Source organism: Xenopus tropicalis, chromosome 8, assembly GCF_000004195.4.
Source record: "Xenopus tropicalis strain Nigerian chromosome 8, UCB_Xtro_10.0, whole genome shotgun sequence".
Classification (NCBI taxonomy): domain Eukaryota; kingdom Metazoa; phylum Chordata; class Amphibia; order Anura; family Pipidae; genus Xenopus; species Xenopus tropicalis.
In genome coordinates this window covers 78,593,106-78,737,284 of record NC_030684.2, presented here as the reverse complement: position 1 = coordinate 78,737,284, position 144,179 = coordinate 78,593,106, and the positions used below count along the sequence as shown (strand labels likewise).

General features: G+C 39.4%; 5 protein-coding genes across 10 annotated transcripts; 3 read left to right on the top strand and 2 right to left on the bottom strand.

The window, feature by feature from the left end:
• The first annotated feature begins 4,998 nt into the window (after positions 1-4,998).
• Positions 4,999-14,877, top strand: LOC116406635 (cytochrome P450 2C15-like). Its single transcript, XM_031891059.1, has 9 exons — positions 4,999-5,227; positions 7,506-7,671; positions 8,754-8,903; positions 9,694-9,854; positions 10,951-11,127; positions 11,450-11,591; positions 12,441-12,628; positions 12,729-12,870; positions 13,765-14,877. The coding sequence occupies exons 1-9, from the start codon at positions 5,045-5,047 to the stop codon at positions 13,944-13,946; spliced, it is 1,491 nt and encodes a 496-aa protein (XP_031746919.1). The 5' UTR covers positions 4,999-5,044; the 3' UTR covers positions 13,947-14,877.
• A 3,461-nt stretch (positions 14,878-18,338) lies between these two features.
• On the top strand, positions 18,339-34,366 carry LOC116406636 (cytochrome P450 2F2-like). The gene is made up of 9 exons (XM_031891061.1): positions 18,339-18,611; positions 21,487-21,649; positions 21,822-21,971; positions 25,730-25,890; positions 28,524-28,700; positions 29,534-29,675; positions 29,842-30,029; positions 32,135-32,276; positions 33,273-34,366. Exons 1-9 carry the CDS (start codon positions 18,441-18,443, stop codon positions 33,452-33,454), a joined length of 1,476 nt encoding a protein of 491 aa, XP_031746921.1. The 5' UTR covers positions 18,339-18,440; the 3' UTR covers positions 33,455-34,366.
• A 3,631-nt stretch (positions 34,367-37,997) lies between these two features.
• Positions 37,998-59,056, top strand: LOC116406634 (cytochrome P450 2F2-like). 2 transcript variants are annotated; one of them, XM_031891057.1, is made up of 10 exons: positions 37,998-38,078; positions 40,403-40,578; positions 44,440-44,602; positions 46,745-46,894; positions 49,581-49,741; positions 50,025-50,201; positions 50,298-50,439; positions 56,636-56,823; positions 58,215-58,356; positions 58,802-59,056. In XM_031891057.1, exons 1-10 carry the CDS (start codon positions 38,057-38,059, stop codon positions 58,981-58,983), a joined length of 1,503 nt encoding a protein of 500 aa, XP_031746917.1. In that variant the 5' UTR covers positions 37,998-38,056; the 3' UTR covers positions 58,984-59,056. The 2 variants fall into 2 exon arrangements, with proteins under 2 accessions (XP_031746917.1, XP_031746918.1); XM_031891058.1 differs by having other exon boundaries at positions 58,255-58,356; positions 58,802-58,929.
• A 12,662-nt stretch (positions 59,057-71,718) lies between these two features.
• egln2 (egl-9 family hypoxia-inducible factor 2) lies at positions 71,719-93,727 on the bottom strand. 4 transcript variants are annotated; one of them, XM_002938810.5, is made up of 6 exons: positions 93,215-93,726; positions 89,227-90,395; positions 75,374-75,493; positions 74,392-74,528; positions 73,779-73,846; positions 71,719-72,164 (listed from the first exon to the last, which is right to left on the bottom strand). In XM_002938810.5, exons 2-6 carry the CDS (start codon positions 90,211-90,213, stop codon positions 72,112-72,114), a joined length of 1,365 nt encoding a protein of 454 aa, XP_002938856.3. In that variant the 5' UTR covers positions 90,214-90,395; positions 93,215-93,726; the 3' UTR covers positions 71,719-72,111. The 4 variants fall into 4 exon arrangements, with proteins under 4 accessions (XP_002938856.3, XP_031746828.1, XP_017952293.2 ...); XM_031890968.1 differs by lacking the exon at positions 93,215-93,726 and adding an exon at positions 91,859-92,154; XM_018096804.2 differs by lacking the exon at positions 75,374-75,493 and having other exon boundaries at positions 93,215-93,727.
• Positions 93,728-108,835: 15,108 nt separating this feature from the next.
• On the bottom strand, positions 108,836-131,932 carry rab4b (RAB4B member RAS oncogene family). 2 transcript variants are annotated; one of them, XM_031890477.1, is made up of 8 exons: positions 131,725-131,818; positions 126,693-126,773; positions 124,758-124,872; positions 119,617-119,679; positions 117,698-117,852; positions 116,220-116,315; positions 112,372-112,503; positions 108,836-111,610 (listed from the first exon to the last, which is right to left on the bottom strand). In XM_031890477.1, exons 1-7 carry the CDS (start codon positions 131,801-131,803, stop codon positions 112,388-112,390), a joined length of 705 nt encoding a protein of 234 aa, XP_031746337.1. In that variant the 5' UTR covers positions 131,804-131,818; the 3' UTR covers positions 108,836-111,610; positions 112,372-112,387.
• Positions 131,933-144,179: the final 12,247 nt, after the last annotated feature.

The window sequence follows — 144,179 nt, the reverse complement described above, 5'->3', positions numbered from 1 at the left end:
GTCACTCTTTTGGTGTTTTGACCTCCAACAGCACCCAGAGCAGATATCTGAAAAGACAAAAATATATTATATTCTCTGCTCTAATCAAAACGAACAAATTTTATATAATGTAGAGAACAGCATATTCCAGGACCCTCTCTGACTACAAAAGTAGAGAGAGACATTAGTAAAGTCAAGATGCTTTTATTGTCATTACAACCACATATAGCTGATGCAGTACAGCAAAGGGACTAAGTTTTACCTGCAACCTGCAGGTAAAACTTAGTCCCTTTGCTCAGAAGGGCCAGAAGGGATGACTTTGACGTAGTTGGCCAGCTTGAAGTATATTGCAATATATGGACAAACAATCCCTCTTTTTGGGGTGGGGGGGGGAAGGCATTTCTTAGTAGCTGAATGCACAGAAATGTCCTAATGTCCTATTTCTACATATTGATAATGGGTGAGTGCAGAGGATTTTTTGCGGTTGTTTATATTTCTTTCACCAAAAACTAAAAAGTGGCGGTTGAGTCGGAATTTAGGCGGATTTCTGTCTGTGAATCTGGAGAAAGTGTTTTCCACCGGTTTTTCCACAACTTTTACTCCAAAAAAGGGCTCTCTCCACTTTTGTGAATTCCCCCCCCCCCCCGTAGGAACAACAGCGCTGCTCAGGAAAATGTTAAAGATGCTAGCTGTCCTGCACATTCCCTGAACACTCTGCCAGGAATGTTGTCTAGTCCAGCAGATTTCCATGGGTTAACTCTGTATAGAGTTTGCGTAATGTTTCTTAATGGACATACAGAGCATCTGATCACTGGAGGGAGGGATGGTCTTCATCATGTTGTTCTGTACCATGAACCGAACGAGTACCAAACTTTATATTAATTGGTGCCCTAAATCTAACACTCTCACCTTAAATAATATGTAACCAAAACTAAGAATATTAATATTCGAGGCCAGTATCACTACAACAGGCACAGAACCACTTGAGATAACGTAGGTACAACAACCATAAAGTAGCTTTAGATAATGGGAAAAAAACATACCATGTTTTGTTTAGCTTATGAATTTCCTGAGTCTTTAAGCCATTCCTCAAACTCCTCAACTTCAGGCACAGTGGTCAGGGGGATACTGATGTCTTTAGGCATTTCAGCCACAGGAGCCTCTGTCCCCAGTCTTGCAGCAAGATTGTTCACAGCAGCAGCAATCGCCATTTGCTGTTCCTTCACATGTTCCAATAAAGTTAGGATGTGCAGCTGAGCAGCTACAATAAAGGAAAGATTGAAAGTTTTCTTATTATATATCATTTTGAAAAACTGGATGTTTGAAATAAAAAAAAAAGATTTTACCAGAGCATGGAATTGGTCTAGTGCCTGTCTTCCCCAGTCTAAATGTGGGCCTAAAGAAATGCTCATCTGGCAGAGGCGTGGCAGAGATCTGGCCCATAGAGCTTGATGGTGTGTGAGAGACACGTGTTGCAACTTGAGGCACTGAGGATGGGGAGAGTCATTATTTTTAGCAAAGATGGCATGCAAACAATTATTAAAAAATATAATATATATATATATATATATATTAATTATTATAAAAAATACCTGACTGGAAGGCATGCAAGATGTACTTAAGGGGGCAGGTGGTGCTGCTGTGAAACATAGGTATGTCAATAACATATTTTTAAGTGAATAACAACAAATTATGATAAATGTACTATTATAATAATAAATCCTTTATGTTTATAGTTTCTATTGTCCTTATGTGCAAGTTGCTTTGTATAAAAGCATCTGCTAAATGACCAAACTAAATGTAAGCTTACAATGAACAATGTTCAGCCAAGATCTGTCAGATTCACTCAGCACATAAAAACATTAACTTTAGGGCTCTGGCACACGGGGGAGATTAGTCGCCCGCGACAAAACTCCCTGTTCGCGGGCGACTAATCTCCCCGAGTTGCCATGACCCGCCATCTTTTTCGGCGATTTGCGCCGGTGGGATGGCAGGGGTAGGCAACTCGGGGAGATTAGTCGCCCACGAACAGGGAGTTTTGTCGCGGGTGACTAATCTCCCCCGTGTGCCAGAGCCCTAACAGTTACATTAACTGCATCAGATCCAGGCAAGTACCTTGACTTAAGATAAAATTTGCCACGGCTTGACTGTATATACATGTTCAGTTGTAACATTAACATAACAGTATTAAAAAACTATTTAACGAAAATAAAAGAATATACCAGTAAAATAAGATTCTGTCTGCCTCTGGTCTAGGAGAGGTCTAGCAGTAGTCTGGCAAGCTTCATTGTCAGGAGTAGGGGAAGGAATAGGTGGTACTGGACAAGGGAGGACATTGTGGCATCTCCTCTTTATAGCTGTCTCTGGCTCACTGTCAGAGTCTGTATTGCCAAAGATTTGCCCAACAAACAACACAAACACCAACTAATCATGTTTGGCAGAGTTAAAAACTTTAACAAATTGCTTTAAGATTAAAACCTAAAAACACTCAAAATACATAAAAAGACACACAAAATATTAAATTAACTTACACTATGGAATCTATAGTATGACTTGTATCAGTTGATCCTTTATAGTACTGCAAAATATCCAAACAGTCCATTGCTTCCTTTGGCAATTATAGCAAATTACTTCAAAGCAAAAAAAGAGAAGTTTACACTACCTAGCCTTTCAGCTCTATAGTTAAATATTTCTAAATGTATTTTAAATGGTACATAGTAGTAGTGGTGTAATAGTCTCTAATAATATGCTGTGATAATGGCTGAGTTTCCCCTGAGACCCCTCTCCCTGGGCTTGTATGGAGCTGGGCACAACCACCTTGGGCAATCTTTGCCAGATAGCAGAACTCACCAGACTCTTGGAATCCACAAAAGGTTGTTTATTTGTTGTGGGTTAACAAACGTTGGGGTGGATGGACAAATGCTGGAGGTCAAAAGAAATATTGCTTTCCCAACCCCTGGAGTAGCTCCTCACACATAGGAAGCAGGAACATGAATGGCATGATGGGAGGAACTGACGTCACACATAAGGAAGGGGATGGGAGGGTATACAGACTTTGAAGTAAACAAGTTGTAATGCGACCTTGGTCACTAGGTGGCAGCGTAACAATGAAAATACATATAAACCATTAACTTTAATGGTTATGTACTGTACAGTATTACCTGCTGGGGCAGCACAGTGACTTACCTTTATGAAATTTGTAGCTCTGAGGATGTACTGTACCGCCGATAACTACCACACCGAAGAATTTCACGGATTCGTTTTCACAGATGCGGCACAGATCAGTTTAGCGAATGTTCCCGCCCACTGACACCCGGCCCTGAGCTGTGAAACGGAGGTGACTGTAACACGGATTTGCCGGTTTGAAAACGGATCCGGCTCGGAGTCAGCTGCCGTGTGGGAAACGGAGGTGACTGTAACACGGATTTGCCGGTTTGAAAACGGATCCGGCTCGGAGTCAGCTGCCATGTGGGAAACGGAGGCGACTGTAACGCGGATTTGCCGGTTTGAAAACGGATCCGGCTCGGAGTCAGCTGCCGTGTGGGAAAGATATAACACCCTCTTTTAATGACATTTTTCAGTACAAGTGGAAAAATATCAGAAATTTCATCTCTGCATTTGTTGGCACAATTACAACAATTTTTCACAACTTTTTAAAAATATTTTTCTTTACCAACATATATATGAATCTCATATTCTGACAATAGAATCCCTTTAGTAACCTAAAGGACCTATTATGCCCTGTAACTGAACTTCATTCATTAAAAACCTGTACATTACTAGGAGCAATCAAGTTTTTCAGCCTCCAGCTGACCTGAGTAGGAAGCAGAACAGGGTGATTTGGAGCTAAAATGCTCCCTGTGTGCTGTGAGCCTAAAGGCAGCCATACACAGACTAGGCATGCTCTCTGACATAGAAATGCAGATTTTGTGTGTCACCAAGCATTATTATAACAAATTAGTGGGTTTGGGTTAGTTTCGCTGTTGCACAGTTTAGTTGCCAGTATATAACCCCAATTTAATGTTACTGCTGTAACACAAGCTGACATTTTCAACTCCATTGCCCTTTCTATAACAGAAGTTGCCAAGAACAGTTGAGACTGTTAAACAATACTCAGAACACATAGTTCAAAGAATAAAGAGCATTAGAGTTTTCTGGCACTGATTGGCTCTGGTTATCCAGCTAATGAGGTTACATGATGGATTTATGTACAAACACATGAGAGCTTATTTACATTTATGTACACAGCACCAGCACTATATGGACAGGGCATGGACATCCCTTGATATGCCCCTATTTTGTGAGCCATTCATGATTTGCTAAGCAGGTATGATAGGGGACACCGGACACAAGGATGAGTGATACTCATCACCTTGTGCCATATTCAAAATCTTGTGCATGCAATGGGAACAGCTGACACCTTTGGATCAATTCTAAGAGGAAAAATTGTGTTACCTTTGCCCAAAGGCAAACTCCAGCACCTATACTTGTGCTAAAGTCCTCTTAACCTCAAAGCCCTACACATGTCTCCCTATTTGCAATATAAATATTAAAACTAAGGCAAGACAATTTTGTGCAGTTTGATATTGCCCCTGCTTCGTAAAATTGTGGGAGCAAAAGCATCACAAATTACCATTAGTACTAATGGCATAAAATTACAGGCTGTGCTGTAACTCATTCATAGAACCTGGGAAACTAACCAAAGGATAAACCCAACCACCCCCCCACCTTCGAATTATGTACAGTATATGGCACTTGTTTATTCAGATAAACAAGCTTTGCAAAAAAAAAATCTTATCTCCAAAGCAAAAATGTAATGAGAGACTTAGGGCAACATGGAAATGAAAGGACAAATATATTTACACACTGCCAGGTGATATTGTCACACCTAGGAAATTAAACTCCTTGAAGAATTACATAAGAAATATTCTAGAGAGACAAAGCCAAGGGAGGACAGATCTTAGGTAACCTGTAGGCAGCTTTCCAAATTCTGCCTTTTAGCAGGACTGTATAAATACCAGAAGCAGAGAAACAGATATAGTGGCTGCAGGAAAGGATAACCAGCATGGAGATCCTAGGAGCAACAGCAGTGCTGCTGGTAATCTGTGCATTTTTCCTGCTCCTAAATACAATACAAGTTATACGGCGCCAGGGCAAGGGCAAGCTGCCCCCAGGACCCACACCGCTGCCATTCCTGGGCAACTTTCTGCAGCTGAGAGGCGAAGAGGTCTTCAAATCCCTTCTTGAGGTAAAGTTGGCAATGTAGCATACATCTTACATATTCTAGGCTTACAATGAGGAAAAGACTGAAACAGTACAATAAATCTTACTATTTTTCTATGTTTCTGTGCTGGGAGGTGTAGATCAACAATATATGTAACTTTCCAGTAGTCCTTCAATGCTGTGTAATATTTGGCTGAGTGGACCATGTTTCCAGGTTACAAACAAAATAATAATAATTGATCCTGTTTTATCTTAAGGTACAATGACTGTGATCCTGGGAGTATATATAAAGCCATAAAACATAATGACCTTGTGTGATAGAAGGTTAATAGAAATTGTCACTAAAATATATACAGTATATCACCCCGTGCAATAACAAAAAAATATGCCAATAACATAAATCAATACATAAAGCAAAAATTAGTAAACAATTTGGTGGGATTCATAAAAGTGTTGGCAAATTGTCAGTGGCCATATTGTAAAATAGTCTTTATTACCAACAGGCATTGTTTTATGAATTTATCTCAATGCCATAAAATTTTCAAAGTTGTTGTAGAAACAGTAAAAATTTGTCACTACTGAGCCTCAAAAGTGTCCTGTGTGCGAGCCAAGAATTCTTCTCTATAGTAACATAAGCCAAATAAAATAGTAACATTTTTTCTGATTTTTATTGTGGAAACACAATTTTGTTAAAAAAAAATCAAAGCTATCACACCCTCTTTTAATGACATCTTTCAGTATAAGTTGAAAAAAATCAGAAATTTCATCTCTGAATTTGTTGACACAATTACAACAATTTTGCACAACTTTTTAAAAATATTTTTCTTTGCCAACACAGATGTGAATCTCATATTCTGACAATAGAATCCCTTTAGTAACCTAAATGACCTACTATGCCCTGTAACTGACCATTTTTCATTTTTAACCTGTACATTACTAGGAGCAATAAAGTTTTTCACCCTCCAGCTGACCTGAGTAGGAAACAGAACAGGATGGTTTGGAGCTAAAATGCTCCCTGTGTGCTGTGTGCCTAAAGGCAGCCATACACAGACTAGGCATGATCTCTGACCGATTAGTCCAAGGGATGAACAGGCAGAAAGCCTATGTGGAGCCATAAGCACTATAGCTGCCTTTTTTCGTTCTGGTCATTCATGAAAAAGGCCATCATACATACACAGATAATAATACAAAATGCAGTTTCATACATCTTCTGTGTGCATGTTACTTAAAAGAGAATGAAATGGTTCAATCACTGAAGGATGCCAAAACTTAGAACCCTCCACTGATTGTAGTCACTTACCTGACACCACCGGGTCAGTGCTCCTGTTAGCAGAAAACTGCACTGGCCCAGGGCACTTGCCATGAGCAATCCCCATCTTGCTTCTTCTATCTTTGTGTGGTGCCCATGCGCAGTAGGGTGAAAAGCTGAACTTTAATAAATAAGCTGGCTTTTTCACTCTACTGCTCATGCATCAACCACAGGACTTTGAAGAAAGTAGAAGGTAAAAAGATGATAACTTGAATGTACCCTGAGCTGGTGCAGTTTTCTGCTAACAGGAGCACCAGACTGGGGTGTAAATGATTACAATCACTGGGGGGATGTCTAACATTTGACATTAAATAAACCTTTCCTTCTCCTTTAAATATCTAACACTGTATCCTGAATGGCAGTATTATGGCACTGCTAACAGGCTACAACCTAGCTACCTGCCTATTATAGCTGCAACTGCTGCCCAAATGTCAATTAAGGCATCAGAGAGAATCAGTGGTAAGAAGTCCCTTATATGTCAAAGCTGAAATGCAGGAGCAGACTTCATTTATCAACAGTGGCATAATATGACATTAATTATATTGGTAGAGGAGAGGAGGTTCTCAGTCTCACTTGTGGGCAGATGGATTTGTTACGTATTTCAATGTTTTCCAAATTTAAAAAAAAAAAATGCATTTTAATATCAAAATAATAATACTATTTTTCTGAAACTCTGCACATATATAAATAAACACTTCGACCACTTGCAATTCTTCATAGCTTAGTTTTATATTATGCACAAGGTACATTGTTCAGCTCTGCATTTTTCTGGCTTTCAATATTTCAGTTTGTATGTGTATGTCTATCACTGTGCAAAAAATTTTGGACAAAAAAGCTCTTGAGGATATATGGTTATAGAAATAATGTACTGAGGGGAAGAAAATAATGAAGGGTTATGTTGATATGATGTGTTATATGCTATATGAAATGTTCCTACATTACAAAGAACTAAAGGACAAAATTGTTATATTGTATTTTTCTTCTTCTCCTATAGTTTGGTAAGAAATATGGCCCAGTGTACACCATTCATTTGGGCATGGAGCCAGTTGTGGTTTTGTGCAGCTTTGACATTGTAAAAGAGGCTCTCAATGACAATGGAGATGAATTTGGTGCGCGGGGGCATATGCCTTTGCTGGAAAAGATATCCCATGGAGGTCATGGTATGAAACTTAAATAAGAACTATTTAAAATTTTTAACTTACAAACAATAGAAAATGTAGGCTTTTTGCTAAGTCTCCACAGATCTGGGGAAGCTTATTTAGGTTATAGCTCAATCCAAATAATTATGTATATATCTATATACAGTGTTCTTGATAGCAAATCCCTCCGTAGGGAAAACTCACCCACCCTCTTTAAGAAAAAACTCAGCTGTTACCTTCTGGAGCACTAAGACATTATTTTGCCCAGTCCTGCGCTTAAGGGCAAATGCCCATACCTGATGCACTCTTACCTTACAGTTTGTGCCTGTATGTTACCCAACCACTCAGATTGTAAGCTCTACGGGGCAGGGACCTCCTTCCTACTGTGTCTCATACCACATGGCACTTATATATATATATATGTATACATATATGTATTTATTGTATTTATTTATTATATCACTTGTCCTCCCTGTGTGTAATTTTGTATTCTGTAAGACTGTACAGCGCTGCATACCCTTGTGGCGCTTTATAAATAAAGTTATACATACATACATAAAAATATGTGCTTCTGGTGCACACTTTAACGTAGAAGTTGCAAAGAATTTAAATAAGTGCATTAAGCAAATATATTTCTATCCATGTTCTATAACTGTTTCTATGTACCATTGCTGCTTCTCCCCGAATTACTGTATTGCTTATCAGTATAAGCAACTAAAGTTGGGCATAAGTGTAAAGATTACTTGGCTACCCCGCCAAAAGAGTGAATATTTGCCCAACTGTGTGTGAGGGAAGGATTTCTTTTTTCCATAGCTGTCTTCTGTTAGGGATAATATTGGAAACAATGTCTGTGCAAAATAGGCAAACATTTTAAAGACTTGTGCAAGTTTTGGTACTAAAAAATGTAGTTTCATATCATTGTAAAATGTTGCCTTCAGTTAATGCCTGAGATTTCCATTTGCAAATTGTTCCCTCTTATATATATCATTCTCCAGTTGGGACATTCTGCCTATCCTAGTACTCGCTTTCCCTCATACTCTCTCTTATTATATGTAGCTTTGGATTGCATACCCTTTAGCATTTCATGTACTCGTTTAATTTAGGAGTTGTTGCTAGTAATGGAGAACGCTGGAAACAGCTAAGACGATTTTCCCTGATGACTCTGAGGAATTTTGGAATGGGAAAGAGAAGCATAGAGGAAAGAATCCAAGAAGAGGCTCATTTCCTAACAAATGAATTTAAATATACCAAAGGTGGGAAATCTCCACAGTATATAACATTTTAAATACGTATCATAATCTATTTTTTATGTCAAATAAAAAATAGACACAAACTATTATAAGTGATATATATGATAAGTGTGGTTAAACCATTGGAGTGTCTCTTATTACTTAATAACAGATGTAATACTAACAAAAAAAATTAAAGCTTGTAGAAAAATGACATTTAATTTTAAATTATCATTTTAAATTATTTTTTAGTAACGCCAGGCCCCGAGCATTCTTGATAACAGGTCCCATACCTGTATGGCCTGGTGCCTTTAGATTTTGTACAGATGCATATGCCATTTTGTCTAGGTAGCACAGGTTAGTTATGCTATACATGAGCTCCTAATACTGCTGCCACCTGTATCATGCTGCACACTGCAAAAGTGCAAAATGAAGCTTTACAGAGTTTACATTTGATCAAAATATCACACTTCTACAAGTGGGTATGGTGCTGAGGAATAAGTCTCAAATAATGGACATGTAGGAACTAGAAGTTTTAATTTAGATATCAAGCTGTAAATATGTACTTTCTATTGTTCTGTAACAATATCAGCTAATTCTTTCTTTAATAATAAGCTGTAGAAACAATGACTAAATGTAATATGTAAATAAAATCAAACTGCCTGTATACCAACACTTATACCAGGTTCTGTTACATAGTTCTTATGACCTGTTGGGGTATTTTTATATTAATATAAAATGACCCAGAAGAATACTTCTATAAAACATATAATGTTGGTCACTGATCTAATGTCATAACCTGCTTTTTACCTAGGTCAGCCTGTGGATCCAACATTTTATTTTAGCAAAGCTGTTTCCAATGTAATCTGCTCTGTTGTATTTGGAGACCGTTTTGAATATGAAGATACAGAATTCCTTAGGCTTCTAGGACTCTTAAACCAAGTGTTCAGAGGCTTCAGTTCTGTTTGGGGACAGGTAAAAATTTCTCCTTGTTATTTCTTCCTAACATGAACACTAGGGGGCACATTTACTAACCCACGAACGGGCCGAATGCGTCCGATTGCGTTTTTTTCGTAATGATCGGTAATTTTTCGTATTTTTTGCGATTTTTTTCGGCGTTTTTACGCAAAAATCGTAAAGACGCCAAAAAACCGCAAAGAATACGAAAAAATCGCAAAATTATCGAAAAAGTCGCAAAATGTTCGTTTCCAATCGGAATTTTTCCAATTCGGATTCGAAATCGTGTCTTAGTTAATCAGCCCCCAAGGGTGATTTATTATTATTATTATTATTGACTGCAATTTTTCGCAAATATTATTTTCTGGAAATTGTAAAACAACTATGGAAAAGCTAGTCAGATTTTAGGTGGCAAGCTTTTCTTGTTTACTATTTTTAGAACAAAAAAAAACATAGAAAAAAAAAACCTGCTTGAGGTAAAAAAAACAATTGATACAAAAACTGCAATCTAGATAAAGAACACATTCATATTTTCTGCATCTACATTTCTACATTTTTCTAAACCCAACACATTATTTATTATAAACCAACACTTCATTTCAAGATAATATTGATCATGCATGTCATTGTCAGGGTTTAACTGACCCACTGGGATTCTGGGGAAATCTCATTGGGCCCTGGTCCTGGCTGTATGTTAGTATTAGAAAAGGGCACCTGGAGAGACAGTTAGACATTACTTTGGCAGTTTCGGACTTCAGGTGGCCTGCTCTGGAGTTATTGTACTAGGTAAGTGTACGAAGAGCATGGAACCCTTAAGTCACAGAATTATGGGGGACATGATCAAACACTGTTATTGGAAGAACTGTACAGTCCAGACCAGGACTAATGCATTATATTACATAGTGGGGGGAAGATTAAGACTAAGAATGAATTAATAAAATATTAGTTGATTCAATGGAATGAAATGCAATTGATAAATACATTCCTATATTCAGATACAGCATATATGTGCAGGTGAAGCAAAATTTACAGGAAGACAGCACCACACTGAACAGGAACTATCAAAGACCGAGTTTGTGTTTGTGCCTTAAAATGCATTTTTTTTTTCTTTCAGTTGTACAATATATTTCCAAAAGTCATGGGTAAGCTACCGGGGCCCCACAATATGATTTTCAAATCTGTTAATAGCCTTCAGGAGTTTATTATGCAGAGGATCAACATGCACCAAGAGACTCTTGATCCTAGTTCTCCTAGAGATTTTATTGACTGCTTCCTCATAAAAATGCAACAGGTAGGTTTACATTATGCATTTAAGAGAGGAGAATGTATGTGTAACACACAACTGACAATGAGATAGGTACCATTTTGTAATTTGTAAATTAAAAGAACTAGCTACACTCTGGCTGCCCAGATCTAGTTGGCAGATTATTGGCCAATCTTTGGGGCCAAAAAAATACCAGCTGCCACCAGCAGGTTGGAAATTTTAGGTTTCAAGATTTTCTCATCATAAAAAACAGGTTATTGTTTCCATTCCACTGTAATTGCTTTTTAATTATGCACTTTTCATTTTGAATAATGACAAAACCAGTTACTTTTTTTGTCTTTTGCTTTAGGAGAAGGATGTGCCCCAGACTGAGTTTCACATGCAGGGTGCTCTTAACACCACTTTTGATATGTTTGGTGCTGGAACAGAAACTGTCAGCACAACACTGCGATATGGCCTGTTGATTCTCCTCAAGCACCCAGATATTGAAGGTATAAAGAGACAGATTTATGGGCTTGTTTGAGATTATTTTATAAATATACATTATTTTAAAGATGGATGAATTTTTTCACCAGGCCTGGATTCGCAGCGAAATTGCGCATTTTGACATTGGTGAATTGTTCTGTGAAACTTCAGTGAAATTTTGCAGCAAAAATTGCGTCAAAATAGGCATGGCCGTGTCAAAAATGTTCAACTTCCATTGTACAGTAGCTGTGTGTGCAGTGAAGAATAAAATATATCTTCTCAGTACCACCCACTCCTACTCACCTAAAGCATTTTTACTTCCACCCTTTAATAGTGAACATGCAAATGTTTCTGCCATATAGAGGGACATGACACAATACTGAAGGAAACCCAAAAGGCAATCTGTGAAGTCTATGGATTTATCTTTCAAACAAACTGAAGGCACCACAGCTTGAAAAGCTAGAGAAGTCAGCTGAGGATGAGGCAGGCAGACAGAGCAAAAAATATCTCAAAGAACTGAGAAAAAATGAAACCAATTAAAGGACAGTATACCCACCTCTTTAAAATTCAATCAATGAATAAAGCTTGTTCTGAACACACTTTATGCCCATTATTTTGGTTATGAAATATGCATTTTTAAACAGGTTAAAATCTGAAACTGAAAATTAGGTGATATTCTACTTCCACTTGTGCTCGTGTGAGCACACTCAAAACAAGCCACCAGCCCACTGTAAAATGTGCTACTCCTTATTTAAAAAGCTAACAGGCTGGAGCTGGGGGAAGGAAGGGGTTTATTTAGGATAGGATTGTTGCTTTTCTTTGAAAATGTATCATTAATGAACACAGAAAACCTATTCTTTAAACTTTTTTCATAGAACGAATCCAGAAAGAGATTGATAGCGTCATTGGCAGGAATCGCGCTCCATGTATTGAGGACCGTTCCCGCATGCCGTACACAGATGCCGTTATCCATGAGATTCAGAGATTTGTTGACATTATACCCATGGGAATCCCCCACAAAGTGACACGTGACATTCAGTTTCAGGGTTATTTCATTCCAAAGGTGAGAATTCAGTGACCTCCAATTAAAACAAATGTAACAAAACAACATTAATATCAAATTTGCCACAATTCATGAAAAATGTCCTACAATTCATTCTTAGGGTACCACAGTATACCCAATGCTAAGCTCCGTTCTGCATGACCCAAAGCAGTTTAAATATCCTGATATATTCAATCCTGGACATTTCATAGATGAAAATGGAAAGTTTTGTAAGAATGATGGGTTCATGCCTTTTTCCTCAGGTATGTACATTAACGTAACATGATTGGAATTGTATTTTATTTTTTTACGTAATTGCTTAACCTTAAGTCTTAAATAGAACAAACTGGCTGCTTACTAATTTATTTGCCACATCAAACCAGCCGTATGTGTGGATTTATACTATTCACTTTTAATTTACATGTGTCATAGGAATGAGCAATAGTGAACCCTCACTACTCCTAATAGGACCCATCTTATTGCAGGAATATATTGCACTTAAGCATTCTCTCAACAGAATCTTTAAGGCTTACATTATAAACATTCTACAACTAATCTACATTTATATTAGAACTAATTACAAGCTACAACTTTCCTTTAAATTTTACTTAAAGACCCTTTTCTTAAGTTGTAAATTGCTGATGATATCCATATGAATGTTCATGCTCAAAAATTGGTAGACTTCAACGTCAGTGAATACAGATTTTTGAGATCACAGTATTCACTGGAAGAACTGCAGTAATTAAAACACCCATGTATAAATCATTACAGAATGATTTGTATATAATTAACTAACTATAAAATGGTGATTCATACATTCCTGAATGGTTCCCCTGCCAGCTGCAGTGTCTACCAGAAACAGCAGATTCTCTATTCAGATGAGAGGGAAACGTGTCAAGGACATGGGTGTTTTAGACAGGGTGAACCATTGGCAATCTAAATCTCCCATTAACTCCCTTAATATCACAGGTAACAAGATGCACTGGTATCCAATGGCATCCAATCAGCAGTTAGCTTTAGTTAGTCTAGTGCAGGTAACATTTTGTAATCAATTGAGGTTCATTGAATTGGTGCAAATTCACAATCCAGTGTTTTGCTACAATGCCTCTCGGTTTTACTTCTAATTCTGCCTCCCATAAACTTTTCTCACCCTACAGGGAAGAGAATATGCGTTGGGGAGGGTCTGGCTCGGATGGAACTCTTTCTGTTTATTACAACAATTCTACAGAATTATACACTAAGGTCTCCAGTGGACACAGAAGACTTGGACCTTACACCAGAGCTGAGTGGCTTTGGGAACATTCCTCGTCCCTACAAGCTTTGCTTCATTCCTCGTTAATGTATTGGATTCACTTTTTTTGTGTATTTAAGGCTGAACCAAGAAAATGGGCTATCACACTAGTATACCTTCTGTCTACCAAAACTAGTACTATTACTTTTACATGAACTGACATCATTGTATCGGGAAAAAACAGAAATGTTAATTTCAATTGTTTGAGAATTGGGGGGCACTTGCTTTACAATTCTTTTGTCTCCCAAGCATACAAATAGCAAGTCATGCGTAGATATAACAGTTCTACAAATATATCATCATTCTGATCTAATTAAAATATGTGGGTTCTACTACAAGGTGGTTTTATACTACAGTGTGACATCACCAAATTAGCACCAATAAAGTGAGCCAGATTGGGATGAACTGGTATTTTGCCCCTCAAGGTCAATGAACAGATCATAATGAGAAGAAGGGGAGTACCTTCAGATGGGAAGTATATCTTTGCTCCAATGTGGTCCTTGCCCAATTTTTGTACAGGTGTTGATCAGGCTGACCATCAGAAGGCCTTAGTATATGGCCCAATAGCTGCAGACTCAGTCTATAGGTATCAAGCTTACAGCCTATATCGGCCTGTGTATGCCCCCCTTTACAGTTTACCAGATTTTGTCCAATTTTCCATTCTGCTTGCGTACAGAATTGTAATGGTGACATGCAACTATCCTCTGAAATAAGGAGGTGAAATTACTACCAATGTAAAATAGTGTACAAATTGCTTCATTCTGAAATCAGAACACTTGTAACTCATGAGATTTTCATTGTGAATATTTTATATTTTATAAAGATTTCAGGACGTTTTCACTGAATTCTTTGTTATTCTTTTTAGCCTAAATTCAGTGTGTACAGCATACAAAATATACAACAACTCATCATGCACTCTGGTATTGTATTTATTTTGAGTTCTATAACACAAATCATATTCAATAAATAATACAACATATTTAAAGTTTCAAAAATCTGTTTCTGCTCACAACCAGCGAGAAATAGGTCTGAATGAATGGGGCCTGCAGTTCAGTAGAGCACAGTTCTACCTACACAGAATACATCAGCACAGATCAGTCTGACTTCACTGAGCTAACTGGGGAGCAAGTTAATAACGTAGGGACCATTTTTTTTTAAATTTACTGCTCAGTAAAACCTTTCCTTTGGATTTAACTTTTTTTTCCTCTCTGGAGAAATTTGTACAAATGTGGAAAATAGCTGTCCAAATACTTGCACCTCAAGTATCAATAAATCAAAATGACAATCAACAGCTCAAAGCAGTTGAACACATTTTGATGCATCGATGCAGGTATCAGGTTTTATCAGTGTGTAAATTCATTAACAAGTTTCCTGATAATTGTACTAGGTAATATTGTGGTTTTGAGCCAATTTTTTTGTAGCTTGAAATCGGGCAAATTCATTAAGATAGTGTGGTAAGAAGTATAGAGAGGAACACAGGGATAGAAGTATATTGTCTGTGAACAGTTTTATATTATGTTCCACCCCACGGACCTCCTCACATTATTCATAGCATTTTTCTTAATGGCTTAAGGGAAAATGGAGCAGGGACAGGAGTGGAAAGGGCAAAAGAGTATGCAGCTGCATTTTTTTTCCCAAAGGTCCTTACCGCACTATGACTTTATGTTCTGGGAAGCTCATCAATACCCCAATATACCTTTTAAAAGCACGTCCCTAGGAGTGAGACTATAAGGAGCAAACAGGTAAATTCACATATGCAGGTGTGGAAGGTGAACCTGGCAGAGTTTGTTCTGGGAGTTTGACAGCATTTGGACCTGAGGGGTGTAATTATGTGCTGGGAGTGGCTATGCAATCCACTTCTTTCACATATAAGTAATATCCCTGCTGTAAGCACCAACCATTTATTTATTTTGGTGTGCTACCACCATTAATGTGGGTATGGTCTTAGAAGCCTTCATGATAACATGGGTGTGGTTTAAAAAAATGAGTGGTTAAAACTGGTTTCAATGATTGGCACTGCAGCATGCAAGCCAGAAAAATGTTGGCCCTCGCTACCACAAACGTTGTCAGCACTACTCTTGAACTTTTATTAGAAGACAAAGCAAAAGGTGTGACTGCTATTCCTGCTATACACTCCCTCTGCATGCCATAGTCCACAACCCAGGTCTCGGAGGCCCCAATTACCAGAGTGTCCATTTTAAGTCAAAGACTTACAGCAGGTAAGCAGAAAAGCCTTCAGTGAGGCTATTTGGGCTGCTAGGCTCATTGTTGCCAATGTCCTTGGCTCAAGTTAACTTTCTGTTGTCCCCATAGGTAGCTTTAAAACAGCCAGTTGATTATTGGGCCACCAGGCTGTGTAGCTTGGCCCTTAAATTCAAATATATTCTTGGGAAATGTCATAGAGTCAGACTTCAAGAAACTAAATGTAACAGTTAATAGGGTGGTCCCCCAAATACTCAGCGCTTCTTGGTGGAGTTCTTTGAAACCAAATCTTCAGTATAGTAGAAACTGTGTGATCGTGTGCTGCCTCCTCATATGAACAACCCTCCCTTTTTAGATGGGTCTCAGATGTGTGTAATCGTGTTGATGGAAGCGCATGGAATTAGAGAAAAACAAAAGCAAAACTAGTGCAATACGTACAAAACTTTCTTTGTGACTAAAACGCTAAAAGATTTTTAGCGTTCTAATTTGGTGCAAAATGTGCAAATATATTAAGTGAATAGAACAATCAAAAGTGCTTATATATCAGCCCAATGCAGTGTATCACACCCACACGATGTGTCCAAAGTAAATGCTCACCAGATTTAATTAAAATAAGAGCATGTAGAGAAGTCAATTCGGCTATTGATTGCAGTGCATCCTTAGTCCTCAGAGTATATGGAATGAAGAGGAATCGAAAATAGTATAAAATCGTTTAATATGTAAAATAAAGCCCCTGCACAATGCAGGCTACTTACAGTGTGAAGCAGTATATCAGACACATATTAAACGATTTTATACTATTTTCGATTCCTCTTCATTCCATATACTCTGAGGACTAAGGATGCACTGCAATCAATAGCCGAATTGACTTCTCTACATGCTCTTATTTTAATTAAATCTGGTGAGCATTTACTTTGGGGTGTGATACACTGCATTGGGCTGATATATAAGCACTTTTGATTGTTCGATTCACTTAATATGTTTGCACATTTTGCACCAAATTAGAACGCTAAAAATCTTTTAGCGTTTTCTAGAAACTAAAGTTTAGCATGTTTAAGCTGATTGAGGTTACTGAGTGCTAGAGGGGCATGGCACCTAGACCATTAATGTAAAAGACATACATTAAAGTGCAAACAGATAGTCTATCCTTGATGTTATTACTTTCCTGAGTATTACATGCAATTTAAAAATTGAGATTTTGACATTATGGTATTACTATCAACCCAAACACCCAAGCTTTCTAAAACGTTGGTTGCTTTGTCTGCCCTAGCCAGTGGCGTGGCACACACCTCTGTGAACAGTACAGTTCAGATGTTCCATTTTTTATTTGACGATTTAGCTTCTGCATCATGGAACCTTTTTCTTTACATTCAACTTTAGTCTAGTTTCTTTGGAATGGAAAGATATGTGAACAGGTACAGGAGACTGGTAACAATCTAGTACAGCATCTTAACAATTTGATCTATATAGTGGAAAGGGTTAATTGAGAATGACAACTATGGCACTATGGGTAAATTTTGTAGAAGGCTGGATGGGTATTTCTGATGTAGGTGAAATAAGCATAGGGCTAACTGAAGGCTAACAGAAGTGCAGACAAATACAGGTAATATAAGCCACAGGTTGCTAATGCAGTTCGCAAGCATAAATACTGTATAAAGAAATATACAGTATACAAACAGTTTTTCTTTTATTTCAAGGGTTGAACATTAGTAGCTTTTAGGACAAAATTCCTTAATGTCATTCAATATATTCTGGTGAATATACCGGTATATAACTGGCGAAAATCGAGAATCTGTTTTTGTGTGTTTTTATTATGCATTCATATTTTTACTGCATTTACTTTAATAATTACAGTAATTGTACAGTAATATTGGCCAGCTGCCATTACTCCACATTTCAATTGGGTTGTGTCCAATAAAAATGGCAATTATTGGTAAAACAACCCAATATAAATGAGTGTCTGTAAAATATACATGTAGAAGTGTTCAGACCAAAGTAGATCATAGCACATCTACTTTATGTGTTATTGTTCTTTGGTATATTGATTTTGTTTTTGGTATGCTTATTTTAATGCCAATATAACACTCTATACAGAACATAATATTCAGTACTGTCTTATGCATGACAAGTTTGTATCTCACAGATTTGTTTTTTAAATGAGTCTGATTTGGTGGCACACTACCAAGAGCAATGAACACTGACATTTAGGACAGTGGGCAGTGGGTTTCACAACAGTAATGTATTATCTCAGCTTTATAACAAACATAGTTTACTGGATGTAGGACATAAAGCAAAAAGCTGTTACGTTGCTGGTCTCCCTTTGTTCCAAACCTGCACAAGATGGAGTTCAACAGCACCTTGGTCTTATTTCTTCTCTTCCTTATAACATTCATGCTGATGCTGTCTAAGAAGAAGCACCGTGGGAGACTTCCCCCTGGCCCAGTGCCACTTCCATATATTGGGAACATGCATCAGGTCAAGATAAATGATCTTATCAAGTCCCTAGTTGATGTAAGTTTGGTATGGGATGGTGATTGTTCTGTAGATGTACTACCTTCTCAGTAATGTTATTGTATAATGGGGTACATAAGGATCACATTGGTACATTTTGGCTGTGTACCTGCTTTGTAGTAGTGTAAATATAAATGACTGGGATACCATGATGTGCACGTTTCATTGAAAAATTATGCAAAGTGCAAAATGCCGATGTGTTCTGGTCTGTAATGTGGATCTGTGAAGATCATAGACATTTTTATAAAAGGGTATTACCATTCATGCTGGTTGAGCTGTATTATATTTGTAGATGTTGTGAATGAGTGAGTTTAGATTAGCATTTCCTGTAAAGAGTATCTGTTCTGCACCTATGTAGACTGCAGCAACCTGTATATTAGATTTGTTGTCTAACCAGGACATTAAGAACTGTGCATAGGAGTGTAATTACTTCTTGCCTGTACATGTTGCAGTTGTATATTTAAGGTGCAAGGCTATCCTACTACTACCTTGTCTATATAGAATATAGTAAATGTCATTGTCTGCACTGTTTTCATTTTGGTCATGTTCATTTTTGGACTGTTCAATTGGTAATGCAAAAGAATCAAGGCAATTTAAACTGAAGAATCCATTTCTGTGAACCTTACCTTTTAACATGAGCTCCATGAATAGGGCTTGTGCTGAACATACTTTTTGCCAATTGTTTAAATTATGAAATATGCATGACTTCTGTTATTTCTGTCACTAAGGGCTGAAGCACACGGGGAGATGTGTTGCGGGCGACTAATCTCCCCGAAATGCCATCCTACCAGTGAGACTGTAAATTGCCAGTGGGATGGCATACGCGGCGCCGCAATTTCCCTGAGGAGAGGAAACTTTCACGATTTCGGGGAAATCGCGGCACGGCGACTAATCTCCCCTTGTGCCACAGCCCTAAACAAGAATATGTAACTATATGAGCAATGGAGAACCTGATAAAAAATAATTAAGTGTCCACTAAGAAGCCTCTGATAATGAGCTGCTCAAAGGCTGCTGCTTAGAGAAGGGAGGTGTTTGTTTGTTCAATGGTAGATAAAAAAAACTCTGAACAAATTGTTCAGTTTATAAAGGAGGAGGGGTGAGGATGTTTGTGAAACTCCAGGTTTCAAAGTCAAACAGGCATAATGCATTTTTAAGTCTTGATTATTGAGTTAATTTTCAGCAAAGGTGTTTGGTATACTGCACCTTTAAGGGCCATTAATGACAGTCTTTCTTACTATTGATTCCAACCCTTAAAAAGATAAAAACCAGTACCAGTAGTAAAAACCAGTAGCTACTGAATGCTACTTTCTAATATCAATACCGCTAAAAAGTATTAAAGAAGCAACAAGCAAAGAGCAGTGATGTCTCTCCACTGCCATCTCTGGAAAGTTGTCAGATTCTGGAATCATGAAAATATATAGTGATTTTAAAAATATATTGGAATTGACTTCCTATGTGTGTAACTTTCCATTTTCAAATCTAAAAACAATAAGGCAGTAACTAAAACTGCAGCTTTGAAGGAATCCAACCACCTGACTGCTGCTGCATGCATGTGAAACACCATAAGAAACAGACATGCCAGAAAAGAAATTTAGTGGGTCTTCAAAAAGATAATGGGATAATGATCTAACCTCCTTCCTTGAAATATCTCTTCTTCCCATCAGCTTGGCTATGAGCAACATACTCTGATCGCCACATAGTTTTGTTAGAAAATCTCACCATCACCAAGTTTACCTTTGGCTGAAATAATGTGTAAAATTGTATTAAGTATGAAGTAGAGGGGTAAAAGTATACAAAGTAAACTGACAAAGTATATAAATATATGAAATAATATTATTTGACACCAGCATTCTATTAACTGGAAGCCATTGACCTATAATCAACTGTTCCCAGGAATGGCTATAGGATCCACAGAGAATTTTTTAACAACATTATTATTAAAATGCAATTCTGGCCCATCATGAAGAACAGAGCACTGCCTTACAGTAAGTATATATATATTGTGACATGCTGACGGCCTGTACACGCAATTTTGGGGGAATTAGCAATGGTAGGCAGGCAGGCATGCAGAGGATCTGGAGCATAGAGACAGGGACACCAAGTCTTCAGGCAAAACTCAGGTTTATTAAGGGCCCATTCTTCCCAACAGAAAGACATAAGTTCATAAACAGTTCAGTGTTATGATATGTCCCTCTTTCAGGGTTCTCACCTTCCAGGGTTGGTTCCACACTCTGGAACACTCAGGCTTCACAGTAAGCCTTGCTGAGCCCTCTCAGCACTCAGTCTTTTGGTCAGAACTCCCTCTGCTCCCTGGCAGTGGCAGGTGGCACCCCCAGCTCTGGGAGTTCCTGACACAGGCAGCCCTCCTGCTCTGTGCCCTGCTCTGAGAGTGACCTTCACTCAGTCAAGGTTCAATTCCAACTCCAACCCTCTGTGTAAATCACACAACCCTTTTATTGGCTGCTCACCTGCAGCCTAATTAGGCAGCTCCCTACAGCTGGCCAAATCAAACCTTAAAGGAGATTTACTCCAACACAGCATTACCTGCTGTAAAACCAGGCATTTTACCTTGGGCCATTTGTATCCCACCTTAAACACTGGTGGAAATACACCAAATAAGGACCTTTCCCATTGCATCTCTCACAATATATATATATATATATGTGTGTATCAGCACTGGCTCACATGTAGCGGGGAATTGCATTAAGGACCCAGAGTTAGATATATTGCAGCTATAGCCACAGACTTGATACAGTTCTCTGCAGCAGGCACATTTTTAACTCAATACAGTTGCAGTCAATAAAGGAACATTTACATACAAGGCTTTTGTTCAGTATTTAGTTCAGAAATTACATTATACCTCTGCTTTTTATAGCTAAGCAAGAAGTACGGGCCGATGTATACTTTTTATTTGGGTTCACGCCCTACTGTGGTGCTGTGTGGGTACCAGATACTGAAGGAGGCTCTTATTGACCATGCAGAAGAATTTAGTGGAAGAGGAGAATTCCCTGCAGTTCAAATGTATAGCAAAGGAAATGGTAAGCAATATGATAAAACTATGTTGACCATGTGACTGATAAGGGTGCTAAATGTTGTGTATATATAACTTTGGAAACAAGTAGTCTATCCTGAGCTTAACTTTTGCTTTTGCAACCATTCACTTCCTTCTATACAACTGTGTACTTGATCATTTTTTTGTTGTGTTTTCAGGTATTGTATATGGTACAGGAGAGAGATGGAGGCAGCTTAGGAGGTTTGCTATAACTACACTAAAGAATTTTGGAATGGGGAAGAGAAGCCTGGAAGAGAGAGTGAAGGAAGAGGCACAGTATTTGATAGCAGAATTCAGAAATAGTGAAGGTATGTGTAAGATTAGAGACCATGTTAAAAGTACCTCTTCTACATATTTTTTTCGAGAATAAACTTATATTATGAGTTTTTTATAATGTAAGATTGTGTTATGCAGAGCTTTAATGTAATATTATGCAATAGCACTTCACGCACACACCATCAATTACAGGGGGTTTGTAGTCATAGCTACAGTATGTATAGCAACTGGTCACCTGTTTTCAGAGTAAACATCTTATTGGTTGCTATGGGCCACTGCACCTAGGTAAATAATGTGCCTTTTATTACTTATGAGGGAGAGATCTAACAGATCAATCTGTTTTTTTTCAAAGACTTATATTAATATTTGCAGACAGGATCACCTCACCAAATATTGCTCATCTGCTGCTCCACTCTTTAAGTATATTTAAACATTAGTTATTAAAATCAGTTGTTCACCAACAAGGTCCTTTATTTCTTTGTCCCCCTAATATTCCTACTCTGATCTTACACAATTATGATGATACCCTTTTTAGTTACAACAATACTTTCATGATTTTAGCATTCCATCTCATTAATTCTCTTACCTATCCTGTTAATTAACAGAATGTTATTGTCTCTTTCTCTGGTTGCTTTAGCATTTCTGCACCATATCCCACTCCATGGGGGGAATTCACAAAAGTGGAGGGAGCCCTTTTTTGCAGTAAACGTGGTGGAAACACTGGTGGAAAACACTTTCTCCAGATTCACAAACAGAAATCTGCCTAAATTCCGACTCAACCGCCACTTTTCCGTTTTTGGTGAAAGAAAGACAGTTTACAGACACTTTTGTGAATTTGTCATTTAAACAACATTTATAAGACGTTTTAACAAAATTTTTTCCCAACATTTTTCCCCGACATTTTCAAAATGGAGTAAAGCTCAGTGTAACTCCAATTCTAAGCTCTTCTGTTTTGTTTTACCAGTCTCCATTTTTCACCTCTGGTAGGGGCACCATTATGGGATCATTAACATATTAATGGGGATTAGCAGACTATTGTTAGAGGACAAGTTTCTGTCTAACCCTAGAACAATATGTGCAAAAAGCCTCATTAACATTTTATAAACAAGTAAAACACTGATTAAAAAAAGTTTAATTTATATCTTATATATAAAAAGTGTTTACCTCACATTTGCATTGTTATGCTAGTTTTAGCTTTATCAATGAGGAAATAATAACATTTTGTGTGAATATATTGTAAACATTTTTATTAAAAGGAAAAGTAAAGCCTCCCAGGCAAATTTTTAGTTTTAGCAGCAGTGCCCCCTCTTTAACCACTTCACTGACATTTGCCCCAACTTATCTGTGCCCCCATAGCATGTCCAGAACTACAGAGTTGATTGACAACATTGGTCCCCCACCTGTTCCCAGCAGCCATCTTGGTGATCAGCAAACAGCACATGCACACTGGCCCCCACACTGGGATATTGGGGTACAGGGTTGGACTGGCCCAACAGGGCACTGGATAAAAACCCAGTGGGTCATAGTCCTGTTTTTACTGGGCATGTTGGTGTGTGGGCCAGATTGCTATTGACCAGTAATGAGTAGGGGCTAGAGGAGAAGGTATTTACACCCTTAAATCTTGTTACAGAAGTGGAATTACACAGAAATATAGAAAACATTAAAAAGCCCAGCTTGTCCTGAAAAAAATAATGTATAGTTTCCCTGGGCAAACTAAAATTACCTCTCAGGAAATGCCCCAAAGTGAAATGACAAATGGTAAATGAAATGCAATATCCTGCTGGTAAAATCCTTACCCCAAGGTTTGTGTAGCTGTGGGACTGGGTTTGATGGCACCGACAGATTTACTAAGAGCTAAAGGCAAATTCATAAAAAAATGTCAGGAAAACGACAAAATCTGAAAACTGTCTGTTTAAAAGACAAATTCACAAAAGTGGAGATAGATGTTTGTGAATTACAACACTTTTGTGAATTCCCCCTCTAGTGTTTGCTGAGCCCGTGCCTGCCTGTGCCCATAGTTATGTAGCAGAAGGCAGCGGCTCTGCTCTTCTACACCAGCAGAGAATACACCCCATATACCATTTGCCTAATGGTGGAGCCACACAATCAATTGCTTATTTTTTGCTTGTTTTTGTGCATTGTGTCTTTATTCCACAATGGCCTGGCTTTACTTTGTGAAAATTAAAGTTGTTTGACCACATTAGCAGGCACAGCTTTTCTGAGGAAAATCTATGGCAAAAAAAAATCCACAGATTACTAATGTAGCCATGATGTTTTCGTTTTCAATAGCAACTTAGCCATGTTTATCATTTCTACAGTTTGTTTTTATTTGTTGTTATGTATTGCTCATTGTTTGTGCACTTCTATAAAAAGCCATTGGCATTTTATAAGTAAACAATAAATTGCTATAAAACTCTGTATAGGCTTGGCATTTAATCGCTAACAAGGTATATCTGCTGTTGTAAGCAGATAAAGTCATTAAGTCAGCCAACTGAGTTTGTTTGCTTAGCAAATGAACAATTATTCAAAGGAATTGCTTTTAAAGGAGAAGGAAAGGTAAAAACTAACTTAGCTTTATCAGAAAGGTCTATGGAAATACAGCCATAAGCACTCACAGAAATGCTGCGCTGAGTCCTTATCAAAAGAAACACAGGATTTCTTCTCTCCTTTTTTGTAAACATGTTCTTAGGCTATCTAACTTCCTCTCTCAGAAAAATCCTTCATTCCAAGGGCCAGAGTCTACACAGTTCTCTCCCCTCTCCTGCTCCCCCCTCCCATATGAATTAATAAAACTCACTCCCCCCACCCTTAGTAATGTAATCTGAGCTATAATTTCTAAGCTGCAAGCAGAAAGCTATGAAGACCAAGCTAAAATGGCAGCTGCAATCTTAAACAAACAGAGGGCGCTTCTAGGCTGTTTACTCAGGTATGGTAAAGCTTTCTACAGAATAAATATAGTGTTCTAGGTGGCACTAACGTGGCAAATCTATTGGCAGTAAAATGCCAAAATGACTTTCCTTCTCCTTTGAGCTTATGCTAAAGATGATGCTGGACTTCACGTTCAGTATCAGAATCTGTCATACAGCAATGTTTGTATTAGTGGTGGCAATCCAAGGAAGATATTATTCACTCTTGCACCAGTCATGTCTTTGTACCAGGGCTCAGGGTCAGACTGGGCCAGTGAGACAGCATGAAACACCCGGTGGGCCCCAGCCCTTGTGTCCTGCCCAACTCTGAGTCAGGAAGTTTGGGTGTACCCAAAAAAATTTGCTAAAAAACGAACCCTCAGTCCTACCAACATGCATGAGAATGAGACTTAAAGGTAATGTCAACAATTGTACATAATCCCTTATTTAAACTCATTTAAATGTCATTTCTCACAACTGCACTTAATTTACATACTTGCCCACTGAGGTCATTTGAATGCTTTTAATCTCAATTACTTTCTGCAGATCATACATTGATAAGTGGGGGTAAAGAGTATTAATATTATTATCATCCTTTATATAGCACTTACCCATTTACAGAGCACTTTACAGAGATTGTTCATTATGCACATCAATCTAGGCTTGAACTGAGATTCAAAATAGGTCCTGGCATTTCAAGTACACAGAGGCCCAAACCCCCCTCCCCCACAGGCCCAATAAATAGTGACTGTCTGTGGCATCTTACAGCAGCCCCTCTGGCATTTGCCAGAATCCACAGATTGCCAGTCCAGGCCTGCATCAGTTCATGCCAGTAGGAAACCAATGAGCACCTGAGAGTAGACTAATGGTCAGTCTTTTGGCAGGGGAGCCCTTTGACCCAACATTTGGCTTTAGCTCAGCTGGTTCTAACATTATCTGCTCCTTGGTGTTTGGAGACCGATTTGACTACCGAAATCCAGAGTTTTTAAACTTGCTGTACCTGATTAACAACAGCTGGCATTTGATGAGTTCCACCTGGGGCCAGGTAAGTCAAACTCTCATCTTTTTTTTAAGTAAAGTAATATAATACAATATAATAACTGTACAAATTGGCACACCCTATCTCTGCAAAGTGCCCCCAACCAAGTTATGGGCTGTGAGCAAAGCACCATATTTTTTTGTTTGTTTGTTTGCTCACAGTGTACCTTGCCTCCCCTGAATTGCATTTGTCAGTCTCTCAGGTGTAATGTTTTGCTCTAACTGAATGCCACTTCATCCAAGTGAGGTAGGATATTTGCAAGACCCTTCTTTGAACATCTATCATAAAGCAAGGAACGAGCACCAGTTAATTCAAGGCACATCTCTGCTCAGAGCAGGCATTACATAAAAGGCTTTTTTTTCACCTGTGAACCCTGTGCTTTATACGCTGGTTACATGGATTAGATTTTCAGTTCAGGGCCCAGCACACATTCTGCCCTTACTGTAGGTAGAGGTGCAAATGCTTTAGGTATGGGTGCCATTTTGCACCTGTTGGCAATTACTTCCTACCATTTATAAATTAGACCTTGTTTATGTAACCCATGCTTTTCTTTCCTTTCATTTTTGTACTATAATACTGCATAATAGTATATCAGTAGTAATAATTCAAATCAATTGGCTGTGTTTTTCTTGAAGACATTTTATACATCATAGCATAATCTGTTTATCATAATCAGCATGGGATCAGAGATCTCAGGAAGGTGAGGTCTTTATTGTATTAGCATGATTAGAGCTTTGAGGCGTTATTAAACCTTCCAGGGAGAGGTGCCAAAACAGCATTGTACATTGTACATCATTATTTCAGGAAGATCTTTGTACAAGTCATTCAGAATTGAGAAAGCCAGTTGGATGACTGGCAAAACATCTTCAAGAAAAACACAGCAAGTCCAGTTGATTTGACTTATTACTACAGATAACATGACCTGGATGAATGAGATCTTCACACTGCATAATAGTAATTACACACTTCCTAATAACCATATTGTAGTCTTTCTTAGGTTAACATATATACACAATTTTTTACACAACTTTTATTGTCCTGTTTTGTTATTCAGCTCATGGCACACAGGTATTTGTCATCTCTGCAATTGCAAACAAAATGTGTATAGAGAGCCCCTTCCCAATTATTAGAATGACAAACAATAAGGCTAATCAGGGGGGAGCACGAGACAAAATACAAAATTTCTGCAAAAAAGTGCTTTTATTTTTATGCTATACACGACATGTTTCAGACCCCTTTCGTGCACTTTATCAAGTGTATCACTTGATAAAGGGCACGAAAGGGGCACAAAAGGGGCCCGAAACATGTCATGTATGGCATAAAAATAAAAGCACTTTTTTTGCAGACATTTTGTATTTTGTCTCGTGCTCCCTCCTATATATATTTTTCCATTGGACCTTGGGCATAACTATTATAGGGAAAGTAGGGACTATTATAGAATATCTGCTAATTGTAGTTTTATTGTACAAACTTCTAAAATCATTGACAACATTAAACTCTTGAAAAAAATATATTAGCTCTTCTGCATTTATGGTGCATTTAGGGCCCCAACTTGTTTTAGGTCAATTGGTGCTCCCTATCTTGAGTTTCTGAACGACACACAAGCAAGTGGGTATCCAACTTTGATGCCCACATACAACACCCCCCCCCCCCATCAAGTGCTTCTCAATGCAAACACATTTGCTCTGTACTTGTTTGAGAAATGCAGGCCTCTGTGATCCAGTATGGAGTGTAAAGATCTACATCTAATTTCTAATTGCATTTTGTGCACTTTTTTGCCCTGTTAAAATGAGGCCATAGGAATAATAGGTTAAAAAGTATGTGTTTAGGATAGGAAGGTGAAATAGAGCTGCAAGGGCACAGATACCTTTTCTCAGGTACAAAAGCAACTAGGACTGCCTCAGTAGGTGCATATTAATTGGGAAAAGTCTGTATTCTCAAGCAGCAACAGCCATTATTATCAAAGTAGTATTTTGTTCATCACAGCTTTGAGCTCAGTGACCACAAACACAAATTTACCATAACCTATCATACTTCAAATTTATTATTTTGTTTAAGTCCATTGGCGTTTCTTCTTCTTCAGCATTAGATCTAACAATAGCTAAAGCTGGCCATATACTGTAAAATTCACTCATTTGCCAAGGTCACCAAACAAGAGGATCTTTCTCTCGATATGCAGACCCAAGGTGGGCCATATCAGGCAAATTACGATGGGGCTATAATCTGTCGGAGCAAGGGCTGCATATATGAGCCGATGCTGTCCTTGATCTGATGGGAAAATCCAACCTGCATGATTGACAGCTGCCCAATTTTTGGCCCAGGTGTTGGTCAGGTAGGTCTGTTAGAGGGCCAATAGCAGTTTAAATCTGCCCCTGTATGGCCACCTTAAGTCTAGTCTTTGTCCCATACAGCAGAAAAGGATTTATTTTGCCAGAATGAAATGGAAATATTCATAAGACTGCCTGAAAATATAATACCCCATGAAAGTACAAAAAGCAGCACTTTAGATATGTTAACAGTTTTCAATGGAATATCTCATATCCTATTACCATTGGAGAAAATATGAAAACTGACACTTTACGGAAATCTAAATGACATTAGAAACTTGCTAATGTAGTACCTGTTGTCTCTTCTTGCAGCTGCTCTTTGTATTCCCAAAGATCATGCAGTTAATTCCAGGCCCACACAAAAAGATATACAAGAATTATTTGAAACTGGGAGCATTTGTAGCCAAGAGGCTTAAGATGAACAAAGAAACACTTGACCCCAACAACCCACGCGATTTTATAGATTGTTTCCTCATCAAAATCCAGCAGGTAAAATACTGTGCATTTATATAGCTTACTTTGATGATAAGTAACAAATACATTGCCACTGCATGGATGCAACTAGTAGGCATCTATTTAAAGGAGAAGGAAATGGAAAAACTAAGTAAGCTTTATCAGAAAGGTCTATGTAAATACAGACATAAGGACTCACAGAAAAGCTTCATTAAGTCCTCTATCAAAAGAAACATAGGGTTTCTTATCTTTTTTTGTGTACACATGCACTTCCTCTCTCAGAGTCTGTGCAGCTCCCCCTTCCCATAAAAATGCATAAGAATTTACTCCCCATCCCATCAGAATGTGTGATCTATGCTACCTGCCTCAGGAATCTACAGAGACCACTCTAAAATGGCAGCTGCTATCTTAAACAAATGGAGGGAGCTTTTAGGGCTCTTTGCACAGATATGGTAAAGTTTTCTGCAGAATAAATGTAGCATTCTAGCTTGCGCTAATGTGGCTAATATATTGGCAGTAAAATGCCAAAATGACTTTCCTTCTCCTTTAAATAGCACCAGCAAATTATGCAGCACTTTACAACTTAAACACACACAAATATATCATCAGGGTCGGACTGGAGTGTGGAGGGCCCACCGGGGCCCGCGCCCATAGCGTACCCCCCCCAGGGCCCCCCCTAACCCCCCTCGCAGGGCCCCACCTAACCCCCCTCGCAGGGCCCCCCACCCGACGACCTTCCCCGAGCGCATAAATATAACGCATCGGGGCAGGAGCGTTCGGGCAGGCCCAGTCCGACCCTGTATATCATAGATTAGTCTATGTATACCTCTTGATTGAAGTCATGCAAATATCTGTTTTCTATATTGTAGGAAAAGAAAAACCCTGACTCTCATTTTAACTATGAGACAATGCTGAAGACAACAGTAAATGTGTTTTTTGCTGGGACAGAAACAGTGGGATCTACATTGAGATATGGCTTCCTAATTTTACTGAAGCACCCAGAAGTAGAAGGTAACTCTTTTGAAGAGACTGTTAAACAGAAAGGAAGTAGCCACTGCCTTCAATATAACTTCATATTGTTAGTCTCTCTCACATTAACCAGTTGGGCCCCTAAAAACAAAAATATCATGCCCCACAACACCCTCTTACAGAAAACTGTTTTATCTTTTGCCTTTAGAAAAAGTTCAAGGAGAAATAGACAAAGTGATTGGCCGAAATAGAAGCCCGTGCATGGATGACAGAAGCAAGATGCCTTACACTGAGGCTGTTATCTATGAGATTCTGAGATTCGCTGACATTGTGCCCATGAGCGTCCCACATACTGTAACTCGGGATATTGAGTTTCGGGGCTATACTCTGCCAAAGGTACAATTTAAGGATACAGCCATCCTCACCTGGAAAATACATACATCCATCAACCTTTTTCCATTCAAGTATTTTAGTCACACTTTATGCATGTTAATCTAATTAATTTTGAGCATTTAACATAATCTTTAAATTTCTTGTAACATGAGAATGCTGCATCGCTTAAGAACAGGACAGTTTGTTTTAGAACTAACAAAGCCACTCCCTGGACAGATTTGCACTGCACCTTAATTAGAGAGCCCTCATTGCCAACAAGTCATTCAACTGTTATGAAATAATACACTTGTGCTGGCTCAGTTCTGTACTTTTAAAATCCATTTTATACCATTTGCCAAGAATCTATCTCAAGTATAAATCTGTATTTACCTAGATCAGTTGTGTTCCTAGGCTTTGAATGGAAAAATGTACATGATTCAATACTAACCACACAAATAATCCAACAAAACTAAACTAATTCTCAGACATTTGCTATGTACAGTATGTTCTTTTAAAGCTAATACAAATATAAATATGTGGTTGCAGATTTATCAAAATGTGAGTTTAGAGCTTAATACATAAAAACTCACCCACTCTCTATTCATTCCTATGGGATTTTTAGAAGTGTATTTATCAATGGGTGAAAGTTAAATTTCACCCTTTCAAAAATGCGATTGTAAAAATCCCATAGGAATAATTAGAAAGTGGCTGAATTTTTTTGTGGTCAACTCTAATCTCAAATGTTGATAAATCTACCCCTAAATGTATACAACATATAGCATTCTTCAAAAATAAAATCTGTATCTGTACAATTATATACCCATATTAAAGGATAGTTCAGCTTTGATTTAACTTTTAATATGATATACCGTATATACTCAAGTATAAGCCGATCCGAATATAAGCCGAGGTACCTAATTTTACCTAAGAAAACTGGAAAAGCTTATTGACTCGAGTATAAGCCTAGGGAGGAAAATTATTTTACTATGGGGCTAGGTTAAATACATAAACAGCATGGAGTTGGAGAGAGAAAAGTTTGCCTCATAGTTTTTATTGTTTAACCTTTTATTATTATTTTTTTTTTAACTGTCAGTTTAGGAAGGCTAAGGAAGCTGCCATACTGAGTATCAATCCGCACATCACTACCTCTCATATAATATCACATAGTACATATTCACTGCCAGTCTTACTGTCCACTACCATTTTCCTTTCACTTCATAAGGAAATGCTTGGCAGAATAACAGATTGAAATCACATTACAAGAAGACATTAACAAAGATTTGGGAAGCCCTGCCATTTGGGAAGTACTTGCCATAATGCTGTGCATCTCCTGTACGCACTCCCGTCCTGCTGTCTTCGCTCCTCTGCATGTGCTCCCAGCGTTTAATCGTGCGCTTCAATCCTACGCTGTGTGCGCTCCCTTGGTATCAGTGATTCATTCCAACGAGCGCGCTTCAATCTAACTCAGGTCCCTTTCGATGCAGACGCGTATGCACGTACGCAAGCAAACACGCACGCGTCTGCTGAAACCTAGAAACAGCCATCAGCACGCGCGCGCGTTTGCAAACGTGCGTGTTTGCTTGCGTACGTGCATACGCGTCTGCATCGAAAGGGACCTGAGTTAGATTGAAGCGCGCTCGTTGGAATGAATCACTGATACCAAGGGAGCGCACACAGCGTAGGATTGAAGCGCACGATTAAACGCTGGGAGCGCACGCAGAGGAGCGAAGACAGCAGAATGAGAGTGCGTACAGGAGATGCACAGCATTATGGCAAGTACTTCCCAAATGGCAGGGCTTCCCAAATATATATACTCGAGTATAAGCACATTTTTGGTGCTAAAAAACTCGGCTTATACTCGAGTATATACGGTATGTAGACCAAATTCAAAATCTATATGGAAAAATAAATTCCCAGTGTCAAGAACAGGCCATTTTATAACATACTAAAAGTTAAAAATAAAGGTGAGGTGAACTATTTCTTTTAAATAGAGATACAGCTGCAGATAAATATAGATACAACTGCACTAAACTATTAGAGATAGAAAATACAGGAACTATATTTTTAATTCTTTTCACAAGCACCATTAAAATTCCATAATGAACACTTTGTGTGTGTTTTTCTTTTAGGGTCTAAATATCATGCCCTTGATCTGCACTTCCCAGTATGATGTTACAAAATTTAATAACCCCGCCTCATTTGACCCTGCTCACTTCCTAGATGAGAATATGGATTTCAAGAAGAATGAGGGTTTCATGGCATTCTCAGCAGGTACAAGATACCTTTTTTTTTTTTTTAGAAAAAATGTTAACACTTTTCAGTAGTATTTGTAGAAACTCATGCTAAAGATTTGTCTAAAGAGAAACTAGTAACATTGGTTAGCAAGCAAGGTGTGATGTTAAGTGGTTACTGTACTTAGTAAAAGTCATCTCCAGGTGTAAGTGTGATTTAAAGTAAATAGGATATTGCTGGGTTAATTCTGAGAGTTAATTAGAGTGATGGCAGAAGAAAAATAATGTAAAATAATTGTAATCAATGAAAGGCTAAGAGGGTCAATTAGCTCTACAAAAAGGAGCTTCAGATAAATAGTAGTAGCAGATAAAGATGCATATATATATATACAGGTATAGGACCCATTATCCAGAATGCTCGGGAAAAAGGGGTATTTCCGTAATTTGGATCTCCATACCTTAAGTCAACTAAAAAATCAATAAAACATGAATTAAACCCAATAGGATTGTTTTGCATCCAATAAGGGGTAATTATATCTTAGTTGGGATCAATTACAAGGTACTGCTTTATTACTACAGAGAAAAGGAAATCAGTTTAAAAATTCTGAAGTATTTGATTATAATGGAATCTATGGGAGACAGGCTTTCCGTAATTCGGAGCTTTCTGGATAACGGGTTTCCGGATAAGGCATCCTATACCTGTATATATATATACATACAGCCCCCCCAGCAGCCACCAAATAGTGTCTGCCTATGGCATCTTACAGCAGCCCCCAATCTGTTTTTTTTCTGGCAAATGCCAGAGGGGATGTTGTAAGAGACTATAGGCAGTGGATATTTAGTAGGCTGGTGAGGGGCCCTTTAGGCCTCTGTGTACTTAAAATGCCAGGGCCTATTTTGAATTCCAGTCCAGGCCTATAGTCCAGTAGAATGATGTACACAGTTATTCAAAGACTACTACTACTGCATGATGACTGTTGTAAAATCGGGTTACTTTGATTAAACTTTATGCTAAAATTTCTTACTGTTTTTAAAGGAAAGCGAATCTGTGTGGGTGAGGGACTAGCTCAGATGGAGCTGTTTATATTTTTTACGACCATCCTACAAAACTTCAAGCTGAAACGACTAATGGACCCCAAAAATATTGATATTACTCCTGAAAGCAGTGGCCTAGGAAACATTCCAAGACCCTACAAACTGTGCCTAATCCCTCGCTAAAAAGAGTATCAGGAAATGTGGCGGTGATAAAATAGTTTGGATATGAACTAAATGTTAAAAAAAGTTTCTTTTATGCACATTAAATGTTTTTATGAACAAAGCCAATAACCACCATTATATAACTTCTTATGAAGTAACTGAAAAATATTGTTGAGTTAATCCATTATGTTTATTTTACTTTATGGGTTAGCTTTGTTACAGGGAAAGTCTAATTTATGCCCTATAGAGGCAAATGATACAAGCTGCAAATTATATATGAATCATTATGTCACCTATGGTAGAGTTGTTTAAGGTTTAAATGTTTTGTTTTGGTGGTATTTGCAGTTTTGTAACCACAACAACCATAAAGCCAGCAGCAAATTTCAAAATATTTGTAACCACAGCTCATCACATATAAATAGGCTGATGTCTTATCAATCAATCAATTCTTTATGGACAAAGTACACAGCAGTGATCAGCACATAGACTTGTTCTCACCCAACAGAGATGTTCAATTAAAAAAGTAAATATAGTTTAGCATATTTAATAACATAATTAACACATATTTATATTGTTATCAAATTGCCAGTCTATTAATATATTTGTGCCTATACCTACACCTACTTTAGGTGTATACACACTGTGTTATTGTCGGCTATATTTAACTACTCTTTTACTAATCAAATGTCCAGTCACCTGGGTCAAAGTGATCGTATCTCTAAATTGATTCTTATTTTTTCCCACAATTGTTTTTTTCTGTGCAAAAAAAAAAAAAAAATGAATGGGAGCCATCCAAGGCAATATTTTTGCAGTCCTTTTACGTTGAAGTATTCAAGTTTTTAAAGTGATGTAAAATTCATGATTCAAAGTTTTTGTGGGGTTTTGGTGTCTGCATTGTTTGCGCTTCATTAATAAAAAAGGAAAAATGTGTTATTGGTTCTGTTTATCACTTATCATTCTACTCAGGCCCTCTCCTTTTCATCTTTCAGCCTGTCAACAAAACAATTGCTTGGTAACTAAGGTGAATTGGACCATAGCAACTAGATAGCTGGTGAAATTTTAAACTGGATATCTGCTGAGGCTAAATGTAATTTTCTCAGGATACTTTTCATGTCATACTATGAGTTATTTTAAAACAAACAGGCCAATGTGTAAAACTGTCTTGGTAATATATAGTATGATGGACAACATAAATGGTTAATCTACCAATATTTTAACGCTTTTTTATGAAACAGAGGTTAGGAGCAACATACATATTCTTGAGATTATTACTATACCCTATAACATTTAAGCAGCTCTTATAAGTATGAGTAACCTCTCTTCACAGGGTTACTTTCTGAGGACCTACCACCGCACACATGTCATCCCCAAAATATTCCCAATATATCATTATCCTTTATCTGGAGAGGCAGCTCAATATTCTCAGAATTCTTCATTTTACACCATACCTTACAAAACCACACATTTAGCATTTCTGTTTGCTGTCTTAGAATGTATTCTGACCTTCTTCTTCTTCTGGGACAAAAAACCCGATGAGCACTATGTCAATCAGTTGCCGACTTTTTTCCCAGAAGTTGGGAATGATGAAAGTTGCAACACGGAGTTTAATTAAAAACCACCAAACTCCTGTAAATACAGTAATAATGAATGGTGCAATGAAGATTGACCATATAGTTCATACTGACAAAAACATCTTATTAATTTTCCCATATAAATAGATTAAAAGATATGAATATATTAGTTTAAACAAAAGTAATGGCCAACTCCTTGGTTCCCTGTAGTGTTCAATAAAAATGGGTGCCATCCCTGTGTTGTTGAAAGGCATTTTTGTAGCTGTTCCCATAAACATGCTAAGGGGCCCATTTACTTACTCATGAACGGGCCGAATGCGTCCGATTGCGTTTTTTTCGTAATGATCGGTATTTTGCGATTTTTTTGGAAAATTATCGCAACTTTTTCGTTACCAATACGATTTTTGCGGAAAAACGCACGTTTTTCGTAGCCATTCCGAAAGTTGCGATTTTTTCGTAGCGTTAAAACTTGCGCAAAAAGTTGCGATTTTTTCGTAGTGTTAAAACTTGCGCAAAACGTCGCGCCTTTTAAGTTTTAACGCTACGAAAAAAGCGCAACTTTTCGCGCAAGTTTTAACGCTACGAAAAAATCGCAACTTTTGGAATGGCTATGAAAAACTCGCGTTTTCCAAATCGTATTGGTAACGAAAAAGTCGCGATAATTTCAGAAAAGTCGTAAAGGCGCCGAAAAAATCGAAAAAAATACAAAAAAGTCGCAAAATGTTCGTTTTCCAATCGGAATTTTTCCAAATCGGATTCGAATTCGTGGGTTAGTAAATCAGCCCCTAAGTGTGTTTAAGATACAGTGAATAATGTGATACTGCAGAGAATTTATCCTTTGTCAGTCTTAGAGGAGAAGTTGAACTCAAAGAGAAGTCAAGCTGGAAGTGCTGTTTTCCAGCAAATCCCTGGCCACATACTCTTTCTGGGCATAGCCTGTGCTGTCCTATGGCATAGAGAAATGTGCATGCGAACACCTCCATTGCACTGTGGGAGCCATAAAAAAAGAAGAGGCGACGTCAGCCATGAATACATTTACATATCAGGTCAGAGATTCTGATGGGGAAAACAGGCAACGGTGCTTGCACTGTTCTTATTTTATAATAGCCTTTGGATTGTCACACCCTTAAAATGTGGCTTAATGTACTTAAGTATAAGTACTTTATGTGCTCACACCCACATTTCATTCATGCTTATTAATGTAGAAATGTTTAAATGGTAAGAGGAAATTTCCCTTTGGCCTATTACAGTACCTATAGGTTTCTGCTTTTTTGGTTGCAGTCTAATAACCCTGGTGGTGGGACCCTTTCTGAAGTCTATTTTCACTCTATCATCACATTGTGTTCAACCATGCTAAAGTAAGAAATGGTTTGTCCAGGAAATAAGCAATTACATCACAAATGCTGATCATGGCATCATCATGGTTGTCCCCGTCTTGATAAATGAAACCCTTGTCATTTTTACACCATCCACACCCACTGCGCTCTCTCGTCTTAAACCTTTCTATCTCGCTGCTCCTTACCTCTGGAACTCTATCCCTGAATCCCTCCGTAGGGAACACTCACCCACTCTCTTTAAGAAAAAGCTCAGCTGTTACCTTCTGGAGCACTAAAACATTATTTTGCCCAGTCCTGCGCTTAAGGGCAAATGCCCATACCTGGTGCACTCTTACCTTCCAGTTTGTGCCTGTATGTTACCCAACCACTTAGATTGTAAGCTCTATGGGGCAGGGATCTCCTTCCTACTGTGTCTCATACCACATGGCACTTATATATATATATACATATATGTATTTATTGTATTTATTATATCACTTGTCCTCCCTGTGTGTAATTTTGTATTCTGTAAGACTGTACAGCGCTGCGTACCCTTGTGGCGCTTTCTAAATAAAGTAATACATACATACATACATATGTCTGATTCATGTTATATTTATAGATCTGGATCAATAAAAAAGCCATTGTGATGTTCAAATCTGCAAAATCTGTACAGTACAGAGTACAGAGTGAACTTCAGACATAATAAACAAATTAATTAAAATGAACCTTCAGACCAGTTCACCTTTACTACAATCAGTTAATAACAGGGGTTTAATCTTTCAGCAGCTCTATGGGTTTCCTATTAACCTAATTGCTACAAAAGAGTTTTAACATGTACTTGTTTTGACCTTTTCCCAAAAATGGTAAGGTAGACAAAGTAAACTGGAGGCACCTACCCAGGAAGATTGATCTGGTCATTAAAGGGACAGTATACCCCACTTTCTAACATGAGCTCAATGAATAGGGCATGTGCTGAACATATCTTTGACGATTGTTTTAATCATATAAAATCTATGGATTCTGTTATTTCTGGCACCAAACAAAAATATGAAGCCATTTTCACTTTAGTACTTCCGGTCACTTCCTGCTCCCACAGAACATCACAGTTACTGATAAAACGAATGAAGTGTCCAGTGTGAAGCCTCTGATAATGAGCTGCTAAAGGGCTGCTGCTTAGAGAAGGAAGGGGTTTGTTTGTTCAAAGGTAAATAGGGAGCTCTAAACAAACTCTAAACAAATTCTGATACAGAGCAATACAGTACTGGCTAGCAAAGTATGCAAAAGAACACCAGTCTCTAGTTTTTTTTATTTCATGTTTGTCCTGTGACACAGCAAAATCTAGTTAGAAATATATTTTACATGCAGGGAGGAGTACAACAAAAGTATAATTATAGAGCAGACTGTAAATCCTCTATTTCATGGTATTTCACTAAATACAAAAACCTGTGGATGGTAAAATATTAGATTTCATCTACAAATAACCAACACATGTCATGCCACTATGTAAAGGTGTGTTTGAAATTAGGGATTTTTGTTAGTAGAAAGAAGAGTTTGGCTGAAACGAAGTGGTATAGAATTACTATTTGATATTTGTTCTGTGGGTGGTATCTACAGAGAGTGTTAGGATTGGAAGCAATGTGTTACACCCTCTTCAGTAATAATGGGCACCTCACTTGCGGGAGATACTCATCTTTGACTCTGAGAGCCCCAGTCCATCTGCTGAGAACCCCAAAATGTCTTCTATTATGGCTACAGGTCAGAAGAATTTAATTAATATTTTTTACCATAGATAAAATGTGGTAGTTGTTTCACACATAGAAGAGAACTTAGTTTAATTGTGAACATCTTAATAATGTGAGCTCAGTTATTATTATTTGTACATAAAATGCGCACTACCCCACAAACTAAAATACACTGGGAATAAAATTAGCTGATAAAAATGTTAATGATTTTATTCAAAGATGTCATAATTGCTCTACATTCATTTTATAACAGTCCTGTATTCTGCAACATAATTCTAATATATAAGAATTATTGGGTGTACTGGGTTAAGCAGTTTATTTTAAAAATGTGAATACAGACATTTTCATGCTGTTGCTTTTATTTTATTTAACATAGTTATACATTATCTGCCAGTACCTATGTAGTGTATTATTGATGAAGAGGAACATAACCTCAAAATGTAGTATCCATGTCAAATCAGTGCTGATATTGCTGCTGCTTTTTTTTTTGCTAGAGAATCACTCACATATATATTTTTTTTTTTGCTGGGGGGTGCCCCCAGTGATTTTACCTTTCCTTCTCCTTTAAAGGTGTTTGCTTCCAAAGCCCCTCCTTCCTCATAGGCACTATTGGCACTGCTGTGTCCTTCCCAGCTCCTCTGCAAATCATGTACAAGTACGCCTATTGGCACTGGGTAATAGCAGTATTGGGGAGCTCAACTCTCTGTTAACTTACCCAAATGGGTATCAGGTGCAAATACTGGAAAACCCTCACCTTGCATGGGGGTCAAAATCCAACAGCAAAAAAATCCAGTAGCACACTGAAGTTGCTACTGGCACAGGCATTTCAATAAATACACCACATAAGAGGATTCGCAAGTAAAATACTGTCTGATCTCATATTTTTGACCAGAGTGTGGATGATGAAAATGATTGCCCTTGATAACTGAATTACATTGAGTACAGTGTAGGCACGGATATGTTCCAAGACGGGGGATACTTAAAAACCGCTGTATAGATCTATCCCCACCCATTTCACAACCTTTATAACTTGAACACTAAATAGTGCACCATTAGCTTGAGAAAGGGTCTGGAGGGGCCCGAAACGTTGCTCTTGTTTTTTGTATGTACTTGGGCAAATAAAACACTTCTTTCACGGCTTGCAACTTCAGTGTGCTACTGGATTTTTTTGCTATTGGCACTGGGTAAACCAGGAGCTGCCACCACCTCAAAGGTGCGGATGGCTCCAGCCTTCCCACAGCTTCCCTTGACAACAAATGCAGCATACTGGAACCTAACAAAATCACTTGCTGATGTAATTTAGAAGCAGAGAGCAAGAATTTTTTTGTCATAGAACAGGATCACACTCACTTGCTGTAGGCAATCCCTGATTTGAATCCAGCAGCTCTGAACCTTTTTGCTTAAGAAAGACACTGGAAACTGGGATTTACAGCAAAATGTTTACCCCGGGTGGACACTCAGAAGTACACTTTGGGGGGGAATTCCACTAGGAAATTAAATCAAACATAAATTGCAGTAACAAAGATGAAAGATGAAAAAGAAAATAACCTATAACTCTTAATTGCAAGTATAACAATATAAGTCCTGCACTGAGGACACTTGGGGTCTGTCTAAATCCTAGCACAGTCTCTCAAGTGCCACAATCCCACACTCAACTTCAAATGGGCATTGCAACTGCTCAGTTACCTGGCAATGTGTCCTTTTCCCAAGAGCTCTTTTAATACCCCAGCTATCTCTAACTGCCCAAAAGTACCTCTCCCTTTGGACAAGGCAATTGCTCTCATGTAGCAGGCTAATGCATAAAACCTGTCCTCACACAGGGTACATACAAGGCTGGCAAAAGGCACCCACAGGTAGCTGAGCAGGAAGCAGAACACTCTGTGTTTATGACTGGAGCTTTAGGCTTCTCCCAAGCTGAGCACCCCACAGCCTTTCACAGAAATCCAGTCAGGGTTACTGGCATCTCTTTCATTTTCTCTGCATCTCTATATCTAGCTGTATGCTGCAGCAGGGAAACCTTTATAACCTGTCCTGGCCCACCCCCTGTATTGGCCCAAATCCTGTATCTCTAGGGGTGCTCCTTTTTTCCAGATGTGCACTGGGACTTTCAGTCAATGGGATTGCTCTCCAGTCTGTAACTGTGCTGGATAATAGACAGAGAGGGGAAAGGGTTCACTGTTCTTGTCCTGTGTTGTCATGCAGTTACACATACAACTATCAGTACTTTTAAACCTGTGGTATTAATATGTCATTATCATTAGAATGTCCATTAATTTGTCATTAAACTTACACCAAAGGAAAATTACTAAATTGTCTTCTAAATTCTGAAATGCACAGGTCTGGAAATGTTTGGAGTCAATTCTTACACATTAGTCTTGGTCTCCATCTGCCTTATCTATATGTATCTGCTCCATAAGCAAAAAGGAAATTTGCCTCCAGGTCCTCAGGGTTTGCCAATATGGGGTAATCTTCACCAGTTGGATACCAAAGATCTAGTCAAGTCACTGGGAGATGTAAGTAGGTTTTATTTTCACTGCTATATACACATTTTGTAACAAATTCTGTTGTAAAAATTATGATCAAAAGACAAGTACCTGCCTAAAATTTGTGAAGAACATATAGGCCTATTGCTTGGGTCACAACCTGTGGAGGGGAGGATCAACTTAAAGGAGGTCATTTAAGGTTAGATTTGGGCTGCTTATTTGCAATGCTTTTAGAACTACTAGACTGTTTTTTTATGAATCTGCAGCTGTTACAAGCTACAGTAAGTGGGCTACAACAAAGTTAGACCTCAGTGTTAGATCTTAATGGTGACTTAAGCCTTAAAAGTGTGAAAACCACACTGGTTTCTAGGGTAGTACAAAAGTGTAGGAAATGGTTATACTGAAATTTTTAAAGGGACAGAGAGTGATTCCTCTACTAGTAGGATATTTGTAAGTATTTTGTACATTAAAAAAAGATTACCTGGAACTCCTACAATATATATATGTATTTTTTTATCAGTTCTATTAGTATGCAAAAATATTAATAGGGGAATGTTTAAAAAAAATCACAAGAGGTGTTTAAAATGTTTTTTTACACATTTTTAGCTCTTTTTTTACAATTTTTTTGTGCTGTTTACTAAACATTTATTACATTGGGAATTTAACACCTGCTTGAAGATGGTGTAAATTTTAATGTGAAAATAGGTTGAGAAGCTTTATTACATGCACTGCGCACCAAAAAACGTGCAATTGGAGGAGTGCAACACAAACTGTATTTTTTTTTGTCGCACAAATGCAAAATTTGTCACAAAGCAAAATTTTAGTCCCATTGTTTTTTCCATTAGTGACATATATAACATTCCCCCATAAATCAGCATACAGTAATTTGCTGCATTCAGTACCAGTTATGGTCTGATGACTGTTTCATAGTCATATCTATGCAATATATGCAGTAACAAGAACAAAAAACACCTAAAACATAAAATATCAGAAACAAAGGAAGAATCAAGAAATTAAGAAAAACAAGTGATAACAAGCTACAATAACAGCTAAAAGATTTAGAGGTCAGGGTTGGTTCATATTCAATTGGGCTCACATTGGGTTATTAAATTGAAGTCAGGTATCCCATATTTTGTGGTGTAGTTCTATGTTGTTTTGTTCACCTGCCATATGGTCCATAGGCTTCCTTTTTTTTTATTCAGGCAATACACTCTTTGACTGATGGCTGGGTAGTTGTCTTCCAGTACGTTGCGTATTATTGTAACAGTTGCATTGAGTATATGGAACACGAGTGTCTTTCGTATGCTTAGATGTTTGTAATAATACAATTTCTGGTTTCCTAAGAAAGTCATGTTGAAAAAGTTCCTTACCACCAAGTTTAAAATCATTTTCTGCCTACCAATTACCTCTAGCCCTGCCTTTCCTATCCATATATAGAAACTTTTATCTTATACATATGTTCTTATATATATATAATTGTACAAACTGAAGTGAAGCTAACTTACCAGTCTGAAGACCTAGTCCGAACAACACATATAGAAAGAAACAAAAAGGTCCAGACTCATTTAAATGAAAAAGAAAAAATCTTTACTGCATTATGCAGAACAATTGCATTACTTACAACGTTTCGAGGCTCCCGCCTCTTTATCAGGTAGCAAGATAATGAACACAAAGCACACAAGGTATAAATAGGGGCAAGTCCAAAGGTCACTCCTCCAACAAATTACTGGATCCAAGTAGGGACATTCCACAATCCTACTTATAGAATACCCATTGACCAGGGTTCCCCCTTCAGAAAATAAGTGCATAACATGTAACAATCCTAATATAAGCAAATTTGTAACAAAAAAAAAAAAGAAAATCACACAACCTTCAATATAGGGTATCCATATTGGAAACAACATGCAAGATGACACATGTGCTTATAACCTCTTTACAACACCCAGGGCCGCTGCTCCCTATAAGCAGAGTATGCAGTCTGCATAGGGCACCAATTCCCAGGGGGGCACCACCCCAGCTGCTCAAAAAATCATTTTTATATATTATAACATACCCCCCAACACTGTCCCGCCAGTTTTTATAGCGCATCCCGCTGTCCCGGATAGTTCAATCAATCTATGGGGGCAATTGGGGGCACTTACTATGGGGGCATTGTCTATGGGGGCTATTGGGGGCACTTACGATGGGGACATTGTCTATGGGGGCTATTGGGGGCACTTACGATGGGGACATTGTCTATGGGGGATATAGGGGGTACTGTGTGTGGGGCCCCTATAGTAGGTGTTTTTTTTTATTTTTGCTTCCGTAATATTTGGGGGAGGGGGCACAAAAGTAAATTTCTGCTTAGGGCACCCATTTGGCCAGCAGCGGCCCTGACAACACCATAGCCAAAATGGTTATATAATACTGAAAATATTTTCTTTAAGCAATGTTTCCTTTTAGATAAATGCATACAGGTCATATTCTCCCCGACGTGGGGGGACAACAGACTCTATCACAAGAAACCTCAGACATATATATATATTTGAGACAGTGATGAACATAAAAATAGGGAGGAAGAAGAATTTTACCAAGCTGGAATAGTTTATTTTGGAAATATAATATCAATTTTCTTTATCTCTCTATTTCTCTCTCACTCTCTTTCTCTTTATTGCTCTCTTTTATTCTCTCTTCCACTCTTTAGGGCTCATTTATGAATGCCGCAAGAGTGTGCAAAGTGCAATTTCAGATGCAATTTGACGTGTTTTTACCCATGGTGCAGTGTTTTTCCCCTCAAATTCAGTGTAATTGCTGCCACATGTGGATTTGTGCTCTGCCTGGTTCCCCTGTGTCCAGGGCCACCATCAGGGGGGGCACAGGGGGTACAGTCGTCCCGGGCCCGGACGTCTTTAACTTTAAAGGGGGCCCGGCCATGCTAGAGTTTTCCTAGCTCAGGCCCCCTTTAATCAATTCCGGGCCCTATCACTGCTGGCGTCCTCCGTTATGTCCTGGTGTTCCCCGCTACATCAGCACTTATATAAGGTTGCGTCCCATGCGTAGTGACGTCACATGTACAGGGCGCAACCTTATATAAGCGCAGATGGAGTGGGTAGCAGCAGGACATAGCGGAGGACGTCATTGAAGTCAGAGCATGCAGGGGAGCCGGCGCAGGGGAGAGGAACTGTAGGATGCTTCGGGGGCCCTGGAGCATGCTGGGGGGACTGGAGGATGCTTGGGGGGCCCTGGGGGGAGCTGAAGGATGCTTTGGGGGCCCTGGAGGATGCTGGGGGGAGCTGAAGGATGGGGGGGCAGGAGGATGCTGGGGCGGGGGACTGGAGGATGCTTGGGGGGAGCTGGAGGAAGCAGGAGGATGCTTGGGGGGCACCCTGGGGGAAGCATGAGGACGCTGGGTGGGGGAACTAGAGGATGCTTTGGCGGGAGCTGGAGGATGCTTGGGCGGGAGCTGGAGGATGCTTGGGGGGAGCTGAAGGATGCATGGGGGGGAGCTGGAGGATGCTTTGGGGGGCCCTGGAGAAAGCAGCAGGATGCGGGGGGGAGCTGGAGGATGCTTGGGCAGGAGCTGGAGGATGCTTGGGGGGAGCTGGGGGATGCTTTGGGGGGGCCCTGGAGAAAGCAGCAGGATGCTGGGGGGAGCTGGAGGATGCTTGGGGGGAGCTGGAGGAAGCAGGAGGATACTGGCGGGGGAGCTGAAGGATGCGGGGGGGGAGCGGGAGGAAGCAGCGGGAGTGGGCCATAGTATTTGGGGGAGGACCACCAATGTTTTAGGGAGCCCTGGGCTGGCTAGCAATGTTTTAAGAAGATTTCATAAAATTAGCATCTCTATTTTGCCTCATCATGCTCTTATTTATTGTTTAAACTTGTTAATTTTCATTTTGGCATACTCTCAATCAGATGAGCAAGATCTATGGGCCAGTCTTCACCATCCATCTAGGACCAAAGCCCAACGTTGTCCTCTATGGATACAAAGCTGTTAAGGAGGCACTGGTGGAACAAGCTGACATTTTCAGTGGAAGGGGAGAATTTAAGGTGGTCCACAGATTCACCAAAGGAAATGGTAGGAATTTTAATGTTGTGTGTACCCATTATTCTTTCCCCACTTCATATAACTTCCAATCCATCCAGACACCCTTGCACCACCTGTCCAGAAGTGCAACTAGCTGCAGCTAGCTCAGCTACACTTGTCTGAACATATCATCCAATGAAACTAGTCCCACTAGATAACAGCATACAGACTAATAATGTACCACAATGTTTGTTTTTTTACAGCGCTCAAGTCCTTAAGCTTCAACTAAATATTATTTTGCAAAAACAGTGCCCAAAATAATCTGATCAGTCCACCCCTTTAAGTAAACCAACCCCAGAAATAAGCCACAGTTGGCAGAAGCCTATTTATTTACTTTTACTGCGCTATACATATGGGGCAAAGTATCTTTCTCCAAGTTGCTTTGTCTTTGCCTACCTGCCAAGGTCTCCTTATGTGATTTCTTCTTAACTACACAGGACGAGAAAGCAGAAAGAAAAACAAAACTTAGAACACAATATATTGAATGTTACTGGGTGTACATCCAGTGCAGCAGATGGAAAAAGTAAATAGAAATGAAAAGTACATCTGAAATTCTTCTTCCTCCTAATTCAATCCACTAATCCATTAATATGGCCCTTTGGTTACCCACACTCTTACAATGAAAGCATTAGTGTGTGTGAAAAGGAAAAGCAGTTGTGAAAACATAATTCTACATAAAGAACAATACGTGTCATCTATTGCCTCTGTACAATGAAAAGAAAACTTTTCTTCAATCTCCTAAACACAAAGCGTCAGTAATCCAAGCTGCAAACATCAGGTAAATCCACAGTTTAAAATATTAGTTTTGAAAAGAAATATCCTTGTGAATAAAAATACAATGATTTCTTGTAACACAAGAAGAGACATGTAAATCACAATTAATCTATTATAAAAAAAAGACAGATGCTATATTAACCCTTGAATTGATTAAGGTTGTTATGTAATGTAATATGGGTAGTGTATTAGGCTTGTTTGGGAATGATATTTAACCAACAGTTGTTCAAATATCTGTATCTTAATTGAAACATAACTCAGTGACAAAGATTGCATGTCTGCAGCTAATAATAAGGTTCCTAATTGTGCTGCTTGCACTAATTCTAATTGCTTGTTCTAATTCATGTGTATTGAGGAGACACAAAACATGGACACAATAGCCCCAAAAGAAGAGAAATGTTCAGTTTAATTTAATACTTTCAAGGTTTCCCTTGAAAGTATGAAACCAAGAAAGGACTCCTAACATGTCTACCATCAGCAGTCACTTCAAGGCTTTTTATATAGCTGTAATGCAAGTGTTATGCCAACTCCAGAATCAACAATTTAAAGGAGACGGAAAGGTTCACTGAGTCCTCTATCAAAAGAAACATAGGATTTCTTTTCCCCATTTTTGTAAACATGTTCTTAGGGTATCTGACATCCTCTCTCAGAAAAATCCTTCATTCCTGGGGCCAGAGTCTGCACAGTTCTCTCCTTTCTCCCCTCTCCTGCTCCCCCCTCCCATAAGAATTAATAAATCCCACTCCCCCCTCCCTTGGAATGTGTGATCTGAGCTATAATGGCTAGAGCTATATGGGAGGTAGCTAGGAAGACCAAGCTAAAATGGCAGCTGCTCTCATAAACAAACAGAGGGAGCTTCTAGGGTTCTTTACTCAGGTATGGTAATGCTTTTTGCAGAATAAATATATTGTTGTAGGTGGCACTTATGTGACGAATCTGAAGGAACCAGAATGACAGAAATGATTTTAGTCAAATATATTTGTATGATTTAGGTATGGGATCTGTTATGCAAATTTCTTGAGAGCTGGATTATTCTCAGTAAGAAGTCTTTCTTTAATATAAAGCACTATGACTTAAGGTTACCAAAGAAAATTAAACATGAAAAATGCACTTGCTTTACCATCAGCATGGATTTATTCTTTTTGGTACAGTACTTCTTAAATTAGATTACCCTAATAAATGGCCTATACTTTTATTAGGGTCATGTAATATAAGAAACTATTTTTCTGTCTTGGCTGATTTGCACTCTCTCAGTCACAAGACAGTACTGTACCTATCTAAGCATAAATTCATGCTGATAGCACAGCAATCCATAATTTTCTGGATAATAGATCCTATTTTTCCCTCCCATTTTTGCAGGACTTGTCTTTTCTAATGGTGAAAAATGGAAAACCCTCCGCCGCTTTGCTTTAACCACATTAAGGAACTTTGGAATGGGGAAAAGAGGAGTGGAGGAACGAATAAAAGAGGAGGCCCAGTTTTTAATGGAGGCATTTAAGCATACAAATCGTAAGTATGCCCAGGCATGACGAGCACTGAAATTCAACATTTTGGGGTTGATTTACTAAATAAGCGCTATATATAGCATGCGTCAAAAATTTTATTTAAATTTTTTGCGACTTAACGCTCGATTCACTAAAAGGACAGGCGTCATAATTAAAAAGCGTTGTTCTTTGCGTTATTTAACTTGCGATGAGCATTTTCTTGCGTTAATTCCCGCCACGTGCGTTATTTCCCGCTGCGCACAATATATTTCGCCGCTTGCTATATTAGCGCATAATTTTACACACGTAACCATTACTTTCGGAAAACTACTTTTATGAAAATGACCATTTCCCTGAAAACTGGAGGATGCATCACTCTAGGGCCAACACAGACTTGAAAAAATCCCACTGCAAACTCCATGTTTCGCCTGCCCCAAGTAGGTGTTAACATTCGCACAGACTAATCCGATATTTAGCACATTTAACGCTTCATATGTGTTTGTGAATCATGCGTTAGTATTATTTCTATGTGAGAATTAACGCAATGCGAGGTAAATAACGCATTGAGATCTTAACACATTGAGATCTTCGCATGCGTCTTAATGCATGCAAAATGATTTTGATGAATCGGGACTTAATTATCGCATACTTTTTAACGCAAAAAAGCATGTGATAAGCATTATAGACCTTTAGTGAATCAGCGCCAATGTGTGAGATAAAATAATTTGAACAGTTATATACAGCAGGTAATATCATGGTAAGACATGCATAACATGTGGTTTGTACTTTTTGCTTCCTTTTAAATTCAAGGCATAGAGTTATGCATGGAATCCATTATTAGTTTTTCCTTAATCCAGCCTTTTAAGTGTGCAGTAATAGTGTGCAACATGCAGCATTTAAAGGATTTCACATGTTGACTAATAATTCATAAAATGTTATTGCAATAAGGCCAATTTACAAACCTATGTACTAAAGTGCAGTTGCTAATAGCAACCAATCAGTTCTCTGCTTTCATTTTCAAACTTCTATGGGACTGTTTGAAATCATTTGCTATTTGATTGCTTTTGGCAACCAGCACCAGCTAGTTACAAGCGCAACGTGGTGGATTGTCCAAAAAAATTGCTGCATAAAAAATTATTTTACTGATGTTAATTATTGAATGTTATGTGCAAGTTACACAGAAAGGATTCCAGTGGCTGCACACTAAACAGGGCTGTGTGCATCCACTGGACCACTTGTTACACCACCTTAAATCCAAGAGTATGTAGAAAATAGGGTTTATGATAAGCATTTATTTTTCAACTTCTTCATTGAAAGGGTATCATAGGTCCTTTTTTACAAATTGATGTACGGATTACAACTTAACACACGTTTTTGTCTGCAATAGTATATTATGTATTACATTACAAGTACTGGACCCCTTATCCTGAAACCCATTATCCAGTTCAGAATTACAGAAAGTCCATCTCCCATAGACTCCATTTTAATCAAATAATTCACAATTTTAAAAATGGTTTCCCTTTTCTCTGTAATAATAAAACAGTACCTTGTACTTGATCCCAACTAAGATATAATTAATCCTTATTGGAGGCAAAACAATCCTATTGGGTTTAATTACTGTTTAAATACATTTTTTAGCAGACTTAAGGTAGGAGATCTGAATTATGGAAAGACCCCTTATTCGGCATACCCCAGGTCCCGCGCAATCTGGATAACAGGTCCCATACCTGTACTACAAAGTAACTGCCAGCTAACCTCTCCTGCTAAAAGATCTATTAAAATCAAGGAATTATCAGATTTTTACTATTAACATTACACATTACGAAACCAACTGAGGTTGACAAAAAACTGAAATCTATAATTCAGTCTTTAGTAACACTAATAAATGTAATCCAGTATCTAAGTTATCTAATTAACTGAATGCCTTTTAAAGAAGAAGGAAAGTCATTCTGGCATTTTGCTGCAAAGAGATTTAGTGCCACCTTGAACGCTTTATTTATTTAGCAGAAAGCTTTACTATACCTGAGTTAAGAGCCCTAGAAGCTCCCTCTGATAGCAACTGCCATTTTAGCTTGGTCTTGGTAGCTTCCTGCTGCAGTTATAGCCATTGGAAGCTCAGATCACACATTCCTAAAGGAAGGGGGAGTGAGTTCTTATGGGAGTGGGAAGCAGGAGAGAACTGAGCAGACTCAAGCTCCAAACCTGAAGGAGCCCTAAAAGAGAGGAAGTCTGATACAGAAGAACATGTTCCCAAAAAAGGAGACAAGAAATCCTGTGTTTCTTTTAATAGAGGACTTAATGCAATGTTTGTGTGAGTGCTTATGACTGTATTTACATATCCATAATCCAATAAGGATTAATTATATCTTAGTTGGGATCAAGTACAAGGCACTATTTTATTATTACAGAGAAAAAGGAAATAATTTTTAAAAATTAGAATTATTTGCTTATAATGGAGTCTATGGGAGATGGTCTTTCCGTAATTCGGAATTTTCTGGATAACAGGTTTCCGGATAAGAGATCCTATACCTGTATCTACAGAATTTCAGTAGACTCCCATTGGAAGCCTCCTTGTTTTGAGGCAAACATAGGCAGGTGTGGATCATAGTTAGTCAGATTGAAAGACTCATTTGATTCTGTTTTTAATTTGCTAAATGTTACATTTATTCTATTGCACAGCCTGATAATTTCCAATATTCCAATTTCAACAGAGAATCCATTTGACCCAACTTTTTTCCTGAGCCGTGCAGTTTCCAATGTCATCTGTTCAATTGTGTTTGGGGACCGGTTTGATTATGGAGACAAGAGATTCCTGATGCTTCTAAGCCTTATAAATGAAAGCTTTCAACTTATGAGCTCTCAATGGGGAATGGTATATGTGTGCATATCATTTTTTTCTCTCCAAGGTTTATGTTCTTGTGTTAGTAGAAGATATGTAGCCTCTTTATGCAAGTGGAAAGTTGGCACTGACAAAGTACAAAGTGAAATATTTAATTCTATCCATATAAGCCTGTTCTTATTTTTCGCTTATTTTTCGCTGAATAAAAAAAATTGATGATCATAATATTTTAGGAATTACATTTAATGCTGTAACTTGATTTCTCTATAGAATGCATTTTTAATGATAACACTGCAATTATTTCCACTTGTTGCAGTTCTATAACATATTCCCAGGGGTTATGAAATATTTACCAGGACCACACAACCAAATTTTCCAAAATTTTGAAAAAATAAAACTCTTTCTGCTGGAAATGTTAAAGAGACACGAGGAAACATTTCAGCAAGACAGCCCCAGGGACCTTATGGACTGCTTTCTTTTAGAGATAAAAAAAGTAAGTAGAAATTTTTTTTAAAAAAATCATATTGCTGTGATGGCCTCCCCAATATGCAGTCTTACTTGAAAACTTACTGGATATTATAATTTTTAGGAGAATGGAAAACCGTTGAGTCACTTTAACATTGAAACGTTGGTTATGACCAGTTTTACCTTGTTCTTTGGAGGAACAGAGACAGTCAGCACCACTCTGAGATACGGAATTCTTATACTGATGAAATACACAAATATTACAGGTGAGCAAATTGAATAGCCTCCAGTAGCCTGTAGCTACACAGTCCATAAGAGAGAATAGGCAGGGTCTTACATAGAACAGTAAAAAGATCGGTGGAAAAAGGTGATCATACAAAAAGATAAGCAGAGGAGCCTTAACCTAACAGCAGCTATAGACAGGGTTGCCACCTTCTGAAAAATTGACCTTTCTATTCATTTAGCTATTTTTCCATAACACTGGCATCAAGCTATGTTTTACTGCCCATGAAAACATTATTTATAGAGAATGGTTAAATGGAGCAAAAAGAAACAATGTGTATATATATATATACAGTATATAGGTACAAATAGTTCATAAGCTGCACACCAAAAGTCAAAACCGATACCTGGGTGCCAGGACAGAGTGGCAATTTGTAGAGAAATGAGATAGACCGGCACTCTCAGGATATTACACACCAAAAGCATCAAGTAGTTTGTAGAAAAGTGAGGTTCTTTATTAGTCCGACGTTTCAGTTCCAACAGGAACTTTCATCAGGGACAGCAGTGTTGTATTACATAGAGAACGCCTTTTAAACCCAAAAGGGCGCCAAAGCTAGTTGCTAGGCAACAGGAAGCAAACAGATAATACATATGTAGCAACAAACATAACATATAGATAACACATAACCGATAATAAACCAGGGTAATGGCATAAGAATGTCCATAGGAGTGAGCTAGTGGGGTGGGTAAGGGGAATATTCTGTTGCACATCTAGATTTCCAAGACGCACCGATCCGGTGCTCTTACACATGCAGACATCCAATCGCTAATCTGCGCTGACAGCAGTCCGCACCTCATACTTAAAAAGAACTACCAGCGCCGCCAATCCAGTCCCCCCATCTGAGATACACACCTGTTAATCAGCCCAAAATATGCCGAACCCGTCCGTGTCCCAATACATGCCGCTCTGCAGTGTCGCCGTTTCTTCCGGTTGGTTTGCGAGTGGTTGCTAGGCAACCCGTAAATAGTGAGCGGACTCGGCAGTCCTTTTGCGTAGACAGAGCCGTGAGTGTTAGAACTCAGATGGCCACATATTCAGCTTAGCCCAGGGTGGCCTTCAGATCTCCTGGTCCTTATACAAAGGATCAGAGGTCAGTGCCAGTCCTATTTCCAGCCATGTGGCCCACTAAAGGCATAGCCCCCACAGGGGGGAAAGAACTGCCATTCGCCCAACTCACTCAAGGGCAACGTATTAGAGGTAGAGGCATAGTTAACGGACCCGGGTATGTAGGAGTGTCCCCACGCGGGGAATAGGTATAAGGACCAGCGGTCCAGGGGGCACGCCTGCTGCCCCACGGTGTGTATCTTATGGGGACTGTATCTGGCAGAGAGATAGTTTAGTAAGCAAAATTGAAAATGTGCCTAAGACAGAGGCGTTCAGGGTATGCCCAGCTAAGAGAATATTTACAAAGTATCAAGCAATATTGCAAGCATCACCTCCTAATCAGGAGAGTGTAGCTCAAAAATTTGTAACAATGTGCTCACAGACATAGAAACGTTTTTCACATGAACAGGAAATTGCAACAGTATGTCCATAGACAGAGAATCATAATACTTGTCCAGGTGAAATTGTTATATAAAGCAGCCTAGGGGTAATGTCTCATTCAAGCCCCGTGGGGCCACACAGTCCAACTTATGAATCCAACGTGATTCTCGTCGAAGAAGAGCCAAGTCCCTGTTGCCTCCCCTCTGTAAGGGTGGCTGGTAGTCTATAGCCATGCATTTAAATGTTGGAAGGGTATGGCGCATAAGAAAAAAATGTCTTGCGACTGGTTGAGTAGATTCACCTTCTTTCAGGGCCTTGCTGATAGCGGACCGGTGGTCATGTGTTCCTATACCCAGGATTCAACACATGTCATTAAGAAACTGAGGGCACTGGGTAATATCCCCAGTGACTGCATTTTAGTGACGATGGACGTCACCAGCCTATACACAGTAATACCACATGATCAGGGGATAGGAGCAGTGAGGAAAGCCTTGACCACTAACAACACTAGCAATACACCGACAGAATTATTGCTCCAATTACTGGAACTTACACTCACAAGGAACTTTTTCCGGTTCGAAGACCAGTTCTATCTACAAATTTCAGGTACGGCCATGGGTAGTGCCCTGGCTCCTTCGTACACCAATCTCTACATGGCACAATTTGAAACAATCCATCTACTTCCACTACTACATACATCTATTTTGGTATACTTTCGCTACATAGACGATTTGTTCCTGATATGGACCAAGGATGAGGAATCACTGCTTGCTTTTCACGAGTACTTGAACAACCTTGAGTGTCCCATTAAATTAACTATTAACTTTGACAGGGATAACATTGACTTTCTGGACCTCAACATTTTTAAGGACCTGCAGAAACTGGGCACAAGACTATTCAGGAAACCAACTGATCGCAATTCCATCCTCCATGCATCAAGCCACCACCCCCCAACGACAATTAGGGGTATCCCATACTCACAATTTCTGCGGGTCATCAGGAACAACAGTTCGAGAGATACTGCCAAAATTCAGCTACAAGAAATGTTCGACAGATTCCTTGACCGTGGATATACTGAAAAACTCCTACTAACACAACTGGAGAGAGCTCTGGAACATAGCCAGGAAACACTTCTCGACAAGACACCGAAACATAACAAAACATCCCCTCCACTTATTTTTACCACTACTTTTTCCTCTACTTCTAAAGCATTATCCAATAGTATCCACAAGAACTGGCCTATGGTCAGTCAAGATGAGTCACTGTCCCTATATCAGGCCCGGAAACCGTTGATGGGCTACAAAAGGGGTGATAGCCTGAGAGACTTGTTGGTAAAAACAGACTTTAGAAGATTAGGTACCAAACAAAAAAATTGGTTATCCTCTATACGGAAACTTGGCTGCTACAAATGCCCTGATTGTGTAACTTGCAGGTGCATGCTGACTGGACCCGACTTCCCACATCCCCATACGGGTAAAAGACTAAAAATACGCTCAAGGCTGGGGTGCCTGTCCACGTATGTAGTGTATATTATCACGTGTCCTTGTGGCTTATACTACGTGGGCAAAACTGTGACCACCCTCAGGGAACGTATTGGCAACCACCGGTCCGCTATCAGCAAGGCCCTGAAAGAAGGTGAATCTACTCAACCAGTCGCAAGACATTTTTTTCTTATGCGCCATACCCTTCCAACATTTAAATGCATGGCTATAGACTACCAGCCACCCTTACAGAGGGGAGGCAACAGGGACTTGGCTCTTCTTCGACGAGAATCACGTTGGATTCATAAGTTGGACTGTGTGGCCCCACGGGGCTTGAATGAGACATTACCCCTAGGCTGCTTTATATAACAATTTCACCTGGACAAGTATTATGATTCTCTGTCTATGGACATACTGTTGCAATTTCCTGTTCATGTGAAAAACGTTTCTATGTCTGTGAGCACATTGTTACAAATTTTTGAGCTACACTCTCCTGATTAGGAGGTGATGCTTGCAATATTGCTTGATACTTTGTAAATATTCTCTTAGCTGGGCATACCCTGAACGCCTCTGTCTTAGGCACATTTTCAATTTTGCTTACTAAACTATCTCTCTGCCAGATACAGTCCCCATAAGATACACACCGTGGGGCAGCAGGCGTGCCCCCTGGACCGCTGGTCCTTATACCTATTCCCCGCGTGGGGACACTCCTACATACCCGGGTCCGTTAACTATGCCTCTACCTCTAATACGTTGCCCTTGAGTGAGTTGGGCGAATGGCAGTTCTTTCCCCCCTGTGGGGGCTATGCCTTTAGTGGGCCACATGGCTGGAAATAGGACTGGCACTGACCTCTGATCCTTTGTATAAGGACCAGGAGATCTGAAGGCCACCCTGGGCTAAGCTGAATATGTGGCCATCTGAGTTCTAACACTCACGGCTCTGTCTACGCAAAAGGACTGCCGAGTCCGCTCACTATTTACGGGTTGCCTAGCAACCACTCGCAAACCAACCGGAAGAAACGGCGACACTGCAGAGCGGCATGTATTGGGACACGGACGGGTTCGGCATATTTTGGGCTGATTAACAGGTGTGTATCTCAGATGGGGGGACTGGATTGGCGGCGCTGGTAGTTCTTTTTAAGTATGAGGTGCGGACTGCTGTCAGCGCAGATTAGCGCTTGGATGTCTGCATGTGTAAGAGCACCGGATCGGTGCGTCTTGGAAATCTAGATGTGCAACAGAATATTCCCCTTACCCACCCCACTAGCTCACTCCTATGGACATTCTTATGCCATTACCCTGGTTTATTATCGGTTATGTGTTATCTATATGTTATGTTTGTTGCTACATATGTATTATCTGTTTGCTTCCTGTTGCCTAGCAACTAGCTTTGGCGCCCTTTTGGGTTTAAAAGGCGTTCTCTATGTAATACAACACTGCTGTCCCTGATGAAAGTTCCTGTTGGAACTGAAACGTCGGACTAATAAAGAACCTCACTTTTCTACAAACTACTTGATGCTTTTGGTGTGTAATATCCTGAGAGTGCCGGTCTATCTCATTTCTCTCTCTCTCTCTCTCTCTCTCTCTCTCTCTATATATATATATATATATATATATATATATATATATATCAAACTCAACAGTAGCAAGCACTCACAGCTTGCTGAAATAAATCACTGACCTGATTGATGCTGTAGCTGTGAGTGCTTTCTACTGTTGAGTTTGATGCATTATTTTTGTCAGCACCCAGCCTTTGCCCCGATATTGGTGAGTGCCGATTCTTTACAAGACTATATATATATATATATATATATATATATATATATATATATATATATATGTGTGTGTGTGTTGTCGTGTATTCTCAGCAGGTGTATCTCAGCCAGTGGAGAAGTCCCCAAATCAGAAGTTTTCACATCCTGTTTAATTAAAAAGCAGTAATGGTGCTGGTACTATTCAGCCTGAAAAAGCCACTACAGCATGTTTGGTCTAACAACCCATTAGTACCAGGCATGGCTGTTGCTTTGTGTGCCATTGGCCTTAAGATCCACATTTGGTTCTGCTGAACATCAAAAATTTAGCTGAATACAAGTTTTGTATTAAGTACTGGTATTTGGCCAAATCCTGAACATTATCCTGAATTCAGTATGTGTCTAGTTTTGTTAGATTCCAAATATATATAATTTAAATTTTGTTTTTTTCTTTTCACTTCAAATAACAACTGAATGAATGGACTATATCAAGGTCTGTGAGAAACAATGATACAGGCTGGCAGCATAACACAGATTCAAGCTCTTTAATAGCTGTTGGATTTTACATAATACACTGTGCCAAATCATAATTACGCACCATTACACAAGAAATTACACATAATCATTTATGTTTGAAGCAATAATTTGAAAGCAAATGTAATTAAGAGCCCCAAGGGCAATCATTTCCAATTAGTTACAGTGACAGAAAGAAAACAAGTATGCATCTGATGAGCAGGGCCGGATTTAACTTGGCGGCGCCCCGAGGCCGCCCCCGCCCCCGCGAGTGCGCATGCGCATTCGCGCATTTAAACTCGCATACGGAGCAGTGGGGAGAGGTCCCGACTGCTCCGTATGGGAGACAAATTTAAAAATTCTGTTGCGGCGGGGCGGCATGCCGCCCCTAAACTTGTGCCGCCCTAGGCCCGGGCCTTTGTGGCCTTTCCACAAATCCGGGCCTGCTGATGAGATGGATAAATAGACTATTTTTTAAAAGGGAGGATAATCTGTACAGATAACTAGGAGGTGCCATCTAACTGGTTCAGCAGGTTAAGAGTTAACCAATCTAGAGCAGGTAAAGTTGCTAATTATTTTAGCTAGTTAAAAAAGTTATAGGGTTAAATGATATGAAACATAACAAAAGTGGTGTAAAGATGATACCTTCTTGGGCTAAAGTGATAATCAATCACAGCAAGCTTTCAGAACATTTCACTTCCTTTTTCAAAGCTGATTACAAGAAAGTTGGCACAAAGAACAGTAAGAACCAAATAGATTTTTTTTTAAAAAAAACATCTGTTTGTGGAGACAACAAACTACCAGAGCAAATGTAATCTATTTCACACTTTTGGTCTAATTCGTTCCTGGACTGGATCCCCTTTGCATAACACACATCCTCATACTGTATGTCTATCTCTGCTTGCAATCCAAATTATTGAAGCTGGTTGTGTACTCAATATTGTTACAGAAAAAATCCAAGAGGAAATTGACACAGTTATTGGAAAGGACCGCTTTCCAACAATGGATGATCGAAGCAGGATGCCTTACACTGATGCTGTCATACATGAGATTCAGCGTTTCGCCAGCATCATCCCATTAAGCCTTCCGCATTCAGTCACACAGGATACCTATTTTAGAGGCTACAAGCTACCCAAGGTGAAGTATAAAAACAAATCAGAAAATGGTAGAAAGTGAGAAAGTTATAAATAAAAAAGAATTGTAAAGGTCCCTTAGACCGATTCGGCAGCTTATCGCCGCATGTATGGGCACTAACGACAGGCCTGCCCGACCGACATCTCGCCAAGCGAGCGGATGATAAAATTAGATAATTTATTGGGAAATGGTGAGAAATAAGCATAAAGGAGAAGGAAAGACATTTTGGCATTTTACTGCCAATAGATTTGCCATATTAGTGCAACCTAGAACGCCATATTTATTCAGCAAAAAGCTTTACTATCCCTGTACTATTTGTTTGTTCGGGGGCTCACAGTCCTTCCCACTACAGATGAAAAACCGATTTATATTTCAATTAGCGCTCACGCTCACCCAGTTAAATAGTAGGTTCGGGTACTTATGCCCCGAACCTTTTGCTTATCACTTTTTTCTCTCTTTGTTCTGGGGAGTATATGCTCATATGTAAATTCAAAATGCAGGATGTTCACTCACCGCTTCCATCAGGTTTTTATCTTTAATAAAGCTTTTTTGAAATAGTATCCGCTGTCCTGGAGTCCGACGAGTGCATGCTGTTTTGTGCTGGCTAAAAAGCTTTGCTGTACCTGAGTCCCTAGAACCCCTAGAAGCTCCCTCTGATAGCAGCTGCCATTTTAGCTTGGTCTTGGTAGCTTCCTGCTGCAGTTATAGTTCAGATCACACATTCCTAGGGAAGGGGGAATGAGTTCTTATGCATTTTTTATGGGAGGGGGTGAGGAAGAGAGGAAGAGAGGAGAGAACTGAGTAGACTTGTGCCCCAAACCCAAAGGAGCCCTAAAAGAGAGGAAATCTGATACCAAAGAACATGTTTCCAAAAAGAAGACAAGAAAACCTTAGAAATCTGTTACACATGCAACTAAGTCTAAATTTTCTATATTTCTAGAAATAAGAGATGATGATAATTTAATTTTGTAGAACACCACATTGTGATTACTTGAGGAATCTCTGCGATACTTTTAGATAGTGTTTAGGTTGTTATTTGCAACAAAATTGTATAAAATTAATTTGTGTGTGGAGTATTTGTGTGCTGTAAAGGGGGAGAGCAGTTGCATAAACAAATCATGTATAGAGTGATTGGGTTACTGTATGCCACACAGTGACAGTCCAATCCACAGTGTGCACCCCGGAAAGCCCATTTTGCAGGTTAATTACATAAACAGTTCATAAAGTTTTTCAAAACTTTATGAAGCATCTTCACATTTTTTTGGTACATGTGTTCCGGTTGTGTGTGTAGAGTTAAAAAAAAACAAGTGAATGAAAAAGCAAGGTAAAAATAATCAGGGGGAAAGGAGGACATTGTGGACACTGTGTGAAACCTTGTATTTGGTACCTTTCAGGGAACAAACGTTATTCCAGTCCTTTCCTCTGTTCACACAGACCCTACAAAGTATAAAGAACCACAAGGATTTAACCCCCACAATTTTCTGGATGAGAACAATCAGTTTAAGAACAATGAGGCTTTTATGCCATTCTCCTCAGGTAAGGAATCAAAGTCTGGTATGAAAGTTTGTGTTTTCATAGAATTTTTTTTATTGTAGGAGGAAATTTCACTGCATTCATTAAGATCATACTAATTCCCCCAAAAACATAGGAGGATCTGTTTCTGGGATTTAGTGCATTGGTTAAGAATACCTGCTATAAATACGAAACTTTAACCACTATAAACACTGGTAAAAATAAACTACATTGGTTCAAAGTGACATTGACCCAGAGGCATGTAGTTCCTTACATACATCCAGCCCACTAACTTACTTGTCTATTTTGAACAAAACTGTAAATGCTATACTCTTATTATACTAGGCAGCACAGACCCATGACAAATGCAATGCCGTTCCCTCTTAGAACACATTTTCTACAAAGCAGTGTGACATAGTTATGTTTTGCCCTAGCAGAAACTCACCCTTCTTTCAACCTTCTTTTCCAGGAAAACGTATATGTATTGGGGAGAGCTTAGCTCGCATGGAGCTTTTCATATTTTTCTCAACCTTACTCCAAAATTTTACACTCCAGCCCACTCAGAATCCCGAACGTATTGATCTTAAACCAAGGATAAGTGGCGTTGGTAATGTCCCAACTCCATATCAGCTCTGTGCTTTCCCTCGCTAGCCTATCACCACCTGCTGTAATAAATGGAACTGAAAGATAAAGACCTGACTTCTTGTCTATGGCAATCTTTTGACATTGTAGTTTAAATAGAATATAAACAGGGAAATGCAAAATATAGCATGATGACATGATGACCATTATGACAGGTTTGGTAGAAAAGCCAGAAGCTTCAAGCTCAATGTCCTAGAGCCCATGAAAACACTTTTGCAATGAAAGTTTTACAGAGTAGATACACATTGAGGCCAGATTTTTAATGTGTTTTCATATCAGAACAAGTTTTTCTAGGTTTTGACATGATTCCTTTATACCAGTTAAGAATTATTTAATATCTTTGGTTCCTTTAAATTAAAGGAGACATTTTATATAAAGTTCATATTCAGTTATAATATTTATCCTCCCTCGAAATGTGAAATGATGCAGAAAGAAAGATGTTTTGAAAGCATTTTATCTCCTATTATATGAGAGCTGCATAGACAACCTCTCTAATCAGAAGCCAGAGCCAAATGAAAGATGGGAGTGTCAGGATTGCCTGTGACATCGCAAAGCCCCGCCCACCCTATGCATATTCACTGAACTTTAAGTAGCTCTGCTGAAGTCTATCAGGGCCAGCCCCCAGCCACATACTGAAGAGTCTAAGCCAGAAGCTGGCATAAGGTCTGGGTAGAGCACAGTTTTCAAGCAGTTATGGACATATTTGAACTCAAAGGTATTAAAGTAAAAGCACTTACTTCTATTTTACATTATTTTACATGGTTTAGTGCATTGTAAAAATTTACGGTATATGTCCCCTTTAACACAGTAGTATGAGAGTAATATTGCTTGACCAACATTTATTTCAACATCCACTTACCCAGCCAAAATATATAGTGTGATTTCAGCACATACGGTCAGTGACATCTCGGCACCATGACCATTCAGCTCAGAATTCTGATAATAATGTAAGTGCCACAAAGGCGCCAACTGTTTGAGCTGCTGGCACTCCTAAAAGAGCTTATTTGCTTTATTGCTAAGTCATAAACTCTGCTGTTCTTTTAATTCAGGATTTTGAAAAGTGTAAAATTTTGCAGTGGTAAAACCTAGTGGTTTAATATACCGACATAAAAAGACAAACGCATCACAACAATAGAATTTCCACAGATAAACAGCAAGGCATGCCATTATTATAGAACTTATGTCACTATTCACTTTCGACCAAAGTGTATCAAGTTTATAGATAAGTGTGCTCCCCTTACCAGTCATTTTTATTATTATTATTAACATTTATTTATAAAGCGCCAACATATTCTGCAGCGCTGTACAATAAGTGGGTTACATAAATAGAAATACAGAGTAACATATAAAGCAATCAGTAACCGATACAAGAGGTAAAGAAAGCCCTGCCCAAAAGAGCTTACAATCTACAAGGAGAAAGGGTTGAGACACAAGGGGCCCGATTCACTAAAGTCCGAAATAAGGAGTGCTATTTATAGCATGCGTTAAAAATCTTATCACTTCTTATTTTTCGCTCGATTCACTAAAAGGACACTTGTCATAATTAAGAAGCGATGTTCTTGGCGTTATTTATCTTGTGACGACATATTTTCAAGCAATATATTACGCAGCGCACAACATATTATGCAGCACGTTGCTTGAAAATATGTCGTCGCAAGATAAATAACGCCAAGAACATCGCTTCTTAATTATGACAAGTGTCCTTTTAATGAATCGAGCGAAAAATAAGAAGTGATAAGATTTTTAACGCATGCTATAAATAGCACTCCTTATTTCGGACTTTAGTGAATCGGGCCCAAGGTGTGGGAATGGGCATGACCAGAGTTGTGAGAGGTGTGGCACAGGGTGTTGCTAAACTAGATTAGGGTAAGCTTCTCTAAATAAATGCGTTTTTAGAGATCTCTTGAAGGCAGAGAGATTGGGAGCAATTTAGGGTACAGTGTCTTGTTTTATTAAGTGACTACTACATGAAAGCTACAAAAAGTGCTGAGAAGATAAGATTAGGTTCACTTAAGTAGTACCGCACTTAACCTGCAATTCATGTTAGTGAATGCAGTGTCAGACTGGGACCCCAGGGACCCACCACAAAACCTTAGACCATGGGCCCACTCTCCAAAATATTTTTATCCACTCCTAGCTCAGCCTCTATATTTTCCTAGTGTTTTATCTTTACATACTATAATCTATTTTTCTTTAGATTTAGTCTCTTTGTTCACATTTTTGTGACCATAAATTAGGCCAAATGGTAAGTGGCAGGAGGGCCCACTGACACCTGGGCCCACCGGGAGTTTTCCTGGTATCCCTGTTGGCCAGTCCGACACTGAGTGAATGTCAGTGTAACCTTCTTTTATGTTTTAGTTCTAGTTGCCCTAGTACAAACTGCTTACATGGAAATTATTCTGATCAAGGAATACATAGTTGATACAATTAGTCATTCAGATTAAAATAGGGGTATCCCAGTTTTTCAGTAAAAAAAAAAGATTATAAAAGGTTATACCATATGTAAAAAAAAATCTTTTTCTTCAAAAAACAGCAAATGGCATGTAGCCAAGGCATTTATATGGAGTCTTATTTTAACAACTATCTTTTATGGCTTCCACTTCCTTTGGGATAGGGAGCCCATGTATCATGGTTATCATGGTTTTCATGGTTTTAGAGGTTTTTTAAACCACTAATTTACATTAAAACCACTCTTGTCTATTGATTTATTAAAAGAGCTGAATATAAAAAGCACAAATGAATTAAAATGTAGAACAAAAACAAAAAGAACTCAAAAACCTCAAATTTTTGAGGTTTTTACTTTATCGTAACAATTTTTGTGGACCTAATAACCAAAAAAAACCCTGAAAACCTCTAAATCCGTTCATTGAATAAAGATTGTTACAATTGCCTTCTACATGACCACAACAGCTTTTAGATGGCATATTTTTACATTTGCATTTTTCGTGGTTTGATGCATAATAAATAGCGATAAATTTGCACTTATTTTACACAAAAACATGTTTTATGACTTTTTTTAAGTCTGCCCCTAAGATACTAAACATTTTTGTTTTGTTTTGGGTTTTTTGCTTAAATCTCCTTTTTGCAGTATTAGGGCACCACCTTGTGTGAAAAATATATTAATGCAAGCAAAGACTGAATTTTTTTTTCAAAGGATTTTTGGATTTCTGCCTGTTACAAATTATTAATGTTGACTAAACTTGTGTTTATTTGCTATGTATGCTGGGATAATGAAGGGGGAAAAAGGCAAAGTTCTGCTCACCACTAAATTTTAAACCATTGGGTGGGGGAGGAGGTGCAAAGAGGCTGTGACCACAAAAGTCATACAGACAAAGACAAGAGGTCTTCTGCACTCACGCATTACAAAATGTATAGCATATTAAGCCAGTAAACATGCTCTTTACTACCTCAAAATCATTTCTAGTCTTGCCAGTCTATAGTTAAATCATGAGCAGTGGCCAGCTCCATGCTGTAGCTCCTATCATTCCCAGCTACAGTCAGGTGATCCCAGTGGAGCCAATAAAAGGTCAACCATCTGGGAGTTTTAACCTTAAAAAAAGTAAGTTGCAGGTCAAACTCAGTCCCTTTGTAAAATTTATAATGAAGCAGTAGAATTCTTAATGAATCAGATGAAAGTGAGTGTAGGACTGGCCAGACTGGGGATGATGTAGTTGGCCACCTTGAATATATTGCAATATATGGAAGAACAAACCCTTTTTAGTAGCTTAATGCCCTATATATATTCATTATGGGTGAATGGAAATGACCTCTTGTCTTTGTCAGTAGGGATAATGAGGGGGCTCTACACAACACTTTGTATTTGGGGTCTAATTGCAAAATGCTTAGTGACCGTTAATTATCATACAACCTCACTGTATTCTTTGGCATTCCTGTTTCCCTTTATAAGACCAGCCCCTATTTAGGAGAACTAAACCCTAAAAATGAATATAGCTATAAATTTTCTAATGCTAATTGTGCTGGCTTTTTAGCTGTTGTGTAGTAATTATCTGTATTAATTACTAATGAGTCTTATTATATACCCCCCAACTGTCCCACTTTCCGTGGGACAGTCCTGGTTTTAATATCGCATCCCGCTGTCCTGCATAGTTCCATGAATGTCCCGCATTTCCGTAATAGATTACGGAAATGCAGGACATTCATAGAACTATCCCTGACAGCGGGATGCACTGGCTGCAGCCTGGCGTCCTTCTTCTTCAGTGGTTCCTCTCGTTATGCGGCTCCTTGTTCGGCGGCGACAGGCCCTTTTATAAGGTTGCGCAACCTTATAAAAGGAACTGGCTCCGCTGTATAAGGATCAGCATCTATGGGGGCTACTGTGTATGGGGGGTACTGTGTATGGGGGTCACTGTGTATGGGGGGTACTGTCTATGAGGGGGTACTGTCTATGGGGGGCACTGTGTATGTGGGGTACTGTCTATGGGTGCAATTGGGCACACTATCTATTGGGGCATTGTGTTTGGGGGGTGCTTTCTATGGGGGCACTGTGTATGGGGGGAACTGTCTATGGGAGCAATTGGGGGCACTGTATATGGGGGCAATTGGGGGCACTTTCTATGGGGGGTACTGTCTATGGGGGCACTTTCTATGGGGGGGTACTGTCTAAGGGGGCACTTTCTATGGGGGGTACTGTCTATGTGAGCACTTTCTATGGGGGGTACTGTCTATGGGGGCAATTGGGGGAACTTTCTATGGGGGGCACTGTCTATGGGGGCACTGTGTATGGGGGTACTGTCTATTGGGCCATTGGGGGCACTGTGTATGGGGGGGTAAAACTGGTACATAGTTATAACTCACTTATAACTGACTGCCTTGTCTCTATATTTGTATTTTATATGTAGGTGTTGCTATATTGTTTTCCTTAGGTAGTACAGTATGAGGGTATAGCACATTTGCGTCTGATCCCACCATTTCAACTATATAAAAGGAGCCAAATCTTTTTGTCCCTCTTTTCATTTTTCAAATGTTGGGAGGTATGTTATTATGTGACATTTATATTGTATATATACATACAGTGGCTTGCAAAAGTATTCGGCCCCCTTGAACTTTTCCACATTTTGTCACATTACAGCCACAAACATGAATTAATTTTATTGGAATTCCACGTGAAAGACCAATACAAAGTGGTGTACACGTGAGAAGTGGAACAAAAATCATACATGATTCCAAACATTTTTTACAAATAAATAACTGCAAAGTGGGGTGTGCGTAATTATTCAGCCCCCTGAGTCAATACTTTGTAGAACCACCTTTTGCTGCAATTACAGCTGCCAGTCTTTTAGGGTATGTCTCTACCAGCTTTGCACATCTAGAGACTGAAATCCTTGCCCATTCTTCTTTGCAAAACAGCTCCAGCTCAGTCAGATTAGATGGACAGCGTTTGTGAACAGCAGTTTTCAGATCTTGCCACAGATTCTCGATTGGATTTAGATCTGGACTTTGACTGGGCCATTCTAACACATGGATATGTTTTGTTTTAAACCATTCCATTGTTGCCCTGGCTTTATGTTTAGGGTCGTTGTCCTGCTGGAAGGTGAACCTCCGCCCCAGTCTCAAGTCTTTTGCAGACTCCAAGAGGTTTTCTTCCAAGATTGCCCTGTATTTGGCTCCATCCATCTTCCCATCAACTCTGAGCAGCTTCCCTGTCCCTGCTGAAGAGAAGCACCCCCAGAGCATGATGCTGCCACCACCATATTTGACAGTGGGGATGGTGTGTTCAGAGTGATGTGCAGTGTTAGTTTTCCGCCACACATAGCGTTTTGCATTTTGGCCAAAAAGTTCCATTTTGGTCTCATCTGACCAGAGCACCTTCTTCCACATGTTTGCTGTGTCCCCCACATGGCTTGTGGCAAACTGCAAACGGGACTTGTTATGGTTTTCTGTTAACAATGGCTTTCTTCTTGCCACTCTTCCATAAAGGCCAACTTTGTGCAGTGCACGACTAATAGTTGTCCTATGGACAGATTCCCCCACCTGAGCTGTAGATCTCTGCAGCTCGTCCAGAGTCACCATGGGCCTCTTGGCTGCATTTCTGATCAGCGCTCTCCTTGTTCGGCCTGTGAGTTTAGGTGGACGGCCTTGTCTTGGTAGGGTTACAGTTGTGCCATACTCCTTCCATTTCTGAATGATCGCTTGAACAGTGCTCCGTGGGATGTTCAAGGCTTTGGAAATCTTTTTGTAGCCTAAGCCTGCTTTAAATTTCTCAATAACTTTATCCCTGACCTGACTTCATGGTGTTTTTGCTCCCAATATTCTCTTAGACAACCTCTGAGGCCGTCACAGAGCAGCTGTATTTGTACGGACATTAGATTACACACAGGTGCACTCTATTTAGCCATTAGCACTCATCAGGCAATGTCTATGGGCAACTGACTGCACTCAGATCAAAGGGGGCTGAATAATTACGCACACCCTACTTTGCAGTTATTTATTTGTAAAAAAATGTTTGGAATCATGTATGATTTCCGTTCCACTTCTCACATGTACACCACTTTGTATTGGTCTTTCACGTGGAATTCCAATAAAATTGATTTATGTTTGTGGCTGTAATGTGACAAAATGTGGAAAAGTTCAAGGGGGCCGAATACTTTTGCAAGCCACTGTAAGAATAACCGTGGGCGACAATTTTTTTTTGACATGCAACATTTTCGCTGTTTCGTGAATTTTCCGCCGTTTTGTGAATGTTTTGAAAGATTCGCAAATTTTTCGGCGAAACGGGACAGATTCGCTAATCACTAATTATTATCAGTGTAGGGGAAAACTGTAAATCTGGTGTCTCCACTAACGACATGCAATGATAAACTTACTATGATAAGTGCTAAACATACTACTCCCACTTCCCTTTGTTAAGAAATGTGCCAAGAACTGATCACCACAATCACAAATGTAACTGTTCCTTCATGCTTCATTGAAACCAGTAATAAGTATACTCCATTGCTGTATCAAAATGTTAACAAAATGTTAAAAAAAAAGAATCATCCTAAACAACCTGCAGGTGGTGCTATAAGCTCAGCAGATGTTGCCCAATACTTATCCATTATACAGTCAATAATAATAATACATTGCTTATTTGTGCAGTATGAATGACTCAGACTCTGACTGAGCTAAACCTTAAGTTCCAAGTTTTTCTGTATACATTTTGCAGAATATTATTTTTAATTTAAACATTTTAAATTCCTTATATACAACTTACAACTATTTTATTTATATATTATATACAGTTCCCATGTTTCAACCCCCTATTTGCAACTATTTTTACATTTCACCCAGATACAGTTGCTAACCAATAAAAAAATGAATCCCCAACATAATACATTTAATGAACAAGTTAACAGTAAGTGGCATAAAGGCAAATTACTGGTTCTAAAAGCAAAATTTAGAGGAAGACCCAGCAGTTGAAGGGTATGTAATCCTTATTGTAAGGACAGGTGTCACTCTAATCAGGCTGACTCACACACAGCTTATACCCACATCTGGACCTGTATCAGACCTACTAACCAACACAACAGCAAAAGTTTATCTGTGACCCAAAAATCATCAAAACATGAAAATGATATCATTATAAATAATATCATACTGAAGGTGTCTGAGAAGCCTATGTTGCAAAAATTAGATCAACCTGCTTTACAAGACCTGACCCACAACCTGCTGACCTGCAACCCACAACTGGGGTCTTCTTTTCGGGTTTCTGCCTGCAATCTAGAAACATACAGGCAGATTGATCTGACAAAACTGACCATAGCATATGTGATTGGAATCTTAGATTGTAAGCTCCTCTAGGGCAAGAAGTGATTGATGTGTATTATCTGTAAAGTGTGTTAGCACTACATAAATACCTGCATTTTTAATCTGCTGCAGAACTAGCCACTAGTTGCATTTTAGTCTGAATATGATTACTAGTTATATGTTCCATGCAGCCCACCAGCCCTGATTTCTATAGCAAACTCAGTCTCTGGTTTATAGTTACACAGTTTATGCTCTTCATTCATAAGCACTGGGTATGCGCAGGAAATTTCCTGCGTGGCAATTCCCCAGAGATCTGGGCCCAATGATCGGATGCTTGCTCCAGTGACCTTGGGCATGTACAGTGAAGGGGACCATCCGGCAGCTTTATAAGTACAGGTCTGTGTCTGTTCATCTGAGTGCAGGTTACCCCCAAACTGATTGTATGCCAAAACAGACCAATAGCAAAATTTGGCTGGCTGCAAAGTAAAAAAAAAAAAAAAAGAAAACAACACAGTACCTGATTTTAAGATCCCAGTCCCACTGTTTTCCACTATATATATGGAATTAGTTTGTTTTACCTGCACCTAATGGAATGTAGAATGTTGTATTTTCTGCAGCATAAAAACCCCAATGGCATGTGTGCCTTTTCTCCCATGTGTATTTTTATGTTTATTTGCAGGAAGTTGCAGGCACAATCAGTTACACCCATAGCGCTAACCCTCTAAGTATATGGGTAGTGAAGCTCAGTCTGACAATTACCAAGATTGTAACAAAAGGATGGAACCATACTTCCCAACTTATAGTCCTTATTATGTATAGTGCAAAACATTTTGATTTTTCACTCTCTACAGTTACAAATGTTGTAGTTACAAAGTTGTGTAAGCATTGGGCTGCTACAAATCACCCACCATTAGCTTAATACCTAGTCATTGTATACAAGCTTACTCTTGGAAAACAGGTTTCTTTTGGTTGATAAGTTTGCCCACATCCCCTTTTCTGCAGACACCTTGCAAGCTCTGTACACAGCAGTAGTCCAGCAGTGTACGGAGAGAAAGGGCAGATTTGTGATGCAGCGGCTGCAGATCTGTTTGTGTAATCTAGTTAGGTGGGTATCACAACTGAAAAGATAAGTTTTCCTTTTTTTTATTTGTTATTTCTTAATTTTATATATTAGGATGGCAAGTCCTGTAGAGCAGAGCTGTCCAACTGGCGGCCCCCCTCTGTGTGGCCCCCCACCTGTCTGGCTGCTTTGATAACTTACCTTTGTGTAAGCTTTAAATGGTATCAGTACTGGCCCCCTGCATGGTTAACACCTCAGATTCAGACTGTAAACCCCCTGTATTGTTTAAAAAAGTAATCTCCTGTGTTGTTCACACCTTTTAATCCCTACATTGTTCATTCCCTGCAGTGTTCACACCTCAGGCTCAGGCTGTAATCACCCACATTGTTCACCTGTTCAGACAGGAGCAGTAGAAACCCAAAAATAAACCCTGCACACCATAAAAAGAAGATATACTGAGGTGGTACTGCAATTAAAAAGTTTTTTAATATATAGTTATTGTGCAGACTGTAGGAGCAGTGGCAGCATTGTGTCACTATAGGCTGCCTGTGTGTGCCATACTCTGCCTGCCCTATGCTGCCTGTGTGTCCCATACACACAGGCAGGGTAGGGAAGGCAGAGTATGGCACACACAGGCAGGGTGGGGCAGGCAGAGTGTTGCGCACACAGGCAGGGTAGGGAGGGCAGAGTATGGCAAACACAGGCGGAGTAGGGAAGGCAGAGTATGGCAACCACAGGCAGGTTAGGGAAGGCAGAGTATGACAGGTTTTTGCTGTACTACCACCATTAATATGGCTATTGTCATGCGATAGCATGGGTGTGGCTTCAAGTGGGTGTGGTTTTATAAAGGGGAGTGGTCAAAAGTAGCTTTCATTATCGGCCCTCCACCACGGAGGCCAGAAAAATTCCGGCCCTCGGTGCCACAGAAGTTGGACAGCACTGCTGTAGAGTATAAAGGAGAAAAAAAAAGAAAGAAAGAAAAGGTCTGTAGGAAAAATTAAGTTCTTTTATCTAATGAATTCCAGATAAGGTACTGTCCTTAATGCTTGGCTTCGCGGAGTTATCTAGAACCATTGTTATAATAAATAAGAAAGGCTCAGGCTTGGCATGATCAAGTCTAGTGCTGGGCGGTATACCGGTATAAACCGAACACCGTTTTTTTTAAAAAAAATGATATAAATTTTTAACTTACCGGCATACCGGTGTGCGCGCCTCCTGGCAATTTTTCTTACTATTTCCGGGTTGTGCGCGCTGACGTCACGTGCGTGCTGACGTTACGTGCGCGCTGACGTCACGCGCGCAACCCGGAAATAGTAAGAAAAATTGCCAGGAGGCTCTACAAAAGCGCCGTCGCTAGGACGCATACCAATGTGAGCTGTCAGTGGTGCCTGCGGCTGCCTGGCAAGTCATTTATATTTATGTGAAGGGGATGGGGGGGTGTTTGGGGTGGGGGGTGCGGATGGGGGGGGTGTTTGGGGTTGGGGGGGGTGTTTGGGGTGGTCACCTAATCATGCATGGGGAAAAAAAAATACCGTCAAATACCGTGATACCGATAAAATTTTGAAAAATACAGTGATATAAATTTTTGGTCATACCGCCCAGCACTAATCAAGTCAGAACAGCTTTCTCTGCTCAGAATCAAGGCCAGAAGAAATCCTTGTACTGAATGGTTTTGTCTATGTCAAGGTAAAGGTGACTCAGATGTTTTATGCAGAAACAGTGACTAAGCGTGTTAAAGTTGTAATGGGTTGCCTTGGAGATGTTTCAGTGACCCAGAAAGGAACCTAGGGGGCTATCACCGGAGAAATGTATTTGCCTTCATCCATTCTCAAGTACCTTATAGTGTTTGAATGGAAGAACCAAGAGCAGTGCTGTCCAACTTTTGTTGTGCCGAGGGCAGGAATTTCTGTAGCATATATATATAGTGGATGGAAACCAGTTTTGACCACTCCCCTTTTTAAACCACAACCACTTCAAACCACACCCATGTCATCACAAGACCATGCCCACATTAATGGTGGTAGCGCAGCAAAAACCCAAGTGGTTGGTGCTCACTGCGGGATATCAACCATCATTCATATGTGAAAGAATTATATTATGTCATATTAAGACACACCCTTAAATCCATATGCCTCCTCCTCCCCTGTGGATAGCACAGCAGCCCACAGCATAAGATTACACACCTTAGGGACCATTTAATGACTATTTCCATCTACTAACAAACTCCCAGAAGAAACCTCTGCCAGGTTCACCTCCTACAGGCATCATAGGGCAGACAGAGCAGGAACCATGTGAACCATGCAGGGGGCCAGTTAATATCAATACTGATACCATTTAAATCTTACACAAAGGTAAGCCATCAAAGTAGCCAGACAGGCGGGGGGCCACACAGAGGGGAGCCGCCAGTTGGACAGCACTGACCAAGAGTAAAGGTTGAGTCCGAAACAAACATATATAAATAAATAAATTTGTGTATCCACTAGATCCAGAAGGGAGGCAACAGTGTGCACATTATTCAACATAAACAGCCTAATTTAAGTCTTGTCAACTTCTCTATTCACTTAATGTGTAGCTCAGTAAGCAGGGTATGCACTGTGCATGAACTTAGCCCCAAAGTAGCATGAGATGGAGGGGCTGCGCCAGTGAAACCCTAAAGGTACATGAAGTGTGTGACAGGACCACCTTGGTCATTCAGTTGCTGTTGCAGTTTCCTATTGCGATGGAAGACCCAACTGGCCCCGTAAACTGATAAAATCAAAACGCACTCATCTTGTTGAGGTATTTTTATTGCAGCAGTTACAATAGAAAACTTTATTTCACTTTCGTTCACATAAAATATCTGACATTCATCCAGCAAATAGTAAAGTAAACCTCCCCTACCTCAAGTGGATTTCACACATTAACCATTTCCTCTGGAGTCTGCTGGTACACAGGGAGTGGCTAGAGGTAGCCTGCAGTGACAATATCTTCAAATTCTTTACCCCTCTCTCCAACCAACCCATTTTTGTTTATCTGTAAAGCAGTTCTGTTCAACTTTTGACATGTAGTAGGGCTGGTTATTTCTCATACCACATGTTCAAATGATAGAGCCCTTCAGCAGACTAAGGACCATAAAAATCTCTTTATGGACCTCTGGTTTGACAGCCACATTGCAAAGGAACACTTTAAATGGAAAGGTAACTTAAAGATTAACTCTTCATTTGCTGAAGACCACAGTAATCTAAGCAATGTGATAACTACAGTCTACAACATATGGTAATGATTACAATCATAGAGGAATAAATAATGGATACCTGCACCTTGGTGATTTTTGTTCATGTGTGGAGACATAAACACCCCAACGCCTTACAAATCCCACCAATTGAAAATAAATTTCTTGTCTGGTAAAACAGGGATTTGATGTCTATGAACAAACAGGTCTGAGCTGATTAAGCTGGACAGAAAAAGACAAAGCAGATGAAAAAGAAGATGTACAGGTATTTTACTTGATAAGATCCAAAAAGAATTACCCATGGCCTTTAAAGGGATTCTAGCATGATTTTTATGGTGTACTTCTGAATTATACTTTCTAAATTATACATAGCAAATAATTCACTCTACCATTTAAAATGGAATTTTTAAGCTTTAATATTGGTGAGTAGGCAGCCATCTCAGTGCATTGTACCTGAGTCTGAGCTTTCAGAAGAAGCCAGTGCTACACATTAGAACTGCTTTCGGGAAACATATTGTTTCTCCTACTCCCATGTTACTGGGGAAGTCCCAAGCAGGACTATTGAGTGCTATTCTGATATCTACTGGGAGTTGCTCCCTTCCCATTGTTCTGCTGCTGGGAAGGGGGGGTGATATCACTTTAACTTGCACTGAAGTTTATCAAAGCACAGGTCACATGGCTGTGGCATCCTGGGAAATTAAGAATATGGCTAGCCCCATGTGAAATTTCAAAATTAAATATAAAAAAATCTGTTTTTGAAAAACAGATTTCAATGCAGGATGTTTTCCCAGTATTCCTTTAACCCTCTGCACATCTTTGGGAACCAAGTGAATCTATAGTACTTGTAACCCACCATGCCTCTGTTCCATTTCATCGCAACTGCCTTCATATTACTTGTCATTTTGCAGTAAAATACAATTACTTCAATTTAAACCAGATAATCTGCACAATTTTAACAGACGAGTGGAACCACCCTATGCATCTTCTCTTTATCCAGGGCTGCATAAAATGTTTACAGGTAATCACATAAGCATTTATTATCCAGCCTATGTAAGGGTAATAGCAGCTGAAATTTCAGTAAAAACTCCAACATTATGAACAGCAGCAGGTTAACCAACCCCTGTTACACAGTACCAGGGCAGGAGACTGGGACATGAATGCCTTTTTGTCCGGCAGCTGCAGTTCAGGGAGAGAGTGAAAAAACAAAATTATAGGAGATTAACAGTGTACCAAATTATAGTAGATTAACAAAGTAATTATTTAAATGCTTAATAAGGGCATAAGGTCACTGAGAACAGGAAAACATTGACACACACAGTATAGATGCACCAGCAGAGAAAAGGTTTGTCTGCTCCTCTCCACCATTTTGTGTGTGCATGGCATTGGCCTGTCAGAGCACACACAGGGCGGATTTTGTCACAGAAATACTAGATCATGCATTTTCATGCCAAAACTCCTTTGTGCAAAATAACGTGCTGATGTTCTGTCTGTCAGTACACCACAAGGCAGAATGGGTATAGAGCCAAAGAGAACAGTAAGAAAGAGTAAAGCCAGCAGCACACACAGCATAGATATGTCAGCAGAGAAAAGCCTGAGCTGATCCTATCTGCCCTGTCTTGTGTGTGCATTTGGAGAGGTTTGGCTAATTTGATTGTTTGTGCTCAATTTATGAAACATAGGCAGAAGGTTGTTGCAACCACAATACATTTTTAAAATAAGTCCAAAGTGGCTAAAAATATGATCACACTGAGCTCTAATGAAATGAGGTCTAATGTCATTCCTCAGAATTATCTTGTACCCAATGAACTGCAGTAGTTTGTTTAGCTCTAGAGTTTTGTATGTGAATAAATGGGTTTTATATGAAAAACTGAGTGACACATTTTGTGTAGGAGTGTGTTATACCATGTTAAACCAGAAAATATAAATGCAAGCTTCCAGGACCACTTAGGTCCCTACTTTAGGCATGGTATACACAGAAACAGAAAAATCACGATATTTATACTCATCTGCAAAAATTGTGACAAGTATGTGTAAAATGTTTCCCATCCAGATATTAATCAACATCCCTTTGTATAGGCTAATGTCATTTACACCTTATCATGAGGTGACGGAAGTCCTGAGTCAGGTATAAGAAAGTCTTAAAAAAACTATTTTTTAATCTGTGCTACTGTGTGTGTAAATATCATTATTTTTTATCTTCTGTGTATACCATGCCTGAAGCAGGGACCTGAGTAGTTCAGAAAGCTTGCATTTTATAAGCTTAGCCAATAAAAGGCATCACCTACTCCAGGGATCCCCAACCTTTTATACCTGTGAGCCACATTCAAATTTTTGGAGAGCAACACAAGCAATAAAAATGTCCCTGGAGGTGCCAACTGGCTATTTGATTGCTCTCTTTGGCAATTACACTGGGTTTTTATGCAATCAAAGCTTGTCTCCTAACCATGAATTCAAAAATGAGTACCTGCTTTGAAGCCACTGGGAGCGATATCCAAAGGGTTGGTGAGCAACATGTTGCTCATGACCCACTGGTTGGGGATCACTGACCTAACCTATATATGGTTTTGACACATCTTGTGGTCTGGGAGCACTGCTGCTGCAAATTATTGGATTACTTTACCCAATTAGTGGGGCTAATAGCTATGCTTTAGAGTAAACAAATCTTATCATTTACTTTCTATATCCAAACACTATTATTTTATGGCTTTATAGTCCTTTGCAACTTGTACCTATTACTACTAAAATCATAGTGGGACCGCACAAACAAAACATTCCTGACTCAATACTCACCTAGCCTGTATTTATTTTTGGCTTCTGCTCGCTCCTTTGCATCGAAATACCACACTGTAATGGCATATCTGCAGGGAAAGTAAATAAGTCATTACTAGCAGCTACTGCTAAATATATATGAAAAAATCTACCAAAAGTACGCCCTCATATAAATACAGCACAACAAAATGTATGTCAAGCAACTTAAAGAAGCAGTTCAGTGTAAAAATTAAACTGGATAAAATAGATAAGACTGTGCAAAATAAAAATTATTTGTAATATAGTTAGATAGGCAAAAATGTCATCTATAAGGGCAGAACATTACTTCCTACTAGCTGTCTAAGCTGTCTCAGTTAGTTTGCATTTGAATCTGACCTGCATGCTCACAAACTAACTGAACAGTTATGTGCCATGTGTCCCCCCTAAAGTCACTAACTTTGACATCTGCTCCACTCCAGCCCAACTATATTAGAAAAGTTTTTTATTTTGCACAGTCTATCCATTTTACCAAGCTCCATTTTTACACTGAACTGTTCCTATAATAAGTATAAATTATTTATACATGTTTCACACCAACATCCCACAAAAACACATACACAGCAGAGAAATACACTGACACACACCCCATCCTCACCGCATGGCAAATGCTGGTTTTACTTCATGAGGATTGCGTCGGTCTGACCAGAAGATTAATAACCGATCAAATAATGGCTCAATGTTGGCAACCACGGAGCGTCCCTCAGGGAAAATCTGCAGCAGCCCACCATGGACCTGCAAGCAATACAAGTTATTGTGACTGGTATTTGTCATCTTCAATAAAATGGTTAAAGGACTAGCTTTCATAGCTGCTTTCTGATTTACATTTAAAGTAGAAGGAAAGTCATTTTAGCATTTTACTGCCAATAGATTCACCACATTAGTGCCACCTAGAACAATATATTTATTCTGCAAAAAGCATTACCATACCTGAGTAAAGAGCCCTAGAATCTTTCTCTGTTTGTTTAAGACAGCAGTTGCCATTTTAAATAGCTTCCTGTTTGCAGTCTAGCTGTTATAGCTCAGATCACACATTCCTAAGGGAGGGGGGAGGGAGTTCTTAGCATTCTTGTGGGAGGGGGGAGCAGGAGAAGGGAAAGAGGAGAGAACTGCCCCAGGAATGAAGAATTTTTCTGAGAGAGGAAGTCAGATACCATAAAAATATGTTTACAAAAAAGGAGGCAAGAAATCCAGTGTTTCTTTTGATAGAGCCATAAGCACACTGTGAGTGCTTATGGCTGTATTTGCAGACCTTTCTGATAAAGCTTACGTTGTTTTTACCTTTTTCTTCTCCTTTAATTTGAAAGCACTTACGAGCAGAGCCCTCTTCTGACTTCACATTTGTCTCCTCTGTGCCACAGTCTCTTCAATAGCCAGAAAAATCACACTCAACATTTTCTAAATGAGTACTTGGTGGATGTTGAGCTTTCGCCCCTTCGGAAAATGTTTAAGTGTGTTAAGTGTTCATTGTTTAGTGAATGCCCCCTTTATTTAACTTTATTGAATTTCACTTTGTTCCCGAACCCGATGAGTCAGTTACAACTTCTACTGTTATTAGGCAATTCTCTACTGAGTCCTACCTTGGTATCCCAGTTCTGATTAAGGTAATAGATACAGGTTAAACAGCGTCCATCTCTGTTCGGATTATCCACATGTCGGACATATCCCATCCCATTTCCAGGATAACACGCGACCATTGCCTGAATGTACAAGATATTAATACAACTTCCATTAAAGTGCACTATTTTTTTTTTTTTTTTTAAAGTAATCTATAATTATCGTCAGTATACAGGAACTCAGAATTTTACACCTTTTTACTATATAATTCACTCATTATTAAACTAACCAATTAACTAAACTTGACCAACTGGCAATCTGGGCAGCTAAATGGCAGATGAGATTTAATGTGGATAAATGTTAGGTCATGCACCTGGGATGTAAGAATATGCAAGCCACTTATACCCTTAATGGGACTGCACTAGGCAAAGCCATAGATAATAAACTTGGCTGTAGCAAGCAATGCCAGGCAGAAGCTGCAAGGGCAAACAAGGTTTTGAGCTGTATTAAAAGGGGCATAGATTCACAGGAGGAGGGTGTTATTCTTCCCCTTTACAGAGCGTTGGTAAGGCCCCATCTAGAATATGCTGTTCAGTTTTGGTCTCCAGTGCTTAAACATTATCGAATAAGAGAGGGTCCAGAGAAGGGCAACTAAGCTGGTAAAGGGTATGGAAAGTCTCAGTTATGAAGAAAGACTGGCCAAGTTGGGTTTGTTTACACTGGAGAAGATGCGCTTAAGAGGTGACATGATAACTATGTATAAATATATAAGGGGATCATATAATAACCTCTCTAATGCTTTATTTACCAGTAGGTCCTTCCAACGGACACGAGGGCACCCACTCCGTTTAGAAGAAGGGAGGTTCCATTTAAATATTCAAATTCCCTCCCCGAATCAGTTGTGCTGGCTGATACATTATATAGCTTTAAGAAGGGGTTGGATGGCGTCTTAGCAAGTGAGGGAATACAGGGTTATGGGAGACAGCTCTTAGTACAAGTTGATCCAGGGACTGGTCCGATTGCCATCTTGGAGTCAGGAAGGAATTTTTTTCCCCTCTGCAGCAAATTAGAGAGGCTTCAGATGGGGTTTTTTGCCTTCCTCTGGATCAACTAGAAGTTAGGCAGGTTATATATAGGCAATATGGTTGAACGTGATGGACGTACATCTTTTCTCAACCTAACTTACTATGTTACTATGTTACATATAATAACATGTATACACCTCAGTAGGGTATTAAGTGAGCTTAAGTCTAATGCCACACAGGACTGATTCTCAGCCTGTAGATAAATGCAGGCCAGGAATCAGCCCCTAAGCTGGCATCAGCCTTTTCCTGCAACTGTAGCCATTGTGCTGGCCTATGTACAGTCCCACAGGGTGGATTTTGGCACTGAAATATGCAAGTATATATATCAGCACTTTGCTCCAGGTGCCTGCACCCAGGCCATCACAAAGGCTCCGGATAAACACAGGCTGAAAATCACCCCAAACTGGCATTAACCTTAACGTTTGATTTAAATGATACCTAAAGGTCATGTTGATCATTTTTTATCGATAGGTTTAGGAACTTCAAGTAACAATCACTTACAAAAGCAAACCTGATTGACCAATGCAGCTTAAATATGGCAGCGCCCTTATAGAGGGCCCTGAGGATCAGACAGATAATGTAAAAGCATCAGAAAGTATAGTGGTGCTTGAAAGGTTGTGAACCCTTTAAACTTTTCTATATTTTTATATGAATGTGACCAAAAACATTAACCGATTTTCAAACAAATCCTAAAAGTAGATGAAGAAAATGAAACAAAAATTATCATATTTGGTGATGTATTTATTGAAAAGAAATGATCCAATAACATATCTGCATTTGGCAAAAGTAAGTGAATCATGCTCTCAGAATCTGGTGAGACCCCCCATGTGCAGCAATAACTGCAGCTAAACGTTTGCGGTAACTGTTGATCAGTCCTGCACATTGAATTTTAGCCCATTCCTCCATCCAGAACAGCTTCAGCTCTTGGATATTGGTGGGCTTCCACACATTAATCGCTCACCTTAGGTCTTTCCACATTTCAGTGGGATTAAGGTCAGGACTTTGACTTGGCCATTCCCAGACATTCATTCTTGGGTAGAATGACTTGTGTGTTTAGGATTGTTGCCATGAAGAATGACCCACTGTCTCTTGAGATTCAGTTAATGGACAAATGTCTTGAGATTTTCCTTTAGAATTCTCTGGTTTAGTTCAGAACGTATTGTTCCAAGCTGTCCAGGCCCAGATGCAGCAAAACAGGCCCAAACTAGAACACTCCCACCACAATGTTTCACAGATGGGATAAGGTTCTTATGTTGTAATGCAGTGTTTTTCTTTCTCCAAATGTAATGCTCCTTATTTAAGGCAAAAAGTTCTACTTTGTCTTCATCCATCCACCAAACATTCTTCCAGTATTCATCTGGTTTAGTTTTGGGGAAGAACAGTGGCTTTCTCCTTGCTACCCTGCCATACACACCATTGCTGTTCAGTGGTCTCCTGATGGTGGACTCATGAACCTCAATATGCGAGACAGGCCTTCAGTTGCTTAGATGTTACCCTGGGTTTCTTTGTAACCTCTTGGATTATTACACGCCTTGTAGTTGGAGTTATCATTGAAGGTTGACCACTTCTGGGTATGGTAACAATGTCATGAAATTCCTACATTTGCACACAATCTGTCTGACTATTGGTTTCTATTGGTGGAGTCCACAGTCTTGTAACCTATCCTACCTATCCTTTCTATCTTTATGGGTATCAACAACTCTTTTCCTATGGTCTTCAGACACCTCCTTTGTTCGAGCCATGATACACAGCCACAAATGTGTTGTATGTGTCATCAGGCTTTGCTGGATCTCCGTTCTTTAAATAAAATATGGTCTCTCACTCACACCTGATCCCATCTGTCATCCCATTGACTGAAAACACCAGACTCTGATTTCACCTTCAAATTATATGATAATTTGAATCTTTTAATCTTAGGGATTCACTTATTTTTGCCACATGCAGATATGTTATCAGATCATTTTTTTAGGGATACGCTGAATTCACCATTTTCAGATTCGGTTAATCCCAAATCCTTTGTGAAAGAGTCGGCAGAATACCAAACCGAATCCTAATTTGCAAAAAATGTCCGTGTTTATGTGACAAAATGTTGCATGATTTTTAGGATTCGGTTCAGCCAGGAACATGGATTCAGACAAATCTGAAACCTGCTGAAATAGCCAGAATCTTGGCCAAATCCCAAACTAATCCTCTCCTGGATTCGGTGCATACCTATTTTTTTCAATAAATACATGACCAAATAATAATAATTTTTGTTTTATTTGTTTAACTAGGTTTTCTTCATGTACATTTAGGACTTGTTTGAAAATCATACATACATATATAGGGAGAGAGAGGAGTACAACCTATCAAAATATAATAGTCAGCTGCCTGGTGCAGGTAAAAATGCATGTATAGAGAAAGAGTACTGCACTCATTGGGCAAAAGTTTGTTGAAACTAAGACAACGTTTCGAGCATGAACAGTGCTCTCCCTAAGGAAGAGCACTGTTCGTGGATCTCTATATATATACAGATCACAATCAGACTGACACATTTCCATAAGTAAAACAGTGAAGGGGTTAAAAGAACAAGTTCATTATCACCATGAAAACACCCACCGCTGCATGCTTTATCACACTAGTAATGTCATATGCTTACTTTAAGAACGTATGCTCTAATATCTCACAGAACAGCATGTTCATTAATATTGTAAAAATAATGCTCACTTTTAAGTACAGGATTTCTGTTTTTTTCTGTAGAACTGCACAGTATAGCTTTACAGAGAAGCATGTATATTCTCAGTGAACGGATAGTCTGCATTTGTATACAGTGAAGTTGATCTAATCTTTCCCAACTCTGGCCCCATGTGCGTCAGCGCTTTAGGAAACCTCACAATATCCTGCTGATAAATCACCAGGAGGCAAGGCCACAGCATTCCAGTCAGTCACTCTTAAAATGGCAATGCCAGAGAGGGAGTACAAAAGGAATCTATACTGCATGCGCAATTGGGGGCTATTTTTATCTGCTTGATGAGATGTGGGGGGAAGATTTTCCTTGTGAGCCGGTTAAAAAACTATAACCAATTCTTTTGCCAGGTGCAGTTGAAATGGTTAAATAAAAGAAAGGGAAGAATAATACAACACCAGATGCAGTTCCCCCCACTGCTACAGGCCATGTTTGTATAGTTAAAAGGGAGTGAGCATGTTGCTGCACTTTCCCACACTCTCGCACATATAACTGCTTCTCTGTAAGGGCCTAGTGTGTGAAGTATAGGGCCAGGCTTGATACCTTCCCTTACCCCAAACAACTTTGGCAGAATTAGAGCAAGGGTGTCAAACTCAATCACATAAGGGGGCCGAAATCTAAAACACAGGCTAAGTCGCCAGCCAAATTTTTTATTAAGATACTTAGTAGTAGAAGGATAGATTCTTCACAGTCACAGCGCAGTCAGGCGATTGGTGCTGCATGGTCAGGCACTGTCACCAGGGGCAGCCAGAAGGGCCGTATTCAGCCCATGAGCCTTGTGTTTGACACATGTGATGTAGAGGAAGATCACAGAGAACTTTTTGTTGCCTTATTTTTTGAGCAGGATATTATACAATAGCTGCAAAAAATTATGTTTAACCGAAAGAAATCCTTCATACTGCCAAGCACTGCAAGAGTTAATGTCTTTTTAGAAAAGACATTTTACAGATCGCACACACACACACACACACGATTAAGAGCAGCCACAGACATGATTTCCCAACACCACAAGACCCACACCACTAAAGATAAAGGAAACGTCAGAGGGCAGGATTCAAACCCATGACCTCCTGACTCACCAGCATCTGTTTGTACATACAAAGCATGATTTCAGGCAGAGTGGGGGTGGGGGCAAAGAATCACGGTAGGACGCCTAGCTTCATACACAACTTTCCTAGCACAGAGCAAGTCACTGAAAGATACCAACATTTCTTTCATGTATATAAAATTACCTCACGCAACTACCTGTATGTCTATGGATAAGAACCCACTGAGTGAGTCACTGGCCTGTGATAGATCTCTGCTATCACAGGCGAGTAACCACTCCAAAAAAACAATAGAAGTCACCGGTGGAAAGCCCTTTGCGTTGCTTTGTTTTTTGAGAAGTTGCCTATAGGAGGAAACTTTGCACGACTTCGGATTACCAAAGCAATGTGAAAGGCTTTACACTGGCGACTTCTATTGTTCTGTAAGGGTTCTTACCCTTAAGCTAATGCCACACGGGGCTGATTCTCAGCCTGTGGAAAAACTATAGGAAGGTCAGTATTTTGTTTTCAAAAAAGGGTGCAACCCTATCTATGGGGTAAGTATTTATTTTATAATATGACGCTATTAGGAAGTAGCTGCTAAAATACCTAATAGCCTTTATTGGCCAAATCACTGAAAAAAGGGCCATGTCAATTAAAGCGTTTTCTCCACTGGGGGAGTAAATTATAATCTACACTGTGCACTGACAGGCACGGCATCAGCCTTTGTATAGAGGGGGCAGAATGCATTCTTGTACATTTCCTCACTGAAATATGGATTAACATTAGCATATAGATTGCTGTATAGTGCATTATACCTACTGTGATAAACTGGCCAAGTGTATCCCACATTTATACTCACACATGTACATCCTGGTTGGATGCCTGTGGCAACTCCTTGTGACATGTCACTTTGGCTCCTGGCGTTCCAGCATATTTTGTGCGTCTTTAACAGCTGACTTGCTTGCTGTAAAGCACTTTGAGTCCCACAAGAGAAGAGTGCTATATTAATGATTTCCCTTTCATGTTTGTGATTGTGATCTCAGTAGAACAAGCAGTTAATGCCCCTTCAGTCAGTAAGATAAGTGAAGAACAGAACCACATTTTATGAATTTTTGTCATGGTTTCCCAGCTGATATGTTTTTGTTTTGAATTCCGAAGTGGAGTTAGCCAATGGAGGGAGGCTGTACTGCTACCCTATCCCTAATTGTCAACGTACAGGTACAATTCAAGCAGAGCTAGCTGATTGCAAGCAAACAAAATGATTATTATTGTTATTATCCTTTACTGATATAGTTCCAGCATATTCTACAATGCTGTACAGACATCATACATCATTCACATCTGTCCCCACCCCAGCCCCTGTGGAAGTATTAGTTTCCTCTTTCACACACGCACACACACAACTAACTCTGTAGGAAGGAAACACTGAGTTTAAAGTTGGCCAGATATGTGCTGACATTGGCTGCTGACTTTGCCACTGCAGACACATTGGCAGCTCACTCGCCCATACATTATGTCAAAATGGCAACCCGCCCAATCAATATTTTATCGGAGATTGCAGATAAGCCCCAATTGCCCAAGGGTGCATCTCTACTGCCTACCCAGTACTGTACCGCAGAGCTGATGTAAAAATATCCTGCAATAGATATAGCCATAGTGGATGGCCTGGGTTCATGCATGGCCCCATAAGCAGTGCCTGTGAGGTGGGTGCCAGTTTATTATCATTAATGGGGTTGTTCACCTTTAAATAAATCTTTAGAATGTTAGAGAATAGCCTTTTCTCTGCAACTTTTTAACTAGTGTTCATTTTTATAGCTTTTCTCAAAGAAAAAATATACCCCCTTTTTGACATAAGCTCATTCAGTAGGACTTATGTAGAAAAGGCGCATAAATACCATATGAACTTCCAGATACAAATATACACGTCTGTTTGTTTTAAACAAACATACCTAATTGCACAGATTGCAGGACATCATAACTCCAATTAACTATTCCCAAGATCCTTTATGCTGAGACTGTACTGCAACCCCACCCTCACTTTGTTCGAACTCTTGAAAAGCAAAGAATTGTTGGACTTGAGGTATCTTTGCTTTCCATATTGGATGGTGCACAAGTTCCCTAGAAAGCAAAGGGACTTCAAGTCCCAGAATTCATCACTTCACAATTGAACAAGGATTTGGGTGGGGTTGCTTTACACTTACAGTGAGACTCTGTGGGGGGGGGGGCAACTGGCACCCACACAGGCAGCAACCCACTAACAGGATTTTATGGCTTCTCTAGTTCTCTACAGTCTATGGAATCAGGTATGTCTGTGTAAAAAAATACATTTATATTTATATCTGGAAGTTCATATAGCGCATATCTACCTTTTCTGTGTAAGCCCATCTGAATTAGCTCATGTCAAAATGAGCTGCTCTCAGCTTGCAATTTAAAAGTCACTGACCCCTGCACCAATAAAAAAAAAACTTGCTCTGTAAGGCATCTACTGTTGCTTTCTATAATTTAACTTATTGTTGCTTTCTATTATTTAACTTACTAGTTAGGCTCTGTCCTATTAATCCTCATTCAAAACACTCTGGTTGCTAGGTAAAATTGGACCCAAGCAACCAGACAGCTGAAATTCCAAACTGTAGAGCTGCTGAACAAAAAGATATATAATTTAAATGCCACAAAAAATTAAAAAGAAACTCCAATTGCATACTGTCTTGGAATATAAAGGTCTGCTAAAAGATAATAAACATTATGTAATTTATCAAAGGCCAAACAATATTAACTTTTAACTTCAGCTCTTCCTGTTTCCCGTGTAAGAGCTGATTTACACAGGCTGCAAGATGTATTGCTTTAAAGCAGGGGTGGCCAATACGTCGATCGAGGTCCACCAGTCAATCCCCCGTGGATTCCTGGCGGACCGCGATCAATCCGGGTATGCAGAAGTGCTGCGTGAATGCGTACGTATGCTGCGTCATATATATTTATATTTGTAATCTTCAGCTTTAATATATGCTCACATTATTATCTCAAAGCGGTCTGAATGAACAGAAACATAAATAAAAGCAGCAGACGTTGAAAAAAAAGGAAAGGTAAAATCAGTAGGGGCTGCCAAAATGTTAGGCACCTCACAGTGATTGTAATAACTTACCTGATACCCCAGGTAGTGCTCCTGTTAGGAGAAAACTGCACCAGCCCAGGGTAGCTTTGAACAAGCAATCTTCTTCCTCCTCTCGTCTGTCTTTGGAATCCTGGGGCTGGCGCATGCGAAATAGAGTGAATAAGACAGCTTTTTAGTTAAAGTTTTGCTTTTCACTCTACTGCACATGCACAAGCAGCATGAAGAAGGAAAAGGATCACTCTCTCACAGCTACCCTGGGCTGTGCAGTTTCCTCGTAACAGGAGCACCTGCCTGGGGTATAAGGTAAGTGTTTACAATCACTGGGCGGTGCCTAACTTTTTTGCACCCCAAATGATTGTACCTTTCCTTCTCATTTAAGAATAAAAAATAATTGGTGTTACTGTTCCTTTCAGCAACATTACTCACCTACAGCACAGTTTTCTGACCTAATCCATCCAAATTTTCATTAGGACCCAAATGGCTGATAGGTGGGGTTACAAATGTAAATGATGATGTTAGCTATCATAGACAGCAAAAATGTAGGCTGGGTCACCTCAAAAAGTGCTTTAAATCAAACAATGTGCAAACGGATGTGCACAGGCCCACAGTTCTGTGAGTGATGCAACCAAGCAGTAGTGCAGTTTGGCTACCTACTTATCTACTGTGAGGCTATATTGTAACAATAACCAGCCAAATATCCCTCTGCATAAGTGATTTGAAATTTAGCCCTACATATGGGCTCTGACAACTTAAAAGAGCTACCATTAGATTTTATGTAAGAAGGGCTCTTATGACAGCAAACAGGGAGGAAAAAGCATATATGTAATATAAATATAATGTATTTATGGATGGGATTCAAAGATTCATCAAAGTCATTTAAATAATACTGGCTGAAATAGTGATAGCAAGGGCAAATGAACCTTGCACAGTACAGGATGGGGTAGAACGTAGTTTTCAAATATGCACTGCTTATGCCATGTGGCTGATGCCACATGGGGCTGATTCTTAGCCTGCAGAAAAATGCAGGCCAACAACCAGGCCCTCTGCTGAAATCAGCCTCTTACCTTGCTTGCACGAAGAACCACTTAATCAGCCTGGGTGCAGGTACACGCGGCAGATATCAGCAAACAATCGCAAGAGTTTGCATTTCAGGGCCGGTATCCAACGTGTGTGCCTGCACCTGGGTTCCGAATGCAGGCAAGGTAGGAGAATGATGTCAGCGGAGGGCCTGCGTTTTTCTGCAAGCAGAGAATCAGCCCCATGTGGCATCAGCCTAATTGCTGTTGAAGGCAGCTTTTGTTTGGAGTCAACTCCCTTTATGTCTTTTAATCCGCTGACTTGTTACATAGTTTTAAGTCAGAGCCAGGAATGCAGAGAGTCTAAACAATCAGACATTTGAATTTCAATTACATTTTCAGATAGCATTAAAACTATTGAATATGTTTAATTATTGTATATTGAAAAAATATTATATATGTTACAAAAATTTCATTTTCTTTCACTGTGCACAAAACAGCTTTAGATGGAGGACCCATTTAAACTGCATGGTATGTAATCCAGAAATACAACATTTCCTTTATCGAACTCTTTAGAACAGATAACCACATGTACACAAATCATGTGAGTTCATTTATTACATTACAGAATATTTACAGATACAAAGGCACAACCACACATGTACCCTTCATTTACCACTGCGTACACGTTTTCCTACCAGCCAGTCTAAATTTCGACTGGTCTGTGGGGTGCATTTATATATTGTGCTGCCTTAGGCAATTACACAAGCAGACACCCCTAGTGAGAAATATGCATTTCAAATATTTGCCTTCATCCACTCTACCACCACAGGATATTTTTTTCCACTCTTAACTAAATCATCAATGAATCAAGATGATTAAACAATAATGATGTGCTGAGGTCGTGGTCATTTATGATTCAACTGTTTGAAAATAATTTGTTCTTATTATACAGAATTTCCTGATGCCTTCTTTAAAGCTCATATCCCTTTGGCCTTCATGGTAAATACACTCATGACTTTGCTAACTGTTAAAGTAAACATGGTCATTGGCCCCTAGCAACTTTTTATTCCTTACTTTAACCCTTCTAAAGCCAGGCAAGCAGGTTTTATCGATTCAAAGGAATGAAATCCAGAAAGGTAGACGTCAACATTGACGTTTCTGGAAATTATTTACCTTTTCCAGCACTGTAGATGTTATGTTGCTGTCAGTAAATTGTTGAAGCCCAATAAGGCATTCATGGCTTTGAATAAGCAGGGCAAAATAACATTTTTCAAGTAGTCAAGCTTTTTCTTAGAATCTCAGTTATATCTTAATCCCAGTGCAGTGATGGCCATACATTTATAAATCCAGGGTCAATATGCTTTGCACCTATTTTTTGCACATTGCTCCACAAATGCTGAGGCACATTTATCAACACTGGGCAAATTTGCCCATGGGCAGCAACCTATAGCAACTAATCAGCGATTGGCTTTTTTCAGCCAGCTGCAGGTAGAACAATCAATGCAACAATTTAATTTGTTGTCATAGGTTACTGCCCATGGACCAAATTGCCTAGTGTTGATAAACCTTGCCCTGAATACAGTGCTAATGCAATGATGCTTTCAGACAGGATAAGTGGTGTGCAGCGCATGTGAGTCCCATGGAACGGCCCCTCATTTTGCATGATTCAATGGAGCATCAAGGGCTGTAAGAGACATGCAAATTTCATTGTGCAAAGAATTGTTATTATTAAAAGTACTTATGTCTAAAGCCTCTTCTTACACTTTTGCATAGTTGTATTCTTGGCAACCCCAGTTCCATTCTGCCTACCCTTGTGAATCATGCACAAAAACCTTGAAGGCGGCAGCAAGCTCGATGGTTTCCACAGCAGCCTGCATCTACTGATACAGGAAATATCCGCTTTAAGAATCAGATATGAAGTAATTTTGACGCTGAGTGGCAGACATCCGATATTTCAGTGCAATTGTGTCTGATTTACATTAAAGTGCATACGCAACTGCATGTTTTAAAGCATATGCTGCAACTGCATAAGGCAGACATCCGATATTTCAGTGCAATTGTGTCTGATTTACATTAAAGTGCATACGCAACTGCATGTTTTAAAGCATACCCTGCAACTGCATAAGGTGTATCGCCACTCAGTGGCCCCAGTTATGTAGGAATTAGTTGGGAAAAGTTCCATTGTTGATAAATTCCATGGCAAATTGTGTCAAAAATCGTACTTTGGACACTGCATTATCTGGAAAGGTAGGGCAAAGTTTGTGATGGGTGGAAGACGCCGAAAGTCAACCAAAGAAATAAGTAATAGGAGCAGCTGGAGACCTGAAGACTAATTTACAAATAAGAACAAGGTGCAAAAAGCAAAAAATAGGTACACCTTGCCCCCTTAAAATTTACAGGCAGGGTCCATAGGCACAACTCTTTCCACTCCCAGAATGGAAATGGAATGCTTTACCACAAACATGCTTACAACACATTTTATATGTGTTAAGGCAATGCCACTCTGTTGTTCTTGTTGTTGTTCATGTGCCCCTCAATCACATTATTATGCAAAAATGCAGAAGGCAGCAGTTATGTTACTGGAATGGTGATTCCCAAGTCCACCAAAATAAAGGTATTTTTGGGCATTGTCTTTGCAGGAAATGAGATTTCCCACAGACAAACCCCCTGTGCACTGGCCATTGCCAATCCCAAGTCCTGCAAAATAAAGGTATGTTTGGGCACTATGTCTTCAGGGGGAATGAGATTTCCCATAGGTGACAAGGCATCCCTGTGCCATTGCTCTTGCCATTAATTGCATTGTCATTTATTGGGAGTTTTGCCAAGTAAACAAAGCCCCACAATAATGTTCAGCCTTGGACCTACTGTATCTTGGACCTACTGTATCTTCCCTCTACTGTATTAGTGCTTTCGCGAGCCAGCAAAATGCACAAAGCTACTGCTTGCAGATGGATTGCAGCCAGCCCACACACAGCACTTGCTACATTTGCATTTTCTTGTGAGTGTACTTTAGCCACACTGGCCCTACTGCATGGGAAAAAGGTGATAAGAAGAATTATATTTTAAAACACAGTGCAAGGTGGTCATTTGTTCTAGTGTAAGAACAATGTGAAAAGTAAAAGATGATAAAAAAAAGTGGGAAAATAAACAAATACAAGCAATGACACATCTGGATCCCCTATATAGTACTATGCTGCTGAAGATAAAGGGTTTATAAAAATATTCTACAATTGTTAAAAATCTAAACTATATATAGAATTTTAAAAAGTTTTAAGAGTATACCTGTACTTAAAATAGTCAGGCACCCTGGATACAAAATCAGCTCATAATAAAATACATGGGGTTAAAATAGCATGCAGCAGACCTGTTCTCCATAGCATGGTCATCATTCTAGGTACATGGCTTACTATATCACAAAGAATTGTATTAGGAGTTAGCCTAGGATTTGACAAAAAAAAAAAAAACATTTAAAACTAGTGATATGATGATCACACTGTGTGACTGTCCATTTGGCTATTTCATTAGAGTTCTATTTAGAGTAGGGTTGCCACCTGTGCTGTTTTGACCCAGACAGCCTGTTTTTTCAGTAGTGCTACCTGCATGGTTTTCCCAATTTGGAAAACCAGGCAGGATTCTCTAAGACTGATGTGGCGATTGGCCAATCTCTGATTGATGTGTCATAGTCCCATGCCTACAACATCACGTCCCGCCTCCCTGCCTGATGTTACCGAACAGAAGAGGTGGCAACCCTAAGTTAAGCTGGCCATACACGCACCGATAATATCGTACGAAACCTCGTTTCGTACGATATTCGGTGCGTGTATGGCAAGTCGACCGATATCGCAGGAAGCTGCTAATATCGGTCGACCCACCGATCGGGCCAGTTAAAAGATTTTGATCGGGCGCCATAGAAGGCGCCTGACCAAAATCTGCCTTCAGCGCTGAATCGGCAGAAGGAGGTAGAAATCCTATTGTTTCTACCTCCTTATCTGCTGTTTCAGCCCTGAAGGTTAGTGGCGGATCTGACAATCTTTCGTGCGACCATCGCAGATCGCCACGTGTGTCGCCACCTTTAGAGATTTCACAATACGCTTAGTGATATGCGATTGAGTTATTATTTGCAGTGCCCAATTTGGAAAACCAGGCAGGATTCTCTAAGACTGATGTGGCGATTGGCCAATCTCTGATTGATGTGTCATAGTCCCATCCCTACAACATCACGCCCCGCCTCCCTGCCTGATGTTACCGAGCAGAAGAGGTGGCAACCCTAAGTTAAGCTGGTCATACATACACACACCGTCATAGAAGGCGCCTGACCAAAATCTGCCTTCAGCGCTGAATCGGCAGAAGGAGGTAGAAATCCTATTGTTTATCTGCTGTTTCAGCCCTGAAGGTTAGTGGCGGATCTGACGATCGCAGATCGCCACGTGTGTCGCCACCTTTAGAGTGAGATTTCACAATACGCTTAGTGATATGCGATTGAGTTTTTATTTGCAGTGCTAGTGCTGTCATAATGGCAGGACTAAAAGGTGACAACTTGCAGGATAAAACACAGCATCTACTGTGTGTTCCGTTAAGCCTAGCAAAAGTCTAATTAAATAATTTAAAGTGTTATTTAAATAACACTCTCTTAAAACTATGCCTAGGGAAAAGTACTTCCAGCTCTTCCTAAGTGTTTCACTAAGGCCTACACATTTCATGCCCATGATTTGTTGAGTGCATTTACATTGGTTATCTGTGGCACCTTATTTCTGTTACATTTAACCACCAAGGAGCTCAGAGACCATATAAAAACACAAGGCACTTGGGTTTGGGTTTTATACACGTCATAAAACTCCAAGGTGACTTGCAATATCCTTACTTTATTTATTAGAATACACAAGGTTTAGTGAGTCAAGAATTTTACCTACCTTTGTTCTTCCATTGATGACATAATTCTCCATTTTCCCATTGCAGTGCATAATGACCTCATCTATTTTGGACATGAGAGCCCCAATGTTCTCACAGCCCGGCTCTTTCCCTTCCACCCAAGCAATTTGGTCTCCACGGATGTTTTTGGATGGAATTGTCCTCTGGCTGACAAGCTGTCCATCCCGAAATTTTCCACTTCTATTAAGCATCTGCACTTCTTCAAAGACCCTTGATCCTAGTGCTTCTCCTAAAAAGTGATCCTTCACACAAATACCATAGTATGTCATGCAGGGAACAATATAGTCTAATGACATTCGTAGGGGAGATACTACTGAACTTTTGTTCCCCACTGGCCTTGATGCAAGTTGTCCTTCCCTTATGGAAGTGGATTCTTGGTGAATATGGGCATCCTCATGTACCTCTGTCTTGCGTCTCTTACCCTCCACAGGAGGGAATACTGAGGGACCACTCTCTGGGACAATCCCCCTAACACCAGTCTCTGTTAGTCCATTTTCCATCCATTTCCTTTTAGTGGCAAAGCCATCTGTCCTTCCATTAATTGGCATTACAATTTCTTGGCAGTGGGTACTGTTATCAACTTCTCGGATAAAGGCCCTCTCTCTGCTGACTATTGCCCCACTCTTTCCACCTCTCAACAGGTGCATGTCTCCACTTGCCAAACCCCTAGCCCTAAGAGCAGCCACTGGGCAGGCAAGCAATGCTACCTGCTCTTCCTGTTCAACAGATGGGCCCTCACCATTGGCTTTAATCTGCACAGAAGCTAGGTGATTGTGGCATTGATGAACCCCATCTAGTGAGTTTGAAGAGGATTGGACATCTGATGCTGAGTGAGATGCCTTCACGGGATATTGTGGGAATCTTTCCACCCCCATCCCAGCACACTGAACACCAGGCACAGCCTCTGACGGGTTTGCAGTGTGAACTTCACTCCTTATACACTTTCCCGGCTGATGCCCTCTATCCATCTCCGTTTAATCAAGTCCTCTGCACGTAGCACACGTCCTAACCCCATTATTCAACTCCTACTGCAGATCAGAGTAACAATTAACAGGCATAACTCAACCCCTGCAGTAAAAGATTCTCCAGAATATTCCTCTTCGTTTACCAGAATTACAAGTCGCGAGGGGAAAATCAACACAACTTTCTCCTGTGGAGAAGCAAAGTGGGAAATGAAAAACAGGAACAGCATAAGCGTAAAGAATGTTTGTGAAGCAGTCACATGTTTTCCATGGGTTGTTTTAGGAAATCTGCAGCCCTCCAGCTTTTCATGGCTACAACTAGTAATATGTCCAACAGGCATGGATGTAAGATTGCCATCTTCTTGGAAATAAATATCAGCCACCCTACTTTAGTTATTATTCTTCCCTAGTAAAACATTGGTATGTCTATTTTACAGCAAAATACAAGCTTGGTGGCAGCCCAGTGTGGTAGTTGTAAATTAAATACAGCAGGAGGGCTGCATTACCAAAAACAGACCTTTCACATGGAACCTTTTAATCATTACCTCTAAAAATTCAAAGGTAAATAGTTAAGTTGGAAAAGACAACTGTCCATCAAGTCCATCCATTCTGTGTGCTCCAGACATGACCTATTCACATTATATAAAGAAAACCTTGTTTGTGTTAGATAGTAGTATATTAGACTCTCTGCCCTATGAAAACCAAGCGGGACTAATGATATTAACTATAGTATTTTTCAAGGTATGACATAACAACCTTTATTCCAAATACTACAAGAAAATCTAGATGACTGAAATAGGATTGGTATTCTTAAACTTATCCTAGTTTCCTGTTCCTATATAATGCTTACTACATAGTAAAGGTAAAGGTATGTATATACAGGGCCAGATTACCCATTAGGCACCTGCCTAAAGCTGGCCATACACGCTAAGATTTTTAAAAGATCTTTTAATTATCACAGGACCAAGCTTATCCAGAAATGATTGTATAGAAGTCTGATTTGTCCATCAACGAAAACAACCAACTGAATCAATATTGTTTAGTTGAAGCTAAGAAAACGAACTGCTTCATCCTGCAAACAATTGGACAATGGGCAAATTTAATTGCTAACTACGTAAATTTTCAAACCTGAAAAATTGTTAGATGTGCGATTGCTCAGTGCCCAATAACCTTGCGAAAATTTGACGAATTTGTTGGATCACACTAAAACTGGTTGCTAGGGAGAGAAAAGTCTTAATGTGTATGGCCTGCCAGGTACTAGGGGCCCAAAAAGTGTCAAAGTGTAAAGAAACGATGGAATGCGACCAGACCCCTGATCACTTCATTTAGAGCCCGGACAGCAAGCTGTGATCAAAACATCCCTGTGTCAGGAGGGAGCAGGCAGGCAGTCAATAGTAGAAGAGCGAAGAGCAGCAGTGATTGGATTACAGAAAGGTATTTAAATTTCCCGCCCATAAATTGGGTCCTGTTGGTGATGGGGAGGGAAAGCAATTTCTCGGTGTGGGGCTCTGGAGGAACTTGGCTGACACAGAAGGAAAGTTGGTAGCTGCTACTCTGCAGATTCCCCCTCTACCCCCCTTGAAGTGTTGGTGCAGCAGAGTAATGGTAAGAATAGAATGTAGCTTTTATGAGTCTTCTACCTGGCACTTACCCCAATTACTTCCCTTATCAAGACTCTTATCTTGCAGAGATTTGTCTAGTTCTGCTCCATTTCTCCCACAGTGAATCCATTAAATCTTTCCTTGCTTTCATTGGTCATTCTGAAAATGTGATATTTATTTATTCTCCTGTATGTGTTGAGGTTATTGTACAAAAAATGGCTGTGTTCAGGGGGTTTTATCTATAAATCTGACTCTACACTCATCATGGGGGTATTATACATGAAATTGACAATGCATTCATCCTGCTATAAGTTCTGTGCCACTGTGTTCATCCTGCCATGAATTCTAGTGGTATTATACATGGAATTACCACTGGGTCATCCTGCTATGAGTTCTGGGAATATAATACATGCAATAGCCACTGTGTGCATCCTGCTATGAGTTCTGGGGTATTATACATGAAATTGCCACTGCGTTCATCCTAATATGAGTTCTGGGGTATTATACATAAAATTGCCACTGCGTTCATCCTACTATGAGTTCTGGGAGTATTATACATGAAATTGCCACTGCGTTCATCCTACTATGAGTTCTGGGAGTATTTTACATAAAATTGCCACTGCGTTCATCCTACTATGAGTTCTGGGAGTATTTTACATGAAATTGCCACTGCGTTCATCCTACAATGAGTTCTGGGGGTATTATACATGAAATTGCCACTGCGTTCATCCTACTATGAGTTCTGGGAGTATTTTACATAAAATTGCCACTGCGTTCATCCTACAATGAGTTCTGGGGGTATTATACATGAAATTGCCACTGCGTTCATCCTACTATGAGTTCTGGGAGTATTTTACATAAAATTGCCACTGCGTTCATCCTACTATGAGTTCTGGGAGTATTTTACATAAAATTGCCACTGCGTTCATCCTACTATGAGTTCTGGGAGTATTTTACATAAAATTGCCACTGCGTTCATCCTACTATGAGTTCTGGGAGTATTTTACATAAAATTGCCACTGCGTTCATCCTACTATGAGTTCTGGGAGTATTTTACATAAAATTGCCACTGTGTTCATGCTGCTAAGTATTTTGAAGGCATTATAAATTAAATTGACAAGCCTGCATGCATTAGTGGCTCTTAGCTGAGAGTGATGAGACATGTAGTTATGCAGCAAAGTAGTTATATAGTTGGGGGCCCCCAAAGCACTACCCTGCCTAGTGCCCCATTTAGTCTTAATCCAGCTCTGTGTACATAAATAGGATCACACCCCACCCCCTAATGACACGTATACACCCCTAGGAAAGAATGGGGCTAATGTATGGAAGTCCACTTTGTGGCCCCTAGCTGCCGAGCCAAACCCCAGCTTTGGGAGGCGTTACAGCTGGAGGGCTAAGCGACTTACCGGGACCACTGATTATGGAAACATTATGACACGTAGAGATGTACCAAGTGAGTAACAGCTCGGCTCTTCTACAGGACGATAATGATAATGTAGCAGCTGACTTTCTCCAGGACCCCGAAGCTCTTCTCACCCACCCAGGTTGTTTTGGGTTTTTTTTGTCAAGTCTGAAGAAGGAATTCGGCTATGGTTGGCACACGTTCCAGCTAGCGTGCCCACAAAATCGCCTTCACCCCATGTATCTCCCTGTTCTCCTGTACTGAGAGCCTGTGACAGGAGTTTCAGGCTGTAGAAATCAGACCCCTTCCTGACACCCTGGGCTATTCTCTTCTGGAGCCCGTCGACTGCTTCCTCTATGGCTGCGTGAGATCTGTGCTCAGCTTCAGAGGTGGTCCCATACAGCCGATCCTAAAGCAGCAACAGTAATAACTTGTGCAATAGCGAGCTCTCCTCCTTCTGTACCATGCAAGTCTGAGACACCCACTCCCTCTCCATAAGGCTTTGTGTCATATACACGTGCACACGTATCATGTGACAAGGGACAAGCAGGAAAAAAGCATTACATTCAAAGGGCCACTAGAGGGGGTCAGTGAGCAGTTTTGATGCCAGTTTGAAAACAAACTACATAAGTGTTTATATGGCTTCACTTGCTACTTTCATTTATTATTTCATAGCCTTCATTTACACGTTATGGCGTGTGTTTACTAAGAGTGGAGAAATATATCACCAGTGATGTTGCCCAATCTGCAATTAGATTTGAACATTCACCTACAAGTAAGAAATCAAAAGCAAACCTTTCTGCCTTGCTGCCAGGCCCGGATTTGTGGCCACAAAGGCCCGGGCCTATGGCGGCATACCACCCCGCCACAGCGAAATTTTAACATTTTGCGGCCATACAGAGCAATGGGGACTTCTCCCCACTGCTCCGTATGGTAGTTTAAATGGCCCGCTTGCTTTAAAATGCACGCTTGCGTCAGCGCAGGGGGGAGGAGATGTTCGCCCATGTGCGCCGGGGTGGGGCACGTATGGGGGGCGGCCTCGGGGTGCCTGTATTTGAAATCCGGCGCTGCTTGCTGCTTCTTATATTTGGAATGCCGCCCCTGAATTCCTCTGGAGAGAATCCTCCCTCAGTCTTTTCAGAACTAAACTCTTGGGGCACTTGCACAGCACCTGACCTGGGTACTAGCACTTATATTGCAGTGTAACATAGGCAGGGAGTTTTGACCTGGACAGCCATTCCAAAAACTGGGCTGTCTGGGTCAAAACCTGACAGATGACAATGCTAAGCACTCTAAGTTGGCCATACACTATAAGGTCCACTCATTTGGCGAGATTGCCAAACGAGCGGATCTTCTGATATGCCCACCTAAGCTGGGCAATATCGGGCTAATTCGGTCCATTCGGACCAAACAATCGAATTAAACTGCCGGCATATGCGCTGTCAGATCCGACAGAAAATCAAACCTGCCCAATTCAGATCTTAGATCTCGGTCAGGTAGGTCCATTGGGAATGCCCACACATTGGCAGATAAGCTGCCAAATCGGTTTAAAGGACCCAAATCGGCAGCTAAAATCTGTCCATGTATGGCCACCTTTATCCTCCTATTTGTGTCTGTAAGTTAACCTCCCCTTTAGATTGTAACTTTACAGGGCACGGACCTCTATCCTCATTGATTCTTAACTTATCGCAACTGTACCTTGTGTCTATTTTTTATTATCATACTTTATATTTATGTATTATTGTGATGACCCCCTGTTTTGATGTATTCATTTATTGTTCAACTGTACAGCGCTGTATACATTCAGTAAGTAGGGCTTTATAAATAAAAGATATACATACATACAAAAGCAAAGATCTGATTGGTTGCTGTGGGCAACATCACCAGTAATACTTATGTCCAGTCTTAGTAAACACGCACCTAAATCTTTCTAATACCCAGAGATCAGGCATTTACCTCTGACTTCAAAACACCTAAGCATCATTGGACCTTCTATTCTCATAATGCCTAGCTACAGACCTGCCTAGGACACCTTCCCTTCTGTTCCCAAAACCCAGGCGTCAGGGCGATGCTGCCCATAGCAACCAATTAGATCTTTATTGTTTCTCAGTATCTGATATCATGGCCCCTAGCTGTCACCTTCGATGGATAACTCAGCAGGGACCTATCTTTTCCTACCCTATATCCAGGTACCAGTGTAGCTACCTTTCATTTTCCATCATTCTCAGATACCATGACTGCCCCCATACCCAGACTTACCAAGGCCCATGCTCTTCTCTTTCCTATCATACCTAAACTCCAGGGCATTTTGCCTTGGATTGGAACAACTAGTGCTATGGTAGAACCAATTAATACATTTACAGACAAGCAAGTCATTGCTGACTTCTTCACCCCTTTAAAAAATATATAGCCCTTGTTATAGCCATGTTACCATGGTAAATAACCCTGATTGTGACTAGTAAATAAAAATTACGGTGCATAAAATAACATCAGCACTGAACTAAAACCTTATTTTATGTCTAAATAAATTACCAAAATGGTTATAGGGTTTAATGATGAGGTTTAAAACATCCCACTGTAGCTAAGTGATAACCATAAGCCAGTTTTTTTTTTTTTTTCCCAGTGGCTTCTCCTCTATTCAGATTCCTTCCACCTCATTAACACCAGCAGGATGTGCAAAAGAGCAGACACTAGCACGTACACACCCAAAGTATTCTGGGAAAGGGATGGGTTTTTGAACGCTGAAAAGTCCAGGGTACACATTAGGGAAATGGTTTGAAGAGAGTACATCAAAATGATAATATCCAGAGCCAGACTAAGACTAAATGGGGCCCTAGGCAGGGTATTTCCATGTATAATACCCTCAGAACTCATAGCAGGATAAACACAGGGACAATTTCATGTATAATAATACTAGGATGAGTGCAGTAACAGATTCAAAGATAAAACACCGTGAACAAAGTGTAAGAAAGCCATTTTTCTGTACAAGAACCTCAACACATACAGAAGAATAAATACAATACAGAATGGCTAGTGAAGGAGTCTTGATACGGGAAGTGTTTGGGGGAAGTCCCAGGTAGAAGGACTAAAGGTGGCCATACACGTTAAGATCTGCTCGCTTGGCGAGGTCGCCACCTTAAGGGCAGTGGCACACGGGGAGATTCGTCGCCTATGATAAATCTTCGCTATTGCGGGCAACTAATCTCCCCGACATGCCATCCCACCAGCAAGAATGTAGATCACCAGTGGGATAGCACACACGTCGCTTCGGTTTTCCTAAAGTCGTCCGAACTTTCCTTGAGCCTTGAGAGGCAACTTCGGACAACTGAAGCCTTATAGTTGTCATTGGGATGGCATGTTGGGGAGATTAGTCGCCTGCAATACTGAAGATTTATCACGGGCAACTAATCTTCCCACGTGGCATTGCCCTAATAAAGCTGCAGTTGTATTCTTACCATTATTCTGCTGCAACGACACTTTAGGGAAGGGCAGAGGGGGAATCTGCAGAGTAGCAGCCAGGGTATCCTTTCTGTAATCTGATGGCTCTTCACTTATCTGCTGTTGCCTGCTTGCCTGCTCTCTCCTGACACAGGGATATTTCCATCACAGCCTGCAGATGCGGCTCTATATGAAGTGTCGCAACCCATCATTCATTTATACTTTAACACTTTCTGGGCCCCTAGCATCTGGTGGGCCCTAGGCAGACGACTAGGGTACATGATGGGTAACCCGACCCTCATAATATTGCTGTGTTTTATTTGAATAAAAATAACAACTAATATGCTGTTTGGGGCATGCCTGTTTTTTTTTTAATAAGCTTAAGTATTTCAGGGAACTTGAGTTTATAACTAATAACATGCTCTTTTCATTCTGCCATTTTCCTTTACATGTGACGTTAGCACGCTTCTAATGCCTAGTGGCCTGGGCACTCACGGGTTAATAAATCAGTGTTTGTCTGGTGGGAATAATAGAACTTGTAACAGAGAATCTTGTGACCAGCTGTTAGATTTATAGTTGTCAACAGCCAAACAAACACTGTCAGGAACACTTTGCATATGGGCTGCTGGGTTGCAACTTTTTCTAAAATGCACAGCATAGTACTCCAAACATACACTACAGTATATAGCAAGCAGATTCTAGTAAATCTAAGGTAATGTGGCTTAAGCACACTTTATTAAGTCTGATGATTTCGCTAGACATTTACATTCTGTCAGAACAGCCTTTGCAGTGCTAGGGCAAAAAGTGTTCTGGGACACACAAACAATAACAGGAACCTTCACTCTAAATCACACACAATGTAGCTAATTGCGCACTGGAGCAGGCTATTGAAAGTTGGCATATCAGTAACTTCAAGTGAGACTGACTCAAAAGGTGTTATTTATTTATGTTATTTACAGCAGAAACAAGGTTTTTTTGTGACAGATATGTAGATAAATGTTATAGTACCAGTGCGTGTATGGTAAAATATATGGTGTGTATGTGTAAAACATATATATCTAGAGAGAGAGAGTTTGAAAGGCAGTGCACCCAAAGCAAGAAAGGCTCAGATGCTGCCGCAAAAAAATATCAGCATGTGCAACACAGAGCACTCACGGGACTTAAATTATGTGCAAGAATTTAATGGTGTTGACGTTTTGGTCCTACACAGAGGACCTTTATCAAGACATCACAAACAGTTCCCCAAACCAAACAAACTGAAATAGTCAGTAGTGTCTGAAAACTGACACCAAGGACCCACACCCATGACATAATAAGTGTGAGGTGTACACTGTAGATTAACATCACCCTGTATAGGGAGATACGAGTAGGTAAAATAACTCAGTATAAAGTGCAACAAAAGAGGGTGTCCAAATGGCAGATAAAATCATATAACCTCATGGCCAAGAAAAGGAGAAGCAGAAGAGGGGAAAAGAGAAAGCAGCTAAAGTAGATATAAATATAAAAATAAGAGGATGAAATAAGTAGGTGTCCAACACGTACAGAGCCTTCAGCCCAGCCATAGGTTAGCAGAATGGCAGCATATGTAGTACAGCGTCATCCTGGGAAACAAAATATATGATCACCTTCGTTAGCGGAAACAGCCGACAGAGAGCTGCCCTATACTTGGTGTTGCAAAACACAAAATAGTTATCATGATGTTATCATGGTTTGGGGAATTGTTTGTGATATCTTGATAAAGGTCCTCTGTGTGGGACCGAAACGTCAACTTACACCATTTTCACTTTTTCACTGAAGCGAAAAAAAAAATTTGCCATGGAGATGCAAGCTTTTTCTGGGCCCCCCCTTTATCCCTGTAGGTGCAGGGCCTGGTGACAAGTAGTTACACCGCTGTATAAAAGTCATTGGAGTGCTTAATCTACCTGGAACAATAAAAATCTCCTGGCAGGGTATATGTGAATCCTGGGCCTCCGGCTGGACAGCCATGTTTCCACAACAGATTTTGCAACAGTATGTAGTATACGTGCCAAAGGACTTCATGTATGAAAAGAGTCATAGGCCCATGGGATGAGGCATCATTATCTTTCTCTCTTTTGTTTTCTTCTTCCTCTGGAGAGGAGACTCTTGTGCAATGGTTACTCTTTACAAATATGTTAAAGGTCATTGCTAATAAATACAGAGGGAGGACATTTACATAGAGAAATAATACAGATGAACAAGAGGACATCATATGCTTCCACAGAATGGGCGTGGGAAACTAGAAAGTTTACTAGTAAGTAAAAGAATTATACTTGCATTTTAGGTGATGACATATTGTTTACAGTAAGCAGGCTTCATCCACTTCTTTGTGCAGGATTGACATTGCACAGCATTTTGGACTGATCTGTTTCCCCACTTTTATCAATAGTTACCTAAGCAGAGATTGCCTATGTTCCTGCAGATTACAGCTCCAAATGTAATTATACAAATGTATATACATTATTATGTTGGGTTTAAAAACCCAACATGCTGTTCTTTGACTTCAGCTTATTCTTTTGCTTTTTCTTATTATTATTATTCTTAGCGCCCCCCCATTTTCTAAACACTACGCCTCCTACAGTTTTAGGGGTACAACACCCAAACTATCCACACTTCTTCACCCTATAGCGGAACAGGTTGCTTGTGCTTTTCTAAGTGATCCCGCCCCCCGTCTTTTTGTGGCGCCGCTCTGAACCCCCCAATTTTCACATTGACTTTGACAGGGAACATTTTCAAACTGCTGCCACAAAACAGCCCATTGACTTTTATAAGGAAATAGAAACTGCTGCCAATCTTACAGCTTTGAGGCTACACTCCCCAAACTTGAATCACATACTTATGGGGTCAGCCTGAATGAAAATATGATGATTGTTGGATGCCCAAAAGTGGGTGGAGCCACCAACAGCCTATCAGATTTTACCTATTGATTTTCAAAGGGGAAAATTCAACCTGCTGCCATTCTTACAGTATTAACACCAGGGTCCCCAAACTTTTCACAGTAGGTCACTAGGGGACTGCAGTTTTTGTTTTGAAAATTGGGCGGAGCCACCAACAGCCAATAAGATTTTACCTAATGAATTTTATTGGTTTTATGCCAGGGTTCCCAAACTTTGCACAGTCAGTTACTGGGTGACTACATATTCAAGTTTTTTTTTTTTTAAGGGGCTGGAGCCACCAACAGCCAATCAGATTTTACCTATTGACCTTTAATGGGGAAATTCAACCTACTGCCATTCTCACAGTATTAACACCAGGGTCACTAGGGGACTGCATTTTTTAGGTTTTAAAAAGAGGGTGGAGCCACCAACAGCCAATCAGACATCACCTATTGAATTTTTTTTTGGCTTAAATTTAAAATGTTGCCTTTCTCACACTATTTATGTCAGGGTTCCCAAACTTTGCAAAGTCAGTCACTGGCTGACTACATATTCAGGGTTAGAACAAGTGGGCGCAGCCACCAACAGCCAATCCATTTCCACCCATTAAATTTCATTGTTTTATATTTAAACTGATGCCATTATTCAAGTATTAATTCCAGGGTTGTTAAACTTTCCAGAGTTAGTCATTGGGTATTTGCCATTCAAAGTTAGAAAAAAGTGGGCAGAGCCACCAACAGCCAATCACATTAAACAGCTGCCGTTCTTTAACTATTAATCCTAGGGTCCCCAAACTTTGCAAAGTTGGTCACTGGGGGGACTGCAGTTCAAAAATAAGAAAAGTGGGTTGGGTCACTAACAGCCAATCAGATTTCATCCATTGAATTTTATTGGTTTAAATATAAAATGCTGCCATTCTCACATTATTTATGCCAGGGTGCCCACTGTTTGTCACTGGGTGACTTCGACTCAAGGTTAGAAAAAGTGAGCGCACCCACCAACCACAATTTACCTATTGACTTTTATTGGTTTAAATGTAAACTGCTGCCATTCTTTAACTATTACTCCTAGGGTCCCTAAACTTTGCAGAGTTAGTCACTGGGTAACTGCAGTTCCAGGTTAGAAAAAGGGGGCGGAGCCACCAACCGCCAATTAGATGTCACTCATTGACTTTCAGTGGGGAAATTTAAATTGCTGTGATTCAGACACTATTAAAACCAGGGTCCCTAAACTTTGCACAGTGGTTTTATTTGTAACTGTGGTCCCCAGGTTACCAGGTTACCAGGTTTCATTCAGTGACTTCACATTTTTCAACCCAACATGAAGTTTGTTCTCAAACTTCCCTTTCTAGTTTACAAACTAATGTACATTTTAACATTTATAACATTTATAGTTAGGACATCTAATAACAGTGTTTTCATATGGTCTACTTGGTCATTGACCCACCATAATTTTTTTCCCTGATGAAGGATTCTAAGCTATATAAAAAGTTATCCAATAGATACCTAAGCACAAGTAAATATAAAGAATGATTGTATTAAATGCCCAGATTGTAGTGTGCTTCTTACATGTTTTCCACCCAAACTAAGCCAAGCTCTTTCTCTGCCCAGAAACATGGCTGCCTCCTTTTTGGTCACATCTACATAAAAATATAATAATAATAAAAATGATCAAACAGTATAATATTAGTAATCCAGGTATATTGAATTCATACGATAACTGTGTAGCACTGCCTCAGTCCCTATGACATATACAGTGGCTTGCAAAAGTATTCGGCCCCCTTTAACATTTATTTATAAAGCGCCAACATATTCCGCAGTGCTGTACAATAAGTGGGTTACATACACTGGACATACAGAGTAACATATAAAGCAATCAATAACCGATACAAGAGGTGAAGAGGGCCCTGCCCAAAAGAGCTTACAATCTAAAAGGAGAAAGGGTTGAGACACAAGGTGTGGGAATGGGCATGACCAGAGTTGTGAGAGGTGTGGCACAGGGTATTGCTAAACTAGATTAGGGTAAGCTTCTCTAAATAAATGTGTTTTTAGAGATCTCTTGAAGGCAGAGAGATTGGGTGCCTTCCAATTGGGTGCCTTCCAATGAATCAATTTTATTGGAATTCCACGTGAAAGACCAATACAAAGTGGTGTACACGTGAGAAGTGGAACGAAAATCATACATGATTCCAAACATTTTTTAAAAGTGGAGTGTACGTAATTATTCAGCCCCCTTTGGTCTGAGTGCAGTCAGTTGCCCATAGACATTGCCTGATGAGTGCTAATGGCTAAATAGAGTGCACCTGTGTGTAATCTAATGTCAGTACAAATACAGCTGCTCTGTGACGGCCTCAGAGGTTGTCTAAGAGAATATTGGGAGCAACAACACCATGAAGTCCAAAGAACACACCAGACAGGTCAGGGAGAAAGTTATTGAGAAATTTAAAGCAGGCTTAGGCTACAAAAAGATTTCCAAAGCCTTGAACATCCCACGGAGCACTGTTCAAGCGATCATTCAGAAATGGAAGGAGTATGGCACAACTGTAAACCTACCAAGACAAGGCCGTCCACATAAACTCACAGGCCGAACAAGGAGAGCGTTGATCAGAAATGCAGCCAAGAGGCCCATGGTGACTCTGGACGAGCTGCAGAGATCTACAGCTCAGGTGGGGGAATCTGGCCATAGGACAACTATTAGTCGTGCACTGCACAAAGTTGGCCTTTATGGAAGAGTGGCAAGAAGAAAGCCATTGTTAACAGAAAACCATAACAAGTCCCGTTTGCAGTTTGCCACAAGCCATGTGGGGGACACAGCAAACATGTGGAAGAAGGTGCTCTGGTCAGATGAGACCAAAATGGAACTTTTTGGCCAAAATGCAAAACGCTATGTGTGGCGGAAAACTAACACTGCACATCACTCTGAACACACCATCCCCACTGTCAAATATGGTGGTGGCAGCATCATGCTCTGGGGGTGCTTCTCTTCAGCAGGGACAGGGAAGCTGGTCAGAGTTGATGGGAAGATGGATGGAGCCAAATACAGGGCAATCTTGGAAGAAAATCTCTTGGAGTCTGCAAAAGACTTGAGACTGGGGCGGAGGTTCACCTTCCAGCAGGACAATGACCCTAAACATAAAGCCAGGGCAACAATGGAATGGTTTAAAACAAAACATATCCATGTGTTAGAATGGCCCAGTCAAAGTCCAGATCTAAATCCAATCGAGAATCTGTGGCAAGATCTGAAAACTGCTGTTCACAAACGCTGTCCATCTAATCTGACTGAGCTGGAGCTGTTTTGCAAAGAAGAATGGGCAAGGATTTCAGTCTCTAGATGTGCAAAGCTGGTAGAGACATACCCTAAAAGCCTGGCAGCTGTAATTGCAGCAAAAGGTGGTTCTACAAAGTATTGACTCAGGGGGCTGAATAATTACGCACACCCCACTTTGCAGTTATTTATTTGTAAAAAATGTTTGGAATCATGTATGATTTTCGTTCCACTTCTCACGTGTACACCACTTTGTATTGGTCTTTCACGTGGAATTCCAATAAAATTGATTCATGTTTGTGGCTGTAATGTGACAAAATGTGGAAAAGTTCAAGGGGGCCGAATACTTTTGCAAGCCACTGTATATCCTGCCCAGGCAGATAGAATTGTCAATTTATTTGGAAGACTTAAAACTGGGTAAGACAGGTAGCAAAACCAGAAATGTCTGTAGGGTCATCACCTGGGTTACACAGCACAGCATCATAAAATTGTTACTATCCTATCAGTGGTATATGTAGAAATTAATTATTAATTTTGGGGGGCCTTCATCATTTATTCTCAAAGGTTTTGGCAGATCTGCAGAAAGCAGATCTGTTCTGCACACACATATAGAAATTATGTGCATCAGCCTGGAGCCCCCGCCTCACAATACTCCCTTCCTATCAGCTCATTGCAGCTGGATTAATCCCCAAGTGCATCAACACCTCCTTTCTATCTGTAGGCCACAGCATGTTTCACTTCCCAGTGCCACTGCTACTGTTTTCTATCATTTGCTTGCAGCAGATTTAGAGGAGCATTTTGACCCATATTCCCAATTGATTGGGCATTTCTGGACAATGGCTGCAAGCAGTATTTGCCCATGTGTACCAGTAAAGGCACAATTTGCAGATTTAAAACTGTCAGTTTTGGAGGCAGCCATGTTGAGAAATAAATCAGTATTCCTCTGACAACAGTTTATTCGACACAGAATACATGCTGTATTAAGGGTAAATAGCAGTGCAATACCATATAACTTAAAACTTTTATCTGGCATCATCAATATTTCCTTAATTTTGTCCATTGCCCGTACAAGAAAACAGCTGAGAATGTTGAAAACAAAGCTTTTATTGAACATTTTAAATTAGACATTGCATAGTGATGTGACCCAAATACAAGAAGATGTCTTTCAAAACATATCTAATTTATTTGATTTAATTAATGCCTGGAGATCTCAATAACTAATGTTCCCTTTAAGCTGTTCACATGGAATTTTTTACACGAGCATTCAACAGAACTTGTGAAGCACACATAAACTGGTTTTATGCACAAACACAAAATCATTTCCATTATTAGATCAGCATATTAAGAACCAATACAATATGCAGTACCTGACTCCCTGAAATGTAAAATATCGGGTAGTACCACCTTAGGCTTCAAAAGCTTTTTGGGTTTGTTTAAACTATTGTTTAAAACTATTGTGATCAGTTACTAAAAGAAGATCTGAATAAAACACACTCTGACAAACAAAAATACAACTTTTCCTCTTGCCTCAGATGATATCAGTAACCGTCCATTACTTTGCTAGATCCACTTGTCTGTTGAGCTTGGCCAAATTAGGCTGATTGCCTATTATTAGATTAATCTGTTTCTCTGCTTTCTCTTCCTCTAAAGTCTATAAATTAGTGATGTGCAGGTCGACATACCGTTGACCTGCACCCAACTGAAACCCCCTGAGCTCTGATGTCACAAAAGGGGCTGGGTGCGAAAATGGAAGGCTATAAATACAGAGCTCGGGAGGCAGAAGCATTGCATACCCATGGGTTGGGTGAGTTCAGGCCAACATTCACATAACTTTTGTGGTAGGTTCAGGCTCGCGAAAGTTGTGTGGATGCTGCCCCGAATCTGCCCAACCTGCTAGTAAACCAGTGGGTCTCAAGGGTTTCAAGCCAGCCCGCAAATCACTACTATGAATACATGTTGTGTGGTTATTATACACTCCTTGACATTTAAAGAAGAGGCATATAATTAATCGCTGTGCATAGTGCAGCAACCAATATTTTGAACATGCCCAATATGTAGCCACACTGAACATACATACATGAGCATACATTTCATGACATGCTGTGGCCCCCCAAGCATATCCTGAAAGATCTAGTGGTGGTTCCTAGCATTTTGTAACAAACATAATGGTGGCCCCCATTTTCTTATAGACACAGTAGCGGCCCCCAAGTATTTCATCAAAGACAATACTCTGGCGTCCCCAAGCATTTAGTAAAAGACAACACAGCTCCCTAGTTTTTCATTAAATACAATACAGTTGTGGTCCTCAACATTTGATGAAAGACACAGTGGTGGCCTCTAAGTATTTCACAAAAGACAATGCAGTGGTGGCCCCCAAGCATTTCATGACAGACATAATGGTGGCCCCACATATTTCATGAAACACAGTGGTATCCTCAGACATTTTATGAAAGACTACACAGTGGTGACTCCCTTGTTTTTGACTGAATATAAAGGCTCACAATTATTTCATGACAGACACAGTGGTGGCCTCTCAAGCATTTCATGGCATACAAGCTGCAAGCCCATGCTCCCCATCTTATCCTCTCCAGGCAGCCATGATTTATGTTACAGTCTCATCTTTCACAGGCCAGCAAAAGAGTGGTACGTTTAAGGGCTCTGGCACACGGGGAGATTAGTCAAATCTCCCTGTTCGCGGGCGACTAATCTCCCCGAGTTGCTATCAGTTGCCATCCCACCGGCGACAATGTAAGTCGCCGTTGGGATGGCACACGCGGCTGCACGATTTCGGCAAACCGCCGAAAATGCCTCGCGAGGCAACTTTGGCGATTTGCCGAAATCACCTGCACAGCGTGTGCCACCCCACCGGCGACTTACATTGTCGCCGGTGGGATGGCAATTCGGGGAGATTAGTCGCCCGCGAACAGGGAGATTTGTCGCGGGTGACTTATCTCCCCGTGTGCCAGAGCCCTAAGGGGCTATCTGGGCCCGCTTGTTACGTGTCAAACCCAAAAAGCCAGACAGCTGAAAGTACAGAATATCATTACAAAGGACCAGGCAATGACGGATAGGAGTTTGCAGGGATGAGTAATTTTGTGCCAAACTTATTCACAAATCCCCAATACAGTATCGCCATATGGTCTGTTTCGCCACAGATTTGAACAATGCTGTTTCTTTGCACTCTGCAGAAGTAGCTACATTCACTACATTGTATAACTAATTGAAAATTAAGAGAAAGTATATTTAGATAGCACATTAGAGAAGTGACCAAGTTTGGAAGAAATTGGCAAAATGGGAGCCTTTTTGTCTATGACAAAGAGTTAGAGTATAGTGCAAGTTAGTGCAATGTATGCTATTGCAGATTTAAAAATTCCTTAACCACAATGTAGTTCTGCCTTTCCATTAATACCAATGCAGTGGCAAAATTTCACTTAAAGAAATTTTTAAGATCTCACAAACTTTTACATGAATCGAAAAACCCCATTTTCACTCGTCATTAGTAGTTTGCTTTAACCTAACTTTTAGAAAAAGTTAAAAATAGAAAAAGAATATAAATTGTACAGTGTTTTAGATTAATAATAATCTAAAATTGGAAAAGGACCTTGAGATGTGTGAAATATTCAAATCTGATTGGCCATACACAGGACAATAGTAGATATTGACTCGGCCACTTTCAACAGTCAGCAATTTATTGGCTTTTGTATGAAGCCAAATCTATTATCTCCCCAATCAATATCCAAACAATACAAGATCCCATATGTTCAATGAGGCGCTATGATATGCATCGGACCACCCCACAATATATATGTTTGCCGATCAGCCTAATTTGGGTGACCACTGGGATCCAGATTTTGTAAAGATCCTTAGATTTGGTAACCTTGACAGAAAAGTAAATCTAGCTATGTATGGCTGTATGGCCAACTTTAGGCACCTCTATTGATGCAAGTGTTATGCAATAGAATATTTCCCTTAAATTTAGTTTAAAAAAGGCATGTGCTTGTGAAAGATTCTATTTAAAAAAAAAAACATAGGGTCCAAACAGATATCAATTAGGATGCATGTACGTTACCACCAATAAAGATCTGTATTGGTTCTGAATTAAACCCGATCTTATTAGCCCACCACTTCAGAGGCCAAATTATGCTAGGATCTTGTTGTCTGCCAACTTGACCCAAATATCTCTACAATAAGCCATATAGCAGAGAAATCTATACCTCCAAAGATGTGAGGTTTGATACAACTGGCAATGCCTTTTCTTGAAGCCCATTAATTGATAAGCAAACAGCTATACTGCCTCATGGTGCAGGACTTACTAACTACTATAACTGCAACCCATGCAATGCAAATCTGCTCTAATTACTAATTTGAATAATAGCATGTGACTTTTAACCTACAGAGCTTCCAAATCATGGCTTCAACTGGGGACACTGGAAATTTGTATTACTCATGTTTCAAGGCCTATCACTATATTATTCTGTTTACCACAACTGCGGAGAGACTACAGCATGCATCTGACATGATTAATATTAAATACTAAAAAGTTTGTGCATCTGCTGTCTGTTTTATCATTTCTTTTTTCAATGGCAAAATAAACTCTTTAAACCAAGTTGTTTCTAGTAAATGCATTTGGCAGGACACTCAAACCGGTGCAGTTTGCTTCAGAGTGCAGTAGTCTTCATGTTTGCTTCAAAGTTTATTGGAAACCAAGATTTTTTTTTTTTGTGTTTACAGAATACTGTCATGGGAATAACACATCAGTTAATAGAGTTTGTCCAGCATATTTCTGCACTGAAATCGCTTTTTTAAAAGCACAGATTATTTTATATTTAATTTTTAAACTTTCAAATGGGGTTAGCCATATTCTTCATTTCCCAGGGTGCCACAACCACGTAACTTGTGCTCTGATAAACTTCTGTCACACTTTAGGGCTGTGACACACGGGGACATTAGTCGGCGCTAGCACCGGCTAGAATGTAAATCGCTGCTGGGGTGGCATACGCAGCGCCGCAATTAGCCAAAGTTGCCTTGGGAGGAAACTTCCACGACTTCGGCAAATCACGGCGCCGCGTATGCCACCCCACCAGTGATTTACATTCTAGGCAGTGGGATGGCAGGTGAATCGCCGGTGGGATGGCATACGTGGCGCGATTTGCGAAAATTGCAAATGGGATGTCATATTGAGGAGATTAGTCGCCTGCAACAAGGGAGATTTGTCGCGGGTGACTATCTCTCCATGTACCACAGCCCTTAAAGAACAGTTAGGTTCCTATTAACCTATTATCTAAATAGGTTAGGTGTTCACATGGGGTCCAAAGAGTTAACACTGTTTGGCAAAACGTGCTTTCTGTAGACACTTATCTGCACACAGAACCTAATCCCAAAACAGTCAGAAGTATAATATAAACTAGCAGAATAAATATTCACTTGGGATTCCCTGAATTCAGAATTTAGCCAAAATCCACAAGAATTTTGGGAAGGATTCAGATATAGCCAAATTCACTATAAGCTCATCTTGCCAAGTAAATTTACCACACACTGAAGGCCATACAGTTTGTTCCCTCACCTACTTTAACATTCAGTTTGGTAATTAGTGAATTACAAACTGAATGGATTTACCTTTTACCACTTTTGGTGCCATTTTCAACCATTTCATTGCAGTTTTTCTAGGAATCAATAATGTACAGCATCCTTAAAACTCCTGCTATAAAAGTTCTGTACAAACTATGTCATTATTACACTACAGTGTTGCCTGGTTTGACAGTTTTATTATTATTTTTATTATTTAGGATTCTTGAGTAAATACTAAGAATCTAGACTCTAGGAAGGTAAAAGTCTATGAAAAAAAAAAATTAAACTGTTGAACTTCACAGATAGTGAAACAGGCAAACAGAGATGGCAGGCATAGTCACCTTCAGGTAATGAAAAGACCAGGTAATAGACATAACTGGTACATTAGAAACAACATAGAGGCAAATATACGTAAATAAATATCTTAGCAGTGAAGATGGAAAGAATATGACAGTAGAAAATAGAAATAAAGCAGTGGTTTATTAGGCAGCTGATATAAACAGTACAGAAAAAGTCATTATGTATTATGAGATATAGATGATAGCAATGAGGCAGACATGCAGAAGCAAAAGCAGCAGACCTAATAGCCAAATATATAGCACACAGAAGTACAGATCACAAGCACAATGACAAAATGAGCACAGACGATTTTAGATTGAGACATAAAAAAATCTCTGTCTCAACATTTAGCAGATTTACAGAAATTATTTTAGTTTAACAGACAGCAACCTTTGATCTGCCACAGCTACATTTGTGACTTGAGAAGCAGCTCATACAACCCTTTAAACATCATGCCTTTAACAGTCTGAATATCTCTGCTTTCCAAAACAATCTTTTTCTGGAAGATGCAGACAAATCAGCGGAAAGTTAACCTTCTCACCAAAACTTCCTGCCCTATTTTCTCCTTTACCTCCCCTCCCTCTTCCTCCCAGGAAGACAAGAGGAGATTGTCACGCAAAATTCTCATTATAGTATTCTTAGAAAAACACATGCGTATGTGTACGTGTCGGTCTGTAAGGGTTATGAACGGATAAGTGAAGTGCAATAGGTCAGTTCCTTGCGGCTTCTAAGACACCTTATGATACCAAGATGTTTTTAGATGGAAAAAGCTTCTTTATAGAAATAGATATTTTCAGAACAATGTCTAAATGTCTGATACAGAAATGTTTTCAAATATCTGTAACTTTGTTATGACTAAGCTGGACCCTAGAATAAATGTTGAACCACAAAAGGCACCTGAACTAAAAACTTTAAACAAATGGGTTAAAAGATCTTCTCTAAAAGTTAGTCATACTCAAAGATGAGCGTTTTTGCCCATGTCATGAATGCTTTGTCAGCTCTAACCACCCAAGTGGTGGTCTGAAGCAACATCACATTACATGGGGACAGGCCATGCAGAGTGACTAGCTGTTATACACCTATGTCTGACTGTGTATGTGGTGTGGAAGCATAAATTTTAGGTATTTTGTGATGGGCAGCTTTTTAGGTTTTTTTTTTAGTTTTCCTTGTCCTTTAAATACTTCTTATTGGCTAGTAACGCAGCATGCACAATATTCTGAGGGTTTTAGTTTCTCTTCAGATAAATAAGTGACCTAACGAGACTGACAACATATCTAATAGGTCAAAGGCAAAAGTGGCGGCAACTATCAGGTTAAACAGTTGGTACAGTGTAGGAAGAGAGTAAGCTAAAAATCTATTAAAATGTTTATAAACTGTAATAATAAATTGTAATATATTATTTAATGCTACCAGCATTATGTTCAATATACAGAATTGCATGCAAATTTCTCCAGCATCTCTTTCTGAAGGGCATGAACCAAATTTTAGTCAAGTTTTATTTAATATACAACCAATTTAAACAATGCAAAAATATACTACAGCATCATTTCTTGTAACATCCATCTCAGGCATAACTAAGGGGTGCAGGTGAGGAATGTTCTGAGGAGATACATGCATACATACAAGCACCCACACACGCATATATGCTCTTTCCTGTAATATACATTGCAAGATATTATGCCAGCCAATTTTTCTCTATACACATAAGTTAAATTCTCATAAGAAACTAAGAATCTTGCACTTAATTTAAAGGCATTAAAATAATAACAGGAATTATCACAATGAAAATGATATAATTATATACGGAAAAACAAGAGAAATCTGGATTGAACCAGCAGACCATAACATGAAGCTTTCTGATGTAGCAGTAACATTTTGCAGTGGAATTTTACAATATGTAATCATGTCAGCAGATACGGAGTTCTAGAACTCACATAAATATTACGGTTTCATGGAAAAGGGCATGCTGAAACCCTCAGATATTTAATTTCGACAATTCAGAAGGCTTTCCTTTGCACTCCTTAAGACAGAAGAAAAAGTGGAGCGATAAGAAAAAAAAAAAAAAAAACTTAACATTTCTCAAGTTTTAGCAAGAAGCAGATTTTTTTTTCTTGAATGCAGATCTACAAATGTAACAGTATGATTTTACACAGAATGAGGATTTTTTAGCATTAGAATACAGTATATTTTAAGGCTGGAGTAAAGCTAAACCACAACTTTTGTGAAATGCATAGGACAAACTTCAAGCTGTTGCTGTTTCTCAACAACTAGAGGACCACAAGTTATGCATAACTGACACCAAGCACCCAAAATGTAAAATACAGCAGAACCATGAAAGATCCATGGCAAAATGGCATTGTCAAGATAAAACTAAAACAAGATATTTTACTTCAGTATATATGTTTGTGTGTGTGGGCACAGGTCTTAATAAACTGGGTATATGTAGCAAAAAAGCTGGCATGTACTAAATGTCAGCTCTTATACAGGGTGCATTGGGAGCACAAATGTCAGTCTTATTCTTCATGCATAAGGAGTGCACTGACTAATGTGTTCCTTTAATCCTGATTAATATACAACATTAAATGTTTTGGTGCTTACATATATATATTATTTTAATAACCACAGTTCCTTCTTGGGATGGAATGGGGGCTGACACTGGGATGAATAATTTGGCTTTTCATCCATTTGGAGGAAATTCACAGAGTGGTCACAGTGGCTGACAAAGATGTGAAACTTCTCTCCAATGTTTTTAGTGCGTAAGGAGCCATATCAGGAAGGATGCCGTCACACGGGCTTCCAAACACAGAGCAGGGAACAAGATGAATCCTGTAAGTAGGACAAGTGCTTTAAATTACTTGGAAAAGGATGAGCAAGCTTCTATGTCAAAACTGAAACTCCTGTAATAGAAACAAAAAAAAATAATGGTGTAAATACAGGGGGTATTAATGAGAAAGTGTATGCTACAGTCTTCAATTATTTAATATACCGTTAAAAAAACAAAACTATCCTATAAATAAACTGCTATATGTGCCTTCAACAGTACATAATAAACTATCAAAACTAGCATACATATAAATGAACATATTTTTTTACACATATGTATACATATGTTTTTCAGGAGACCCAGATTCATTATTGAATTTAGCGTTTGACACTACGCATTTTGCAATTCGTTCAGGGAGACAGACAAAAGTCCCCTTCCTTAGTACAGTTACTTCCTATTAGTTTGCATAGTAAATGTCCTGCCTACAGCAAACACTGGTACCATCAGACAGGAATCAATTAGGGATGTCAAAGTATGCATTCTCAAGGGAATCCTGTATGACAATTGATGTGCCTGCCAAAGGCAGCATGTTTCTTATTCCTGTAATTGTAAAGGTGCTGCATGCAGGGAAGGATATTTACCACTGCAATTCTTCCTGAAAGGGCCGTGGTGGTCAAATTGTACTGTATACCATAGCTCTCAGCATTAGTTATGGAACTCATCTTTACTATTGCATTGCTATAAGAACTTTGACTGTATTAGAGGGGATAATGGAGAAGTTCCCCAAACAGAGTCCATTAGGCCACCATTTTTTTATATCTGTGATAATGCTCAATATACCACATAATTCAATACCTATAGTTTATATTATCTAATGTATACAAATACCATTACCTTTCTTGTGGTTGCATTAGCAATTGCACTGTTGCCTGTTCTGCTGTTGGGTACCATGAGAGTGCTTTGCATGTCGTGGTGAAGCATCACCATACTGGATCCCAGACCACATCCTCTCTGGATCAAGCTCTCCTAAACAAGTACAGAATGAGGAAAGGTTTTGCTTTTGTACATCACTAACACACTTCTCACAACAGAGAAATATTTTTCCAATTAACAAGACTTGAACCATGGCATTAAACTCAGAACAAATAGTCTCCAATACCAAACTTTCCAATCCAATGTAACATAGAAAGTAGTGCACAAAGGATAAGATGCAAACTTCAAGCACACAAAACAAATAGTTTCCAATACCAAGATCTCCAATGCAACGTAACATAAAAAGTAGTGCACAAGGGATAACACACAAAACAAATAGGCTCCAATCCCAAGATCTCTAATCCAATGTAACATAAAAAGTAGTGCACAAAGGATATGATGCATATTTCAAGCAAACAGCGACGTGTTTGCTCTACTGAAACTGTATCTAACAAGAGGGGTTTATAACTATGGTGATCGTAAATCATGGCATCAACAAATACTGCACTAAAAGAAAAAAGTCTGTAGAAGTGTAGTAATAAAATATTTAAATATGTACTGTTTAAGAGCAGAAAAGACTGTGATGCTTTTTGTTGACTTCTAATAACCACGGTACATTTCAAAGATATGATGTATTGCTTTCAGAGAGATTAAAATACCAATAAATACTACTTCTATAAATTTCTGATCCATAGTTGGTCAATTCCAGTTATCTACTCCATGGCACATATCAAATAATCTCATATTTATATATGTTTGAGTTTTGAGTTTTTTTATGGAAAATACTGAGTAGGTATAACCTGATACACCCCTAAAGAAAAAGAACAAAAAAAAAAAAAAAAACACATTATGGATGCATTTTTGTAGGTAGCACCAACATTTCCTATATAACTTATAATATATATATATAGCATTTTCTATATAACTTATAATAATATAAAGCCAGTCTCACTTTAAGGTTAGATGCTTTTTTTCACACTGTTTGACCATGTGTAAACGTATGGGATTTCCTTTCCCTAAGCAGTGTGTAAATTTAAGTGATAACTTAAATAGGAAATAGGCAGAGCTCTCACGCTTGGTAAAGACAGGAGAAAACAGTAAAAAGAATAAAACCAAATGCCAATTATATAACTTTATAATATTATAGTATTATAACTAATAGATATATTTTACTCATAGCAGAGAAGAAAACTTTTAGACAATTTTTCACTAATACTTTGAACCTTAATCCTAACTAATACACACTGCAACTCCAGCAGCATTGCCAATTGCTTGTACTTTACAGGAATATATATGCTCTGAGGTGCATCTGGTACAATGTATTACTATGATGATATGCAGGTTCCAGTTTCTCTGAACCTAGATGCAGGCTCTCACAATATGGTAAAAAATGCAAACATCATAATAACAGAGACAAGAAAAGAAAGCAACCCAGAAGCAAAATTGAAAAAAATAACAAAATGGCCAGAAATATTACTGACAGGACACATTATAAATACCCAAGAACAGCAAGAGTGCTGCTCAGTGGGGCTAGGAGGGAGCATGCCAAGTTAAATAAACTCACATGCTGGGCACTGCTCTGTGCATACCATTTATAAATTATACAAGAAACAAAAAACAGAGAAACACATTTATACTAGGTATTATACATATGTATTATTTACCCTGCATTATTGACAATGCATGTTTAGTTCTAGATAGTGTATACTATATTGCCATAAGTGCCAGTACACCCCTTCCAAAATTGCATATCCTTATTTGGAAACACTCTCGGAAGAAACATCAGCAGCATTCATCAAAAGCATGGTATTTTTATGTAGAGACATGCCGAAGCCCAACATCTATATGTGCAAGTATCACATAGAGCCAACCACTGGATTCTGGAGCAGTGGAATTTACTGGAGTGAGTTGCACTTCACTATCTGAAAATCTGACAGGTGAGTCTGCGTTTAGCAGATGCCATATAATGCTAACTGCCTAAAAGTGTAATGCCAACTGTAACGCCAAGAAAAAAGTAACACTACAGAATAAAATGGCATTCTAGATAATTCCATGCTACTTTGTGCAATGGTTTGTAGTGTACTTTGTAAAGGGATAGCATCTATGGTTACAACGATCAAACCATTCTTCAGAAAGAAAAAACGCTAAATTTGCAGTATTAGTTAGGGGCAGTCTACAAAAAGGAGACCCTAAAGATGAGTTTGGTTGTTAAAAGTCTCTTGGTGGACACTGTTCAAGAGCTGAGGGACTCCCTAATGTGTACTGCAGAAAAAAGACCCACAAAAAAAGACCCTTAAATATGCCCCATCTGACATTCCAAAGAGGAAGCTAGAAGCAGGGCCGTTAAGACTCTATGGGACAGGGGCCTCCATCCTGAATCTTTAATGCAACTTAGTTTTTATTTGTATTTAATATTTTACTTTGTATTTATTTATCTATAATACACAAGAGCCATGAATATCCTGTAAATTATATTCTTATAACAAGGTGCTTAACATGACTCATGGAAACTTGTATATTATAATAAAATATGAGCATATAAGAAGTCACCCAAGATCCATGACCTGTATAAAAGCATGAGGCTGAACTCCTTGGTGACTTATAAAATCCTTATGTTTTTCAACAGGGGGTACTTTATTTACTATATTACTGTAATGACCCCCTGTTTGTTGCATTGTTCTACTGTACAGTGCTGCATACATAAGTAGTGCTTTATAAATAAAAATTTACATACGTATATACGAACACGAGCTACAAATAATGGGGCAGAGGACAGCAGAAGGAGGAAGGGACTGACAGTGCGCCACAACACCCAAACAAATAGTTGCCCCTAAGCCATGTCTTGTCTGCAGTTCAAAGTATGGACACCTCACAAATGGTCCAGGGAAGGAAGACCTGTTACCTGTTTGCTGCCTGGCAGATGAAGAAACAGATATTTCTAATAAAATATGAGAGAGAGAAAGTTGGCCATGCAAGATGCGGGTACAGAAAAATAAAATGTGGAAGAAGCACGCAAAGTTACTTTTTTTTTAACCATATACATAAAATTAAGCTTTCCATAGGTACGCATAAATCTTGCCATATATCAATGTGGAGAATTTGACAAACAACGCATAGAGTTGGATGCATTGGGTGACACTTTTGACAGACTATTCTGTAATTTAATTTACTCTTACTTTATTGTTCAGCCAAGTCCATGTATATTTATGCATGTATATATTTATTTATAAAGCTCTTAACAGGGGGTTATTAAGATAATAATAGATAAATACAAAGCATAACAATAAATACAAGGTACAGTTGCAATAAGTTAAGGGTCAAAGAAACAAGAGGATGGATATCAGTCATTAAGCCAGTAGGTATCAGAGCCCCTTTTTCAGGTGCAATATCAGGGATCCTTTGGCTATAAACAATGGGGAAGATATTAAAAATGTTCTTATAGCCACGGTTTTTTGAATACCTGTGGCATAAAATAAGCGTTCGCCCCAGATTTCACATAATTAAGTTAGGTTCCAAGAGTAAGTAGGAGAGAAAATAAGCATTCTTCTCAACTTTTACCCTAATTGGTCCCCCTAGAGGGGTTATCCCTCAATATTTGGGTTCTACTTTACTAACCAGTGACTCTGTTGTCAAATGAGGGCCTGGCCAAATAACCAACATGTAAAGGGACTTAAGTCTCTGCCTAAATGCATATTCCCAAATTGTATAAACTGTCAAGACTCTTTAGAAATACAGAAAACTATGACAAAAAAAAGTTAATTGCCACATACCGGATTCTATTTTACTCAGTATCGTTCTGGCACATTTTAAAAAAGCTTCTTCCACATTCTCTCCAGTCAGTGCACTAGTTTCCAAAAACATCAGTTCTGAAAATGCCAAAAACACAAAATATACAGGTTTGTATATGTATATCAATGTATGGATGTCTACAATGTATGGTATATCAATGTATGGTATGCTTGAATCTAATCTTTACCAATAATAAAACTGTCCCCAAGAGTTAGGCTGCTCTTTTAGCTCAGCATATCCTTTCAGATTTGGTGATTCAAGGTACAATTACTGGAGGGTGCCAAAATATTAGACAGTATTAATAGTAATCGCTTACCTGATACCCCAGGCCGGTACTCCTTCACTGGGCTGGGGTACCTGTGAGCGTGCATTCATCTTCCTTCAACTGTGCATGCACATGCGGTGCAAAGAGTGAAAAGCCAAACTTTAACAAAAAATTACGGCTTTTTTACTCGGCCCTGGGATAGGAAAGAAATAAGACAATAGGAAGAGGATTGCTCGCAGGTACCCCAGGCTGGGGCAGTTTTTGCTAACAGAAGCCTAACATTTGGCACCCCCCAGTGATTATACCTTTCCTCCTCCTTTAAACTACTCAAGTAAAGGAGTGGAAGAAGGACTATTAAAAAAAAAAAAAAAAAAAAAAAAGCAAAAAAATTTTTTAAAGGTTTTTTTTTTTTTTTTTAAAGGAGAAGGAAAGTTACAATCACTGGGTGAACCCCCCCAATGATTGTAAACGCTTACCTGAAACCCCTGGCCGGTGCTCCTGTTTGGAGAAAACTGCACCAGGCGGGGTGTATGTGAGCTTGTCATTCTTCTTCCTGCTTCAGTCTTTAGAGTGAAAAGCCAAATTTAACAAAAAGGACGGCTTTTTCGCTCGACTGCGCATTTGTTGGCCCTGGGATTCTAAAGAAAGAAGACAGGAGGAACGCTTTCATATACCTCAGCCCAGTGCAGGTAAGTGATCACAATCACTGGGGGTTGCCTAATATTCCCCAGTGATTTGGCCTTTCCTTCTCCTTTAATATGTACTCAATGGCTGTAGCCTTCATGGAAAGCTGGAGGCTGTATTCCTGAGTGCCTTGTGCTAGTTGCTTAAAAAACAACATGCCCTGATTTGCTGAGCGAGTATCAGGCCAACAAGTTATATCAAACACACAAAAGTGCTATCATAGCTTGTGGTGCAGTCAATTTTCATGACCTTCCCAAAGACATCAGCAAGTTTTACGCAGGGGACTAAAGAGATTGTGTGCTTACCCAATAAGTGGCTGCTCTGGACTCTGCTTTTACTACTTTCGACTTTTACAGTGAGCATTCTCAGGCTGACAGCATCAGCTTCTGCCATACATAGCTAATTTTCCATTCATTTCAAAAGTGAATGTGTAGCCAATACTTGGTTTTTGTTTACATAAGATATACAGAGGGCTGCAGCCTCCTAGGAGTACCCTTAACTCTTTCTCACCATTCTCCTGAGCAAAGCGGGATGCCTCAAGGAATGTCACCTCTCGATCAGCATCCAAATCTTTTTTGTTTCCACACAAGATTATAATGATGTTTGGGCTGGCTAAAGTCCTGGCATCTGTCAACCAGTTGGTAAGAGCATTATAAGTTTCTCGGCTGTAAGGAAAGTAACAAGAGCTTAAATTCAATAACAATGGTAACATGTTATTGGTGAGTGGTAACATGGTAAAGGTTTTGTGATAATTCTGCATCAGGCAAAGAGATTCTCATGCAATGTATGGGTTATTGCTTTCTAGAGGTAACGTGCTAACCATTGTGGCATGCTATTCATTCCTGGATTAGTACATCAGAAGACTTTAATAATGATAATTTGGTTATAGTTAGTTACTTACTTATGTATTGCTCAGACCTTTCTAAAGTCAAGTGTTTCCACATTTTAATAGGTTAGTAACATTAAGACCTATATTTCACTAATGATAAAATAATGTATATAATGCAACCCCTAACAGTCTTCCGGAGGGCCACAGAGAAAGTTACATGCCTAAACATCAGGCCACACAAGGACTAAATGGTATTTATAACAGTGACGTGTTTATAGACCTTTTTTTGCTAAATAAATCTATGTAGTGAAGCAAGAAGACAGACAAAGAAAACGGTCCTTGTAATTAATACATCATCTTAAGAATTAGTAAAAATTCTAAAAAAAAAAAAAAAAAAAAAAAAAAAGTTTGCCAACCTTCATTCTCTTAATATGTTTCACGCCAAGATAGACTGCTTACTTTGTCTATAGATGGCACACTATGTTAAAACATTAAGGACAAGGGTAAAATCGTTCCCACACTTGACAAATTTACACAAATTAACCTACCGTATTAACTTTTTACATAAATATATATAAATAGTTACCAGCTATCTTTGAAATTTAATAACATAGGGAACAAAATTTGGCCATTACTGACTATATTATTTTCAAGCACAGCTTTTTAATACGCATCTGTTATGACAACTTCTACCCATACAGACCCACTTTGCATCTCCTTAATAGGTTCCAAAGTTTATTTTTCATTTCAGTCTGCTGTAAATTATACAGCATATGAAACTACTGACAAAATTCTTGTCCTGTAACCGGCACGTAGAGTATCTGAGGAAGCTTGATTTGCTGTTAACTATACCTACTTCCCTCAAACTGACTACATGGGGCCCATTCATTACAGCATTTTCGATTGGAAAAAATTCGGAGTAACCACGATAATTTCTGATGTGCAAAAATTATTTTCTTGGTCGTAAGAAAATATTGTGGTTGCGATCAGAAAGTCGAGAAATTTTGGGATCCGAATGATCATAAATGGCGCAAAAACCTTTCTGGTTTTGAAACTTCAATGCATGATTTTGGAAGCCTTCCATAAGACTAAATGGCCTTGTACAGATCCAACCTGGCCAAAAGGTAGCCACGATACCAAAGCTTGAATGAATTCCAAAATGGTTGTAGTCTTTACAAAAAATACAACTTTTTTTGTGGAAGTTAACGAAAACCACGAAAAAGTAGTGCAATTTTAACGATATTATTGTAGTCATTATGAAAAGTTCTATAAATTAGAAAAAATATTTTTCTGAAAAAAAAAAATCCTGCTTTCATGAATGGGCCCCATGTGTAAAGAATACTAATATGCAGTAGGTCACAGTAATTTCCCCTTCTCTCCTTTCGTTCACAGTGAACAAATTTTGTTTATGCAATGGACAAGAACCATATAAGCAAAAGGTCTAATACAAGTCAAGTATGATAACAAATGCTTTTCACAAGTAAATAAAATAGGTATCCCACCAAGATGAGGTATATCTGCTGTGAATCTACAGAACATGTTTTATTTATTTTCTTAACCAGAAGGAATAATTTAAGACTACTGGAGCTGCACAACTCACCTTGCAATGTCATAAACTAACAATGCTCCAGCTGCTCCTCTGTAGTAACTGCGGGTTACCGACCTGATAAAAAAAAGTACAGAATTTAGTTTAACTCTTTTACTGCCAAGCACGTATGGCATACATGCTGGCAGTAAAAGGGCTTAAACGCCAACAACGTGTCTCATACGTCGTTGGCGTTTAAGCGCTGCCCTCTGCAGCGGCGGCATGTGCCGCCGCTGCAGAGGGCTTCTAACAATGACAGCCCCCCTGGGCAATATGCCAGGGGGGCTGTCATCAGGGTCCTGCGAGCCGATCGCTCGCAGGACCCTCCAGGAAGCAGCAGACGCGATCGCATCTGCTGCTTCCTGCTTCCTCCCTCTCCCCCAGCGCCGGCCCAACTGAGCCAGGAGCGATCGGGTCTTCAGGAACAGGTAAGGAGTTTTTTTTTTATTGCTTTTACACACATTTACATACATTTATACACACTTACATACATTTACACACACTTACAGCACACATTTTAGCATTTTTTTATTTATTTATTTATTTATTTTTCATTTTTCACACTTTTATACACTTATTTACACTCATATACACACTTACACACTATCACACAACTTTTACACATGTACACACATGTATACACAAACACTTTGGTTTTTTTTTGTTTTGCTTTTTTTTTATTTTTATTTTTTTCATTTTACCACTTTGTTTTTATTTTCTTTTACCTTATTTTTACCTTCTTATTTTGACAGCGTAACTATTGGATCAGATATTCTGGCCACTAATTACACTGTCATGTGACTTATTTTGTTGTTTCACTGATTTGCACAATTTTTGTGGTTTTATCACATTTTATCCCTATATAAGTATTCCTGATCTGTTTTTAGCGTAGCTTTGCCAGGTGTAACTTTGGTGTACAAAAATAACTTTACCTATTTTGAATTCATCAGAATGTGTACTTTCCAAAAATATATGGTTTTCTGGGGGTCACTGTATAGTTAGGGAAAGTTTTGGCACATAATACACTGACAGGGGGCTCTGTGTGCAAAAGCTGAGCTGGCAGGCGAGAAATCCTTATGCGCCATTTTCATTTAGGGTTCAGTACATACCGCAGACTTTGGTATATCTATGCATATTGGGCATCAAACTGTTCAGTAGACCTCTGGTGTTCCTATTTGGGGTGACTTGCCTTTGTACGCAAGAAATTGTGTGAGATAAATGCGGCAAATTGCAACATTTTTAGGCAATTTTCTGAAATGTCATAAAAACCAATAACTTTAGGAAAGCTCTGCAGATTGGTACTTTGGTGTAGAAAGGACTCTTTACCCTTGTTGGATTTGTCAAATGTGTACTTTCCAAAAATATATGGTTTTGTGGGGGTCACTGTATGGTTAGGGAAAGTTTTGGCACATAATACACTGACAGGGGGCTCTGTGTGCAAAAGCTGAGCTGGCAGGCGAGAAATCCTTATGCGCTATTTTCATTTAGGGTTCAGTACATACCGCAGACTTTGGTATATCTATGCATATTGGGCATCAAACTGTTCAGTAGACCTCTGGTGTTCCTATTTGGGGTGACTTGCCTTTGTACGCAAGAAATTGTGTGAGATAAATGCGACAAATTGCAACATTTTTAGGCAATTTTCTGAAATGTCATAAAAACCAATAACTTTAGGAAAGCTCTGCAGATTGGTACTTTGGTGTAGAAAGGACTCTTTACCCTTGTTGGATTTGTCAAATGTGTACTTTCCAAAAATATATGGTTTTGTGGGGGTCACTGTATGGTTAGGGGAAGTTTTGGCACATAATACACTGACAGGGGGCTCTGTGTGCAAAAGCTGAGCTGGCAGGCGAGAAATCCTTATGCGCTATTTTCATTTTGGGTTCAGTACATACCGCAGACTTTGGTATATCTATGCATATTGGGCATCAAACTGTTCAGTAGACCTCTGGTGTTCCTTTTTGGGGTGATTTGTCTTTATCTGATCTTTATCAAGAAATTGTGAGAGATAAATGCGGCAAATTGCAACATTTTTATGCGATTTTCGAAATGTCATATAAATCTGCAAACTTAGGAAAGCTTTACAGCTTGGTACTTTGTAGCAATAAGAAATATTTACCCATTATAGATTCGGGGGGATGTGTATTTTCCAAAAATATATGGCTTTCTGGGGTGAATGTACTTTTTTTGTAGCATTATCCCACATAAAGGATGTAAATGTGTTGATTTTGCAGGAGCTGAAATGATAGATCATATGGGGGTATGTTCACATTGGGGCCCCTACATGCCACATACTTAGGTAAACCTATACATATTGGGCATCAAACTGTTCAGTGGACCCCTGGCGTTCAAATTCAGGGTGTTTTATCTTGGTACCTAATGCTATGTGGGAGATAAGATGCTTCAAAGTGGAAGCTTTGAGGGGATTTTTGGAAATGTCATCAAAATTGCTAACTTTAGAAAAGCTGTGCGGCTTGGTACTTTGGAGTAGAAAGACATGGGTACCCATTTTAGATTCGGGGGAATGTGTACTTTCCAAAAATATATGACTTTCTGGGGTGAGCATACTTTTTACTAGCTTTATCCCACATATAATGATGTAAATGTGTTGATTTTGCAGAAGCTGAAATGACAGAAATGACAGTTCATATGGGGTATGTTCACATTCGGGCCCCTACATGCCACATACTTAGGTAAACCTATACATATTGGGCATCAAACTGTTCAGTGGACCCCAGGCATTCATATTTAGGGTGTTTTATTTGGTTACTTTATGACCTGTAGGAGATAAGATACTATAGACTAGAAGCTTTGAAGCGATTTTTAAAAAAAATCACAAATTTTGATAAAAACCAATAACTTTAGGAAAGCATTGCGACTTGATAGTTTGGAGTAGACAGACAGTTGTGCCTATTCTGTATTCCCCATACATTCTGTTCTTTCCAAAAATGTACAATTTTCTGGGATAAACCTTCTGTTAGTGGAATTTTGGCCTTGAAATCCAAAGTATGCAGTTTTTTTGGAGCAGTGCTTTGGGAATTTGGTAGTGTACTGCTGGGAGTTTTTGACCTATACAAGTGAGAAATCTCCATAAAACTATATATATTTGGTATTGGCACGTTCAGGAGACATGGGACTTTCCAAATCAGTTGTATATTCATGCATAAAATAATTTTTGTTTCTAGTATGTGTGATTATATTATGGAAAATTTGATTTTTTTTGCATTTTTAGACATTTAGAAGCCTATATCTTGTTACAGAATTGGAATTACACAATAATTCTACCATATTTTGAAAGCTTAGGTTGTTCTGAAAAAAACGATATATTGTTTTCCTTGGTAAACTAAAAGTCCCCCCGAGGAAAGGCCCCTAAAGTGAAACAGTGCAAAATGTTCAAAAACTGTCTGGCAATACAAGTTCCGCTTTGACCAAAATGGCTGGCAGTAAAAGGGTTAAGGCAGTTTTTTTCTCACGGACTTGCCTTGTCATAAAAATCTATGTGTGCACTTCTGTTTACTTGCGCACTAGTAATCTATTTTTTAATTTTCTACTGGGCATGTAGCTAGCTATAATTTATTGTTTGCCCTGTTTTGCTTAAGCAGTAGCACAAATCATAGTTTTTTGTTAAAAAAATGGGCAAAAAGTTTGTTTGCTATAAGGCCCTTTAACTCTTGCACTACAAGCCCTATAAAGTATGGTGTATTTTATTTTGTGAGAGACTAATTATTGTGGATTAATTAAGAGTGGATTCAAAATCTAATACTATACTGGAGAACTTCCCAATTGTCAAATCTTGTGCCCATTTCATTTGGTAATATATACTGGGAACTGTATCAGACTACATCCTGTTGCTATAACTGTAAACTTAAAATACATATCTTGATATAAAAGGCCAAGTTTAAAATTCTTAAATTATTAAAAAGGCAGTAAAGTAGAAGCTTTGTTATACAATACCATCTTAAAATTACACATCACTTTGGCCAGTTAATAATTCACTACCATCACCTTGTGTATGGGACGGCCTACTTTTTAAGCATTGTGTATACATCCTAGTTTTTAAGTGTATGCACACAAGACATTATTGTGAAAATTCTATGTAAAATTACACAATTCAGTGACTATTTTGACCCACTCAGCATACTCTGAAAGATTCACTCGTTTGGCAAGACCTATGCATGGAGCCCCCTGACAGGACAGATGTTGGTTGGTAGGCCCACTGGAGGGCCCCTTACGCAGAACAATAAGCTGCCGAATCGATCCATCAGCAGCCTTTATAGGCCTGTGTATAGCCACCATTACACATAGTTTTAACACACAAAATAATTGTATTTTTAAGTTGAGAGGGAATATCATATGGGCCCCTCAGGAGGCAGTTTAGATCTGTCACCTGAGCAGTAAACCAGCTAATTTCTCCTTACTGCATGTGTTCAACTAGAGCAGACAAGAGAGTGACAGGAACAGCATCTTTACATTCATATCCATTTGTGCAGGGATCCCCAACCTTTCTTACTTGTAAGCCACAGTCAAATGTAAAAAGACTTGGAGAGCAACACAAGCATCATACAAGTTCAGGAGGTGCCAAATAAGGGCTAAGATTGGCTATTAGGTAGCCTCTATGTACACTATCAGCTTATAGGAGGCTTTATTTGGTAGTAAATCTTGTTTTTATTCAACCAAAACTTGCCAACAAGTCAGGAATTTAAAAATAACTACCTGGTTTGGGGGCACTGAGAGCAACATCCAAGGGTTTGGTGAGCAACATGTTGCTCACAAGCCACTGGTTGGGGATCACTGCATTTGTAAATGCAACTGGCTAAACAAACACGTCAATACAGGTCAAGCATGTCAAGGCCCAAATAAGCCAGTAAACCAGTATATGGCCATTCTTAACAAGGAATATTCACTGGGAATCTGTTGCATTTCTGTGTTGCTGTGAAAGGTAACAGATTTTTTTCCCAACTTAGAAATGATTGAAACAAATAAAAATGCTTTACAAACTTACATACTTTTAAAAGTGCTCATTAACTAGGATCCACTAAGCATTTTTATGTTTGTTCTCATACCCCCTTTTCCAATCCAGTGTTATGTAAGAATATCATTAAAATATTCTAACAAGACTTAGTGCAGTGTGTATAGTTTTAATGAATAAATCACACCTGAATCTCTCCTGTCCTGCTGTATCCCAAATCTGCAGCTTAACAGATTTACCACCGACATTTACAATTCGAGATCCAAACTCCACTCCAATTGTATGGTTTGAATCTTGTTTAACTGAAAGAAAAGAGCAACATTTTAAATATACCTTTCACTGTAAATACAATTCTACAATACATACAGCATAGGCACGCTATACTACCTATAGGGTATTGAAAATATAATACTGTGTGGTAGACCATAAGATAGCTAATACATAATGAGGATAATAATAACTTCCTGGGCCTGAAATGGTGAAAATGCTGAAAGATGATATTTTTAAGCTGGCCACACATGCATCAACCATCCCATACAAATCAGTAATTTTAACTGAAATGAGATTGAAATGACTGTATGCAAGGGGCTTTATCACAGCCAATGAACCAAAAAGCCAAAACATGCCAATAAGTACCAAGGAAATATAGTAAGGTTGCAAGCCATCCAGTGAACGGACAGGGTCCCACTTTCATTTAGTGGTCTGATCAATTTCCAAACAGGGCAGTTTCTTATTTCAGTGCAATTTATCCATGAACATGTGTGGCCAGACTGCACAGTTGTGGACTAATTGGTACATGGGTTAACTAGACAAAAATCCGAAAAGTTGAACAGGCTATTAAAGCACTATTAAGCCCTACTATTTAAGCACTAAGGATCTGCTCTGGTATTAAACTACATCTACACCTAGCGGCCAAGATAATCATCCATTATCCATGTCTCCCTTCCCACCAATTAGAAAGACTATAGTAATTCTGCTAAGGCACAGATAGGAAATTTGAACTACCAGTATGCTAATACCAGATGCACACAAAACTCTCAGTTAATGGACTGAGAAGAAATTCTGTAACTCTGTACTATTAAAAGGAATGTGAACAAGATGTTAAATAGCTAAAATGATAAGATATTTGGGGAGACTTATTCTATTTGGTTTAGGGCTACAGGCCATGGCAAGTAGTCCTATGATTTAAAAGCATAAGATATAAGCAGACTTAGCTTTGGACTTTATTTCCCTTTAAGTAAAAATACTTTTAAAAATATAATTAGTTTGAACACACAGTCAGTTAAAGGAAAGGGATCCAGAAGAATGTTTGTTGTTTGTGGTTGAAACTTCAGAATGTGGTTTACTTAAGAGACTACCGCACCTACTCACACCACCCTGTAACGGTGAAAAAACTCACTGTTACATCCACTTTCAGAATCACAACCCTGAAATCCTTTATAACACTAGTTAATATGAAACATTAGCTTAGAATTTCAGGATGTTCAGTAGTGATAAAGTGTGTAGATTTATTTACATATTTTTACCAGGTTAAAAGTTCCCAAAAAGCCAATTTCATGAAAGAAAGTTCACTACATAGAGATATGTGTAATTCAAATACATTTTGTCCAATAGTGAAAAGACTGGTTTTAAAACAGAAAGAAGACTTGGATTAGACTTTTGTAGTACTAAAGAGTTAAGCTCTCCTTATATACTTGTAACAGTAAGTACCATTTTGCATATTGGCTTGCTGGGGAAGTCAATCATGGGCGTGAGATCAGAGGTTACATTGTGTTTATATGTTTCCCAAAGTGCATCATCTTGCAAGCATGAACTTCATTTTATTCTTTAAAAGCAAGATTAGCTATTTTGCACATGGAAATCAGAAAGTACTTTTACCTAGGAAAAGAAGTTAATAGAACCTTGTCCAGAGCAGATTATGTTGAGGACAGGGTTAGTGAATTGTATGCAACAGTAGAGGAGCTTTGTAAACTACACCTCTTTTATGCTCATATGCCAGATTCATAATACTGTTTTAGCTATAATAAAGCAGACCTGAACCACACTTGCTTGGGGTAACATTTAAGAAGCATAGTTTTTTCATTTTTTTTTTTTTTTTTTTTTTAGAGATTATAGTACTCACATTTATTTTCAATAAACTGATGAAGAAGGCAGGACTTCCCTGTCCCAGCACTGCCAATGACAAGGAACTTGAACAAGAAGTCTGAAATGACAGAAATATACATGAAAATTGGAGGAATAAAAATAAATTTCCTATAATACAGTACCTGTACTACTATAATATTTCTTACTTTCACAACCATCTTCATGTTAGAAACACCCCACCACCAAATGCTTCCCTTTAGCATCTATGCAGTTTCCATAGCATCTTCATTCCCTTTTAAACAGTTTTCATTTTAAACAAACAGTATTTGTTTTGTATCTGGTTTAGATCTATAATTTGCTTGATTATAGTGGGAGGAGAATTCTCCATGTCCTGTATGTCAGTGAGTGCACATAAAAATTAGCGTTGGTGCCCCTCCCCACCATGGGCCATTGACCTAAAGATAGATACAATGAGGGCATATAGGAATCCACAAGGTTCAGTCTAGGTTGCACAATCATTGCACATAAATAAAGTACCATGCATCTCCATGACAGGTTAATTCTGCACCCCTTTCTACGCCTGCCTCAATACCATATACACCTATGCCCACTCTACACCAGTTTCTTTGTGCCACTTCACTCCTACATGCACCTCAATCCCCTCAAAAACATCCCACTTTTACTCCTTCACTGGTGAAAAAACTGATATTTGGGGCCCCGGAACCCTCTGCAGACAGTCCCCTACAAACATACAACACAGATATTCTGTAATCTCAGTACTACATGCAAATTATTTTCTATTTTATTTATATCTATAAATTATCTAACTATAAGAATGCAAATAAAATGCTTTGGGCTTTGTTTGTTTATTGAACAATCTTTGTGATTCTTGCCCAGACTGCTATTGTTCATTATATCACACTTTAGGAAGGAAGAGAATCTTTCACCCCCCCTAGTACACCTCTGCCTCAATCAATTTGCTGTTAAAGTGATGTTTTAAAGTTTTTTTTTTATCTCCTGTTGCAGTACAGAGTCTGCTTTCTGACAGGAAACACCCACATCTACAAACAAATGTACAGCTCAGGGACAAAAGTAGCAGCTTGTAAAGGTCATCCAATGTTGTAAAACACTAATCTTACATAAAAGGTAATTTCCAGCAATTACTAATTTAACCACAGGCTCCCCACAAGCACAGGATGCCCTGATAACTGCTTACAGTTTATACCTACTTTTGGAGACAGTATATGACACTGGTTCATGTTACATGCACTTCTGGTTTGCACAGGAAATGTTCAGCAGTAACAGAAATCCATGTGTCGATAATTCACCTTTGTTACTAATTACCTTGAAGAGCACAGAACTAGGTAAATCAGCAAAGAAACAGGAAAAAGCCATCACACAAACTATGTTTATGAAACTCATTAAAGAACTACTAAAAAAGCTTGGCAAACCAATAAAATTGTATGAAATCTAGTTTTGTGCAATTTTTGGACCGCGTGGGCATAGAATTATCCCGTTAATTTTCGTCCTGTGGCAATCGGTCATTTAGCCAATCAGGCAGGTTAGAAAATTCCAGTCGCATAAAGATAAAATCTAAGCATGTATTGTGCGATACCCTTGGGGGACCAGACACCAACGTATGATTGGTGTCTGCCAACTATTTCATGTTCAGAACTTCCTTTAATTTGTATTTTAAGGGCTTTATCCTACAATATCAGTCTGAATGTTAGTTTAAGATCATTGCATTTAAACATACAACCAATATCCAAGCTTTTGGCGGAAGAAGACTAAAATCTGAATGTGTATGGCGAGCTTAAGGCATTTAGGCTGCATTGGACTAAGCTTTCATATTATCACAGACATCTTCAGACAGAGACTGCATAACATCTAGGACTCGGAGAACCAAAGCTAAAAACAAAAGGGGAAGTAAGACACAAAGACCTCACCTCTCCCTTATTGCATAGTTCCTAAGTTTAAACACTGTCCCTATCGCTAACCCCTAGCTAAAACAGCAGAGTACTGCAGCAACGTACCTGGCCGACATCTTCTTAGCAACTGAAGACACTTCGGGTCTCACCGCTGACACAGACCCTGCCTGATTTTCCTGCTACCTCCAACTGCCGCGGAGAGAGACCCGGAGTGTCTTCAGTAGTATATTTCTCCTTTAAAAAACAGAGATTAAGCAGAGCATAACCCTCAGCCTGTGCTTGGATGCAGAGTCTGCCATTATTCTATAAACATCCTGGTCCTTTTACCCACTGAAGAAGATTTTTTTTTTTTTTTTTTTTAAAAGTGATGAATTAAGAAAAAAGCTATTAAGTACTAAACTGACACTACACACCTTTAAGGTAATAATGCTTGCCCATCTTTAGGGCTCTGGCACACGGGGAGATTAGTCGCCCGCGACAAATCTCCCTGTTCGCAGCGACTAATCTCCCCGAAATGCCTTCCCACCGGCAAAAATCTAAATCACCGGTGGGATGGCATACGTGGCGGCGTGATTTCAGTGAAATAGCGGAAGTTGCCTCGAGAAAGGCTTTCACTGAAATCGCGCCGCCGCGTATGCCATCCCACCGGCGATTTACATTTTTGCCGGTGGGATGGCATTTCGGGGAGATTAGTTGCCCGCGAATTCGGAGATTTGACGCGGGCGACTAATCTCCCTGTGTGCCAGAGCCCTAAGGGCAATGGCACAGTCATCGCAAAACATTAGGATCGGTGTAAGCAAAACATAATACACACAGATATCCAGCTTAATTGAAGGAAATGCAAAAGGAGGCAATTTCCCACCATTAAGCTAATATATTTTAATATATTTTACTTGCCGCGAACTTAATGTTATGCAATGCCAACGTATTTTTGGAGATTTATCGGCTGTGGTAGCGCAGATTTACCACAACCAATCTTACCATGTGCCATTGCCCTAAGTGCTATGGTACATGTGGAGATTAGTCGCCCATGGCAAATCTGCTCTAATGCATGCAGATCGATTCGAGAGCTTATCGGCCCATGTAGGGGCACAAACGATAGGCTTGCCCGACCGACATCTGGCCTGAAATAGGGCAGATATCGATCGAGCAGGTTATAAAATTTAGTCGGATCGTGGACCAATGCGGTCCCCTAACCAACTGCGCCTATTACCGGTGTTCTAATTCGATTGTTTGGCCCCAGGGCCAATGACTGAATTAGCCTAAATTCACCCGATATCGCCCCCCCATAGGTGGGGATATCGGGAGAAGATCCGCTCACTTGGCAACCTTGCCAGGCGGGCGGATCTTAACGTGTATGACCACCTTAAAAGCTTTTCCATCAGCAATAATGTAAATTGCTTGTGTGAACAAATATGTGTTGCTTCGTTTTCCTAAGTTACCCAAAGTTTCCAACGAGGCAACATTTATATTTTTCTATCTGCAATTTAAATCATTGCCAGATGGAAAGCATTTTTAGAAGTTCAGTCAGCCACCGCAGATCCAATTTATTGTTGCCAACTAATCTCCATGTTTGCCATCACCCTAAGGAGCAGTACAACCCATTTTCAACAGGAGTTCAACAAATTGGGCTTATCAACAAGCATAATGAACTTCTGCTTATCTGTGCACTGGTAATCTAATTATCTACCTCTCAAAGGCCAGACATAAAGTAGCTTCAGTTTCCCAGTATGTGCTGTCCAGTTCAAGAAATAATTATAGATATTTTTTAAGATTAAAACTATAGGCTCTCTCAGGGAACAATACCAAAGGCACCACTGTTAATTAATCAGCTTTCAACCAGCAATGTACTCAGAACCAGGGCTGGAACTAGGGGTAGGCAGAAGAGGCAGCTGCCTAGGGCGCAACGATTGGGGGGCGCCAGGCAGGAGCCCCTCCTGCCTACCCCTAGACTACAATCAGTTGTGCGTCGCGTAGCGATGCATCGCGCATCACCGCCCCGCCCCCCCCCCTCGAACTGCGCATGCACATCAAACAACAGAGGGGGGGATGGAGTTCGTGGTGCAGGGGCGAGGTGGCCGACCGGGTTGCCTAGGGCGCCCGGTCGGCTCGGCCCGCCCCTGCTCAGAACTACCCAGGCGAGTCATTATATTAGCATTTATATATTAGATTCATATATTAGATTTCCTTTCTAGTAGACATTGCTTTTCTAAGTGGGTATGGCTAAAATTGGTGACCCACTAGCAAAACGACCATCATGCTCTAGCAATCCCACTATGGAATGGCCAGTCATTCTCTGCTACTCTCTCACAAAAGCGGCTAGCCCCTAGCTGGTCACCATAAATCCTCTCTCTTTACATGCAGGATTTGTGCCGAAGTTGGTTATTTTGTTAGATTTTGCCTCCCTAAAAGAAATACTGAATCTGTCAATCAAAATCTGACTCCTGCTTGAAGAGAGGAAGATAGTGAGAGGGGGATAGTGAGGAGTAACTTGGTTATTTTAGAAACATTACAACTTTTTATTTGATTATATTTAGAAAGTTTCTTATTTCAGTATGATAAAGCTTATTATTATTTTTTTGACAGTTCTCCTTTAAAGGGGAAGTTCAACTCTAATGAACATTGCTTATATTATAGAGTAACCTATTCTTAGCAACTTTTCAATTGGCTTTCATTTTTTTTCTGAAGAACAATTGCAAATTATCTCAGCATTCCACTCCCTATATCTTGCTAAAAGTTAATTCAAAAGTGAACCACCCCTTTAACTTAACCAACCTGAAGGCAGCAAGCCAGCTAACCAGTATGGTATACCTGATCAGTCTCTACTGCGTTTCTGGCAGCGTTGGTTAAAGCACTGGTTAATAATTACCTTCCTGCACTAGAGGCTGATCATGCACAGCTCAGCAATGTGCACACACACCGTGCCAAGCCCTGCCCTAGCGCAGCTATGTATCCTACCACCATTGTTAGCAAACTATGCTCTGTCACACAGCCCCTCCGCCCACATATCCGCATTGATGCTAGGGGCTGCTTTACAAGGGGTAGGGTCCTGCATCAGTGTCGCTTTAACAGACCGTCCCGCCGATAACTAGTAGACATCCTTTTCACGTCATTTCTTCTTTAAGCACCAGTCATTCGTACCTTCACAACAGACAGGCACTGCTACAGACATATAGATCTCCATTGCAACACGCACAGCCCCTAAAGCAAACAGTCTCATTCTTACAGACTCCGCTAACACCTGTCAGGTTCCGTGGGACTGTATCCCGGGATAAGCGCAGGTCCCTAGCATTATACAGACAGACGCAACGCCTTACCGTATGTCTCAGACATGTTTCTCTTTTAGGCCCCTCTCCTCCTCCACCGGCCCCAGGGCCCGGCCTCACTGCTTCTTCTCCTTCCTCAAACAACCCTCGGAAACCGAAATATGGCCGCCACAGCTTCACAGCCCGTCTGCCCACACTTTGCGTGCTGATGTAATGGACGTAAAGTCTCAAAACCTGAATCAGCCCGCAACACATAGCTTGCTGCGTAACGATATCACACGCCCACTCCACAATAAAAAGGATTGGAAAACTAGCGAGCTGCGTTCAGAGGTGTGGTTTTATTTTGTGGAACAGGTTTTTATTCCCTTAAACGTCTTATGGTTTCGTTATAACCGTCGGCATTAAAGTGTAATTTACCCATTGCGATTAGAGTCAGGGCCACAATAAGTCATAAATAGTCCTACAATAGCCCCTGTTGTAGACCCACTGCTTATCTGGGTCACTTGTGAAAGGAGGTCCAAGACCAGCCAGAAACTGAAGCAGAAAACTATGTATGGTACATCATTTTTAACTTAACCTTTAAGTTAACTTTTTATATGATATAGAATGGCTAATTCGAAGCAACTTTTCAACTGGTTTTCATTAATTATTTTTTATCGTTTTTTAACTAATTTTCTTCTAAATCTTTGCAGCTTTAAAATGGGGGTCACTGAACCCAGCAGTGAAAAGACTATTGCTCTGTGAGGCTACAGTTTTATTATTATTGTTACTTTTTATAACTTATTTTTCCATTTAGTTCCCCTCCTTTTCATACATCAGTCTCTCATTCAAACCACTCCCTGGTTGCTAAGGTAATGTGGACCCAAACTAGAGAGCCGCTGAACAAAAAGTGAAATAACTGTAAATTGTCTCAGAATATGAATAAAATTCCCAAAGTCACTATCATAAATTCTTTATTATTCCATGAGCAGCAACTATAACCAGGGAATGCAAGGTAAATTTCTTTTTATTTTGTATTTCTAATAATTTTGCTCTAAACCAGCGGACAGATTTGAAACCAAAGTTTGTTACATAATTAATTGTTTTTTTGTTTTAAATGAAGCTCATTTCATTATAAAATGTTAAATTATTATATTAATGGCACCACTAGGGGGCAGGCAAGGATAACAGAAAATTGAGCAAAATCCTGACAAATGTAGCATTCAAAAATCTTGCTTTAAAGGACAAGGAAAGTCAAAATCTATTAAGCACACTATTAAATAGTACTACTATTGCTGTGTAAAAACGCTATATTCCTGGCTTGCCTAATTAAAGATTTACAGAGATACACATACTACAAACTACATACTTGTTTCAGTGAACGGCGCCGCCATCTTAAACAAGGGATGCCCATTCCCTCTCCCTCACCATCTCTACTGCGCATGCGTCCCCCCTGCTGCCTGCCGGCTCACAAACTCGCCACACCGATCCCCCCCCCCCCGCGCGCGCTCCGATCACCGCTCTGATGCTGACAGACACACTCAGTCAGCATGGCACAGAATATAATAAATGTAATAAGCCAGTCCAGCCATCTCCCCGCCACCCCGCTCCGATGCAGACTGACACACTCACAGAATGTAATAAGCCAGTCCAGCCATACCCCCCCCCCCCCCCACCCACTCTGATCGCTGCTCCGATGCTGCCTGACACACTCAGACAGTGTGGCTCCGATCGCCGCTCCAATGCTGACTGACACACTCAGACAGTATCCCCCAACCTTTTTTACCCCTGAGCAACATTCAGATGTAAAAAGAGTTGGGGAGCAACACAGGCATGAAAAAGGTACCTGGAGGTGCCATATAAGGGCTATGATTGGCCATTTGGTAGCCCCTATGTGGACTGGTAGCCTATAGAAGGCTCTGTTTGGCTTTACACTGGGTTTTATGCAACCAAAACTTGCCTCCAAGCCAGAAATTCAAAAATAAGCACCTGGGAGCAACATCCAAGGGGGTGGGGAGCAACATGTTGCTCATGAGCTACTGGTTGGGGATCACTGGCCTAAGGCATTGGTTTAAGATTTCATGGTAAGACCTTATTCCATGACTTGCACTGCTAATACATAGGGGCCCATTTACTAACCATCAATTTTTTTTTCTCGAGTCGCAAGGATAAAACTCTGTGATTCTTTTCAAGATTTACTTTGCATCTAACAGCTAAAAATCCCAATCTGACAATTTACCTGGTTAAACTTGCCAAGTTCATGTAGAAGTCAATGGCAGATGTCCCTTCCCTTTCCTTGATGATGCTTCTTTTGTTACAAAACTTTAGAGTTTTCAGATTTTTGATGCTGGTTTTCGTGCCATTACTTGAAAAAGTTTCGCAGCGACAAAGTCAAGTTTTTTCTCGCATGGACTTTACCTATTGGATTTTTTTAACCCTTTCCCTGCCAACAGCGTACGGCGTACGTTGTTGCAGGGAAAGAGCTTATCTGCCAACAACGTGCGCCGTACGTTGTTTGGCAGATAAGCATTCTCTCTGCAGAAGCGGCATGTGCCGCTTCGGCAGAGAGCTTCTAAGCATGACAGCCCCCTGGGCAACGAGCCAGGGGGGCTGTCAGGCCGGCCCTGCAACGCGATCGTCGCAGGGCCCCCCCCCCAAGCAGCAGACGCATCGCGTCTGCTGCTCTTACCTGCCGGCTCCCTTCTGCTTCCTGCTTCCTCTCACGCCCACGCGTGTTCACGCGAGATGGAGGACAGGACTGCAGCACCAGGACCAGGCAAGCTTCAGGACAGGTAAGGGTGATTTTTCTTTGCATTTATACACATTTATACACACTTACATACATTTACACACACATACAGCACACAATTTTGCATTTATTTTTTTTTTTTGTTTTTTTTTTGTTTTGCACACATATACACCTATATAGACTTTTATACACCTATACACACTAATATACACACTTACACACTGTCACACAACTTTTACACATGTACACACATGTATACACAAATATTTTTTATTTATTTATTTATTTATTTTTTTAAATTTTTACCACTTTGTTTTTAGTTTCTTTTTCTTAAAAACTGTTTATTATGACAGCGTGACTATTGGATCAGATATTCTGACCACTAATTACACTGTTGTGTGACTTATTTTGTTGTTTCACTAATTTACACAATTTTTGTGGTTTTATTGCATTTTTATCCCTGTATTAGTATTCCTGATCTGTTTTTAGCGTAGCTTTGCCAGGTGTAACTTTGGTGTAGAAAAATAACTTTACCTATTTTGAATTCCTCAGAATGTGTACTTTCCAAAAATATATGGTTTCCTGGGGGTCTCTGTATAGTTTGGGGGTTTTACGACACATAATGCGTTGACAGGGGGCTCTGTATGAAAAAGCTGAGTTGGCAGGCGAGAAATGCATGTGCGCTATTTTCATTTTGGGGTCAGTGAATACCACAGACTTTGGTATATCTATGCATATTGGGCATCAAACTGTTCAGTAGACCATAGGTGTTCCTATTTGGGGTGACTTGCCTTTGTACGCAAGAAATTGTGTGAGATAAATGCGGCAAATTGCAACATTTTTAGGCGATTTTCTGAAATGTCATAAAAACCAATAACTGTAGGAAAGCTTTGCAGATTGGTACTTTGGTGTAGAAAGGACTCTTTACCCTTGTTGGATATATCAGAATGTGTACTTTCCAAAACTATATGGTTTCCTGGGGGTCTCTGTATAGTTTGGGGGTGTTACAGCAGATAATATGCTGAGAGGGGGCTCTGTGTGCAAAAGCTGAGTTGGCAGGCAAGAAATCCATATGCGCTATTTTCATTTTGGGGTCAGTACACACCACAGACTTTGGTATATCTATGCATATTGGGCATCAAACTGTTCAGTAGACCTCTGGTGTTCCTATTGGGGGTGATTTGCCATTGTACTCAAGATATTGTGTGAGATAAATGTGGCAAACTGCAAAATTTTTAGGCGATTTTCTGAAATATCATAAAAACCACTAACTTTAGAAAAGCTTTGTGGCTTGGTACTTTGGTGTAGAAAGGACTCTTTACCCATGTTGGATTTGTCAGAATGTGTAATTTCCAAAAATATATGGTTTTCTGGGTTTTTCTGTATAGTTTGGGGGTGTTACTGCACATAATACACTGACAGGGGGCTCTGTGTGCAAAAGCTGGGTTGGCAGGCGAGAAATCCATATACGCTATTTTCATTTTTGGGTCAGTACATACCACAGACTTTGGTATATCTATGCATATTGGGCATCAAACTGTTCAGTAGACCTCTGGTGTTCCTATTGGGGGTGATTTGCCATTGTACGCAAGATATTGTGTGAGATAAATGCGGCAAACTGCAACATTTTTAGGCGATTTTCTGAAATATCACAAAAATCAGCAAACTTAGGAAACCTTTGCGGCTTGGTACTTTGGAGTAGAAAGACATGGATACCCATTATAGATTCGAGGGAATGTGTACTTTACAAAAATATATGGCTTTCTGGGGTGAGTGTACTTTTTTGTAGCATTATCCCACATAAAGGATGTAAATGTGTTGATTTTCTGAAATGACGAATCATATGGGGGTATGTTCCCATTGGAAACTGGGCATCAAACTGTTCAGTGGACCACTGGCATTCAAAATCAGGGAGTTTTATCTTGGTACCTAATGCTATGTGGGAGATAAGATGCTGCAAAGTGGAAGCTTTGAGCGGATTTTTGGAAATGTCATCAAAATTGCTAACTTTAGAAATGCTTTGCGGCTTGGTATTTTGGTGTAGAAAGACATGGGTACCCATTTTAGATTCGGGGGAATGTGCACTTTCCAAAAATATATGGCTTTCTGGGGTGAGCGTACTTTTTTGTAGCATTATCCCACATAAAGGATGTAAATGTGTTGATTTTACAGGAGCAGAAATGATAGATCATTATGGGGTATGTTCACATTGGGGCCCCTACATGCCACATACTTAGGTAAACCTATACATATTGGGCATCAAACTGTTCAGTGGACCCCTGGAGTTCAAATTTAGGGTGTTTTATCTTGGTACCTAATGCTATGTGGGAGATAAGGTGCTAGAAACTGGAAGCTTTGAAGGGATTTTTGGAAATGTCATCAAAATTGCTAACTTTAGAAAAGCTGTGCGGCTTGGTACTTTGGAGTAGAAAGACACGGGTACTCATTTTAGATTCGGGGGAATGTGTACTTTCCAAAAATATATGACTTTCTGGGGTGAGCGTACTTTTTACTAGCTTCATCCCACATATAATGATGTAAATGTGTTGATTTTGCAGGAGCTGAAATGACAGAAATGATAGATCATATCTGGGTATGTTCCCATTGGGGCCCCTACATGCCACATACTTAGGTAAACCTATACATATTTGGCATCAAACTGTTCAGTGGACCCCTGGCATTCAAATTTAGGGTGTTTTATCTTGGTACCTAATGCTATGTGGGAGATAAGGTGCTGGAAACTGGAAGCTTTGAAGGGATTTTTGGAAATGTCATCAAAATTGCTAATTTTAGAAAAGCTGTGCGGCTTGGTACTTTGGAGTAGAAAGACACGGGTACCCATTTTAGATTCGGGGGAATGTGTACTTTCCAAAAATATATGACTTTCTGGGGTGAGCGTACTTTTTACTAGCTTCATCCCACATATAATGATGTAAATGTGTTGATTTTGCAGGAGCTGAAATGACAGAAATGATAGATCATATCTGGGTATGTTCCCATTGGGGCCCCTACATGCCACATACTTAGGTAAACCTATACATATTTGGCATCAAACTGTTCAGTGGACCCCTGGCATTCAAATTTAGGGTGTTTTATCTTGGTACCTAATGCTATGTGGGAGATAAGGTGCTGGAAACTGGAAGCTTTGAAGGGATTTTTGGAAATTTCATCAAAATTGCAAACTTTAGAAATGCTTTGCGGCTTGGTACTTTGGAGTAGAAAGACACGGGTACCCATTTTAGATTCGGGGGAATGTGTACTTTCCAAAAATATATGACTTTCTGGGGTGATCATACTTTTTACTAGCTTTATCCCACATATAATGATGTAAATGTGTTGATTTTGCAGGAGCTGAAATGACAGAAATTATAGATCATATGGGGGTATGTTCACATTGGGGCCCCTACATGCCACATACTTATGTCAACCTATACATATTGGGCATCAAACTGTTCAGTGGAACCCTGGCGTTCATATTTAGGGTGTTTTATTTGGTTACTTTATGACCTGTAGGAGATAAGATACTATAGACTCGAAGCTTTGAAGCGATTTTTTAAAAACTTCAAAAATTTTGATAAAAACCTATAACTTTAGGAAAGCATTGTGACTTGATAGTTTGGAGTAGACAGACAATTGTGCCTATTCTGGATTCCCCAGAATCTGTTCTTTCCAGAAATGTGTAATTTTCTGGGATAAACCTTCTGTGAGTGGAAGTTTTGGCCTTGAAATCTAAAGTATGCAGCTATGTGAAGCAGTGCTTTGGAAATTTGGTAGTGTACTGCTGGGAGTTTTTGACCTATACAAGTGAGAAATCTCCATAAAACTATATATATTTGGTATTGGCACGTTCAGGAGACATGGGACATTCCAAATCAGTTGTATTTTTGTGCATAAAATAATTTTTGTTTCTGGTATATGTGTTTATATTATGGAAAATATTATTTTTTTAAAAAATTTATACATTTAGAAGCCTATATCTTGTTACAGAATTGGAATTACACCAAAATTCTACCATATTTTGAAAGCTTAGTTTGTCCTGAAAAAAACAATATATTGTTTTCCTGGGTAAACTAAAAGTACCCCAGAGGAAAGGCCCCTAAAGTGAAACAGTGCAAAATGTTCAAAAACTGTCTGGCAATACAAGTTCCGCTTTGACCAAAACGGCTGGCAGTGAAAGGGTTAATAAATGTTAGACATTCATGAAAACAAGTTTAGTCAAGTTTGAAAATTCAAAAAAAAAATGTTTTGGTAAATGTGCATCATAGTGTAGTACTGTTATACAACATTGTTTCTGTGCTATCAATACATCATTATGTGTAAGGGAAGACTGGCACTACCATTCCCTGTGCTGTGTCTGTGCAGTGAAAGCATCACTTTATATAATTGTGCTATTTTTCTAATTGTGAATGAAGTTCAAAGATGTTTTGTATCTATCTGTCTATCTATGTTATTTTCTGTAGCCTTTTTTATTTCAGATAACTTGCTGCTCACTCCCTTAGTCGGGGCCTGACAGTGATGATGCAGTGCCTTAGCCAGGGCCTGACAGTGATGATGCAGTGCCACGTGAAAGGCAATACCCCTATGGCTGCAGGGAAGGGCAGGTGTCAGCAGAGACACCAGTCAGGGGGGCAGGGGCTGTTGTTCATCATTCACATTACCAGTGCTATAATAATTTACGGTGCAGCAAGCTGCTCTGAGCATCCTGCTGATATTAGCAATGATGTAGTGGGGGCTTTTCTCCCCTGCCCACCCACTGGAAAGGAGATAAACGCAGATGAAACTTGTTCCTAACAAAAGCTAGCTAGATTAGCTAGGACTGCTGTGGCTGACCTAGTTGCATATGTTATGCCAGCCTTAATTCTGTAAAAAAATTTTTTTTTATTATTAATGAGTATTTGTAAAGCACCAGAGTTGTGGTTATGTATCTGCACACAAAATAACACTGACTTTGGTGGTGGTGCTAATGTTACCTGGGTACCTGGCGTGGTATCACTATATATCACTATATTTCATTTGTACTGATTTCATGAAATCATGGGATCACTTAAGCACACAGATTGCACCCATATAATTCACTTTAGGGCATAAGTAGCTTGAGGTGTTGCATTTGTTTGTTTTTTTTCGAACTATTATATGTAACCTGTTATCTAGAAATCTATGAAGTATGGAAATGTCATTGCCCTTCGTGGTCTGTTGAACAAATAACTGAAGCCTTTTTCTCTGATAGCAAAATAATTTTATTGAATTTGTAATGTTTAAACATTTTTAGAAATCGTAATGTACAGCGCTGCGGAATATTTTGGCGCTTTATAAATAAATATAACCCCCCAAAAAATCAAATCCAAAGTAAAATGATAGCTATATTATAAAGTATATTGGGATGGTAATTTAAAGCATACCAGTCACTCGTAGAGGCTCGGGTGTATCTCAAAGATATTGAATCCCAAACCAATTGAAAAGTCAGCAAATCAAATTAAACAAAATTGAAGTGGCTCACCTGGGTCCAGGAGTGGTCCGGGTGCTCAAGGCCCCGAACCCGTAGCTGAAAGGAAGATAACTAGCTGTAGAAGGAACTTCAAGCACACCGGACGATGGAGTCTGCTAAAACACGATTTTTATTCTTCCATTTAAAATCAAGGTGTCTGACGCGTTTCGCGAAATAAAAACATCTAAAATATAACAAAATAAAATAATAATAATTAAGATATTATGGAATATTTATTTCTTTAAAGGAGTTTGCTTAAAAAAAAATTTTTGTGCGTTTTTTTTTTCCTTTATTTTTAGACTGGTGGGGGGTGTGGTTTAGTTCTGCCCATTATTGTTGTTTCACTATTTAAATGTCTTTGTGACTCTGTATCCTTGCCTATGATTTTGTGCGCACGAAACGGGTCAGGCACCTTGATTTTAAATGGAAGAATAAAAATTTGTGTTTTAGCAGACTCCATCGTCCAGTGTGCTTGAAGTTCCCTCTACAGCTTTATAAATAAATGTTAATAATAATAATAATGATTATTATATTTATTATATAAACCACTGATACATTTACATTATTCTTTACAGAGCTTGATGTCATACAGACAAGTCTTGTGAGCCCTGAGGCACCCTTTGTCCTTAATTTATGTATGGATCTGGCCTTTAGCTGGAGAACTCCCTCTCCTGTAGTAATAATAATATGTGTGTGCAGCCCAGTGAACTGCTAAGATGTTATATACATGTTAGATGGGGGCATATCAGCATCAAATCAACTGTCTGTGCTGAGAAGTGGAAGAATGAACAGTGCAGTGTAAGCTAAATGCATGGACATCTGAAGCAGATGAAAGTAAATAAGGGCCAAGGGCCAGAAATATATAGTCATTCATCATCCCTGGAGTAGGTCATCATTAGCCAAAAGTAAAAGAGATGGGTGCAGAGCTGTAGCTAGATGGGCCAACCACTGCCCATATGTATTGCCAAAACATCTGTTTAGCTTTTTATTTATTTATAAATCTACTTTCTGAAGTAGCCGTTTTAGCTGTTTTCCAAATAGACATTTTAACAGGTTAAGAACTTCTAAATGATTTTTCAACAGTGATATGTCTGAAAAATTAGATATAATTTACTATTTTATAAGGCATCCCTTAATAGCTAGACATAGATGTTCATGTAAGATAGGCACATACAGTTTATTGTAATAAAGGGGTAGAGATTTCATGATGCAATTTTGTGATTTGAAGTTGTACATGTGTTAGTAAATATGCCTTGAAGTTTCAGACAGACAGAATGCTTACATACTATGATGCTTCTAACTCCCCTGACATTTAAGGATTAACTATTGTGGGCAGTGGTTAGCACTGGGGTTCAAGTTTCAGTACCAGCCAAGTCAATTTCTGCAAGGTGTTTGAATGTTCTTTCGTGCTTGTATGGGTATCATCAGGGTACTCCAGTTTCAGTGGCGTAACAATAGAGGAAGCAGACCCCAGACCGCAGGGTCTGCTTGCCTCAGTGTTGCATTTAAATCTCTGCTCACTGCCGGCTCTCAGGTAGGAGAGCGGGTGGGAGTGGGGATTTATATGAGAACAGGTCTTGGTGGAGAGACGCATCAACACAGGGAGGAGGGGGGATGTGGGAAGGGGACCGGGTGGGTGTGCTGCATTGTGCCGGGCCCTTCCAAAGGTTTTCTTGCAGTGGGGCCCGACAGAGCAGTTACGCCACTGTCCAGTTTCCTCCCACACTCTGAAAACACACAAGCAGGTTAATTGTCTCGTGAATGTGATAGGGATCTTAGATTGTAAGCTTCACATAAGGTACTGATGTGAGTCAGGTTTAATATCAGGATAATAAAGGGTTGCCTATATATGGTGCTCATAATGCAGATAGCAATCTAAATAAATTGCATTCTTTTCTGTATATTATAAAAAACACTGAAAATAAAATTTACTATGGGGAAGGCTATTTGCTCTCATCTCTAGAATAATATTATATTTTGCAACCACTTTTGACCACTAGATGGCCCTATATTACTGATAAACTGACTAACGAAAAAGCTGATGAAAAGTGCTACCAGTATAACCATGGAAGCATTGACTGCTGCCTTCATGAGCATGTGCCTCAGATATAACTGATAATGTCATATCTGATAATGTCATATAAAGGCCAGTGCAGATAATAGTGTCATCAAATCATCTGTTATATTTGAATTATGTACTTTGATTTTAAAAGGAAAAATTCAAGCTAGTTATACAAGGAATGTTAATATTTCCCTTATGTTACATAAATGTACATTACATATTTATGTAGATTATTTAGCCCATCATTCTTTTATTTGCATTTTGTAGCTGTACAGAGCTGTGTACTTAAAGGAGAAAGAAAGGTAAAAACTAAGTAAGCTTTATCAGAAAGGCCTATGTAAATACAGCCATAAGCACTCACAGAAACGCTGCACTGACTTCTCGGAAAAAAGCTTTCTTGTGTCTGTAATTCCTGTACCACAGACATGCAGCTTTCTGTTCTTTCCCCTCTCCTGCTCCTTCCTCCCTCAAGAATGCTAAGAACTCACTCCCCCCACTTAGGAATGTGGCTCTAAGCCAATCAGCAGGAAGCTGACTCATAGGGGCACATTTACTAACCCACGAACGGGCCGAATGCGTCCGATTGCGTTTTTTTCGTAATGATCGGTAATTTGCGATTTTTCGGAAAATTGTCGCAACTTTTTCGTAGCCATTCCGAATGTTTCGCAAAATGTCGTGACTTTTTCGTAGCGTTACGACTTGCGCGAATTGTCGCGACTTTTTCGCAGCTTTCGCGCCGAGTACGAAAGTTTCGGATTCATTCAAGCTTCAGTATGGTGACTTTTCTTAGGCCAGGTTGGAGCTGCAGGGTGCCATTGAGTCCAATGGGAGGCTTCCAAAATCATGCTAAGTCTGAAAGTTTCGCCCGCCGCTTACGAGCGCTCAATACGAAAAAGTCGCGACAAGATATGAGCAAATCGTAACGTTACGAAAAAGTCGCGACTTTTCGCGCAAATCGTAATGGTTACGAAAAAGTCGCAACAATTTACGAAAAGTCGTAACGGCCACAAAAAAAATCGCAAAAAATACGAAAAAGTCGCAAAATGTTCATTTTCCAATCGGAATTTTTCCAATTCGGATTCAAATTCGTGTCTTATCCTATAGTGGTTAAAAGTGTATTCAATGTATTCAATTCAATGTATTCAACTATGTTTTTAATAGCCAAAGGCTATTCCATATAAGCAAAATATTGCAAAACATGCTTCTTTTTAAGACCACATAGCTTTCTGTATGTTGTGGTTTGTCCTGTCATGTTCTAGAAAGCATTTTTGGCTATCTTCCATCATATCAAGGGAAGTGTTTATTTAGTGTTATACGAGATAAAATAAATAACAAAACCTTTATAACTTATATTAAAAGAACTATGCACAATACTATTAAACACACAGGCTTTTCAGAGACTTTTCATCTAAAAAAAAAAAATCAATCAGATAACCAAATGATAGATCATATCCAGCAAATCCTTTATATTGCATTCTGCAAGCAGTCATTATATATATATTATGTAATAAATGGAGCCATGAGTCATTGGTTGAATAACCCAGGTGTTTTCCAGTCATTGATTCATGCTGTTCATCAGGGCTCACTAGTATGAATCACATAATTGCACAGTGGGGCACTATGAAAGACAATTTATGAAACAAAAAACATCCACAATTATTGTGATTAGAAATAAACATGACTAGTCATTTCCACTTGTGTTATGAGTATAAAATTCCAGCTGATGAGAGTTTTTTACTCTTAGCATTAAGTTGGCAAGTCAGTTTCTTTGTCCCCAATCTACATTTATACTATTTACACTCTGTGTATTTATACATATATAAAAATCCCCAAGATATTTTATATTGCAATTTTGCCAGTTCCCTTCAAAACGCCTTGCTCTTGTAAACTACTGTGGCATTATAACACCCATAACAGTAAGAGTAAAATACAAATATGAAAGAAGGTTATTTGTGTAAAGAGTTATTGAATGTAATTTCCCCTGTCTCAACCTGCACTCTCAATACATTCCATTCCATCATACTGGAAAGTATGATGTATGGCGCTGCTCCTGAC

What these genes read in the sequence shown, in the direction of transcription:
- LOC116406634 (XM_031891057.1), top strand. Translation starts at nt 38,057, where the DNA reads ATGTCTTCTATTATGGCTACAG. An exon ending in GAAATACACAAATATTACAG is followed by an intron (nt 50,440 to 56,635) that starts GTGAGCAAATTG and finishes ATATTGTTACAG; the next exon opens with AAAAAATCCAAGAGGAAATT. An exon ending in GAGGCTACAAGCTACCCAAG is followed by an intron (nt 56,824 to 58,214) that starts GTGAAGTATAAA and finishes GGTACCTTTCAG; the next exon opens with GGAACAAACGTTATTCCAGT.
- LOC116406636 (XM_031891061.1), top strand. Translation starts at nt 18,441, where the DNA reads ATGGAGTTCAACAGCACCTTGGTCTTATTTCTTCTCTTCCTTATAACA. An exon ending in GAAGCACCCAGAAGTAGAAG is followed by an intron (nt 29,676 to 29,841) that starts GTAACTCTTTTG and finishes TTTTGCCTTTAG; the next exon opens with AAAAAGTTCAAGGAGAAATA. An exon ending in GGGGCTATACTCTGCCAAAG is followed by an intron (nt 30,030 to 32,134) that starts GTACAATTTAAG and finishes TTTTTCTTTTAG; the next exon opens with GGTCTAAATATCATGCCCTT.
- egln2 (XM_002938810.5), bottom strand. Translation starts at nt 90,213, where the DNA reads ATGGATAGAGGGCATCAGCCGGGAAAGTGTATAAGGAGTGAAGTTCAC. An exon ending in AAACCAGCATTTGCCATGCG is followed by an intron (nt 73,847 to 74,391) that starts GTGAGGATGGGG and finishes CTTTCCCTGCAG; the next exon opens with ATATGCCATTACAGTGTGGT. An exon ending in CAAAAATAAATACAGGCTAG is followed by an intron (nt 72,165 to 73,778) that starts GTGAGTATTGAG and finishes CCTGAACTGCAG; the next exon opens with CTGCCGGACAAAAAGGCATT.
- LOC116406635 (XM_031891059.1), top strand. Translation starts at nt 5,045, where the DNA reads ATGGAGATCCTAGGAGCAACAGCAGTGCTGCTGGTAATCTGTGCATTT. An exon ending in TCCTCATAAAAATGCAACAG is followed by an intron (nt 11,128 to 11,449) that starts GTAGGTTTACAT and finishes CTTTTGCTTTAG; the next exon opens with GAGAAGGATGTGCCCCAGAC. An exon ending in GTTCATGCCTTTTTCCTCAG is followed by an intron (nt 12,871 to 13,764) that starts GTATGTACATTA and finishes CTCACCCTACAG; the next exon opens with GGAAGAGAATATGCGTTGGG.
- rab4b (XM_031890477.1), bottom strand. Translation starts at nt 131,803, where the DNA reads ATGAGACTGTTTGCTTTAGGGGCTGTGCGTGTTGCAATGGAGATCTAT. An exon ending in AGTGCCTGTCTGTTGTGAAG is followed by an intron (nt 126,774 to 131,724) that starts GTACGAATGACT and finishes CTGTCATTTCAG; the next exon opens with ACTTCTTGTTCAAGTTCCTT. An exon ending in TCAGTTTATTGAAAATAAAT is followed by an intron (nt 124,873 to 126,692) that starts GTGAGTACTATA and finishes CTTTTCTTTCAG; the next exon opens with TTAAACAAGATTCAAACCAT.